The sequence below is a fragment of the Pararge aegeria genome, chromosome Z, assembly GCF_905163445.1.
Source record: "Pararge aegeria chromosome Z, ilParAegt1.1, whole genome shotgun sequence".
Taxonomy (NCBI): Eukaryota; Metazoa; Arthropoda; class Insecta; order Lepidoptera; family Nymphalidae; genus Pararge; species Pararge aegeria.
In genome coordinates this window covers 3,396,227-3,503,292 of record NC_053208.1, presented here as the reverse complement: position 1 = coordinate 3,503,292, position 107,066 = coordinate 3,396,227, and the positions used below count along the sequence as shown (strand labels likewise).

The 107,066-nt window shown below is 36.4% G+C and overlaps 2 protein-coding genes across 4 annotated transcripts; one reads left to right on the top strand and one right to left on the bottom strand.

Moving 5' to 3' along the window:
* Nucleotides 1–808: 808 nt before the first annotated feature.
* Nucleotides 809–25,590, bottom strand: LOC120636394 (dnaJ homolog subfamily C member 11). The gene is made up of 13 exons (XM_039907856.1): nucleotides 25,445–25,590; nucleotides 22,584–22,758; nucleotides 22,114–22,195; nucleotides 20,733–20,852; nucleotides 19,111–19,238; nucleotides 17,966–18,157; nucleotides 15,801–16,014; nucleotides 9,654–9,770; nucleotides 7,993–8,184; nucleotides 6,558–6,691; nucleotides 5,251–5,399; nucleotides 3,501–3,630; nucleotides 809–1,458 (listed from the first exon to the last, which is right to left on the bottom strand). The coding sequence occupies exons 1-13, from the start codon at nucleotides 25,511–25,513 to the stop codon at nucleotides 1,433–1,435; spliced, it is 1,728 nt and encodes a 575-aa protein (XP_039763790.1). The 5' UTR covers nucleotides 25,514–25,590; the 3' UTR covers nucleotides 809–1,432.
* Nucleotides 25,591–27,873: 2,283 nt separating this feature from the next.
* LOC120635961 (WD repeat-containing protein 47) lies at nucleotides 27,874–100,066 on the top strand. 3 transcript variants are annotated; one of them, XM_039907171.1, is made up of 10 exons: nucleotides 27,874–28,048; nucleotides 33,449–34,922; nucleotides 35,940–36,059; nucleotides 37,378–37,423; nucleotides 77,283–77,530; nucleotides 89,931–90,111; nucleotides 94,340–94,483; nucleotides 95,605–95,760; nucleotides 96,471–96,690; nucleotides 98,627–100,066. In XM_039907171.1, exons 2-10 carry the CDS (start codon nucleotides 33,475–33,477, stop codon nucleotides 98,770–98,772), a joined length of 2,709 nt encoding a protein of 902 aa, XP_039763105.1. In that variant the 5' UTR covers nucleotides 27,874–28,048; nucleotides 33,449–33,474; the 3' UTR covers nucleotides 98,773–100,066. The 3 variants fall into 3 exon arrangements, with proteins under 3 accessions (XP_039763105.1, XP_039763106.1, XP_039763107.1); XM_039907172.1 differs by lacking the exon at nucleotides 27,874–28,048 and adding an exon at nucleotides 28,190–28,271; XM_039907173.1 differs by lacking the exons at nucleotides 27,874–28,048; nucleotides 33,449–34,922; nucleotides 35,940–36,059; nucleotides 37,378–37,423 and adding exons at nucleotides 47,714–48,099; nucleotides 49,286–49,706.
* The last annotated feature ends 7,000 nt before the right edge of the window (nucleotides 100,067–107,066 follow it).

Sequence of the window (107,066 nt, the reverse complement as noted above, 5' to 3'; positions counted from 1 at the left end):
TGACTTTGGACCGTTGTACCAAACTTGATTATAGCCAGACTTACAGAAGCGTGCATAGTGCGTACATTCACTAGTTTCTTTGAAAAGGCGGTACCAGCAAACATTAAAAGGGGTAATTTTTATACGAGCTAACATAAATATATATTAAAGTTACCCAATGCTGAATATGGCTTGGAAAATACTAAGTGAGCGAATGAATTGTGGCGACTATAAATCTTGCAAACGGGCCACAACTAAGTGCTAAATTAAGCTACAATTATTTAATTACACCACAAAAGTGCAATCTCATTTGGTAGTAAGAAATTATGCAGTCCAAGATCGACGCGGGCTAACCTGTTAGGCTGGTATGGAATCCCCACTTGGTTACCACTCTCAATGTCTTTGCTGCTCGTATTTGTCGAAAGGGTGAGAAATAGCCACAGTCTCTCACCGAACCAGGGAAAATTCGAAATTTTAAAAAACCGAATTTTACCGAAAATCTCCCGCTTCGGTAAAATTCGAATCGGGACTTTCACTAATAAGACCACAATTCTCACCATCAAGCAGCGCTTTTTTTCTGTTGCCTTAGTTTTTCGTGACCATATTTGACCTTATATATATGAACACAATTGATGCTTTGGTTGTCACCGCGTATTTGTTACCCAATACAATTATTTATCTCAGGAATTAGTTGCGGAACAAAGGTTGTTCACTATCATGAATACCGTTCCCCATCGGCATAGTTACCACTTCCCAACTAGACTGACGAAAAAAAAATATCAATATTTTCTTAAATATAGTAATAATATAGTATATAATATTTTTTGGATTTGTCGATATTTCGACCCAGTTGCATATATCGTGGTCACGACGGGACTCTCGGGGGTCGGGACGAATCCAAAAATACTATCGTGGTATGTACCCGTTGAACTGTATTTAAGAAATATTGATTAAACACGAAAATCTTAGTTTAAAATCTTTAAAATATCACTTGTATAGGAAAAAGATTTCTCAATTTGGTATCATCTCCCTCCCCTTAAAGAATACCTTGATGGACATTTCTATGCACGCCTCTGCCTGGTACTACAAAGTTTGGTTAGTCTACATAGAAATAAAAAAAATAAACCTTGTGCGTACAAATTAAAACAAAAAAAAAAACGATTCGTATTTTATCCCAAACTTTGGAATGTTAATAGCTAAGAATCACACCAATGACGTAATTTTCATAAGCTGCACAAAAGGTAAGCAACTGTAAAATTGAGTTGTTTCCTAAAAACATGTAAACCGCATCGCTATAGTATAAATAAGACGTCGATTAAAATTTAAGACGCGCTTAAATTTTAATAAGCGTTCCTGTACTCAAATATTTGCCTGTAGCTGTATATATCTTCATTTGTTGCGTTGTAACTTAATACGGCGCCGCGTCAGCTTACTTACGCCTGCTCTTTATCTTTCAGGATCTATTCTTTATTCGATGATCTGAAAGGAAACATAAGCAGTTAGAGCAAACGCTTCTCTTGTAGGAGATAAGTTTTTGGTGCCACAGTTCAATGACCTTCAAGGTTGTTACCAGACTAGCCCTACGGTGTTACCCGTTGTGACTAGTGTAGTTAGAGTGAATAGGCATATTCTAGGCAAGCGCGCTCCACCTTGGGCTGCAATATCACTTACCATCAGGTGTGATTGCAGTCAAGCGCTCGTCTATAAACATTTTAAAAAAAGATGAATTAGTATGTACACAATATAATCTTTTTATTGCAATTACGTATTGTTTAAGCTTATAGAAAAGACTATATACTATAAGTAATCGGTAAAAAAGCTTGGGTGTGAATTATTTCTCTACCCAGGATGCCCTTCTAATAATTTTAAATCACAATGTGAGATGGTGATAACAAAAAAAAACACCCGGCTAAGTTTGTTGTGGGCTTCTTCTTAGACCAGTACGAGTTTGGAAGCCTCGTAGCTTTAGTTTTAAGTTTACGAATATGGTTATCGCCAACATCTCCCTACAGTGTAATTCTAATGTACGCATCAAAAGTGCCACCTATGGGGCCTACTTGAATAAAGATATTTTTGACTTTGACTTTGAACACCGCGGGGCGCACCTAGTATGACCCTAAGTAAGTAAGAGTGTTTTTGCTATGGCAAATATAAATATAGTTAAAACTGATCGACGTCAAGAAGAGTTTATTATCTACCAGCTATTTCCTGCGACTTCATCCGCATTTGCTTTAAAGCATATTCTTAAGTTGTTTATTCTTGCCTGGTGTAGTTATTAAAAATAACTTATACACTCAAGCTTTTTTTAGGTGCAGTACTAAAAAGGCCTAAAAAGGCCCTATTAACTTCTACATTAAATGCCCGACTAGAATAAATTAAAAAGTATTTTACTGCTATATAAATACCCTTGATAATAAAACTATTTATTTTTAAAGGAATAAATACTGCGATACTAATTTGACTCATTTTGTTTCTACCGGCGATCTAATACAATTTTAGAACACAATACCTGCGATTGCGACTTTATATATCCTTACCACCTTTTTTATAGGTAAAAATAAGTACTTTAATTGTATTGTTGTTTAATCTACAGTACACAATTGTTATGTATTTATATAGAATATAGAATTAATTTGCTATATTGGGTTACATTATTGCAATTTTCTAAAATATCTCCAATATTTTTGAAAATAAATTGTAGTCTATATTACTTCGTGATAGCTTAGCTTTTTTTTTGAGGAGGAAATGGTTAAAATTTGTCCAGTAGTTTCGAGCCTATTTGGTAAAAGAAAACAAACAAAAAATCTTTCCTCATAGCTAATTTGCTGTGAGATGGTGATAACAAAAAAAATACCCGGCTACGTATGTTGTGGGCTCTTCTTAGACAAGGGCGCGTTTGGATCCCTCGTAGCTTTAGGTTTAAGTTGGCGAACATCGTTGTCACCATTTACGATCACCTCACCATAATGTAAACATATATGTATTAATGCTTCATAAGTGCCTGTGATTGGCCTACATGAATAAAGAATTTTTTTAATTTTATTTTTTTTAATTAATGCTTTCGTATAGAAATTGTAAGAGAACATTAGTTGTAGAAGAGGATGGAAATAAATTAGAAACAACCTGTATTTAGTCTGCTAAAGCTACAGACGTAATAAGTGGGGGGGGGGGGGAGTTCGTAATTCTTCTTCTATTCTTCTTGCGGTTTAGCTTGTTGGAGCCGGAAGTTGTCGCTTATGTCGATATAAAGACATTTTGATAATCATTTGATTAAACTTGTGTCGCCTAATAAATTTTCAGTTAACCACAATATTTTTCCAGAATTTTGCTAGCTGTTTTGTTTTTGATATGACAGATATGACAGACCTAGCTAGGTCTGTCATATCTGTCATATCTATCATATCTGTCATATCTGTCATATCTGTCATATCTGTCATATCTGTCATTTCTGTCATATCTGTCATATGGCAAGGACAGTCTGCCATCCGGTTTAGCTAGATCCCTAATGACATAGTACTTACTATTGCGCGGCAGTACTACAGCTTGGGTGTCGGAAACCGTGCAGCAGTGGAGGTTGCTATGGAAGAAGTACTTGATGGTGAGGTGCTTGTCATCGCCCACGCACGGATCGTAGAAACCGGGCAGTTCGGACTGAAAAATTACAAGAGAAACACGGCAATCCATTACTGAACCCAGAGTTGGGCATTATTCGAATAAATTGTTATCTAGATAACTATTCGAATAAAAAATTACTCGCAATATAATTATTCGCGAATAATTAATTCATTTACGAATAAATTATTCATGATTTTATTCTTTATTTTAAATAATTTTTTAAAATCCTATAGTCAGTTATTTCAACTATATGTACGGATGGCACGTGCGTTGCTGAGACGGCTAGCTTTTTTGTTCTACTATATTAGATGAAAGATAAAGCGATAAAGCGACGAATTGGCGGAAAACGTAATTTGACTGGGTTTTAATGAATAATTGCAGCACATAAAAGGGATAATTACAATAGAGGGAGCACTTTCTTATCAGTTGCGCTCATAAAAGGATTATTTTGATAATGAACGAAGAAGAATCAAAACAATCTCGTGTCAAAAATACGAAAGATTCTGAAAATAGAGTTGCTACTGAGCCAGAAAACTCGTTTTTTGACTTCAAATCAGGAAGCGAAGCTGACCGAACCAGAGCCGATGCAGTGTCTCAATATTTTGCTGAAGAAGTTTTGAACAACACTTTTTTTAAAGTTTTTTTTTGAACTTTTAAAGTTCTACATCGTTATCCCGAAATAAAAACAATATTCTGTAAATATAACACACCATTAACTTCATCTGCATCGGTAGAACGCGTTTTTTTTACGCCACAATGATAAATCTGCCAAATTCAAGCAGATTGTCTGACAATATTTTTAAAGAAAGAGTAGTGATAAAAACTAATATTAGGACATAATAATCATAAAGCTGTAAATACCTGCTAATTGAAAGCAAACACATATTTGATTTTAATAAATTATTCCTTGTTTTATTTTTATTCATTAATCGAAAAACGAATAAAATTATTTATTCGTTTTGTCGTATCGACATCACCGAAATATGATGCAACTGAACGAATTCTGGGTCGCCTTCTTAAGGGTAAGTACGGGCTAGCCAAAGTGGAAGAACGTCCGCTTTCCGGTATGTGACGGAAAAATCCCGGTCTTGACCATCCGGTTTTTAAGGGTTTAAAAAATCTGCGCTCACGAGTGGATAGAAGCAGGCGTTATTTTGCGGAAATCCATGATATATCATGTAAATTAAGCTTAATTTGCTATATTCCGCGAAAAGCAGGAGAATCTGTATGGTGTAATTTATAATTTCTTCAATCCTTACACTCCACACCAAACAGATCTTCGGCAATGTACCCTCTACGCACATTTCGAAACTGGAGCATCCACAGGAGATGTTGACTTTACAATTAATAAAAAAAGTCAACATCTCCTGAGGATGCTCCGGTTTCGAAGCAATGCTCATGTTGTGGAGTGTGTGGAGAGGAGTGGAGATTTGTAACCACCTTAGTTTTTTTAGAAACTCTTTAAATCGGAAACTTTTTGTATCTATTTTTTTCCTTTCTTCAATATTACCACCTTAGTTAGCCGTGATTTTACTTCAAAGAAACATCAAGCTAAGTGGGTGTTCGTAACAAACTCTTTTCTCAGGCCACTTCTCGCGAATATCTCGTAATCGACTATACGAATAGATAAAGCTAAAGATAATGTTAAACACATACCTTGCTGGCTTCTAATAGCTCCAACCTGGAATCCTTGATAAGACACTGTACCGGTATAGTGACATCTATGACTTCCAAATAACGAAGCGGGCTGTCCGGTGATCCGGTGTCGCCAGTCTGCTCCGATTCTATTTCATGTTCTGTGGCTCCTGATGGATCAAGAAAAAAAGGTTTAAAACATTTTATTTTTTTATAAATAAATAAATATACTACGACAATACACACATCGCCATCCAGCCCCAAATTAAGCGTAGCTTGTGTTATGGGTACTAAGATGACTGATGAATATTTTTATGAATACAATAAAAAGAAAAGAAACAAATTAAGAAAATACTTAAATACTGTATGTATGTTGTTATAATACAAATAAACACCCAGACACTGAAAAACATTCGTGCTCATCACACAAACATGTTCCAGTTGTGGGAATCGAACCCACGGCCACGGACTCAGAAAGCAGGGTCGCTGCCCACTGCGCCAGTCGGCCGTCAAATTCTATTGATTCTATTTCATGATATGGGGCTCCTGACGGATCAAAAAAAAAGAAGTTTAAAACATTAATTGATGAATGAAGATCGTGTGGTAATGGCAGATGCGATACAGTTGTCACCTGTGGGTGTCGTACGAGGCGACTAAGGGAATATAATGGAAAACAGACAGCAGTGTCCGCTTCCCTACTACTATCATCTATTGGTGCAATATACTAGGTTACATAAAATTCAGTAAAAAGCTTGTATGCTAACTAAAGCAGTTCTCACCCTCACTTCACAATAATTTAAAAAAAAAACATGTTTTAACGTGCGATCACAGGCATGATCGAATGTTTTTTTTTAAATACTTTCTCACTTTTTTATTTTGAATTTTGTACGTTTTCGACCGAGTAGTTGAACCCGCTACGGGTTGATATAGTGCCTCCGTGAGTTTTAACGACGAACCTATTAAGGTTTTATAACTGTATGTATGTCATCATAATCATCATATCAACCCATTACCGACCCACTAAAGGGCACAGGTCTCCTCCCACAGTGAGAAGGGGTTAAGGCCGTAGTTCACCACGCTGGCCCAGTGCGGATTGGTGGACTCCACACACCTTTGAGAACATTATGTAGAACTCACAGGCGTGTAGGTTTCTTCACGATGTTTTCCTTCACCGTGAAGCGAGTGATATTTGAATGACATAGAACGCACATTACTTAGGAAAGTTGGAGGTGCGTGCTGGGATTCGAACTCGGCCCCCCGAAAGTAAAGTTGAGCTATACCCACTGGGCTAAAACCACTTTGTGTATGTTTATATGAGTGCACTTTACCTTCAGGCAACTTTCCGTAGAGCGCTCTAATGATGACCAGTCCTTTATTCTTTTCCTCGTCGCTCCTGATTCTAGAGTACGTTTCTCTCATGAGCTCGATCGTCGCTCTCGCTTGCCTCTGCATTTCTTGTAGCCTTTAATAAAAAATATTAGTTTTAACACAACAATACACAATCCGCGTCTCACAATACGCGTCGTTTCAAGTACTGCCTTCTGTATCCGACCCTTGATCCAACAACCAAGCGAAAGCTTCTTAAGATGTTGGTCGAAGCTTTTCGCGAGAAGACCATTGACTGAAACGACGATCGGAACAATAACTCAACATTCGACGATTTCGAAATTGACGTTCACTGTTGGACATAGGCCTCTTGTAGGAAGATCCAAATCTGCAGCTCTGGGTCTTTTTTATCGTCTGTCCACCTCGCTACATTTTCTGATGCTGGTTCGCCATTTTAGCACCTTATTACACCGAGCTATGTGTAATATTGTACTGTAACAGAGCACAGTACTTTAGTGCAAGCACAGTACTTTAGTCCATTTTTTGCGTTCAAAAGTAAGTTATTAACAGTAAACATACGACATGGTACGGGCATAGCATTAAAAATCAAACAGTACAATGTTACAAGTGTCACTGACATGGTGTGGGTTTTGCACTTCTCTTAATCAAACCACCCACAAAATGCGTGGGTGAGGGATTAAGAGAATCTGTCAACAAAATGGGAACACCCTGGAAAAAGTTTTCGAAAGAACTTGCAACCTACGCGGCAGAGTTTTTTGTATTAACGTTCACAATTTCCTCGAAGTCCATATCGCGAGGTTTTTCAAGATTCGTTATTAATAATTTCCTAAGTTGCTTGTATTTTGTTGTCAGATTTCACTGTTTTCTGTTTTATATGTATTGATTTCGATTGGCCAGAACTTTTTTTTAAAAATGAGTAAGTTTTAACGCGTTCGTGAAAGTTGGCGTCTTATTATACTGTTTTTCCACATACGGCTCATAGGGCCTACCAAAATGAGTGACAAAATCAACGAAAAAAAATAGCGGGCTTGCGAAATAATCTCTGGTTATTAATAAAATGGTTCGATCATAACAAGTATCAATAAATGTTCTCACTGAAGTCTTTTAATAGAAAAATACGGTAAAGGAACCCGAAAGGAAGAGTTTAGGGGGTTACCGACATAGCTCAACGAGTCGCGTAGCTGAAGTGGCAATGGGCGGTACACATATCTAGGAAAATCGATGAATGTCGAGGTGCTGGAATGGTGGATGCAAACGACACAAGCCCGAAATTTTGGAACTCCCTACGAAAGACCAGTAGGCGACGTCCATTGGTGGAATGATGATGATATGCTACTAAAAACTCAGCTACAGCTAATGTTCACACGCGTTCAGTATCCTCGCAATCTATGGCCAAAATTAGGGAGAAAAGCTTACCTCTCGAAATTCGCTTCCATGGACCTCTGCCGTTCCCTCTCTCGTCGTTCCCTCGCTATGGGATCTAGCACTAGCTTCTTGAGTATCAGCCACGACAGCATAGGCACCACCGTGGCGTAGAAAACTGGTGCCGGTATCACCTCCTCGCACAGGTGTATTGGCACCACTACGGTTTGTGAGGAGCATGACCATCTGAAAGTTGCAACGAATATGACGTTTAAATATGTTCCCGAATTTCATTTAAACTACTCAATTTATATTAAGCTCATATTTTGCAACAAACGAGAGGTATACGAGATTAGAGGTAGGTAATTTTTTTATGGGACTCTTCTCTAACCGTCCAATGTTCCATAGGCTATATTGAAAAAACAAAGTTTTGATAGATTGATAAATTATGTACCAGTTCAGTTACTTAAGTTGAAGTTTTTTTGGGAATATCATACTTTCCAAGGCCTCTCGCAACTTAGAAAGTGAACAATAATAAATAAATATACTACGAAAATGCATCGCCATCTAGCCCCAAAGTAAGCGTAGCTTGTGTTATAACTTGCGTGATGTGTTATGACAAAGATGACTGAATATTTTAATGAACAATATACATATATACTTATTATATACATATAAACACACAGACACAGAAAAACATTCATGTTCTTCACACAAACGGGACTCAAACCTCTCAGAAAGCAGGGTTGCTGCCCACTGGGCCAATCAGCCAATATATGTCATTAGCCTATCGTTATAGAATTGTTAAATTTGGACGCTAGGAGTGATAAAATTATAGATTTACGCTAAGTGGATGTGAGAATACAAATTCTTCATAAAGTTCCTACAACTGTAACATTTCTAACAGAGGTACGCGTCTCGAGGCTAAGCTTTTAAGATGGGATTTTTTGTTTTTTTTGGCTAATTTTTTTGTGTTTTTGCCCTACTTGATGGCTCAGGTTGCGGCGTTAATGTACGCGAAGTCGGCGAAACTTTTCAAGGCGCAGCCAAGTCTGCGTAGCTCTTTGATAAAAGCAGCCAGTTAGCGCGGACACGTGTGAGGAGCACACTATTTGTGTAACCTATATTTCTCCTCCTGCTTCATATTCAAACCAATATTATAAATGCTTAATTAACTGTGTGTTGGTTACCTTTTCGAGACTCAAGTCACCAGCTGAACGGATCGTAATGAAATTTGGCAAAGAGATAGGTTATATTTTAGAAAAGAAAAAGTTTGTTTCCATCATTCGCTAAGTTATATCGACAAAAAAATTGAATTATTTACAGAAAAATCTTATTACTATGTTAAGGATTACTTAAACGTTAAAAAAAGCTTGGGTGTGAATTGCTCTTACTTCATAGCTTAATATTAATTTACTGTGAGATGATGATAACAAAAAAAAAATATCCGGCCAATATTGTTGTAGGCTCTTCTTAGACCAGGGCGCGTTTGGAACCCTCGTAGCTTTAGGTTTAAGTTGGCGAACGAAGTTTTACTATCCCTTAACAATTATGTATGAACATATATGTATGAACGCTTCATGAGTGCCTGTGATAGGCGTACATGAATAAAGAAATTTTGAATTTGAATTTATAAATTTTCCACCAAAATTTAACCCCAAAATAGATGATGAAAGTTTTACATATAAATATAGGAAGTATAAAAGGTCACTAACTTTAGTTTGAGCATAACGCCGCTGGGTACACCGAGCATAACCGCCGCTGAAACGCTACTATTCTGCGACACTTTCTTCTCCACACCATATTCGGCGATCGCACCAAATGTGCCAAACCTGAAATAACAAAAAGTACATTTATTTAATGATTATTTCAATTTTCATTTGATGGGAAACAAAGTTAGAAAAAAAACATGAAAGACCGAAACAGGGAAATAAATATTCTGTACATTCGCTTTTATATACCAACATATAGTAAAAGTGTAAATGGCAGTCGCGCTGCAACGCGCTTCAGAGCAACGGTAATAATAAATTATTATATTCAAAATTCAATTCAAAATTTTTTTATTCATGTAGGCCTATCACAGGCACTTATGAAGCGTTCATACATAATTGTTTACATAATTGTAACGGGATGGTGATAACTTCGTTCGCCAACTTAAATCTAAAGCTACGAGGGTTCCAAACGCGCCCTGGTCTAAGAAGAGCCCACAACAAACTTAGCCGGGTAAATTTATTTTTTTGTTATCACCAATTTCCAGTAAATTTAAATTAAGCTATGAAGCTAGAGCAAAAAATATATTATTATTAAGATATTATATTAAAATATTTTATTCTTTTTTACTCATAGAAATAAGTATTTCCACACGTTTGCCACTAATATTTAGAAAAAATTATAAATTCATGCTAGTCCGATATATTCATCTTAGCAGCCAAAGCCAACTTTTACTGTGCGTGGCGCACCCTGTCTGTTTGTGAGGCATAAATGACTGGCTTATATTGTTGTATGATAACGCGCAGCATAATCCTGATGGTATGGACCGTATACCCGGCAAGTATAGACTTCAGTTGCTATGTATTTATGCGTTACCGAGTTCAAGAGCCAGCTTAACTCCCTCTGTGCAATTTCAGCGACGGGGGGGTTAGTGAAACATATACAGACCCTCTCGTATTATTAGCGTGACGTAATGTAATGGGATCCAACGAAACGGTTGTCGGATAGAAGCAGGCGTTACTTTGCGGAAATCCATGATATATTATGAATATTAAACTTAATTTGTTATTATACTCCTCGAAAAGCAGGAGAATCTGTATGGTGTAATTTTGTAATTTATTCACTGGCCACCCATTGATCCGAAGGGGGTCCGAACTTTTGACGTCGGAGGGGGTTTCCCCGCCAACTACAAAACAAGCCGGGTAAATGACGGGCGTAACAGAAGCTGAACTCGCCGATTTCCGTGTCAAAACGCACTACGCCTTTTGCAACGTCCTCACTTATATACCTATTCAACGTGTAACCGAATTACGAAATAATGTTGAAGGCTGCATAAGTATTTCTGTTCTGTTCTTATAAGGAATCAACCTGTAAAATATTAAATCCAAAGGAGCATATTTATTTTTTCCATACAAACGAATTCAAACCATTCTAAGTGTTTACTTACGACAATCCTATTGAAGATAAAATACCAATACGCGCATAGTACCTACGCTACGCAACGCGTACGGAATAAAGTGACAGGAGTCACATGATTTTACTTTAGCATGTGATATTAGGGCTGTGTATGATTTCTTTCAGTAAAAACTATGGCAGTGGTTTACTCAAAAACTATTTAGTTTTCGGTTTCACACATGAGTCTCAGAGACTGTACATAAAGTACCTTTACAGCTTGTTAATTATTATTTTTTTATTTTTTAGGTTTTCAGTTAAACGTTGTATAGTTCAGTTGCGTTATAATTCAGAAAATCAACCTTCTGCTGATGGAACATGATCAACGATTTCAACGATTCCATTCAACAAACGTTGTACACGTTCCACGTACCACGTTCGCTGTGTGAATTTCTGCAATATCTAGGCGTGCATTCTAATTTCAACTCTGTCTATCATAACCTAAGGGCTAACCTAAAATTTATATTGATGTGAGACACCGTATTCCTTTGTTTAAATATATTGAAAGAAGTTGCATCGCCATCTTTTATATCTCATTAAATACCATAGGTTTGTATATTTAACACTACCAGTACGGTTAAAGAATCTTTACGTTAGGAATGCAAGACGTAAGATTTTATTTACCAACGATAATCTTGCAATTAAAATGCACTGCGATGACACTTCTGTGCAGTGCCCGGCTGGCTAATACGTAAACGATCATGTTGCTCAAAATTCTAAGGAATCATACAATAATATCATAAGTATTATTTTTCTCTGTCATACTTCAACAATTATTTCGATATCAATATTAATTGAATGCACCTATGAAGGCTGATTTATTTATTTACCGTATAGATAAAAGCAATTTGTACTGTAGAAAAAGAAGGCTGACACATTTATTTACTGTGTGAGAGTAACTAAAGCAATTTATTGACCACCATAAAAGAATAAATATAAAATGGAATGGAAATCAACGCCATCTACCAACAAGTAGATTCAGGATAACTCAGAACCGAACCATATTACATGAATACATGCAACAGTCACAATAAGGAAAAAAACGAACAGCGCCACCTAGCATCCAGTGACAAAGTGAAAACCTTTTTGCAACTGGTTCCTATGTAGTTTTTTTTTTTTTTTTACACACACATCGCCATCTAGCCCCAAAGTAAGCGTAGCTTGTGTTATGGGTACTGAGATGGCTGATGAATATTTTTTTAATGAATATTATACACATAAATACTTATAATATACAGATAAACACCCAGACACTGAAAAACATTCACGTTCATCACACCAACATTTTCCAGTTGTGGGAATCGAACCCACGGCCTTGGACTCAGAAAGCAGGGTTGCTGCCCACTGCGCCACTCGGCCGTCAAAAGTTATCATGTCGACCACAACATTCGGAATATTTATAATTATATAGAATCTGTATGGTGTAATTTTTAATTTCCTCAATTTTTATACTCCACACCGAAGATCTGCTTCGGCCGCTCCGACACGTAACATTACAACTAGCGTAGTGTAGCAAAGCCTAGCCTTTAGCCTAATTTTCATAGTACATGATGTTTTCCTTCTTTAATATTTAATAAATAAAATAATAACGCAAATAGCTCCGAAAAGTTTCGAGGTGCGTGCCGGGGCTGAAACTCAAACTCCCGGAAAGGGAAACCGAACCTTTACCTATTATCTAATAGGCCATCAGGGCTAACCGCACATGATACGGCGTGAGTATAAGAAGATTGCTTCGCCGTTGACGGACCCGAAATATTGGCGGTAAGTATTGTCCATATCGAGAAGACTTACGAAGAGTGTAGTCTTTGCATTCTTAGAAGTTTCCAAGTGTCGGTAGATAGCGTGGACTCCCAACCACATCCTATCAGAGCAAGAATCTCCCAGCTGTTTTTAGTGTTTGTGCGCAGCGTACACAGATATTTTTAATTTTTGGGCGGAGTTGGGTGAACTTGCAGAAAGTTCGTCCGTTAAGCTGGACCCACCTCTATCTCAGCACCCTAGTTAAGAGTGAGGTACATCCCCTAGGTAAGACTGAGGTGTCATCATTTACGTGGTTGCTGCCTGTTTTTGATCTGATTCCCTAAGAAAAAGACGTAACAAAAACCTTCAGTCGATACTTCTCCTTCAATCTTGCCTTTCCAATCTACCTGAAATCTGTCTGTCCGGGGGAGTAAATCTCTTTGTCCAAAATACCCTTATCCAAGGTGACACACGCACTGAGTCGATGGCTGATGGGTGATTCTGTCCTAGACGCTAGAGCTCGATTCGTGCGGCTCTGGTCTCCTCTCTAAACACACCTGTCCGTAACGGAGGATATCAAGCTTCCAAACACTGAAACAACTCTCATTTCTCAGTCTCTGAAGCATCGGACACCATCACATCATAATAAGCGGCTTTTTCCATCGCACTGGATATTATAAACGAGAAGGTAGACGGAGCAGGCATCATTGCCGTCCTATCCCTCCACGAGGCTTCATTACTTTTGGAAGGTTCAGGGTGGGAGGTTGCATTATTATACTAAAACCACCAACTATCTGTTAATTCCAAAATTAATTCGACGACCTAGTGGCAGAATATTAGTCTCAACGGCTGGAGGAGCAGACGAGTCATAATATTTGGCGTACCTTCCCGGTGAGGTTACCTATCCTGCAGTTAGCCTAATTCCGGTGCTCGAGTACTCGAGGGGGAACAACGCGGAGCTACTTGCTGGAAATTAGAAAAACTAAGCTAACATCGTGCAGGAGATTTTGCGAGGAAGTCAGCAGTCTGTCTCAAAATGAGAGACGTCACAAAATGAACCCAACAAACCCAATCAATTGGAGATGGCGTTACTCCCTTCTTCTACAAAAGGGAGCCCAGCTGTTAAGCCCACATCTGGTAAAAATCTTCAGGGCAAGCTACTACTGGGTATTTGTACCTGAGCAATAGACCAAAGTCAAGGTCAAGTTTTTACCTAAGGCGGGGAAAAGGGACATCGCACTGCTAAAGTCCTTAAGACCCATAAGTTTGTCCTCGTTTTACTAAAAACGATGAAAAAAGTGCTTAATAGCTATATCGGAGATGTGTTTCTCATCGAGAGACCCATCCATGTTACCCAGCACTCCTACTGCAAAGGCAGGTCCACACAAACTGCTCTTCTCAGCCTTGTTGACGAGCGCACGCACTGAGGCATCTTCATAACTCAGTGTTTAGGATTCCTGTTCTGAGGACACAAAATTCAACTTCCACAGGCACTATATATACTGTGGATAGACACATGTGCGAACCGCAAAACATTTGCAAAAAGGTTGCTTTAATATAACTGCCATAACCCCTAACAGCTTAGCCCGTTACCATAGAGTAAAAGGATAACTTGTAGAAAAAAAATTATTGTTTGCCCACTATTCATATTTGTTAAAATAAATATACAAGGATCGTATTCGCAGACGCAAATATACTTCGACAATACACACATCGTCATCTAGCCCCAAAGTAAGCGCAGCTTGTGTTATGGGTACTAAGATAACTGATGGATATTTTTATAAATAATATACATAAATACATACAATAACATACAAATAAACACCCAGACACTGAAAAACCATTCATGTTCATCACAGAAACATTTTCCAGTTGTGGGAATCGAACCCCCAGCCTTGACTCAGAAAACAGGGTCGCCCACTGCGCCAATCGCCGCTTACTTAATCAATCAATACTTAGAACATTAAATAATATAAAATTACATGACTAAATCCAACTTCTATAACATATTCTAGTAAATAAGTAAACTATACTTAGTTTACTAATTTATTAGACTATGTTATAGTTACTAAAATAAAGGTTGATCAGAAATGAAATCGATTTATTTGACTATAACCTTCCCCTTCAGTTTGCGTTGCTAAAACTGCCCCTTTACATACTAGAACATTCGCTTTTATAATAAGTACGCAATAAAATATTATTGTGATAGACAAAATCGCATCGCAGGTATTAAAATGCATTTGGCCTAAGCTACTTCCTCCTAATGACGATGTCACAATATTGACAATTTGTAAGTTAAAAATCATGAATCAAAGCAAACGTTCGCGATTAGTTATTTTTGGCTGAATTAAAGCACGATTCATGTTAAACTGAGCCAGCGAGCATAGCAATCTTCGCTAAGTGCTGACATTCTAAGGCAATCAACATGTTTCGATCAGTTTTTAAGAGGGTTTATATTTATGACTCTCAACAATACCTCTTAGGCACAGTAATTGTGCCTATCATGAAGGTTTTACATAACTTAACCGGCTATATCAATTATTACTTTAAATTATTTAAAACACACCTGCGGGCTTGCATGATGAAAACCACGTGAAAATTATGTTATCTATTTATGTAATATATTATCTCGCCTATCACTATAATAAAAATAAGAGTGACTGTTTATCTCATGGCAAGCATGCAAGATCAGATTTTTTCAATTAAATTGAAAAGAGTCTGATCAAATTCACAAGGATCGCAATGTGGGTTATTTGCTAGGGGAATAGATAATTAAATAGCATAGGATATATATATATATATATATATAGCATAAGGATGTTAAGATTTTTTTTTTCAATAAGCTACACAATCGCATTAGGTTTAAGTATTCTGTAATTATAGTGTTAGTATAAGAATATTAAAAAAAAAAAAGCAGATACACATAAATTTTTGGTCGGAAAATCGAAAGATGTACTTACTTCAGAGCCAGCCGCAACTTCATATCGTGCTGTGGCATCTTTCTCATGATATTGAACGATATGAACGAATGCGGGTTGCCGATCTGTACCGCTGCGTTGAGGTGGTGCTTTTCTGAGTCCCTGACGTATGTGGAGGTCATAGACGATCCAGCTTGACCCCCGGCTCTGTATGTAAGGTAGCCCACTGAATGAGCGTCGAGTTGCAAAGCCATCGCTGTGGAAATAAAACCATGCTTATATTAGATATTGTTTTGATGGACGTTATAATGTGATAATTTAAGTTCCTTCCCTTTTCTTCGTGCTACAAAACGTTTTTAATGCAGTTTTATCAATAGATAGAGAAAGGGAAAGGGAAAGGTTTGTATGCAGTACACATGCATTTTATAGATGAGAATAAAGAAGAAATTCAACGATTTGTAATGTGATGACGACGATGATGAAGACGATAACAAACATATGTTTGTGTGCTTGCATTGCAAACGCTGGCTAAATAGAAGTCAAATGAATGCACCTCGGAATGGTTTGTTTTAAAAAGACCAATGAAAAAGTCAGTGATGAAATTTGTTTATCAAAATTCAAAAATTCAAAATTCATTTATTTCAAGTAGGCCTAATATAAGCACTTTTGAAACGTCAAGTCTGTCTGTTTGTAGTGATTCTACCACCGGTTCGGAAGGCAGATTCTACCGAGAAGAAGCCGGCAAGAAACTCAGCAGTTGCTCTTTTCAAACATCAACAATTTACATTTTGTATTTTAACATTCATTTTTCTATCTTGTGAGAGCTGAAAGCGGAGCCGGATGCTTCCAAGCAACCTTGTCATTAAAAAAAATCATCAATTGTATAGTAACCTCGCTCTAATAAATGTGTTTTAACAAATTCTTTAAACTTGTGCATTGGCAGGTCCAAAATCACCTTAGGAATCATATTATAAAAGCGTATACTCAATCCCACAAATGATCCCTGTACCTTACGCAGACGATATGCAGATGACACTAATTTATGACCATTTCTTGTAAGTCGACTGTTTATGTCCACTTTTTGTTTATAAAGACTTATATGTTGTCTTACAAATACTATATTGTTATAAATATATTGTGAAGCTACAGTAAGTATGCCTATTTCTTTAAACTTCTCACGGAGGGATTCGCGTGATTTAAGTTTATATATTGACCGTACAGCTCTTTTCTGCAATATAAATATAGTTTCGATATCAGCTGCTTTACCCCATAACAAGATTCCATAGGACATAACACTATGAAAGTACGCAAAATAAACTAGCCTAGCTATTTCAACGTCAGTAATCTGTCTAATTTTTCTGACTGCGTAGGCAGCCGAGCTTAGTTTACCCGCTAGTGAATCTATATGGGCACCCCACTGCAGCTTATTATCCAAGGTCACGCCCAGAAAAACTGTGGAAGTCTCTATTTTTAGTGATTCACCATTTATCATTATATTTTTATCAATTTTCTTTACATTTGGTAAGATAAATTCGACACACTTTGTTTTTTTTGCATTTAATAGTAAGTTGTTAACTGTAAACCAGTGCGACACATGCGACATAATACGGTTTACTTCGTCAGAGTTATCTTTACTCCTATCAGTCTTAAAAATTAGAGATGTATCATCTGCAAACAATACAATGTCGCATGTTCCACTGACATGGTACGGTAGATCATTTATATACACTAAAAATAGAAAAGGACCCAAAATCGAGCCTTGTGGGACACCCATTGAGGTATTTGAACCCTGAGACTTTGCATCATTTATGCAAACTCTCTCTCCAAAGGATAACCCACAGAAACACATTTTAACCATTAACATTTTATAATAAAGATATGGGTTATTTACTAAGCTATTTTAAACAATACAGCATTATTCGTTATCTAAATAAATACGATAGATACGTTGTGCACTTCATATCCGAATAAAAATTGTTCTTTACAGCATATCATTAAAATGAATATGGTAGAGCAGTCAGTAGCAAGCGTCTATTGGTAGGCGTGCGTGTGTGCGTGCGAGCGTGTGTGCGTGCGTGAGTGCGTGCGTGCGTGCGTGCGTGCGTGCGTGAGTGCGTGCGTGTTTGTCTTTATAACGAGGTGTGAGTACTTTGCAGGATTCATATTATATGGATATTAGAAGTAGAACAAAAAAATATATAACTTACTCGACACAAAACTAGGAACGATCCCCCTAGAAGTGAACTGCAAGCCTGTGCCGCAGTTGACGAACATGAGCCTCGACAATGTCCTAAATAACTTGAACCCAAACACTGGTCCATTTCCTATACCGCATTCCACCTCAGTCCAACCTCGTTCCGAACTCAGATGTCTGTTGGACATTGTCACCGCTCCTGTGCCTGAAAACATTGAAATGATGGCCGAGTAACCAATCACTACATAAATTACATTCCCTCATAGCATCTGTCTGTCTGAACGCAATAATCTAACAGTATACTGTATGGATATTCATACTGCTTTCATCAATGGAAGGAGTGAGCCATGATGACGGTTTTAGTGAAAGAATCAATACACTTTTACAGTACACCAAAGAGAAAAGTTGTTACAGTCTTTTGTACAAGGGTATAATTTTGAATAAACATCGATGTGGGAAAGGTGTTGCGATAAATAAGATGTTGATTACAGTTTTCTGTAAATTGGATGAAATAAGACAATAATTTTTTTTTAGTGGGAGGTCCCGGGTTCATCTTTTGTCTGGTCGGGATCCCTCCCGACGGGAGGCTTCGGCCGTGGCTAGTTACCATCCTAACGCGAAAATCCAGCCACCAAGCGATTTATGGTTCATGATGGCGCATAAAAAAATAATAGATATATGAGTTGAATATATACTCCTAACAACCTGCTGGTAGTCAACAGGCAATTTGGAGAGGAAGGAGGAAGGAAGAAGGAGGAGGAGGAATAAAAAAATCCTGATAAATTTTGGCAAATAGGATACTTTTTATCCCGGTAACAGAGAGAGCTTCCTTTAAAAAATAAGAAAAAAATAGTTTTGTCTTCTATGCACGGTTACATATATAAACCGATGCTGGTACCATTTTGGATACAGAAAGTTTGCATCTTGGAGGCAACATGAAATTGATTTTCTTGGCACAAGAGTGAAAGTGGCAAAATCCTAACAACGACTGAAAATTTCGACACTAAGCAATTTCAATGCATAACAAACAATATTGACCCTACCCGGGATTCGAACCCAGAACCTAATGATCCGTAGCTTAGCGTGCTAACCACTAGATCAACAGGACTTACTTACGTTCGCGATAAGTTTAAATTTAAAATTAACAGCAATACATACCTGTTCCATTTTGTGTGGAAATGTTTCCTGATAACGTGACAGTATTCCTAAGCGTGACCGGGGCGTCGATAGACTGTTGGATCGTCATACCGGACACTTCGACGGTTGGTATTATAGCTGAATCTTCCCTGTAAACATATTATCATTAACATATCGTTCCTTTACCGACCCAATACTGTGCGCGGGTTTCCTCCTACAATGAGAAGGGCTTTAGCTCATAGTCCATCACTCTAGTCCAGACCGTTTGGTGGACTCCATACGCATTTGAGAACAATATGTAGAACTCTCAAGCATGCAGGATTCGTCACAATTTTTTCCTTCGCCCTTAAAGCAACTGATATTGAATTGATTAAAACGCACGTAACTCCGAAAACTTGGAGGAACGTGAATGAATGAGATTTAATAACACACCAAAGCGAGAAATACATTTAAAAAACTTTAAGCAAAGTTACGTGAGGGGATAATTTGACGGCCTTATCGCTACATAGATCTAGCAAGCAAGAATGGCGTAAAAAAAAAAAAAAAAAATTAAAACGCCAAAAATACTAATAGGCTGAAAAAAGTAAACATAGTACTCATATGAAATTAAAATCGTATTGAACTTGAAAAAGCATGCAGTCATTAATCTAAAAATGTCAATGTAAGAACAAAAATTAAAATTAAAATGAACCCTCAACGTGAACTGTGTTATGTAACCAGCTTAAGTTTTAACATCGGACCATAATAAACGCCTCAACAAGACCACGGCAATGAAATGCCTCATCTATTGTAAATTGTTATGGTGTAGGGAAGCCTACATATTATCATATTAATGACAAGGTTGCTTGGAAGCATCCGGCTCCGCTTTCATCTCACACAAGTTAGAAAAATGAATTTTAAGATGTAAAATGTAAATTGTTGATATTGGAAAAGAGCAACTGCTGAGTTTCTTGCCGGCTTCTTCTCGGTAGAATCTGCCTTCCGAACCGGTGGTAGAGTCACTACACAAAGACAGACTTGACGTTTCAAAAGTTCTTTTATTGGGCCTACTTGAAATAAATGTTTTATTTTTATTTTGAATTTTATCCTGCCATAGCATTCGCTGTAGGTTTCAGCAGTAGTAGAGCTTTTTGTGACAGAGCTCGTCCGGGGAAGTACTGTCACCAATTTTATAGTTTGCCGCTAAGCAGCATTGTTACAATGCTTTGAAGGGCGTGGTTGCTGATGTGATTACAGGCACATGAGCACCTACGCCTCAGATTGATGGACACAGGGGCGGCACTTTCCAGGATGTGATCCTTACATGCCCTGCGAAGTGTTGCGATGGTTTTACACATACCTTCACGAGGGCCGTATGCATGGCCCGCCAATTAAACTATAAAAAAAAAAGTCATTTTGAAGTTAACTAGTGTACAGAACTTCTAATCAATCGAATAAGTTGAAGTAATATAATTGTTTAACTAAAATTCTAATACCATGAAGAGGCATAGAATTGACCATTAAACATAGTTAATGTCATGATTAAAAACTCCTCATAATTAAAAACGTATTCGAATTCATAATAGTTGATTAGATTGAAACAGAACACAGACAGAAAGCGTTGATGTTAAAAAATAAATTAAAAAAATCTAATAAAAACTTACAAAATATCATACTCATCGTAATACTTCATAAACATATCCGTCGCATTGATAGACAGTGTTATAGTGCCTCTAGGGTTTGCGCTCTGCTGCAATCTCCTCTCTTCCCGCTCTCGCTTTAATCTAAAACGAGAATTTAAAAAAGCTGCTGTCACCGGTTCCACTTAATTGTACAATTCATTCTATGACTTTATCTGTTTTCCTTTTTAGGTGTAAATTATCTTTAAATTTATGAAAGTATGGAGCATGCTTTTCGTTGCGGAGTCGTTATGATCAGGGATTCAAGGGAGAACTGCGGATGAATAACCGATACTCCATCCCTGAGCCATTGTTCCATTCATTCATTCATGAAAGCAAAACACCATAGAAAATTTGGGCATGGTTGTTCTTTTTTCCCTCGGTGAGACCCATCTCAATTGAGAGCCAAATCTAAGAAAAGTTCTGGAGTCACTACCAATCTTTTTGACTGAGTCCTGTCTGACATATAAGCAGGATTCCAAAAGAAACATAGATATGCTGCAGCACCTTAAACAGAGTGCAGTAGAGTAAAACAGCTGACTTTAGTGTTTGTAGACTTTGAGAACGCTTTGTCTCAACTTAGGATCTGAGTTAAGGTGTCTGCAGAGATACAGAACATACCAGGCATTACTAAGCCATCAATTTTTCGTTTTGGTTTTGGAATTACCACAGCATGTGGACTATCACCATATGCAGGACCACACTATGCGACCAACCGGTTAGTCAAAGATTGTTTACTAATGTATGGGAGGATGTCTTTTTATTGCTGCATTTGATGGGATCATTCAACTACAGTTAGCTGATCATGCAGTCATTATATGATTATTTTGTGTTTACTTTAACTTGCCAAGACATTTAATCTTGAAAAAGGCAATAGCGTCGACTGGAATTATTTTTTTATTTTGCTTCATTCCTTATCCTACTGCTAAAATCTGGACAAGTCTTTATGTTAACTTTTAATACTGTTGGTCAATCGACAGGCGCATGGAATGTGTAACGCCAAATGATATCGTCATCACCCCATTTTCATCATGTCATAGTTACAGACAAGCTTTCTACTATATAAATTAAAAATTTCAAAACCATCGACTTCCAATATAGTGTAATTATTCTACTAGTCAAGCTCTTTTATTTAATACCTATAATACGCCTATCTAAATATACCTAAAATAGCGGCTATCTTGGACCGATTTTCATTAAACATAGTAAAGACGTTCCAGACTAATTCACCTTTCAAACCAAATAAAATTGGTTCATCCATTCGGGAGATATGATGCCACAGACATACACACACACAGACACGTCAAACTTATAACATCCCATGGGAGGTTAACTACAATAGTATCATTTTAATTTTATTTCTTACCTATCGTATTCTTCCCTAATCTCCCGAGGCGTACGGGTCCGGAAGATGATCTCCCATCCATCTACTTCTAGACCCCTTTTTCCTATAAAACAATGTTAATATCATGTAAATAGAAATATCTTACACATATCTTTCTTTACAAGTAGTTCACCACAAAATTCAACAAACTGGTAGTAAGACCTTGGGATCTTTTGGAAATGTTGAAAAACTTAAATAATTCACATCAGCCCAGGCCAGGCCTTGAATAGATTGGTAGACTTCACATACCTTTGAGTATGTTTTGCACAACTCTCAGGCTTTCGTATTCAATGCATGTTTCCTCACAATGTATTTCCTGGTTGTTAAAGCAAGTAATATTTAATTGTCCAAATTAAAATTCATACTTTATGTATACATTGATACCAAATTGAAGAAATTCAAGTGTATATATACCTACAATGTACCAACAGTTAGTTATGAAATAAACATACCAAGGGTATCATAAATAGCCCTTTTGTGCGAATCCGAAAGCACTTCGTATGCTTCTTTTACTTTGTTGAATATTTGCTCTGCCCATTTTTGCTTGTTGGGATCAGAACTGTGCTTGTCTGGGTGAAATATGCGCGAAAAGCGACGGTAGGCACTGCTGATCTCTTCTTGAGTTGCCTGGAAGACATAATGTATACGTAACACATGACGCTTAAACTGGTTACAGTTTTCTCAGAAGTAAAATTCATGATCATGTTTATTTTACACCAAAACATAAACATTTTTTTCAAAGATGTCACAATTATTCCTATATACCTACATAAAAAAATTCTTATACCCTTTCCTTCCCTAGACTGAGGAAAGATTGTAATGATATCCATAAAGTGTGTGTTAAATGTTATATGAAAGCTACTTAAGTGATTCCCGCTTGGTTGAGGTTCATTTATATTTGCTATTCCTGATGGTGATCTGTAATATTTAACAAGTCTTGTTGGGCAATGCAGGCAACTAGTGTAATTATAAATTGCATGGAAATTGGGAATCACACATAATATAAAAATGAGTGTTGATATTTTGTGCTGGTGCACATGTTCTTCTATTATCACATACTATCACATAAACTACCTTGGAGGTCATTATGAGTTAATTACAGTAGGGGGATTTTTGAGTGAATCACTAGGTCAATAAAAGTCAAGATCATGACAGATTTATATGCATAGGCAAATAATACCTGCAGGAGTTCTTTTAAAAACGAAACTAGCTAACCCGTGCAACTTTGTTGCACCAAATCGGTTTTTACCGGAAAACACAAATAAAATGACATTTTCTAAAAATGAATCCTAGCTAGATCGAATTATCGCCCCCAAAATCGCCTGTATACTAATTTTCATGAAAATCGTTGGAGCTGATTCAGAGATTCCAATTATATATATATATAATATATATATATATATACAAGAATTGCTTGTTTAAATATATAAGATAAAATCCATCAAATTTTAGGGCAACACTATTCAATATATTATTACAAATATTGATTTATATTTTGGATGTGCTGTATTCCAGAGTAGATTCTAATAAAGGTTTAATCATTATGAAATTATCTTTCGATAATATTTTGAAAATTTTAACCAGGGCATGCTTTATAATCGATACTGATTCCGAAACAGATTTTTATTTAATTTTTGGTTGTGTCTTTCTATCTGGGCATCATGTGAAAAATACTGAGCAGATTTAAATAGAATTTGGTATAGTGGAAGTTGATATTCTGGGTTAACATATACAATACTTTTTATCCCAATAAACGATAAGTTTCCTCCACAAAATGGAATGAAATTTAATATCAATTTTACTTCATAGCTCCTTAAAATTTGAACTGATTTTAATTACTCTTTTTTTATTTGAAAGTGTATACTATCAAGCATGTATGGTCTTAGTTTTATAAGGATCTGATACATATTGTCGGAGATAATCTTCACAAATAACTGTCACAAGGCATATAGGACAATGATCGAATGCATGCTTACAATCCTACTTATATTATAAATGCGAAAGTTTGTGAGGATGGATTTATGTATGTTTGTATGTATCAAATAAAATAATGAAAAGTTACTAACTCAGTAGACCACGTAAAATAATAGTAGGTACATAGCTAGCTGCGATGATTATGAGGTTAGCATCAGAAATATTCTAGCTCCTCGATTGTCTCATACAAAGTTGCTAAAGGGGGTCCGCTAGTATATTTATATTATAAGTGATGATTCAACACGAGACGTTATATCTGATATCTAAGGTCCACTAAGAAGAAGTTGTCACAGATTAATCCATACATGAGTCAACAGAATCTGATGGGTAAAAATTTTATTAAAAATTTAGACCAGGTATATGGTTAAATTATTATTACCAGTATAGAACAGGATGAAATATGAACAGCACATTTAGAAATAAATGAGAGATTTGCATATTGAGACCAGAACAAAAATGCCAAAAGAAACATTCAAATTCAAATTTCATTTATTTCAAGTAGGCCTAATTAATAAGCACTTTTGAAATGTCAAGTCAGTCTGTTTGTAGTGACTATACCACCGGTTCGGAAAGCAGATTCCACTGAGAAGAGCCAGCAAGAAACTCAGCAGATTGCTGTTTTCCAACATCATTTTAAAGTTTAACAATCTTTAGAATTTTTCTGTTTTGTGAGAGATGAGAGCCGAGTGGCCTGCTTCCAAGCAGCCTTGTCATTAAGGAATTCATCAATGGAGTAGTAACCATGATTTGTGCTACCATTTGCAATGCTAAATTTCCATAAAACTAATATTAAGGTATATGAATTTGAAAAATAATCAACAGTACATAAGTACACCATTAAATTGGCACCTTAATTGTATATTATGATGTTATAACATACATTTTATCACCGTTTACACTTTTGGCGTGTATCAAAAATTAGGAGTTGCGAACTCTCATATTTTATAACATTTCTAACTATGTATGCATCATCATGATACATACAATGTTAATACTTTGATTGGGGTCATATAAAATGTATGACTCCAATAGTAGGTACTACATTTTGTATGATTGTTTATGAAGATGTAACAAGCCAGTAATGAGAATCCAAATTTATACATTCTACAAGTTTCCAAAAGGACTCGGCAAGCGGATATAACCTCAAAAAACTTATAAATTGTGTAACACACGCAAGAATTAGGACATCAAAAAAAATTTAAGATATACATAGGTGAATTTATGTACCACTATTTTAATAACATTTTAAATTTTTTATTGTGTATACTTGTAATGTTATATAATATTGCTGCGATATTATGATAAATGTTCAAATGAAAAATGATTATTAAATGTTTACCGTTTTAGAGACATTGAGTAACTGGTAGTAATTATCTTGTAGTAAAATACTTTCTCCTTCTTCATCCATTTTCACTAAGTTTATATGAAAATGCCTACAATTCCGACAACTCAAATCACTATTTCTCTAATTAACCGCCGCAGCACCGCAACTGACCTGACGTCTGACAATCTGTCTTTTCACAGATTCATTATTAAACATACACTATATTCGGCGGGATTTCTATGAGCGTTCGAATGATTTGGAGCAAAGTAAAATAAAATAAATTGCTCTGGAGTTTCTTGCGCCACTTATTCTCTAAAACCCTTTGCAAACACAGGCAACTTCGTCCGTCGTTTGTATTAGTTTAGAAAAAATCAGAATGCATAGGGCATACAGTATGGCATCAGCTTTTTGCTCATGAAGTCCTGCCAAAATTAGTCCAGCTGTTTTGGAGGGTAGTTGGAACAAGCAGACAGACAGACAAAATTGATTACAAATGATAAATGATAAATTACTTTTTTTTTATAAGTACTGTTTATGATACTTTCATAAGCATTCAGTAAAAAGCTGTAATTTTGATATTTCAAGCAGATTCTTTTATTTCTATTATGGAGGGTAGAGGTAAGGAGAGTCATCTGTGTATATGAAAAAGTGTCGTCAAAATGTATTAAATTAGGATGGCGCCACATTTGCATCAGGGTAACTCTTAAAAGAAGCGCCAAATATAAATACCGTACTATTTACTGTTTACGAAATAAAATCACTCTAAACGCACGTTTGGTTATAATAAATCTGTAAGGTTATATTTACCACAATATTTTGTACAACGTAAGTTGTTGAAATTCTCAATAATTAACTACTTTAGTCGATAATGACATTAACTGTGCATCCACCAGCGCCATTGTGGAGGATTTTTGAACTGCTATTTAGCGCATACACAATTTCTATTAGAAATTATGGAGGGTAGACGTAAGGAGAGTCATCTTATATGGGAGAAAAGTTGAAAAAGTGTCCAGTGTATGCGCTAAATAGCAGTTCAAAAATCCTCCACAATGGCGCTGGTGGATGCACAGTTAATGTCATTATCGACTAAAGTAGTTAATTATTGAGAATTTCAACAACTTACGTTGTACAAAATATTGTGGTAAATATAACCTTACAGATTTATTATAACCAAACGTGCGTTTAGAGTGATTTTATTTCGTAAACAGTAAATAGTACGGTATTTATATTTGGCTCTTCTTTTAAGAGTTACCCTGATGCAAATGTGGCGCCATCCTAATTTAATACATTTTGACGACACTTTTTCATATACACAGATGACTCTCCTTACCTCTACCTTCCATAGATAAAACCAAACCACGATATATTTTGTTCTTCCCCCGGGAAATTCCTAAAGGCATCTCATAAAACAGATTTATGTGCATTTATTTGGTGACTTGTTCATAAATTTAGTACATTAAATTGTACAAGATTGGAGATTAATATATATTTATTTACATAGGCAAAAAAATAATAGCTACTTCATTACTGCTATTTTTATTTTGACTGCTCGCTCGAAATGCTCGAAAGGTGATTTTATAGAACTCCTCCCAGTAGAAGCTGCATAAGGTGATAGATTATTCCAAGAAAAATTATTCGAAATGCTATAATGATATATGATTCAAATTGAATTTTTTTAATCTGTTTAAGTTTCTATAACCTATTTCTATATAAGTTAACTTGGGACCCTTTTTTTCGTAAATTTTGTATGAGATCCGACGTCAATTTTTTATTTTTTTATATTTATCAATAGTATTTTTTATTTTTTTTTATTTGTGTAGTCTGGTTTATGTATTAGTATGTAGATATTTGTATGTATGTACTAAATAGTGTACCCCACCTATTTGTTTTCTTTTTAGTTTTCCTAATCCTAAGGTTGCCTGGCAGAGATCGCTACTTAGCGATAAGGCCGCCTTTTGTATCTTGCTTCATTCTTCATGTGTTTGTTCTTTTTTTGTCTTGTTTCTTTGTTTGAGTGGTGTACAAATAAAGAGTATAAATAAATAAATAAATAAATTTTTATTACGTCAGTGATCAAACAGTTTGATAAAATTTCATCACACCATTTGTCAACTCATTAAAGTTGGTGAAATTTTCCCACAGACATTGATAACAATTTCATGAAACGTTTTGAACAAGGCTGTGTGATTAAATAACTTGAACCCATTAGAGAGATCAGGTAATTGGAAATTCACAAGAAATCACACATGGAAGTGTGTGTCTTATTTATTTGAGTAGATTAGTTAATTATTTTAACAAAATATCTGTGAGCTATTTCAGCAGATTATAAAAATAATCGATTGTAGTTATAGTCGATTAAAGTAACCTCATGAGTTGAGAACTTAACAACCGGTGAATATGCTGTGACTAAAACTAGTTACATACGCTGAGTATCTACACGAGAATTGGTCTGTGACGAGATGTTCAATTCTGATTGCTGAATTCTCTCTAATCATTTCTCAGCTCTCTCCCAAACTTGTTCAACGTATGAATATGTGCATTTTTCAGGACTATTTTGGTCCGTTCAAAATTTAATTGCAAACAGTTTCCAAGAAAGATTTTTACGCGTTAAAACTAAAGGTGAGTGAATTTGTTTTATTAATTTTAATTTAAGCCAATTCGTTAAAAAATACGTTGATTTATGTTTCATTTGCGGGTAGATTTGTTTTTTTCTTATTGAACACCCATGGTTTTCAGTCGTTTTCGGTTAAATTACGCTAAAAATAATTCTTCCAGTGCTGTAGGCTTTTACGGAGCTCGGAATTTCGTGTAGGCGGCAACTTTTGGTGAGAAATCACGAAAGGTTCGTAATTTCTGTTACTACTGGTCATTAGATAATTGAAATCGTAACTAGGTTTCTAGATTCATTTTCTCTTAGCGGCATGTGTGATCTGTCAGAGATGCACCACTAATTTCCTTAAGTATGCAACCACAGGCTTTCGCTCAGAACATAAATTATCTTGAAATAGGTGAAAGTAATGATCTAAGCATGCATTTTAATAAAATAACTAGGTAATTCTGTATATTTATCCTCTACAATTGTATAAAACTCCAAAGTTGATAAGGACAAAAAATTAAAGGTGCATGTTAAATCTATGAACACCTTCTTCATCATTGTCATGTTTTAAATACTAATTAATGCAACTTGCTTCTTATTCTAAAACCTACTATTATGTAAGCTTATTACATTTAGTGATGTTAAGTGATGTTTAAAATTATACAAAAATAAATTTTATAAACCAGACATTTCGCCATGTTTAAATTTTTTAACGGACTACCCTAATACTTTATATTAGTTAAGTCCTATAATGTTTTAGGATCTATAAGTATTGTTAAATTGAGTGAAGTGATGATTATTGTTACTATACATAAACTCAAAACATAAAGCTGCAGCTGCTATGCTGGATAGTACACCAAACTCACTTTGAGCAGTTTGATTCACAGTTTTTTGCACAGTCAAGATTCTTCTCTGATTTTGTATCTCCATTTTACTAACTATTAAATGAAACCAAGTAATTAAATAACATTGGATGCCAACTAACTAGTGAAGAATAGGGCATAGCTTGATGTTACGGTCAAAGCTTTTTAAATTCCCTTATGTTGCCCTATAGCAGCAACAGCCCTGTTGTTCAAACTGTATTGATCTTCTGCATTCAGTTTTAAATTTTTGGGGATTATGAAATGTTTTAAGCAATTAAATATCACTCATTTTAATTGTAAAGGAAAACTCCAGGCTGGTGCTAAGAATTTTTTAAAGAATGCCAAATACTATTCATTGGTCTGACCTAGGGACCAAACCCAGGACAATCAAATATTTTTCAAGACCAACAAGGCAGTTAGATGGCTGGAGTTTAGAAATTGGTGATTCACACTAGTGTCATGGAGTGCTCGTTAAGTTGTCTGTCCTGTGCCAAATCTCTTTCCCTTCGTGTTTAATCTGGTGTCCGATTGGAGTATTAGCGTGAGAGAATATACACTTTAGCACAATAATCTTGGACCACAATGGCCGAAAGTGGTTGGTGAAAGATTTTTTTCTTTTTTGTTGAGACTGTTATTCCTTCTTTTCATGATACCAGCATGCCTCAGCGTTCTCAATAATGTATTCAAAGATGAGTAGGAACTTTATTACTGAATGTTGCCAGTATGGTGGACTACAGCCTAAACTCTTCAAACTCAGAGTTCAATAATGCGTTGATAGTTATGAAATTTTGCCCTAGGTAACATAAAAATCCTTTACGAGGAATTCTTTCAATTCAATTTCTTTAATCATCAAAAAAATATAGCAATCTTTTTATGTAAATAAATTACCACACACAATAGGAACACAGATAGGAAGTAATGTTTGTAATTAAATTATGTGAAAACAAATAATTTAGGTCCTTAAAATAATATACACAGTATCTTGCAATTGCAAATAACAACTGGCTAGCTATGATGCTGTTAGTATATTTATGTGGGGTTGTCAGCCTTTTCATCACAGTTTAATATCAACATTTACAGTATTGTACTCATTTTTCAAATTTGTGTAATAAATAAATATTATATATGTTTACAATGTACCTGAAAAAAAAACATTAATTTTTACTAAACAGTATACAGAAGAGAAACAATAGTGTTATTACTTTTGATCTCATAGTCAATGCCAACATCATCTAACAGTGTTGTGACAGTGTATTCCTTCCAGTCCTTTACTACTGAGGCCAGTCAAAGTACTTTACTTAGTTAACACTTACCACTCTGGCTAGACGGCTTAGTTGTATCTTCAAATGACTATCATTACTCAGAACTAGTACCAAATTGGGTATGTGATGTGACATTTCTTTTTTAGTTACATCATTTTAAATGTCTCATTAATTAAGAATTTTATAAAACAGTTGACTATGTTTCAATAAGTAAATATTGAAAGGTATAAGATGTTTATAACTGGTTTCGCATCACTGCAAACGCATTGGTTTGATACAAATGTTTAATGTTCAGTAAAGACTTATTACTGGGGTATTTGTAACTCGCCAACACCATTTGGGAGTGCTGTGGAGAATGTGATGGGGATATATTCCAATTATATCCATTTCTTTCACTTAGATCATTCTGGTTAGCCCACGGGTATTAAGAGGCCTATTAATTGGTTCAAATTTGCAACTTATTGGTGAATCATGTTTTTTCTATAACATAACACACACAACACAGCTATGTAAATATGGTGTTGTTTCGGGAACTTCGGTCCTTCTCCCATAATGAGTTATGAGAAGAGTTTAAGGCTGTAGACCATCACGCTGGCCCATTTCGGTGGACTTTGCGAACATTATGGTGAACTCTCAGGCGTGCAGGTTTCCTCACTGTTTTCCTTCACCGTTGGAGCCAGTGACAATTTAATTGCTTAAAAAGCATCTAGAATAATTTATAATGTCATGTATATTTATAAAAATGATAGCTATTTTTTAAGCATTTCCTGCGCATGGCAAGATTTTTTGCACTTTTGTAATTATAACCTAAACTGTATGTTTAGGATAGTAGATGTCACGACAGTAAAGGTTGATTTTTCTTCAATCCAATATTATCCATTATAATGGATAGGGACGGCGGAAAATTGTAAGTTCGCTTGTTAGTTTCGTTACACGCGTAGATAGGAACAAATAGCAAAAAACACGAAGCGCACTAGTGTCGCTTGGAAGACAAAATGTGACATACGTGACACCTTAATCCCAAATTCGCCACAATCGGTGAATGTGAGTTTACAATTTTCAAAAAAACGGAATATCTCACAATTGGACTGTATGTTTTTTTTTTGTATACTTTTACGCTAATACGCAAACAATTATGAACCGATTTTGTTGTTCTTTTTTGATGGGTCATATTTTCATGTGGTCTATTGTACGGAAAATGGGGACAACTCTTCAAATATTATTATTTAATGTAATTTGTGCATTTTTATTCGAAAGTACCAGTTAGTCAAGCGAAACTGATGATGAAGACCTACGGATGGCCACCGGAAATAACAATAGTATTACACGGGTTGTGCTTCTTATTATTATGTTATATACCTAGTAGGCAATTTATGCTCGTCATAATAAAGTAGGTAGCTGAGAGTGCAGTGCCGGATGAACTCCTCGACCATTAACGCAACATAGTAATTGCACGCCTCATAAGCGAAGCGTTGAGGTGGGTATTACTGTCAGTTTTCGCACACCGAGTGATTCTCCAACTTGAAATGTCACTTTTTTTATTCTTTATTGCTTTTATAAGTGAATATAAATACACAAATGTTGTGAAATAACACTATTTTTAACACTAGTGATATTTTTAAATCTCGTTTTATTATCTAAACTAATCAAAAAATTGTTTAAAAAAGTTCTGTCTTGGCCGTCCGTGTGTCTGTATGTGCGGATCCCGTATCTTGTGGTCACTATAACTAGCGAAATACTTCACTTATCGAGTTGGTTTTTTTTTGTATTTTCAGTATTTTGAGGAATAGAAGCCAATTACTTTTCTCGGTATAATTAGATGTAGTTTAATTATTATTTAATAAATACTTTTACAAATTTACAAATAATCTCAATTTTATTGTAATGAATGAGATGAGGCGTGCACTTTTGGATTTTCCAACTATTTTTTTACATTTCACTTGATAATATTTATTTCTTGCTTTTCAGTTTATTTACAAAGTCGGTTTTATTGTAAATATTTTTATGCCATCTATCATAAAAATTTTTTCTTTCTTTCTCTATAAAAGAATTTGACGGCCGATTGGCGCAGTGGGCAGCGACCCTGCTGTCCGAGTCCAAGGCCGTGGGCTCGATTCCCACTCCTGGAATATGTTTGTGTGATGAACATGAATATTTTGTGTCTGGGGTTTATCTGTATATTATTAGCATTTATGTATATTATTAATAAAAAAAAAAAAACAACAGTCATCTTAGTACCCATAACACAAGCTACGCTTACTTTGGGGCTAGATGGCGATGTATGTATTGTCGTAGTATATTTCTTTATTATTTATTTTAAAAGGGTTTATAAATAGTGAACATGTCACCCTCATAGGTTTACAGTACCTACACTTAGGTACTTCTACGCCTCCTAGTTAATACAATCAATTATCGTTTAATCGAAATATTTATTAAAGTATTCGCTGCGATACATTGCGACTCCTTTCAAGTCTGGAAAGTAATTCTGGGGTATTTTTTTTCTATTAATCCGTGTGTTAGTTTTTGACTGCAATGTCACCTGGTGAGTAATGCAGTCGTAAGATGGTTACGGGCTAACTGGGGGTACGGCAGTTACTCGTATATTAAATTCCTAGCCCTAGTCGGTTTCTACTTGTCATTACGTCGATTCTACGACCTTTGCGCAACGGTGAGCACTGGTTTAAAGTAAAAGTAGGAATTCATAATATCTGAATTTTCTTTGGTCTAGCCCGGCCCGGTGGGAGGCTGCGGCCGTGGCTAGTTACCGACGAAGACGTGTCGCTAAGCAAGTAAGCGTTTTTGTATGGTGGCATGTTTAGGGGCATAAATATAACTTCTTTAGGTACCTCTTACAGCTTAGCCCGTTAACATCTTACAATGCATCATCACTTACCAGCAGGCCAAGGGCTTAGTTGTAGTGGAATACAAATAGAAATAAACCATCGTACCGGAACGCTTGATCGCTTGGCAGGGTTACCAACCTCGGCTGCAAAAGCCTTCCACCAGACCAGACAAGAGAAAGTTTAGAAATGATGAATACTCAAATTGCTTCAGCCGGGGATCCGACACAGGACCTCCGCTTAAAGAACTGCTCACCACTGCGCCACGTAGGACGTTAAGTCACATAGTATGTGTGACAACTTTAGCTAAGGACTATCCCATAATTATAAAGAAATCATCAAAGTAGGACAAGTCGCAGTCGTAATTTATATTGTTATTAATTTGATGTATTGATTAGAAAAAAAGAATTATATCTTATTAGTAGAATTTTATAAAGATTTGCATATTATTGTTTCAGATTTGTCACAGAATACGACATTAAAAATGCCGTTGCTGCAATTGAATATAGGCGAAGAGGACGTGGTGCGGTTGATATTGGAATTTCTTCACACACGAGAACTGCACATCACACAGCTATCGCTGGAACGAGAAACTGGTGTGATCAATGGCAACTACGCTGACGATGTACTGTTCCTGCGTCAACTCATCCTAGATGGGCAATGGGACGACGTGTTGGAGTTCATACAGCCGCTTGGCGCACTAAAAGATTTCGAGACGAACAAATTCAATTACGCAATTCTCAGACACAAGTACATAGAACTGTTGTGTATTAAGTCAGAGATAAAAGCGTACAATAATGTTGAAAACATAGTCGACGAAGTCGTCAAAGTACTCAGTGAACTAGAAAAAATTGCGCCCAGCAAAGAAGAATACTCCAATTTATGCTTGCTTTTGACCCTCCCCAGTATAACTGATCATGCACAATTCAAGAAATGGAATCCCAGCAACGCGAGGGTGCAATGTTTTCGGGAAGTGTACCCTCTTGTGGAGCAATTCTTGCCGTGCGACAAGAAGCCGACCACGAACGGCGCTGCACCCAAAAGCGCTAAGAATGACCGCTTAATGCAGTTGATAATAAAGGGAATTCTGTACGAAGCGTGCGTTAACTACTGCCAAAGCAAAGCGACAGGAACGCAGGAGGCGAAGGTGAACTCTGTCGACTTCTCAGAGATGTTGGACATCCCTGGATTCGACGAATCGGATTTGAGCTTGCTGTCCTGGTTGCAGTCTATTCCATTTGAGATATTCAGTATTCCTTTCGAGCAGCGGCTGCTGAACGTTGAACTGGAAAGGCTCGTCCGTCCGTCATTGCACACGTCTTGGACGGAGCACATGCTCGTAACGCCGATCAAGCCGCGCACGTTCCCGCACTTGGCGATGCCGTTCAGGAGGCCGAGGTCTGCCGCGGACGCCATGACGAGGTCGCTCCGACCTTTGCCCGATGGCGCGCCTCGCCACCCGGCCGTCATGGCGCTGTCCGCTATAGACTACGGACCGACTACCTCGTACTTCGCCGGATTCCATCTAACGGGCATGAAGGACAGTAAACTCATGAATACCTCAGTCGACAGACTGTTCGACGGGCAAAGCGATGAATTCAGTAAATCTGTTCATCAATTCAGCGAGAAATTGAAACCTATTGAAGAGCAAACTAAAACACCCGGGGAAAATTCTAAGAGTAACGAGACGAGTAGCGTCGGAGTATCGAATGCAACGACTCCGGAACGGAAGCCCCGGAATTTCGCCACTTCGATGCCCATATCAAAGGACGGCGAGAACGCTGGTGGGCCCTCGCAAGCGGATGCATTGCAACCTTCCGGAGAAGGAGACTTCAGGAGAGAGCTGCTGAAGGAATATCAAATACAGAAGCAACGTGAATGCGACGATTATCTACGGAATCTCTGCTCGTCGGAAATAAGGCCACAGAACCAGTGAGTACTACTCATACTTTAATCACTTGCTAATTACCACTTAATTACGACGAAGAAGCTAAGCCTTAAATGAGGGGGGGGGGGATAAGATGTCCGCTGAAGAGTTCTGTCCTCTATCTCCAACCGCATTCATCAGATCTACACAAAGTTTGGGCAAAATGAAACACTTATTATAACCTCTATAGTACAAAAATAATTATTTAAATCGGTTATAATTTTTTGGAGTTATGGTGTAAAATCGTCAAAAAATTTCACCCCATCTCCCAAAGGAACCGAACTTAATGTCAGGATAAAAAGTATCCTATATTACTTCTAACACTTCCAAGAATATGTGTACATAGTTTCATGAGGATCGGTTAAGTAGTTTTTGCGTGAAAGCGTAACAAACAAACTTACATTGACATTTATAATATTAGTACGGATTATTTTATGTGTGTAATCTGGATGTAAGTAATAATAATACACCTAATCCTGAGGTTGCCTGGAAGCGATCGCTACTAAGCGATAAGGCCGCCTTTGTATCCTACTTTTTTTACTTTCATCTTGTTTTTTTTCTTTTTGTGGTGTACAAATAAAGTGTTAACATGTTCACCTGCTAAATCACGGGGACATGGAATATGAGAAGTTTACCCCCGTTTATACTACACATATAAGCTGTGGGAGAAGTTAAATAAAAAAAAAAGAAGGTATTGGGTAATAAAAAAACCTTATATGGAATTCAAAGAACGCTTTGCTACATGTTTTTTTTTTTTAATATAGATTTTAGACGGCGGCGCCTAGCGTCGTTAGACATCACATGAGAGTTCGTAAAACGTTTTTCTTCACTAGGAATCACCTTAATCATTAGGTTATGAAGTTGAGAGTTTAGTGAAAACGGACTCTAAACACTGAAATTCAAAAATATAATTTTTTCCATGTAAGTAGGTACTGCGTTTTTAAAACCACGTCTATTTCTGACACTTGCAACGCACACGCACTTTTTACTTTTATTTTTTTGATTTTGATACGTGCTTTTAGGTTGGATCAAACATTTCACCCTGGTTTGGATTATGCAGGGCCACGTGCAGATGTATCCGAGACTTTTGTGGATTCGACATTCAATTTACGCGAAGAATCATTTACAGAATTCCAAGAAAGGTATATTTTTTATTCTATGACATGTCAGTGCTATCTACTGATAGCTTATAGCACCGAATACAACCTCGAGATAACAAAAAATAATTGCGAGAGTTGCGTGAAAGAAGGGCAAACGGACAAACATACTTTCCCATTATATAAAATATTGTTGATTTTCCGGGGTGAAATTAACTCTAAGATGCATATGCCTGTTTTCACTATCGACAGACCAAACAATACCTAAGTATACCGATCGATTTTCACCAACTCATGTAACTTTTCTATGGTTCTGTTTGTATTATTACATTTTTCATTTTCTATTTTAATGCTATTAAGAAAAAAGTCCGAATTAATTCTCTTACCTGTCAAGTGTCAGTTTATGGTCCCCAAAACTTTACAATCCGCCGAATCAGTGTCGTAACTTTAGACGGCGCCATGTGTCGTTGGACGTTTAGTGAAAACGGGCACTATCAACTGAGAATTACACGGTAGTGAGATGATGGCGATAACCATATTCGTAAACTTAAAACTAAAGCTACGAATGTTCCAAACGCGTCCTGGTCTAAGAAGAAGTCTACAACCAACTTGGCCGGGTGTTTTTTTTATCACCATCTCACATTGTCATTTAAAATTATTAGAAGAGCAACCTGGTTAGAGCAATAATTTACACCCAAGTTTTTTTATTGATTACGTAGTCCTTTATACTATAATAGGACTTTTCTATAAGCTTACGTTTAATACAAACTTTGAACTTTTTAAGAGACATCTCCAAGATGTCAATGGGTAGTTTATTGTAGAATTGTATGAAATTTCCTTAAACGAATTATGAATTTTATGTAACGTAGTATATTGCACTGTAATGTTTATTCTTACTTCTAATGAATAAGTTATTGCAGTAACATTTTTTCTCAAATTTCTAATATGTTTTTATGAACATTCAATAAATTGTCAAATATGTACCTACTGTCTACGATTTACTGTCATTATTTTTTGTATTTCCTAGTAAAAGCACGCCTTTGCATACCATATCAAATTCACTCAGGCTCGACAACTCTGATCAAATCTAAGGTCTAGCTCTAGGTCTAGCTGGCTAACCAGTTGAGGTATTGCACTTATATTAAACACATACTCCTGCGGGTGTTACGCGGCGTACCGGAACGCGAATTCAATTGGCGGCACGTCTTTGTCGTAAGGGTGGTATCTAGCCAAGGGCGAAGCCTCCTACCTCAGACAATAGAAAATTCGTGAGAAAAAAATAGCTTTCGAGTATCCGAACACGCCGACGTCACAGTATTTCAAAATAATATTTTTTCTCAAAATTTGTTCTCTTTGATTCCAGGGCTAACTTCGAGAATGAAGTAATCATCTCTGGATCAGCGAATCTGGTAAGAGCTCACTTTTTTTTTTTAGCAGTAGCAGTTACGTATAAAGTACAAAATAATTACATATAAGGAGCAAAAACAACATTAATATACTTACTTAGATACATAGAGATCAATACACTTAAATATACATTACATAAGTACATATTTGCACCGGGTGGAGGATTTATTATTATTATTACGAAAATCAGACGATAGTGAATTTTATCGAATGTTATACCGGATATCAGGAAATTTAATATCTCCATAGAGTATGCTAAAAGAACATAGTAAAACTATTTCCGCAACATAAACTAGCAAAAGTTTAAAAACATCTCAAGCGCGTTGTATAATTTTCGCCTCAATTACAATGAATTTTTATAAAAAAAAACTAGCGGACACCAACGTCATCTGTCGGGCTGATTTGTAAATTTTCAAAAAATCCTTCGATTCGGTCCGGCCGTTTAGGATTTAGTGTCATAAACCCGTACAGTATAATTATATTTATATTGTCTTGAAGCGCAGTGGCTGTCATAAATAGGAGGACCTTGGTTTGATCCCGGCAAGATCCAGTGGCAATATGGGAATTTACCATTTCATAAGTTTCTCTAATCGCCTCCAAGCGATTTAGCGTCCCAGTACGATGCCACGTAAAAAACGTTTAGGAATTTTGCAAGTTAAGTCGCTATAATATTAAATTAATATTAACCTATAATACAATCTACAACTCTTCATAATAAACTTGTAACTGGAAGATTTATGTACATTTAATATAGTTAGAAAATGTTGACCGGGGGTTGCTTTATAAACGACTAGCTGTTGCCCGCGACTTCGTCTGCGTTAGATTTTGTTTTTTGATGTGGCATTAAATATAGAATATTCAGTATCGTTAAGCCTTAATTGAAGGGTTCGCTGCTGTCCGCTGAAGAGTTCTGTCCTCTATCTCCAACCACAGTTGGGGCAAAATTAAACACACATATAAAACCTCTATAGTGCAAATAAAATAATTATTTAAATCGGTTATAATTTGTCGGAGTTATGGTGTAAAATCGTCAAACACTCATCTCCTCTCCCAAAGGAACCGAGCTTAATGTTGGGATAAAAAGTATCTTATATTACTTCTAACACTCCCAAGAATATGTGTACAAAGTTTTATGAGCGTGAAAGCGTAACAAACAAACATACATTGACATTTATAATATTAAGTAGAGATACTGAGTCCAAAACAGATTTTTATTTATTTGTTGTATGTCTGTCCGTCTGTACGGGCATCACGTATAAACTACTGAGCGGATTTAAATAAAATTTGGTATAGTGGTAGCTGATATTCCGGGTCAACATATAGGATACTTTTTATCCCGATAATAGTAGAAAATAATTTAGAAGCCTAATCTTTATAATACCGTGAAAGTAACATTTTCCTTGATCTAAATGTCAATCGACATTTAACTATCTACTAATTATATCTCAATGGCACTGGACTTATTCATAAAACTAAGGGCCCATAAATGCTTCAATTAGGTACATCACTTCTTTATTTATATATTCTATATCTCAGGCTAGGTGACTATGATGGGTCATTATCGTATCGACCCTTCACCGGCTCACTACAAAGCACGGGTCTCCGCCCACAATGACAGGGGTGCAGTCCACCATGCTGGGCAAATCCTGGGCTCTCAGGCACGCGGGTTTCCTCACGATGTTTTCCTTACGGTAATGACGAGATATGACGAGTTATGTCAGTAACTCTACTTCTGTTTGGATCCCGTGGATGCAAAGCTTAGCTCTCTCCATCGCTCCATAAACTAATCGGGATTTTGTTTGAACCATCTTACGGAGTTCATTTGTATTGGAGTTACAGCAATTCATTTCCAATCATAATATTATATAGTGGTGATGTTTGTGAGTATTTTGAGGTTGTCGGGGGCAATCTCTACTGCACCGATTAAATAATACCGATTAAATAATAATCGATATAATCCATTATTTGTGAGTGCCATCGTCTATATAATCATTTATATTCGAATATGATTTATATATTAGCTTACATTTTTAAATAACTTTGAACTTATGGAGGGACTACCCCAAGATTTATTAATTTAATTTGTAATAAATTAATATATAACTTCCTTTTTATTAATAACTAATTTCGGATTAAAGATCTTCAGTAACGTTTAGCCACTGCTGGCATTTTCTCGGCAGAAAAAAATGTCAAAGATACCTTCAGGCGTTACTTTGCTGAAATCCATGATTTATTATGAAAATTATGCTAAATTTGCTATACTCTGCGAAAGGCAGGAGAATCTGTATGGTGTAATTTATAATTTCTTCAATCCTTATACTCCACACCAAACAGATCTTCGGCAGTTTCGCCGTTCTAGTCTCCGCACGTTTCGCTACGAAACCGGAGCGTCCTCAGGAAAGTGCAAAATTGTTGTACTTAACAATTATGTATTAATTTTTTATACTAATTTTGAGATAAAAGAAAATTACTATATATGCAGGGATTAGATTATTTTCTTTGCCATTCATTGCCAAACTGAATAGTTTAGTTTGTCTGTTCCAGTCTTTTCACGTATGTTTCTAAGCTACGATTCTCTTCTTCTACAGATGTTTCTCTTTCTTTTTACCACCATGGTCATAAGAAGTCGGTACCGGACATGTCTAAGAACATGCGCAAGATAACTATTTTTTTTCATTTGATGGTGATAAGTAGGTCTCTGTTTTTCGCGACGTTTCTTATTTTTTGGACCCAACATATTCGCGGCAAGCGTCGGTAGCACCACATTACAAAAACCTCTGGTTTATTTGTGAGCATTGTTTTGAAGCAAAAAAAAAAAGTGGAAATTTAAAAGTGACTACTTAAAATTTAAGGTCGCGTTTTTGTTTGCAAAGTTCCGATATCAAATCCGGTCATAAAACGCTCATAGCTCTGCGTTGTGAAAATATCGTGCGAACAATGTTATAGAGGGGTTTACATGGGCTCCCGAGTAGATGCGTTTCGCCTGGTAGCGCACGCTTTTCCAAATGCTTTCCACTGAACGAGCACTACTAAAGAATTTCGTTTTTAATGTTATGTTACCACACCATATCGGACTTAAGTAATTAGCTGTCAGAACTAATTAACTGCCGATTGGCACAGTGGACCACGACCCAGCTCTCTGATTCGAAGGCCGTGGGTCACAACTGGAAAATGTTTGTGTGATGAACATGAACGTGTTTCAGTGTCTGGGTGTTTATCTGTATATTATTCATAAAATATTCATCAGTTATCTTAGTACCCATAACACAAGTTACGCTTACTTTGGGGCAAGATGGCGATGTGTGTGTCGTAGTATATATATTTATAATAAATAAAAAAACTATCGTTATCTATATTCAAGAATGTATCTTTAACAAAACCGATGGACGCTGGGGTTCGCAGCGTTGTTCGGTCCTCCGTGGACAGACGATATTAAACAAGTCGTTGGGAGCTGCTGGAAACAAGCGGCCCAGGACTGTGGATTTTTAAACTCTTTACGAAAGACCTCTATCCAGCAGTAGACTTCAATCGGTTGGAGTGATGATATTCTGACGTGCTCTCCGAGGCACGGGGTTGAACGCTGCCGGGCTTGTACAGGCTGGTATTGAGATTATTGCTTTTTTTTATTCCTATGCAAGTTAGTCTTAGATTATTCCTTGCAACTCTTCTGTTGGTAAGTAAGGTGTCTTACCATAATTCAAACAAAGACGTGTGTAAATATACTACGACAATAATCACATCGCCATCTAGCCCCAAAGTAAGCGTAGCTTGTGTTATGGGTACTAAGGTGACTGTATATTATACATAAATACTTGTAATATACAGATAAGCTCAGGAAACAGAGTCACTGACCACTGCGCGATCGACCGTGAATATAGCTACTGTACCTCAGAATCACCTACTACCATTTGAGATTTCATCAGCACCTGCCACCAGGTGAGATGTCAGACCAGAGATTATTTGATATAAAAACAGCTGTTCAAATAATGTACACTGTATTAAAGACAAGAGTTGTTTTAAATATTTTATTTTCATAATATAGTTAATTTATTTTCTGATGAATCCCGTGGTTTGGACCCACGTCTCACGTAAACTTTAACGTACCAATGTTTCATTTTTTACACTCTTTATATTAGCTTCACCTGTATGTTTGTGTTGATTTTGACCTTCAAACTGTCAGACTTCGTTCAGTACTTTGTACAATACGCTAATTTGATGAGATTATTCCATTGTTCAATTCGGACAATAATATTTTTGTTAATTTATACAATTTTCATCCGTAGTCGATAGGGCAGGAATAATGTTAATTTTAATTTCCAACAATTATGTTTAGCCGATTTTTCTAATATTAACAAATTTGATGGTGAATTGGTTATCGGTTTATTTTGCGCTACTATAATACTTATTGTACTATAATACTTTGTATTTTTAAGAAAGCTGTCAAAAACCACTATAGTTTGCATTGAAGACGACTTGTAATAGTATTTACTGTTGTTAATGTATTTATGATATGTTATAGTATATATTAGTTTATTATTATTTTTTATTTTTTAATATTTAATTTATTATGTATTATTTTATTTGTGTAATCTAGTTTAAGTATTAGTATGTAGTTATTAGTATGTATTTTTTTTTAATATGCACAACCTGCAGTATGTTATCCTTTTGTTTTCCTTATCCTAAGGTTGCCTGGAAGAGATCGCTACAAAGCGATAAGGCCGCCTTTTGTATACTTCTTCTGTCTCTGTTTTCTTATATTCTTTTTTTGTATTTTTATTTGTGTGCAAATAAAGAGTATAAATAAATAATAAATACAAATCGTCATATCAACCGATATCAATCGTTTAGTTGAAACGTTTTTGCTCCAGCGTGGGAGTTATTGCGACTAGCGGGTATCTTCCATTACCCTTAGTATAACATTTATACGCTCGTAATTGTATTGCCACAGCGGTGGTATCCTAGTAGTTAGGACTCCGGCTACACTTTCGAGGGGCCGAGTACGAATCCCAGCACGAAACCTTTCTTAGTTATACGCGCTTTACGCAATAAAAATATCAAATGGTTCAACGGCGAAGGAACACATCGTGAGGAAACCTGCATGCCTGAGCTATCCATAATATTTGCAAAGGCGTGTGGAGTCCACCAATGCGCACTGGGCCAGCGTTGTGATAGATTTATTTACAATTGATTGAGGAAACCATCAATTGTAAATAAATAAAAATTTTAATAAAAATTTCCCCCGCCGGGAATCGAACCCGGAACCTCCCTCTTAAAATCACACCTGCGCCAGAGAGGTCGCCATAATCATTCGCCTCAGTTATTAAAAACAATAGCATGCGCCTGTGAAAAAATATTAGCATAAAAGCGAATAAGCGATATTTGCTTCATTATATTTTAGGCGTCGAAAAGATCATCCATAAAGCGGTGATAGCCTAGTAGGGCGTAAGGGCTACGGTATCCCTTTCCGGGGGACACAGTTCGATCCCCGGCACGCACCTATAACTTTGCAGAGTTAAGTGTGTTTTTATTTTACAATTACATTAAAAAATATCACTTGCTCCAACGGTGAAGGGACACATCGTGAGGAAACCTGCACGCCTGAGAGTGCTATGATGTCCTCATAGACGTGTGAAATCCACCAATCAGCACCTGCCCAGCGTGGTGGATTAGGCCCTTCACATTCTGAAAGGACACCCGTGCCCAGTTATGGGTTAAAATGACGAATGTTGAACTATTGGAAGTGGCGTGCATGTAGCTTTTGACCAGGCATACCCTGGTCAAAAGCATAAATCAGAAAGATGGCATAAAATAGAAAAATACTAATACTATATCGAATGAATAAAAGTGCACGCCACTGAGTATTGGCTCCTAATAATTAATTCATTTTTGTTTTGTTTTGTCTCCTAATATTTAATTAAGTTAATTTTTTTATTGTAATTTAGCTTTAAATATTTATACTTTTAAAGGTTTATATTAACTGACTCATAATTAATTGTAAATAATTTATAAGAATGACTTTTTTTACATTTTAATGCATGCTGTGATAACCTGTAAATAGTTGAAAATTTACTATGTGACTCATTCCAAAAAAAAAAAGCAAGTTTTAATGTATCTACTGTTGGTTGTCCTTTATAAATAAATAAAAATAAAATAAAATAATAAACTAGTCGCTAGTTTATTAGGAGCCAATAGTCTACGGATTAGTTCTGTGTGGTGACGACATCGCCATACGGTGACGACAGGTCAGAATACATTTGTCACCAATCCTCGTCTTCGCGCGGGTATCGTACGAGGCGACTAAGGTAATATAACTGGGAGCGGGCAGTAGCTTCTTATGGGCTACTACAACTGCCCCTATCGTTGGGAGACACCTTTAGCCCAGCAGTGGACTGTTACAATATTTAACACTATATAAAACTGAATAGTTCAAAAAACTAAAAAACGCGCTTGATATAAACATCCAACTAATTTCTACCTTTGTTTAGTTTATTTATAGCATAGTATAAATGTTATACTAAGGGTAAGCTATTTGACTCCCTGAAAACGGTTTCGAGCATGCAAAACTAATACTAAAGCAATGACCTGAATAGGATTTTTGACCGCGGTAAGCGGTAATGCAGGAAGAAAACGTAGAATGGTAAAATCCTCCACATTAACAAGTTATACGAATTTTGGGTATAAACTTAAAATGCATGTGGATGGAACTTACAGAATCGTGTCAAAAAAATTATATGCATTTTAAGTCTACAAAATTGATAATTCCTCCAATTGTAGGTAACAACACTAATGAAAACTATAAAGTTATACGAATATAGGATAGGTTAGGATAGGCAGTGCTTTTGTGCATGTAAAAAGTGCACGCAATACAAGTGTAGGTACGGTCGTCAAATATTATTTTTACGTTTTTATGTATGTTCGAACTCGTTGAAATAACGGTTCGTTCAAATTGTTTTTGTCCATAGGACAACGTGACTGACAGAAACTATATTGAAATGCAGCGTTGTGTAAACAATGAAGTTTTTCGTTGTTCTAGTGGTTAGTATATTTAATCATAGATCACGGACAGTGGCGTGGATAGCGGTCTAACCAGGGTAGGCATAGTCAAAGTCAAAGTCAAAAACATCTTTATTCAAGTAGGCCCATAGGTGGCACTTTTGATGCGTACATAAGAATTACACGGTAGTAAGATGATGGCGATAACCACATTCGTAAACTTAAAACTAGAGCTACGAGGGTTCCAAACGCGTCCTGGTCTAAGAAGAAAGAAAAAATAAAGCAGGAAGATCGCAAAAAATAGATAGATTCTCCTTCTATAAAAGTATTTTGAAATGTTTAGGGTAGGCAGTGCATTTGCGCTTATATGAATATCACGCCACTAATCACGGAAGATAATCAACGGATGTCCCGGCTCCAACTTTCGGATCAAGTTAGAAATTACTTAATAATTCTTACGGAGCATTTCTTTAAAAAAAAATTACAAACCTGGAGTTCGTTTATGGGGAGTACATCAGTGCCTCTAGATATTTGCGTACAAATAAACTGGCGACATTGCATTAAATGTAGACAAAGTCGCAGTGAAAAATTCGACTTATATGTATCGAATAACCTTTTAACCATACGCTTGTTACATCCAATTTATCTATAAAGCAGCTAAACTACGCTAATTATTAACGTAACGCATTCGCGCCGTTTAAGGCACCGTAGGAAATTGCCCGTTAGGTAACCTTTGTATGCCGCAACTTCGGCTAGTTGGTATTAGACGTTATTTTTTGTTTATCTTAGTTTACGTCTGACGTGAAAAAAAATATTTCTTACTAGCGTACCCGTCAGTCGTGCTGTCCGTAAATACATTTTAATCTGTTAATAAATTTTCATTTTTATTTATCGGATCACCTACCGGGTCAATGGAATGTTCTTTTTATAGAATTCACAACTTAAATATATGCTTTGAAAAATAACCAAAACGCGGGCGAAGTCGCAGGCAACAGCTAGTCAGTGGCGTGCGTACGGGTTTTGACCATGGTATGCATGAAGCAGAAAGATAAAATTTTAAAATTCTCCTTCTATTCAAGTTGTATGAAATTTTTAGGGTGCAGGCAGTGCATTTGTTCATCTATGAAGTGCACGCACCTTAGATTTTTTTTGAGTTATCGACATAGACCCCATAAAGTTTCCAAAACTATCTAACGGTTTATTTGTCATTAATGCACGTAGCATTGAAGACGAAATATACAACGTGTAACTGAATTACTTAATACGGTAATTACTGAAGAGTGCATAAGTATATTTCACAAGGAATCCCCCTGTAAAAGTATTAAATCATATTTTTTCACTACTACCTTATTAAAACATTCTAAGTATTTACTTATGACAACCCTATTGAAGATAAAAGATCGACACGCGCATAGGACCTACGCTACGTGACGCGTACCTGATAAATTGACAGAAGTCACTAGATTTTAATTTTGCATGTTATGTAAGGGCTGCATCTGATTTCTTCCCGTAGAAACCATGGCGGTGGTTTGCACAAAAACTATTAGCGTTTAGTTTCACAGATAAGTCTCACAAGCCTGTTCAGTAATATTTCGGTTTCATTTACACGTTGTATACACTCATCCGCATCTACAATAAACAAAAGTATGGATAAACAAATCGATGTTTCTCGTATTATGTCTATATTTGTATTGTTGATCGAGTGTGGGCTTATGTTTTTAATGAATACATAATTTTATGTCCCGCTTATGTTTAATGACTGCAAAATACACCAGTGCTCACCGACCTTCTCTGCGTTCAAACTTGAACCGACACCCACATGCGTCCTTGTTATGCGACTGTAGGGTTATAGTTTTACCTGTCCGTTCGTTTTTCAGTTAGCATATAGCTAACGTCTGTGAAAGGTACGAGAAGTAATTTATCAGATTCGAGTATATGCTTATGTGATTCCTACAGTAATTTTGGACCTACCGACGCATAAGTTTAAACAGTGTGTTAAAACACGTTAAGTAAATCGTGCAGTTACTTTGCTATTGATTAATTTCTTATCGACAAGCGTGCTTGCAAGCCGGCTGCTCCTATCCAATCATACAAGATAGAAACAATCTAAGGATAGTTAAACTCTAAAATGATGTTAGAGCAATCTGCTGAGTTCCTAGCCGGCTTCTTCTCTGTAGAATTGGTCTTCTGAACCGGTGGTATTCTTTTTAAACAGACTGACTCGACTGATTGAAAGTGCTTATAAACTAGGCCTACTTGAAATAAATCGCCTTTGTTGGTCTCCTGGGAAGCATGCTCGAATGAAGATAACCAGGTCCTGGGCCTAGTGAATAGTATTGGGTTTCTATCAAGAAGTCCTTAGTACCGATCTGAAATATCGAAAACTTGCAATTATTCACCAAGAGCCTGCGGAAATAAAAAAAAATTTGAAAAATTAAAATTATGAAATCTTTAACCACGTTTTTATATTTATTTTGCATTCGAAATATAAAATGATTTCTTATGAAGGATTTATATCCTGTTGTATGAATGAAACAAATAACGTTGAACGTGACTAACGGGGAAATTTACCCGTAAAGCCAAAATATAGCAACCGATTGACAGTACCTACATTGGATAGAAATGTTACATCATTTAAGACTTAAAAAAATATCGACTAACTTTGAAGTACTAAAAACACCTACACAGTAGGATTAAAAAAAAGGTCGGAGATAAAAGGTCCTAGCCAAGCTGAAACTGCAAGAAATGTTATAGTTTTCTACGCCTAAAACCTCGTAGATACGTTTTTCTGTTGAAAGGATAAACAAAAATGCTATTTCAAGTAGTAAGATATATTAAGCTAACTGCCACTTGAGCAGTATCTACAGGAGTTAAGCTTCAGAATCTTATTTTATTGTGTAATGACAGCATAAAGTCAAAATGAATAGGTAAACTTATAGGTTCCAAACGGGCTGTGGTCTGTGAAGCCCGTAACATAATCTGCAGACGTGTTTCCTTTTGTCACTCAGAATTTAAAAGGTATGTGGCAAGGACAATTATAATTAACAACGATTTTTTTCTCTTTTATGTTATAATATAATGTTTATGTTATAAGCGTATGTTAAATATTTATATTCCGCTAGACGAGTAGCCGCTCTGTTTGAGTATTATTTACCTCCTTGTCACCATATTTACATACATCTATGGTGTAATTGTAGGACACGATAATATATGATTGGTCGTTCTGCGCGCGCGCATGCCACCGAGTGAGTCACCGGCGAGCGTTTTGCGCGCAATGCCGCCCGTACGGTCCAGTCGTATCGCGGCATACCTCGAGAACATACATATCACTTTAAGTCACGCTTTTGTGCTAACGAGTACGAAAGGTTATAAGATCGATTTCTTTAGACCGCGAATTAAAAGATAAAAGAGTTTATATATACAACAGTGGCCGCGGAAGATTCAAAATGACAGCGGTGAAGAAGGTTATAGCCATGAGGCAGTTGGATTCAATGTTCGGAACTATGACCTTAGAAGGAGAGGGTCGTCATTCTCCACTAGTCAGTTCGACCATCGAGCATGACCCACATTGCGATGTCCACGGTCGATGTAGCACGCCATACAGATCGTCGTTGTACCTCCACAGTAGGGAGTCGACGCCTGGAATCAGAGAGTCTGTATCACCAACCAATGGGCTCATCATCAGGTCTGTTTTCCTTTCAAATAGGCTTTTGCCGACAATTTGCATATGGATTCTGTCATAGCATCAGGGATTGGATTAATGGAAAGACCCAATTTGTCTTTCATAAGAGATCGCATTCTAGTGATAAAATGCCAGATTGTAGTCCGTATATAACTTGCGCATTTGGTTGTATATTTTCTGTGGCGTTCAATAAAGTATATCCGTTCATTTAAAAAAACAATTAGAGTTGAACTACTGCTAAATAAAACCGTTATAATTTTCCGTGTACCTACAAACATTTAAGCCCTTGTATTTAATTCCCACGTTAAAGAGGTGTCCTACAGAATATTTTTTATTCAAAAATTTTATACGCGGCTAATTTTTTAATAAAGTGACTGATGCCCGTTTTCACTAACGATAGACAAGGCAATGCGTAAGTAAATAACGCCTAATAAATGAATATTCCTAGGCATACATTTGCCTTTAACCAATCGAATTTCACTAGGCAACTCATATAACATTTTGAGTTGGTATTAAAATATTTTTCATTTTTCGTATGGAGTATTAAAAAAAACGAATTTATTTATTTTTCATCTGTTAAGTGTCGGTTTACGAGTCCCCTAAACTTTACCATTCGCCAAATCGGTTTCGTAACTTTAGACGGCGCCTAACGTCGTTGGACATACCATAAGAGTTCGTGAAACGTTTTTTTTCTCTAGGAATCATCACCTAAATGACTAGTCATACGATTAGGCCATTCTAGTTTTAGTGAAAGCGGGCAAGACTTACATATAATAAGGAAAAACCTCGTCCACTGTTGGACATATTTATGTATAGTAGGAATTTCCATTCATTCCATTTCTACATAATCTATTTATTTATTTATTCCCCATCTTACATTTTTGTCATTACAGGAAAAAGTTATCCTAATACGACAATGCAGCATGTTATGTATTTTTTTTTTTTTATAATTTTTTTATATATGTGCTGGGCCCTTTGCAAGCTCTGGTTCTTACGTGAACCTACGATTAAAAACGTGATTGAAATTAAATAAACAGCTGTTGACTGACTCTACGACTAACAAAACCAGTATATCTTCCTCGCTGACAAATTCCTCGAAATGACAAGAATCCATATAAAAGTTTTCGGCTCTAATTAAAGTTCTCTTGTTAGTAAAAGCGAATGTTTTTATAATTAATGTGGTGAACAGGCGGAGGGGTTCGCTCGGTATATCGGGATCGCCTTCACGTGACGTGGACCACCCTTCGACCTTCCCGAGCATTCTACGCAAAGACCGTCACAGCCCCTCGCAAACACCTCCGAGAAGGGACACCCCGAGTCCGACACAAAGATTCAGCTCCAAAAGGCATTCAATGGGCTCCTTCCCGAACCTAACACGAAGCAATATCGTCAACTATAGCAGGAGAGATTCCCTCAATAACACTGGCGTGAGAGACATGAAAAGGGACTACGTCGGTTCACTAAACTCCCTATCCAGGAAAAGCTCTATAGACACCAAGAAATCCTCGACCGATTCCTTGGATATGTGGCAATCTTCATGGGACATCGATCGACATACAAGTCACACGTCTCTTGTTCCAGAGGAAAGACTTTCTTGCGGACACAATAAGGTACTTATTAATCAAAAGTCGTTTTTTTTAATGCTCTTATGACTGCCATTTATATATTTACTAGCGATCCGTCCCAGCTTCGCACGGTTGCAATGTATGTGGGAAAGAGTGGAGTGATTAATAATTAAAGAAATACTTGTAGAAAGATCACTTGCCATTATTTTCAGTTACGAATGACTAGCTGTTGCCCGCGGCTTTTTTCGTGTTTATTACGGTTTTTTACTAATCCGGTGGTAACTGTTTTTTTGTAGGCTCCGTCCATTAAACTAAATCTATGCCACAAATCACTGGTTACAATTAGAGCCTGAAGGAATAACAAAAAAAATTATAGCACGTACCCCGATTGCTTGTAACTATTATTTTTAATAAGATATATATTTAGAGAGATAGATTTAGATTATAGGTTTGCTATTCCATTCACGAAAGACCAAAATTCGAGTCAAGATATATTAAGATTAGATCCACTAACGTTGAACACCTGGAGGCCAATATATATATGCACACAAACTTTTATGAGAATGGGTCAAGCCGTTTCGGAGGAGTTTACCTACAAACACCGCGACACGAGAATTTTATATATTACATGTTTGTACCTACATATATAAATGCAAAAATATTTTGTACTTATATTTGTGGAGACCCTTGAGTGCAATCTTTCCTGATTGTAAGTGATGATGCAGTCTGAGTTGGTAGGGACTAACTAGTTACGAGGTAGGAATTTTATTAAAGACATACATAATTAGCTTTTTTGCATAACGCAAAATCGCTTGGCGGCTACTACCAATGTCCGAAGCCTCCAACAAGAGAAAATTGTATAGTACCTAATGTTAGAATAAAGAAAGTTTAAGAGTTTTATATAAAAGCGTTTATCGTCGATTAAAACAAATATTTGTTCACTTACTGCATCTTAGCATAAACTAGGACAAACCTGTTATAGAAGCGCCTTTATCATTATCATACGACCCAAATAAAGGTTTATAATGTTGATGCATTCCTGACATCATTCCCCATAATAACTACCATTGTATTAAACAGTACACAACTGTCGTCTGTGTAATATGCAATAACATACAAAAGCATCTTTCTGTATGAGTCTGGTAATAAATCTACGTAACTACCAATAATAACCGTTTTTGTATTATTTATTGCGGAGAACAGTGCCTAATTTAACATTCCAGTGATGTCATACTTTTATAAAAGTATGACTCTTACTTATATCACATCTCTTTATTGCTTTTTGGGGACTTTAAGTTACCGTCACACTTGTAACACGCCACTCGATGTTACGTCACGTGACACAAAACTTACACCACTTTGACAGCTCTCAATAGTGTTGTAACACGTATCAAGTAATGAATTATTCAACATATTTTTTTATTCATAGGTACTCACTAAAATATTTTCGACTACTACTATTTTTGTACCCCCTGTGTGTGTGTGAATGAGTCTCTGTGTATGTCTGCCCGTGGCATCGTATTTCGTATTTCAGCCAATTGAAAAGATAGGAAAGTCTAATGAGGTAGTTTAATTTAATTTTTATAAAGAAACATTGATATTTGCATGACTATAAATTATGTTAAACAGCAAATTATAATGTTCAAGCTAAATTTTTATTCATTTAATAAATTTATAATTTCTTTATTGAATTTACTTAATAAAAAACACTATTTACAAAGAAACAACAAAATTTTTGTGTGCCCGGTATTTACTCGCCTATTTTGCCATATTATTATAACTTTGCTCACATTCTTATAAGCACAATGGGGTAGTTTAAAACTGCTCCACTAAAAGAATCTTCATACTTTATATATTTTATTTTTGACGACCTCCGTGACGCAGCGGTGTAGTTTGTGAAGTGTGAGGTCCCGCGCTCGATCTTCAGCAGCAATTTAGTAATTTATAATTTCTGAATTATCTCTGGTCTGGTCTGGTGCGAGGCGTATGCCGTGTTTTGTTACCACCCTACCGACTTCGACCTGCCGCTAAGCTTTTTAGGGTTTTTTTCGATACAATGTCGCGTAGAAACCGATTACCACCAGGATTCTGAACTCTACTGCGAACAACTGCAATTAAAGCAAGAAGCTTAGAGAATACGGCCGGAATTAATCAACCGAAGGGGTGTGGTTTTTCATCATGATAACCTCACACATCTTTAGCCACTCAGCAAAAATTAAGAGCGTTTCGCTGAGAGGTGTTAATGCATCCGCCGTATAGTCCTGACCTTGCACCTTCAGATTTCGACCTGTTTCGGTCTTTTCAGAATTCTTTAGGTAGGTAGGACTGCCAAAACTACTTGTCGCGGTTTTTTTTAACAGAAGCCTCAAAATTTCTGTAGCAATGGAATTAAGTCCGTACCTACCAGATGGCAAAAAGTTATCGACAGTAAAAAATAAAAAAAAAAATAAAATAACTGCCACACCCCTAAGCCAGCCATACCATTTATCTTAAGTCTGAAGTCAAGTGGACTAAAAAATAACAAACGTAGAATAACCTCAGTAAAAAAAAAAAACTTTATTTCGGTGTGTAGATATAAATATATCATCACTAAAATTATCATAGATTCTTAATAGTTTAGGTTCTTTCAGCAACATTTACCAGCATTTTACAACTTAAGATATAACCCAACAATTAGTTCGCTACATACGTAGTTACTCGTATCCACTTTTTTTTTTTTTTTACACATCCAATTATTATAGAGTATTGTTTCGCTCCTTCGCACATGCTGCGGCTCATTCGAGACTGTAATTAAAAGTATCGCATAAGTGCTCTTTGCAGATAATATTTGCCATTAGATTTTAACCGTTTTAATGATCTTATTATAACTGTTATACGGCTTACAAATAGAGATGGGCCGACTACACATCGTCTAGTCGGGAAAGCTAGACTATTTAATATTTTTTTTATAATCTAGATGTTTATAGGCGGCGGAGATCACTTAACATTAGGCGACGCACTTGCTCGTTTGCCCGCTATTAATGTTAAAAAAAAAACCATAATGTTCCCAAAGGCGTGTAAAGTCCACCAATCTGCACTGGACCAGCGTGGTACTCCCGATCCCTATAGTGATATGTATTGATATGATGATGACGTTGCACTTAGGACATTAATAAACGCATAAAATACTAAAAAAAAACCACTGAGTATATAATAATAATTGTTTAATTCAGGTAAAACCCATCTCAATATACACGTTAAAAAAGTAAATGTAGTTCAACGGGGACATACCGTGATAATATTTTTGGATTTGTCCATATTTCGACCCAGTTGCACGGATCGACTTGACATTACTTATTATTATTTCTTTACAAGTTGTATATTAAACTCCACGTAGGGCTGCCTGGACGCAGAAATCTTAGTTTGTAACTCTTTTTATATTGCATATTAATATTTAATGTAAGTTTTTTTTGATTTAGTTTAGTTTTTAATTATTCTGTTTATGTAAAGTATAGTTTGTAGTGATGGGTCATAGATACCAAATAAATAAATAAATAAAATTACTTCATAAAAAACTAGATGTCAACTTGACATCTCGTACCGTCGTGACCACGATCCATGCAGCTGGATCGAAATATCGACAAATCCAAAAATATTATCGTGGTATGTACCCGTTGAACTATTAAGAAATGTTAATTAACCACGAAAATCTTAGTTTAAAATCTTTAAATTACCTATTATACATACCAATATATAAATGATAAACATATATTTATTAGTCGGTTGATCAGCAAAACTCATAGTTTGCCCATCTCTAGTGATAAGCGTTAACATTACCGACTTAGCTCTCGAGTGGTTGCGTGCAATGCTACCAGTAGAATTGTTAATAAACAGCATTAATCACGCGATTTTTATGTACAGTGTAATTATTTTCATGTTTTAATTATAATTTCTTGCAGTAACATAACTATAGTCATTGTTGTACAAATCTGTATTAATCGTCGAGTACGTAGGAAACAAACGTTATTCTAACATGACATTTCATTTAAGGTTCTCTTATACATTTCTATAAGAATAGTTGTAACGTAAAAATCTGAACAAAGGGGCATGTGGCATTTTTACTTTATATATTACTAGCTTTTTCCAGCGACTTCGTCTGCGTTTGATTTTGTTTTTTGATGTGGCATTCAATTTAGTTGTAGTTCGAAAAAAAAAAAAGTTTTCAATATTGCTAAACCTTAAATGAGAGGATAGCTGCTGTTCGCTGAGGAGTTCTGTCCTCTATCTCCAACCACAGTTTGGGAAAAATTAAACACATATTATAACCTCTATAGTACAAAAATAATTATTTTAATCGGTTATAATTTGTCGGGGTTATGATGTAAAATCGTCAAACACTCATCCCCTCTCCCAAAGGAACCGAGCTTAATGTGGGTATAAAAGTATCCTATATTACTTCTAACACTTTCAAGAATATGTGTACAAAGTTTCATGAGGATCGGTTTAGTAGTTTTTGCGTGAGAGCGAAAGAAAAAACTTACATTGATATTTATAATATTAGTAGGGATTAACTCTCAAAATTCGTTCTTTTATAATTTGAAATGGAGATATCGAAGTATTAACATCACAATACGGGTAGGATGTAAGTACCTACCTCATTCCTTTGAAGTCTGTTAAAAAACAACCTAAATGTCGCATGAATATGAAACAGTGATTGTCTAATGTCCTTGCATATTTTATCGCGAGCGGCCAGTGCGTCGATACAAATAATATAATAATGCAATTGAACTGGAATGTCTGTTTGTAATGATAAAATGTCAGATTTTCATTAATCAATCAATCAATCGAAAATATTTTATTGCACACAAGAACAAAACTGAAATGGATAAAAAAGAACAAAGGTACAAGTAATCTAAATTTGTGTTACAAAGGCGGCCTTATCCATAGCGGATTTTTTCCAGCCAACCATTATGAGGAACTCGCATATGAATCCTTATGAATACAAAGGTAAAATCCTTATAAGGTCCTTATATTAAATGCATAAGAAAGAATTAGCGCTACTTATAACCAAATTGATTGATCTGCCTGTCTGTCTGTGTGCTCTGGCTAATATCCAAAAAGGATACACCTTGACGGGCAGATTAGAGCTAGCTGGCTGCTGATCCGCGGTCTTTGTCCGTTTGTTTTTCTGGAATAAAACTTATTCTATGTTACTCTCCGTACTTTTAACTAACTCTAAAAATAAATTTGGTTGGGTGCTGAGGGTGTGAATGAAGGACAGAAGGATGAAGGAACTCAATTTCGCATTTATAATATTAGTAAGGATTAGCGGCTAATTTTTATTTCGAAAATATATGTTCCAATAAAGCGGTGAAATGGGAATGGACTGTAAGAGTCATACGTTTTAAGTATTTTAAAATTTTTAAGATTGGGTAGAAGTATTTCAGGGTGTTGGTATCCGCTAAGAAAGAGTTTCTCAAAATTATTTTTTTTCTACAACATTTTTAAGTCGGTGGCAAAAAAATTTAGCAAATGACTAGGTATACGTTACGTTATACCTAGTAATTTTCTATACATACTTTTCTATTCATATACTTCGTATTCCCTTTTATTTAGTAGCAAAGAAAGTACCTGATGAAATTGAGAAGTAGTACCGTTTCAAAAAATATTTTTCCAAATCTGTTTATAAATGACAGAGTTCTGAGGTAACAAACATAAAAAATAAAACCGAATTGTTAACCTCTCCTTTTTGTAAGTCGGTTAAAAAAGTGTGAAACGGGAGTTACAAGATTGTGTGTGTAAATTTTTGAAGTTAGAGTTAGAGATAAAGATATTAAATTAATGACTGCATAGTTTAAAGTAAAATACCGCTAAAAGCAATTTTTATGAAATTGTCTTATTGTTTCCCAAACTTCGTGTTGGGATTTTTTAAACTTTTATCTAATTGTACGTGCGCGAAGTCGCGGGCAACCGCTAGTTAAAACTATAATATCACATTTCGTTGATACAGAAACAGGTTACAGAATACAATGTAAATGCGACAGTTGGTTTGGGCTAGTTGCGAAAGCGCAAGTCAAAAGATTGCGTTAGTTAAGGAACATTAGTCCAAGTCGGTAACCGTATGGTTGTCCGACTTATGAGGCTCGAATATTGTCTTTACCCTATCGTTTACATTTAAAGAGAAAAAAATCCGTCATAGACTGTTTTGGCGTAACTTTAACCGTTACCCATCGCACGCATTTTAAGCTCTCGTTCAATCCCGTCTTTGCAGCAGTTTTCATTGACGCTCCGCTCCTATTGGTTATAGCTTAAATAATAAAGCCCATTGTTAAATGGATTCCAATCCAATATAAAAATATTTCCCTATTCGATACAGTAGTTCCTGAGATCTGTGCGTGCAACCAAACAAAACTCTTCAGCTTTTTAATCTTAGTATAGATTCATTGTAGAATACCTTCGCCCGCTATAGAGTAAAGGTAAAATTACGCAGCTTTCAATTCTCCCCTTTATAAAAGGGTCGGATGACCTGTTAATTTTTTATTTAATAATTTTTTTTTTATTTAGTCTATGGACATAATTTAGTGTCGTTTTCGCAGTATTACTTATTAAAACTTAAGGAGCACCATTATAACAGGAATATGTAGATTCGGCCGCGATCGCCGTGACCATGTTTGGAGCCCAACGTGGCCTAGCCAAGACATTCTTGATGTTATCGCCAGCTGTGTTATTATATGCCAGCTGGAATTGTTCTCAGAAATAATTTAAATTGCACCTGCTATTATAAAAAGTAGTGTTGTTATTTTTAAAACTATATTTCCACTTCACTCCTTTCACTAGGCGTGAATTTCATTGTGGGCATACCCTTGGAAAAAGGTACACAAAGAGAGGGCATACCCTGAAATAAATTCTCCGACTTTGCCTCTCCTACTATAAACCCAGCCGAGTTAGTTGGGTTATATAACAAACGTACGTTAAACGTGTGTCGGCGTTATGATGATCACACATTGCCGCCAAATCAGCAGGGACCGCATGTATGGCATGTCGATCGCATAGAACGTACTGAGGTCACACGTGTGGTGTCCATGCGTTCATTATATTTGGTAGACTCGTGTAACTCGTGTCGTGTCGCTTCACCTTCAATCTGAATCCATTTTTGATGAATATCTTTAGCTGTTCTAGGCTTATCAGATCTTCAGTTACTGTGGGTTTTTCAGCCACAATTATTCGTAGATACAAATATTTTTATTCCATCGGTTTAATCGACCTTAAGTTTGCCATACAAAGTAATCTCATATGTAACTGCAATAATATTATAAAATTTACAACCTTGACCTGATACGGCTACCAGGGCAGTGCAGATACCCAACCACTCGACAACATATGCGGCATGTTTTAGCTGTTTTGGGTGATAAGACGTTTTATAAGCTCCAAAAGTTTGATTTTCTGTCGATGAACAAAATTGCTTTCTGTAAATGACGCGCACTCTAACATTTGATGCAGTAGTATGCGATCAACATTAAACGTGTTTGGTGTTGTTTTGCAATGATAAAGTTCAAAAACGTAATTTGGCTCGTATAATTTTAATAATTTTAATTACAAAAAGAAAGTTTACAAATTATTATAGCATAATAAGAAAATCGTCGTGGTCTGGTTAATATAGCGTTATTTTATTGCGTGTTAGTTAAGCATCGTTGTTGCGTCTAGGCAAATGGATAGGTGACCTACTAAATCATGATTCTTAATTCCTACTGCTTTCGTGTATTAGTTATTTCTGATTTCAATATTTATGCTAGAAATGCTAAATATGTAGGCGCTTATTTTATCGATATGAAATCTCTTAAGTATCTCTCTACGGTCTTTACTCGTTACTTTCTGAAAATCGTGGTCGGTGAGAGCTCTGCTTTGAATTGGTTAAGCCGCTAAGTACTGCTGCTTGTCCTCTTTACGATATCTTTGAGTTAATTGCCAAATAGTCGATGAACGGCTGCCTTTGCTACCGATGACATACTGAAAAATATAATAATTGTTAAAGTCCACTTTTCCGTAAATGTTTTTTTTATATATCAGTGTTTTTGTATTTTTACGGTAAATGTAAAAAATATATTTAAAAAAATTAAATTAGACATATTCTTCTTAATGTACGGGACGAGAAGGAAGTATATAAAATAAGAAAGTATAAAAGATGGAATTTCGAGAACCTTGTTGTTTTAGTTATTTAGTTATGTAACTCTAACAGCGCTTAAGTTTATTTAGTCATGTGAGTCAATAACGCTATAATAATTATACATTAAATTCAATACAATATATGTAATAAATAGGTAATAAACGGAAACTTCAAAGAAATATGCTTTGATAAGCGTGTTTAATCAGTCTGTAAGGAAACAAATATTTATCTTACCCGTAATTTACATTCATATTATTAAACGAGTTCACGCGTTTAATATAATTAATATTAATTACACTCGGCATGAGTTTGTTTATGAAAATATCACAATAAATTATAATACAAAAGATTATTAAATATTAATGTAGTCAAAGATTGAAATTGTTGCCCAGTTGTTGAAAATCTTTCTTTTCTAGATATTTGATAGTAACATTAAAGTGTCAAGTCATAGTCGAAGCTTTGTTTGTTATGATGAATGAATTAAACCAATAAAAGCCAATTTTGATGCTTACATAAGAAAACGAAAGTATTGTAGATAGTGAGTCAATAATTTTTCCCAAGTTAAAAAAAAATCCTTTGTTTGAATTTGCCTCTTTGATTGTCTGTAACTGGAGACTTATAAAAAATATGCGAAATGTTCTTTTACTCGAACATACTCGGATCCCTGGAAGCTGCGTAAGATTTTAATTTCATTTAGATAACTTCACAACCTGTAAGGTGAAAAAACTCCCCTAACTATACTATATGTTGCGAACACGTGCTTGTTTAAATACATTGAAATAAACACGACACGGTCCGTTGTGACACGATTCATATGGATCCACGCTTCCAAAGTATAAATTTATTTAAATTAAATTTCAAAAATTACCATAACTGCTTTATTACTCTACTCTTTGGATTATTAGTTGTAATTTATTTCTTCCAGCGAAAGTTTTCGTTATGCAAGCTGATGTACAGTTCTTTTTTTTTATCATGAAGTTTCGTCTAAACCGAGGTAGCGCGCTACGCGTATTATAGACGGTGAGCCATGAGATAATAGTTTGTGACAAACTAGGTAATTAGATTCGTCATACTTATATAAATCGGCTTGATAAACAACAGTAGAAGTACCTTCAGACGAAAGTGACGCTATGCTCGTTTTCTTTATTCGTTTTTTAAACTGTTCTATCCGGATTAATGTTTTATAGTGTAGTTAAAATTAAGATTTCGCTTATGTTTCGGTACGCTTATATTACGGAGCTATATTTTGCTGTGATGGGAAATTTCTGTCCATCTCTCGTGCCCTCCATATAATATGCATTTTATCTTACTTTTTGCATGTCCAGGATGCAACCTATCTGTTATGCAAAATTTCGCCACGATTGGTTTAGTTGTGAAGCTAAGACGTGCTTAGCTGACAAATATAGTTTTGTATAGTAGTAGTCCGTAAGATGTTTTTCCGGTAAGGCTTAAGTAAAAGCTTGTAAAACATAATAAAAAAAATAATGATAAAACGCGTGTAAATCGCCACGTTTGTTGAAAACCCTTGCATCACGATGTCGCAAGCCATTCAATTTGACCTAACTGACTCCACTTTATTCAATAGGATGCAATTGTTTCGAACTTCGAAAGTGCATCGAGTTGACTAGTTTTTGCATCACCATTGATTTCAATGTAAAGATATTAAACTAAGATTTTCGTGGTTAAATATAGTTCAACGAGTACATTCCACGATATTGGGATTTGTTGATATTTCGACCCAGTTGCAAGGATCGTGGTTGGACGGGTGAACCTGTGAATTATATTTAAGAAATTATTTAATATTGTAACATCACATGTTACGATTTTTCGGATTTTTCCCTTGACTTTACAAATAACATAATTAAATTCTCTTGTAAAATTCATAGAACTGTTAAATATATTGGGAAAAGGATCAAAAACAAAACTTCTAAAAAAACCAAGCCTCGAAAATCAATTCTGCTGCACTAAAAAGAGAGGAAATAATAAACGTGTTAATCTACGTTTACGGACCCATGGCCGCGTTCTGAATAAATCTTTTTGAAGTTATACTTCTTTTGGCGCGTTAAGGAATAATGATGAAAGTATTTTTTAACGATGCGCACACCGTCACAAAAAACCGAAACCCTAAAGTTAGCTACAGTCAGAATTTTAGTTTTTCAAAAAAGGTTTGACAGCGCACACTTTCAATTGTCAAAATCTGCAGGCTCAACGCGGTGTTTCAAATGCGTTATAATAGAACTTTCAATGTATTAATTAACTTATTTCTATTGTTAGTGCCGTTTTTTCTACAAACTTAGAATAAGGCGAAAGATAAAATTTTTGAAAAGATTATTATATTGTTACGCCAAAGAAGAATAACTTCTAAGGCGTGTACATAAGTACACACACGTTTTTTTTTACATCAAAGGTTAATTGTACAAAAAAATAATAAGGGGCCGAAAATGGCCTGGACCGCATAGAGAAAAAAATGTTACGGCCGTGCCGCTTTTTGCTCGACTTTGTGGAACTACCATGCCCTCTGATTAAAATCATTTTCTTGCTGAACGTTGGTAATAAACAAAAGTGTTATTGATTTGACGCATTCAATGGCGATACCTCATATCTCCGTTCATTTAAACCGATTACGTGTTTTCTGTTTGGTTCCATTTATATAGTGAAGATCTGATTAAGACACTTTATTCACTGATAATAATTAATTATCGTCGAAATGATTAATGGGCTTGCTTTATAAATTATTAAAAACACAAGAAGCCTCTTTTCTTGGCACTAAGCAACCACATGCGATATGACTGATCCGTAACAAAACATAGTTTATGACTTCACTGTGATGATTCATGGCCCGAAAAACCCCTACAATTTGAAGAATGCCGCAAATATTTACACAAGTACACAAAAGCAACGGCTGGTTATAACTTATAATACTGTTATAAGAAATAATATGTTTGCTCAAAACATTTGTTTATCATCGTTGATGTTTAGAGATTATATTCCGCGTAAATAACATTGTGAAGTTCATTTACCAAAATCGTTCATTCTACCAAATCTGTATCCATAAAAGGGAAAGGTAGCTTACTGACAAATTGGCTTACCTAGCGACGCACAGCACAAACCAATGGAGGATTCTTGCTAAACAGTTGTACAGTTGTCTTTGCATACTACCCCATAAGCGTGACTAAAAAAAAATTTTTAAAAATTCCTCCCCTAAGTTAGCTACACTCTGAGATTTCAGTAATATAACTATTGTTGTATTTAAAAAAAGTCTAGCAAACATAATATATATTTGTTTAATAAAAAAAAAGGAAAGAAAAATTGTACATTGTAAGTATGTTTTCTTTTAAGACAAGAAACAGTTGATTCGGAATCAGATTTGCACACCGGCGGATGGACTTTTAAATGCCATATAATAGTAAGGAGAGACGTTTGAAAAGGCTAGTTTCAAAAATTACAGAACATTCCAATGCTAAATAGCGTTACATATAGGATGATGTAGATACTTATGATAATCCAAGAGACGGTTTCATAAATATGTTCAAATATCTTCAGGTATATTATTACATATATACTTAATTTCATTGCCGTCATATATAATGGTTGAGCCCGCGCCCACCAAAAAATAATTCTAGAAATCTCTAAAAAGTTTTAATTATTGACACCGAATGAAAGAGTGCATTTAAATATACAATAGCATTAAATATCTAGGAGTTTTATAATATCTTAATTTGTCCACTTTAAAGTGTATTGTAATCAATAATATTCGTGGTTAGTTGAGAGGTATACGTAATCATCTCAAAGTTTGAACAAACTGTGAAATTGTTGGTCAACCGTACGTCAGTGCAGTCTGGAACTCTTGCTAAGGCGCGGGCGTTCTCTTTCAGATTAAACTATATTTATTTAGATAAAAGCAGGTAGAATAACGTGCTATACTAAGCTTAAATTGCCATAGTCCGCGTAAACAAAGCATGGTGCAATTTAGAATTTCTTCAATATTTAATAACCACATTACTCAAACAAACCTTTTGAAATGATAAGCACGAATCGCTGTTACACCGGAACATCCTCAGAAGCTGTTGACTTTACAATTGCTATGTTCATTTGCTTGCAGTGGTGAACACTAGTCTTAAAAGTGGGAGGTCTCGCGTTCGACCCCAGATTCAGAAATTCCTGAATTACTGAATTTCCTCCTCACTGGTCTGGACTGGTCTGGCTTTGATGTTCCGGTACGATGCCGTGTAAAACCCGAAGCGTTATGTGTTTAATACAAGTGCAATACTCCTAATAGGTAACCTTGCGACCATCTTAGACTCAAAAGTTTTATTTTTTTTCGTTTTCGACTGGAATGTATTTTATCGGTGGTCTCATGCACTATAAATGGCACATTCGCTTACGTACTTGTCAAGTAAATAGCCGACGCGGAAATGTTAGTGGCTTCTTAAGACATTATGCTCGCTGTTTTCTGAACCGTTATCTCTTATAATGTGTAGTTGTTGGTCTTTATGTACCTGTATGCAATTTTGCTACTGATATATAAATATACAGGTGACATTCATTCAAAGTAGACTATTATGGGTATATATTATCCAGGTTTAATAATGATGATCAATTATGGTTTAATTAAGTTCTACTTCTGACTATTTGTTTAAAAACCGACAATAAAATTAAATATATATAACCGTTTTCATCGTAAATATTTCTATGTTAGAAGTACTCTTGCAGTCACGACGAAGGTTAAAAGTTAAATACATTTCAATTTATGAAATCATTTTACCTGTGTAGGACGATCTTAAGGGAGAATTTCCATTGTCAATGCTGCAACAGACGAGCTGTGCCGAATATCGTTGTATTATAACATAATTAAGTGAAATATCCACTGATTATTGTTTTGACCATAAATCGCCTTGACTTTTTATGTCAAGGCGATTTATGGTTAAAAATTATATTTCTAAATGGATTGTTGTACCTATTGCGAGAGACATGCGTTTGCACGTCCAGAGGTTCCATCCTCCGAACAAAATAAAATCAACTACTATCGATACTGAAATACTATCGTAATCGATTAGTATTTAATATTAACAAAGGCAAAAAAAAAAATGTTTTTTTTTGAAAATAGTTAAAAGAGGTCCTCTTTATATAATTTATAACGGACCTAATAGAATAAATATAAATCGAATGAAAAATATGTATTGAACTTAGTTATATTTTCCTAAATGAAATCACCGGGAAAAGAATTACAAAAAAAAAGTTGGCTCGCGTCTTATTTCTTGATAACTTATTATCGAAGTGTATATGTTCGTGTAAGATTCACCTCGACAGTCGCGCGGATCTTTCGTATCAGCCGTAACCCACGGAAGTTTACCTTAAAGTTCACGATGAGTTACTTATGTCATAAACTTGTTTACGTCATGATCTATATATGGGCGGACCTTGAGATCTAACATCGCATTTACCGGCGTCTAATTAAATGTTTGAGTTTTCCACTAGGTATTATCTTAAGTGGTGCGTAGGTGCAACTATAACTTTTTGTTATTTATTTTATTATATACAGGATGTATCAATTGAGACTGGACTTGCCTTGCCAATATGTTATACACTGGTAAACGCAGCACCCAACGAGGTGTACATACGACATCAAGCGCGCCTCAGGGAGCCGCTGGGCACAAGCGGCTTAAATCCGTGGAATTTGGAACTCCTTAAAAAGGCCTCTTCAGCAGTGAACGTCTATCGGTTGGTATAATGATTATGATGATGCTAATATTTTATACTAAAGAGTATTCAGGTAAATTGACTAGAGACCCTTCCTTTTACGAGGGAAATCTGTAAGCATATTAGCCAGAACAGATATAATGCTATAGCTCTAAAGGATTGTTAAATAATGATCTGATGATACAAAAATTACATGCATCACTTGATTAACCTCAAACTGTGCCAAAAATGAAATCAAACATCCTATATCTATTGCCATTAATTTAAATATTGATTTGACAAATAGCAAGCCAAAAGGGGAACCATGATTTATTGATCGATATATCTCTTTTTGTTTATATCTATCTGTCAAAAGAGTAGATATAACATAGAAGAATCACCAGTTGCCAAGTTGCCAATTAATATAGTAATATGCTTTTCGATCAAAGTGGATCCCCGATAGACGGTGAGAGATCATCTCATGTTAATTAAGCTCTCAGTACTACGAAACTGGACAGTGTAATAATAAATTTTATTTCATTAACTATTACATTCATATCTTAATTATTACGCTGAGATCTCCTTTTAAACATATAATATACTTGTACAAGGACGCCTCGCTCTTTTCTAACATAATGTGTACATACATGCTAATTTTTCTATTTTAACTGTATATTATACAGATTTTTTTTTTCTCTTTTTTTAGTATCTTGTCTCTCCATTTACTATTGCTACAAAGCAATAATCGATGGGGCCCGCTAGCTAGCAATAGAGTCGTATTGAGGGTCTAAGGCTTATCTCTTATAACAGAGCAGGCCTGGGCTCGGGTTATGAGAGGTGAAAAGGCTGACAGTCATCTTCCATTAACGCATGCTGTCTCTCTTTAAATATAAATCGCCGTTACTGTAAAAATTAATTATGACAATATGGTTAAATAGTACTTCAATTCATTAATACGACCCATACTCTAGCAACATTTTTGACAATATTGTTAATGATATTGACGTGTGTGCAGGGTGCATACCACTAGATCCACGAGGCATTGATGGCAATTTAGGTGGTGTATAGTGGTGTTATACTACTGCTCATTGCAATTTAACATTGAAGTGCGTAAGTGAGCAGCGAAAGTTTCCACGTTCACGTGACGAATTATACGTCGTTACGGGCGGCTATTTCGAAAACCTATGATTTGAATGCTCGTACGATATTATGTCGATCGACTGGCAACACGCAACTTGATGTTTGCTACGTTACGAAAATTCGTGTTAATTAAACTGTTTTACGGTACGTAATTAATCGAAATTTTGCAAATGCACTTTGGTCTTTTGCAATCGGTTCGCGTGGAGATTGCAACGACTTGTTTTGTATGCAAATTGCAATTGGCTCGCCGGATAATTGATGTACGGACTACGATGCCTTGCTTATTTGTTGTACGTTCCGTTCCGCAACGATGGCGTATAGGTCGCATGACGTCAAAATATACCTATCTTACGCAATTTAAATGGCATAGGTGGTTACGTTAGAATTTGTAATTAAAAGTAGATTAAAAGCCTATTTACTTCTTTGAACCGAAAAGTGGAGGTTATTCAACCTACAAAACAATCTCAAGTCTGTCTGACTTGAGATTGTTGAGAAACTATTTTTATTAAATATTGTGTCGACCCCACATAAAGGTGGTTAACCTTTAACTATGCACGCTTATTTTTTATTATACAAGCATGGGTACGAGGTCCAACAGACTCCGTTTCAATTTTAGATATCTTTAGAGTTTTTGATAATAATACCGGATACCTTTTCCTTTACTTAACTTTTAGTCGTTAAAGTTGCCATTGGGACAAGACTGCGGAGGTTGTAGGAAATAAGTTATTCAAAGAAATCAGCAAAAGACAAAGGTCTGTGAGACCCCATGACGACCGTTAAAGGTTAAGGGCAAAATGAAGAAGACTGGGATGAGCTTCTTTACGCGCAAAAAAACAAACTTATTTTATAAGCTTCGAAAATGCGTCCGTTGAAATAACCACTTTACGGGAAAATGTGTAGGAATATATTATCACGTTTTCTAATTTTGCAAATAATGTCAAAAAATGCTATTTTATATTATGTTCTGATCTGCCTTCCGAACCGGTGGTAGAGTCACTACAAACAGACAGACTTGACGTTTCAAAAGTGCTTATATTAGGCCTATTTGAAATAAATGAATTTTGATTTTTGTTATTTTAGGTCGATTCTTCGCTTATTATTCTGTGTCTGAGTGATTTTTATTACTTATTCCCTTAATGGCAAAAATAGCCATTGAGGGTATAAGTTTTACAATATCCCAATACGCTTTATGATGGATATGATAGTTTTGATAGTTTTTGTATTGGAAATAAGTCAAGATTTCAAATTTATCAATCAGTAAAGTTCATTTCGCGATTGTGAACCAGGTCCTAACTGTTTTATAGGAAATCTGTCTCATTGCAAATTGAATACTGTTAATAACTCCTCAGACCGGGAACAAACAAAACAACCTATGTATTAAAAATCGGATCTTAAGTAACAAACTTCTACGAATTCATAAATTTTCTAGGTGTGATGATAACTCATTCATAAAAAAGAAAATTGAAATTATAATACACATCATTCTCACGTAACTGGTAGAAAGTTATAGACCGCATAAAGTATAATTTAATTGCAAATCGAATGAAATTAGTTGACAATGTTTACCGTTAATAAATATTCAAGTTTACGATGTGCATTAACAAGAGATATCTGCGCGCGCGCAGCCTTCGCACAGTTTAAGCGTGATGACCGCGCGGGCTACCCCTTTCACTTGTATTCGCAACGGATCGAGCAGAACGCTGGTGCGCCTTTCTCTATGTTCCTATCTCGGTCTAACGCACGGCGTGTTGCGCTAATCGCTGGTGGTGGGTACGCGCAGGCCGAACGCCATCCGCGGCACCAGTACCGCGGCACCCTCGCCAACATCCGCACGGAACCGACTGCGCGGATGCCCCAACGCGCACCATGAAGTCCAAACCGGCACATTACGTCGACGCGCCGTTCAGACCATGGCCGCCGCTTTCCCGCCAAGCGCAGCCAAACTTTTACTTTCGACCACCGGATCCAATGGACCCGCGGAACTTCAAGACCGCTTCGTCCAAAGGCTCAAATTACTCTGATTTCTCGGCGATGAGTGCGTACAGCAACAAGTCTAGAGATTACTACTTCCTGTCGCCGAGTTATAGATCGGCGGGTGCGCCCACCCCTAGCAACCACGCGGACCTCTACGTCAACAGAGAGAGGCCGAGGCAGATTCGCCATCCAAACACCACGTCTCCCGCCTGCCCTTGCAGCCGCTCTCGATCCCTAGAGGACGTACGCACCGAGGTGGTCACTGAATGGGAAGATGACGATGAGAACGGCAATCGCATTGTTGCGCCTGCAACTAAATTCAACCGCACATCGTACAAAACCAACACATCGTTTGAGAAGCAGAGCTTCCTCACACGGCACTCCATGGAGAATCTGGTCGACAGATCTCCACAAGTGCCGCCACCCAAACGCATCAGTGCCTTTCAGGTAATTGAACAACTTTCTACAGAGACAGCGATCTCATTGTGAGGTGATTTATTTTTACAATTACATTTCTTTCTATGTATGGCCTAACTCGTTGTGCTGCTGTGTTAATTCGTACATATTATTATGCATCTGTGCTAATTACTGATGTATTTATGCGTACTTTCTAAGCTTCCCCTATTTACACGGTTATCTAATTTGTGCTGAGCGAAGTGATTGATGTGCTATGTTTGCGAAGCTCTGGCGATTGTGTGTAAACTTTACCGCGTATTGTGTACAGAGTGAGGAGGAAGCGGTGGGCTGTCAAGCACCGTTCAGCTCCGTTGGACCGCGACATGCCATCCTGCGTACAGTGTAACGGACATTCAATAATTGTTTCATATTTATACCAACAGGTGTAAATATGAAACAAGTTTGGCTAGTGGGGGGTTGAGGGGAATGGGGTTTCTTCTTAAACTGTCGTAACCATCCAGAAGACATGTTAGCTCACGGATTAATTATGTCTACCCATTTATCGTAAATTGTGGTAGACATAATTATCTTAGCTTCTGCATCGTCAGTTAGATAACGTGAGATCAAGTCAAGTGCTAACTTGACATCGAATTAAAAACAAATAATATACGTGCGCACCGAAACCAACCATGTAAATCGGAAATATGAGGCTGCAATAGTGTTGCCCGAAACATATACCGGCAAGCAAAGTCTGTTATTAATATATCAATATAATATTGTTGCCCGCTTGTTGGATCGCTTATAGTTTTTTATTGGTAGATGACGGTGATGCAACTTTAGCCGAAAGTTGCGAAGGTTCCAAACGCGCCTGGTAACCCTTATTATTTATTATTTTCCTCATTTCATCAGACTGTTTTTGTTTTGACTGTACCCCAATGTATGAGAAAAATGTTATGCTTTCGATATAATACTAAGATTTTTTATCCATATTTTGTAACAAAATACCAGTATGATGCCGGGTTCAGGTTCAATATACTTGTTGCAATCGTATATTGCAGTAAAAATACCTAAATTTAGAGCAACCATTTAACGTGCAAATATTTTAGGTTTCTAGGTGATTCGGACATTTTTTTCTCACTGTTACCTAACTATTGCGATGCGAATGTGAATTCGATTGTGTCCGATCCGCTTTTACGCGGCAACCACTGTAGCCTTAGTACAAGATTAGTTCGCTTGCAATCGAGGAGTTGTTCTCGCATGTCAAACTCTGTATCGTAAAAGTAAAATGGACCTAACGTCTCTCGTTTTACTTCTAATTTTTGTTTTACAAACGTTCTGTCAAAAGCCCTCAAAGAAATTTAGGCAAATTTGAAGTTTAGCTTAATTTAAATAAGATTCATTTTTCTCGCTCGCAATAGACGATTCGTTTTCTCATACTCGAAAACGACTTGTCTATTGCGAGGGAGCATACCTTGCACTAAGGCTACTGGTAGGCAGTTCGTGTAATCATGATGCAACTCCTCAATATAACTGCCTCTATTCCAGTTCTGCGTAATTCAATTGAATTGAAGCATAAATTGCTGCTTTTTTTTTTCATGTATTAACAGTGCGAATTATTATTGATGAGCACTGTTTTTGTTGTGTAATATAATTTATAGTGTAAATGAATTCTGCGGTTACGTGGCTTTAAGGTGGATTCACGTTATGCGCGTGACGGGCATTACAGAGTACAGTCAATAATTTTGTCCCGTTCTTACTACTAACTATCAACCGATTTTTAGGTGTCTTTATGCGCGGGTTAGTGAGTAAAGATGAGGGAGGTATACGGAGTACCGAGTGGCAAGGTCGACGAGTATAACCTTATTAAGATTGCCTACGCTAGTCCGAAGGGATGCTAGGTGTGGCTTCGGTACGTGTGTAACGAATAACAAGGTACAGCTACAATGTAAGCTACCTGCTTGTAATTTTGCTTAGCCATCTTTCACAGTTTCAATCACAAAAAATAAGTTAAATTTGTATACCTTTGTGAATACTGGTCCTATCGCGTGCGTGCATGCGGTTGTGCATGCGTTATATCGAGCAATTACTTCTACGACTACATAGACTAGCGTAACCGACATGTACAGACTAAGTTTCTTTATTAAATTTTCACAGACTTACATTTACATTTATCCGCAAAAGTATTGAAATTTACGATGTTAATATTATGTTAATAATAAATGTTTATATCGCATGTGTTTGTTTATACAAATTTAGAAACCAACGACGTTTATCGGTGCACGGTGTAACGTGAAGCCGCCTTTAAGCACGTAATATCGACTTTAATTTCTAGAACTACAATATTTTCTAGTTTGACGTCGGTTACTACAGTATATATTTTAATCAGCCATTTAAGAGCTGTTGTTGATGCTTAGCATGTGATGAGTTTCATTGTTTCTTGCATTAGGTACTTACCTAAGACTAAGAAAGAGCGTTGCTTACACGATCCCTTTCTTTATCACTTGATATTTTTGTGCAATTTCACCCGGTGAAGTTGTAGCCTAGCCTGCTACAATCTGTTTTTGTTAAGGAATGTTACCCAAAATCGGTTTTTATGCGGCATCGTACCGGAACCCTTTATAATCTTTGCCCAGAGAATATTCAGATATTAATAACTTCCCAAATTGCCCCTGCTGGGGTTCGAACCCTGGACCTCCCGTTTATATGACCACAGTACTCACCACTGTGCCATGGTTCTCCATGGTTCGTCGTTACTACAAGACTAATTTGCAACTTTCAATTTTTTTACTCTAGTAAATAATACTAGTCTATATTAGGTTCGAAATTAAACTAAATGAAACTATTCGATTAATTATACATTCTTCGTTAAAAATAAACATTTTTGCTAATATTATTATTATGTCATTATACCTACTCTCCAAATACGAGATTTTTCTTAATCAATCGTCAGAAGAAAGCGTGTTTTGCGTAACAAAATATTCGAAATCTGTGCCATAAGCTTGCTTTCTATACAAAAATTCGAACTACTACATAACGTTCTGTGACGATGCATGTTTCTATACGTTAGAATACGTCGGGCCCCATAATTACTCTATTTATCTTTCTGATTTCGACAGGCTGTTTGTCTGTATGCACATTCATCTTTTACCTTGTAATTTCTACAGTACTCATTAGATTATGATAAATTGCGGTGTCGGATTGTAATTCCATGACAAATTTAATATTTCCAATTATGTCGTAAGATAGCTAATATTTCCATTGTTCAGAGGTTAATATATATTTTAAATGATAAGTAATGTATATAACATAACATTAATATAAGTTATAAAAAAAAAAAAAAATATAGATTCTTTGTCCGTCATTTATGACGTCATAACCAATCCATTACGGACAGGAAATTGTATTCAATAATGATCTTTAAATAACTACACAATCGCCATACAGTTTTGATCTACTTATAGAAAAAGGTTTTATCGAAGCATATTTAAAAGGCTATCTATACATAGTATACATAGTTTTACAAGTAATTTATTTATTTTGTAATGTTTTACATTTGCTAATACAGGGCAATACTTTTTTATAAATATATGTAAATTTGTATATATATGAGGCGCTTATAAATACTAGTAACATATTTAATCAATGTATATTCATTTATATAATTAATTATATGATGAATACGATATCGCTATCATCGCTTGTGAATTCACACAGAGTGCCACGTAACTCTCACTAACGTAGGGTTCCGTAGTAGCGAACGCACTTGTCTTTTGTAGGGAGTTCCCAATTCCACGGTTCTGTGCCCCTTGGACCCAGCGCTTAAATTCGTCTGTCCACCTCGTTGGGGGTCGATCAACGTTGCGCTTTTCGGTTCGGGGCTGCCATTCCAGCACCTTGGGACCCCAACTTCCATCTTTTCTCCGAACTTGATGCCCGGCCCAACAAGATCACATACTATATAACAAGTCCCGCTGATTGTGAGCTCAGATCTTTTAAACATCGCAACGGATTTAAATGCAGTTTCACCAATAGTTAGAGCGATTCAAGAGGAAGGTTTATATGTAATAAACATGCATTCCATAGAGAGAAAAGCAAAGAATTTCAAAGAATAGTTAATGATGTCGCAAAGAACATTTTTTTTTTGCGTTTCCATCGCAAACGCTGGCTAAACCTTACGAGATAGATAGTACTATTGTACTAAGGTATTGTATTATTAACCCCGTGTGAAACCAGGGCGGCTTGCCAGTAATACAATAAATAGAGAATATAAAACGATGAGTCTCATCACTATTTTTCTATAAGAAATTTATAAGCAATAATTCTCTAGAAAGTTTATTAATCCTGCCAACACAAAGACTTCCATGTGATGCGAAGTTATAGTACCCCAATCCTTTTATTCTTTTTTTTTTTTTTTTGCATAACCTTATACGAGAAGCGGTGATAACCTAGTGGGTAAGGCTTCGGCTTTCCTTTCTTGGAGACCGAATTCGAGCTCCAGCACGCATCACTGACTTTTCGGAGTTATGTGCGTTTTTAATTTAGGCAATTTAAATTTCGCTCTCTTAAAGCGGTGAAGGAAAACATTGTCTGGAACCTGCACGCCTGAGAGTTCTCCGTAATGTTCTCAGAGTGTCCACCAATCCGCACTTGGCTGGCCAGAGTGCTAGACTACGGGCTAAACCCTTCTCATTCTGTAAGAAGACCCGTGCCGTGTAGAGGGTAAAGGATTTGTGATGATGATCCTTCCACCTTCTTTTTTATTTATTTTTTGTATACAGAAAATGCCTGATGCATACCACTCCGTTGGTGGAAATGTAGTCATACTAGTCATGTGAAACTTGCACCCACTAAAACCTCAGCTATATTATTTGCCTTGTTAACATGGATGTCCATCTATGTAAAACCATTAAATAACTAGCTCTAAGTTTTAAATTCATCGCATTATCGTAAACCTCGTTTTCGCATATACCCCTCGTCACATACTCGTGAAGGCTAAATGTAGCCTCAGTATTATTGCGTACGACATAATATGCAAATATAATACGTATAATAATAGCGCGGTCCCATATCAGACCCTGAAACGCTTAACACAGATAATCTCACACAATAGTTTAATTACTCTTATTCAGTGGGCGGCAAAGGGGACCGGTATGACAATGAAGGGCCGCATAAATTACCGCACGACATTTCAATATCAATAATTAATTTTTGCTACTTATTCTCTATTATTATTGGCTAACTTGTGATTATTAATAACACTATAATAACAATTTTGAAGACCTCCCTGGAGCAGCGATGAGCGCGTTGGGAGGTCCCGGTTCGGGAATTAATAATTTCTGATTTTGCTCCGGTCTGGTGGAAGTTTCGGTGCGATGTCGCGTAGAAACCGATTAGGGGTATAGGTTCAATGTAACAGCAATAACCCCTTTTTTAATTTCGATAAAAAAAGGTACAAGCGTTGTTCGCCCAGTGGTAAGGTAAAGCTTTTGTTTCCCTTTCGGAGGGTCCCAAGTTCGGAGTTGATTGCGTTTTTAACATTTTGAGGAAACAGCACGCCTGAAATGTATCTATAACGTTCTCGCAAGGCGTGTGAAGTTTACAGATCCGCATTTGCCGAGCGTGGTGGACTAACTACTTCTCATTCACCTGTGCCCTATAGTTTGCCGGTAATGTATTAATCATGACGATAATGATGAATCTATATTATTTGTTCATAAAATCACAATAAATGTCCATTCTTGTGAAAATTTCAACTCTACCTATTACGGTTCATGAGATACGAACTAACAGGCAGACGGACATCAGTTGTTTATTGATACGAGACCCCGGTTGACCTTCGTGTACGGAACCTTACAAACGAGGTTATTTCAGACAAGCAATAGACAGGCTTTTCACTTCTTTTGTTACAAAGCACTCGACGCGCTTCAAGGATTTGAATTAGAAAGTGTGTAGCTATGCGTTTATTGTTGTTTTACTCGTGTTACCTCTTTAATATTATAATAGCAGGTAAGTCTATCATGTTGTGTATAACATAGGTAATTAGTGCTTGCATTTTGCTTATACATAACTCAATTTTCAGGTTAGCTACAACAAAAAATACACATGATAAGTACTTATAAGCCGAAAGTTCGTGGTTGATTTATTATGATATCCTAGACACAGATATCTAGTTAGGTGTCAAATATTCACCCAAACATATGGCCAATTATTCTTTTTAAGTAAAAATTTTACGTGTATATAAATTAATTTGTATAACCTTGGCTGTAAGTGGGTTAAATGTATAAGTAATGTATATGTACTTAAATAATTTAAAAAAAAAATGCCTCGTTGGTCTAGTGGAGTTCAACTTAGGACTATGAGGTGCTGGGTTCGTTCCCGGGTAGTTGTTACGTATATGTATCAACATACCGCGAAAAGCCCGTTAAGTAATCAGTTCAGCTTCATCATATCAACCCATTTCCAGCCCACTACAGGGTATGGGTCTTCTCACACAATGAGAAGGGGTTATGGCCGTAGTCCAACACGCTGGCACAGTGCGGATTGGTGGACTCCACACCCCTTTGAGAACATTATGGAGAACTCTTTAGACATGCAGGCTCACGATGTTTTCCTTTACCGTTGAAGCATGTGATGTTTTAATTGCTTAAAACGCACATAACTTAGAAAAGTAAGCGGTGCGGTCTGGGATTCGAAGTCGGGCCCCGAAAGTGAAGTCGTAGTCCTTCCCACTTAGCTAACACCGCCAGTTCAGCTTATAGCCTCGTAAATATGTTCATAGTATTTACAAAGGGGATTTCTCGAGTCGATTTCTAAACATTGGAACGTGTATCTTATAACCACTTGTTATGTACTTCGTTCCCATTGTGCGCTAGCCCTTAATTTGTGTTTTCTGACGTCGTTCTTGACAGCTCTTACGTGACTCTAAGTACGTGACGTCACAAAACCTTTGTCACGTGTGTTAAGGATTTCAGGACCATATCGGTTTACCTTAAACGGTACGAATACAATGGTAGGATCGGTTTCTAAAGTTTTCATTTTGCTTTGGCTTAGACGACATAAGCAAGCTGAGACGGCTCGGTACCTTTTAAGGAGCGACAGAGCGCGCGGACCTGTATATGACGTAAAGACCGTAATAGGCTCGCTCTATTCTAACTCAGAAACTGAACAGTTTATAGAGCATTGAACATTTTGCCTTAGTAATGATTTTACGATTCCTCAACTCCTCTCCATATCTAAACTGCCACTTTGGTATAGAGGTTAGAGAGTTTGACTGAGAATCAAGACGGCCTGTGTTCGATCCTCGGTTCGGGTCAAGCGTGGCTTTATTGATAAATAACATTTTATTGATAATATTCTGGAGTTAGGGAAATGTCGGTATATACCTTCGGCCCCAGTTATTTATGTGTAACATGCACGGCTAGCATGGGCACGAGACAATTATCTCCCCGGGTAAGGTATAAAATTTACCTTCCCCCACAGCTTTATTAACTCACAGAGCACTGGGCGCACAAGTGGAAACAATATCCAAGTAATATATGCGTATTGATAAACGAGGGTAAACTTCTCCTATTCCAGGTTCCCGTGATTTAGCAGGTGGACACGTTAATTATGTGCCTTGTCAGGGGATATAATCGGGGGATATATTTTTTATCTCCGGCCCGTGCTAGCACTGCAGCTCGTTACGTTAATGAGAACCCCAGAACAAGATACGTGAGCTTTTGATAATGTTAGTAACTAACTACGTAGATTTTCATATTGCACCTTGGCACGGAAATCTTATAGTAGGTTTTTAATTTTGCTCAATTAAAAGCTTTGAGTTACGTGCTTGTGTTTCGTAAAGAAAAGTCGTGATATAATAACCTTCACTGCTTGCCTGTCCTGCCGTTAAACAAAATGCTGCGCAGTAGATGGTAGCAGTCGCACAGAAATGTTTCTGCCCGTTATCCGTTAAAGTTCCCGAGTCGCAGTTTTCTTAAGTTAAAGAAGAATCAGACATAATGGTCCAATAAAAAGTTGACGTTTAAACGTTGATCGAAAATCGCCCTTATCGCCTTATATGAGAATTCTACTCTTATATTGTCGCAACTTTTTCACACAGCAATTTTAAAAGAGCCGCCATAGCTTGTTACTATTGTAATACACTGAAATACCTTTCTAATGACAAATGTACGGTTGTTAGTGGTAAAAGAGGCATGTTCCATTCATTTTTAACGATTTTCCTATGCATTCAGTTCTTTGAACATGCAGAAACCTTGCTACAACGAATAAATAAAAAATAAAGCAGTAATAACTAACATCCGTACAGCCTGTAATTACCAATTCCTAAATATTTGTCAGTTAACCAAACAATCAATCCATTTTTATTTTGCTTGAAATTGGTATGTGCAACATGTTTACATAGGTGTTAATTAATTTTTATAAGTGTCACATATCCTGCCAATATTGGCGTGCAAAAATTTGTAGTTAATCATTATATCAATTTTCCACATTAAATAACAATTCACATTTAAATAAATTAAAAGTTAAAACACAAAAAAATTAAAAGAAAAAGGAAGAAAGTCCTATCGGCTTCATATTTTACACCGCGCCTTATATGGAGTTTGCACAGATTTAAGAACATTAGAAACCGTGTAGGTACACGTAATATTAGAGCGTCTAAAACCACTCCACTTTAGATTGGTTTCTAGAACAAACGTTTAGTCACTTCATACAATTTATCAGTTGATAGTAATTGTTCTAAGCGTTCGCCATAAAATGGGGAAATGGAAAAACAATTGTGAGATAACAACATTGCGCGGGTGTAAAGTGAGACGTGCGCGGGGCGTTTTCACTGTTTTCGGCACACTGCATACAATACTGTATGAGTATTCTGTATATTCTTAATACAGTGGTAGTTTGTATGGTCAATTTAATTTATAAGCAATAAAAATTGAATTTTTGCTATTTTTGACCTGCCACTAAAATCGAGTACCCCCCGTTATTAATAGTCGAACATGGTAAAGTCAAAGTCAATTATTTCTTTGTTCAAAGATGCCTTTACGTGACAGGCACTTTTGATGCGTACAATAGAAAGTGTTTTTTTACGCAGTACTGAGATCATAACTACATTCGTTTTAAAACGAGGTTGAACTCGACCATGTTTGTAACATTAACCCTTATATTTTAATTCGCGTTTATAGGTGCGAAATCTTTCCTGCAGCTAGTTAATTGTGATAAGTTATGATCGCGGTGGTGTGCGTGTCTTGAAGTTTTGTTTTCGTATGGTTTTATGTATCTATTTCTTAGTGAATTGTTTTCGGTTTGACCACAAAGAAATAGTTTTGACTTATCCCTTTTTTATGATGATCAAAAGTTTTATCACTTTGTACTTTTACTTGTATTTTATAACTAAAAGGTGTTGAGTCCCCTGCAGGAGTTTCCACTGCAAAGGATTATTCATCCTATGTTCTATTCTTTATTCTATGATTATGACTTATGACCAACATGGTTCTTTAGTTCTGCAACTTTATATCGGTGTGTCTGTAATCAGTCAAGTGTGTTATGAGCCGTTCGGTATTGTGTTTAGGTAGAATTCCCAACGCCACGAGGAAATTTAATCTTAATTTCTTGCACACTAGAGTAGCAATCTCATTAATCATCATCATTTTCACAAACTACAGGGCTTCGGTCTCCTCTCTGAATGAGAAGGGTCATCTCATTTACAGTACAATATAACTAGTACTATAGACATAGTTTTTGTTTGTTTTAGTACAAGTTAGCCCTTAACTGCAATCTCAACTGCTAGCTAGTGATGATGCAGTCCAAGATGGTAGCGGGCTAACCTGTCTGTGCGGTATGACAGTTATATCAAACCCATAACTCTTATCTATTTCTACGAGGCAACGTACCGGAACTCTAATTCTCTTGATGGCATATCTTTTACTTTAAGATGGTTTTAGTCAACAGACCAGACCAGAGAAAATTCAGAAATGATAAATTTCAAAATTACCTTTTCCGGGAATCGAACTCGGGACCTCTACCGAGAATAGGCCTGCTCTAAGAGAAAGATGGTTTAAGACTGTATACACATAATGCTGTTTCATACCTCACATTGACATCCGACAGCTTTACATCGTTGGACATCCTCAGTTCCTAACTACTGCCTCTATTTTCATAAAAATACCCAATAACAATAGGAGGCCTAAATCGGGTATCGAAGTCGTACATGCTAACTCCTACACCATCGAGGCATTAGGTACCATTAATTACTTTAAACCGTAGCCTTTACTTACATCAAGTACTCTTTTCAGACAATAGTCAAAAACAGTCTGAACCGAGCAAGTCCGACCCCAGTGTCTGTACCACCAACCGCCACCACAACGGCGCCACCGGTCGCGGAGGTCAACGGCTCCAGGCCCACCTTCAAACCTGTGACGGTGCTGGAAGACCTGCAGGCTGTCAGATGTGCAGAGTTCCATCCAAACGGGAAGCTGTACGCGGTTGGCTCTAACACTAAGAACTTGAGAATATGCACCTACCCGAAGCTGAGTGATGTCAAGTAAGTATCAGTCTTAATTTGAATCGTTCATTCTTTGAATCATTAGTTTTTTCAATAATTAATTTTTCCCTTCAATGCGCCTTCCTTTATGTTGTTAAAGGATACCATCTTAGCTCTGCTCGGCCGGCCTATCTTAATGTAGGTTAAGATGTCTTAAAAGGAATATAACTTTCTTATTAAAATATAAGTAACGCCTAATCGAATCAACGGCCGACTGACGAAGTGAGCAGCGGCCCTGCTTTCTGAGTCCAAAGCCGTGGGTTAATCCCCACAACTGGAACGTTCGAAGTTTGTGATGAGCATGAATGTTTCTCAGTGTCTGGGTGTTTATCTGTATATTATAAGTATTTATGTATATTATTCATAATAATATTCATCAGTCATCTAAATACCCATAGCACAAGCTACTATTGCAAGGCTAGATTGCAATGTGTGTATTGTCGTATAGTACTTATTTACTTACTTATAATCTAAGGAGATTCCTATTCAGACATAAACCGCTCACTAGTAGTTATCACCTAAGAGTTGCTGTAACATCTGTTTCCTATATCGCCTAAAACAGGTATTCGATTTAGACGATGCCTAGGTTTAGTAAATACGGGCATTAGTCTCTTTAAATTTGTTCTTCATCGTAGTTGTTGTCTTGAGTGACAAGTGACCTTAAAAAATGCTATATACCCGAAACTTACCACCGGAAGAAAACTGGCACTTTTTTTTTGTAATGTTCGATGGTTTAGGCCGTGGCCTTTTTTTTTAGGTAGGCTTGACAACCACCACGCCTGATGGAAAGCAAATAGCTACCACCCTACCGACAGAGACGTGCCGCCAAGCGATTTTTCGTTCAAACGCAATGCCTCTTAGAAACTAATTTAGGCAAAAATATAAATGCGATACATTCTGCAGCTTCATTATTTTAGGTGTAATTAGATTTGCTTCAGATTCATCATATCGATGGCCACAACAAAAAGTGGTTAAGGCCGTAGTGCCCCACGCTGGCCCAGTGCGGATTGGTAGACTCCACATACCTTTGAGAACATTATGTAGAACTCTCAGGCATGCAGATTTCCTCACAATGTTCTCCTTCACTGTCGAAGCAAGTGATATTTTTAATTACCTAAAACGCACATAAATTAGAAAAGTTAAGAGGCTGGGATTCGAACTCGGCCCCCCGAAAGTAAAGTCGATCTCCAACACACTGCGCTTGGCGATTGCTTGAGATTGGCGACTTAAAAACAAAAACAAAATGGCGGCCTAAATAACTCAAAGCCGGCCGTGCAAAAGCCTGCGAAATTCACCGGTTGTCGTTTCATCCAAACTTGTGGTTATTACGTAAATACATACAAGTTTATGACGCAATGGTCGTCGTTGAACGAAACTCGTAATGTCAAGTTTCCATATAACTCTGCAGAGCGACCCTGGAACACTTAGCCCTTCTCAATTCTGATACACTTAAGTACTTGCCGGTAGCTACAGTTCTCGCATTAGTTTTCCTCGTACATAAGAGTCGTTTGTGTTAAGTATTTATCTAATACTTTTACTAGCAACTACTTACGCGTAGTTTTTGTTTTGAGACATATAAAAAAGCGTGCGTGTTTGCGCCTTTTTATCTATATATATAGTCCAGTTAAAAAATTGGTTGCAGAACAAAAATTGTTAACTTTATTGCAAACAACTATAGGCCGATAGCTAGGTTTCTATTATATCTTTTTTAACCCTGTGTATGTCAGTATGAGATCGGTGTCGTTACTTATCCTTAAAACCTTTCATCAAAAAGTTGCATACAGAAATGACTGCCGCTTAAATAACGTTTAAATTGTACGATCATTAAAATCTCTTCACTTGCAATCATTTCATGAGACGCCGTTCATATATCGCGGGAGGGCTTTGTATTTTAGAATGCGGTTCATTAAATATGCGTCAGAGTCGAGACAGATGCCACTCTGTAAACCACTTTACGACCTAAGTCACGAGTCGTACTGTAAGAGCAGGCGGACAAAAGTATTAAACCTATACAGTTAATCTATACCTATACAGTCGATCGGAAATCGATCTTGTTACAGTAGAAAAACAGGATGTAATCCTTACTTATATTAAAAATGCTATAGTGTATGTTATTTTTATTTTCCTTCACTGCCTTACTAAACAGCCAACGAACGTTATTTTGGGCACAGAGTGGACAAGACACGGACCGAGAGTAACATATGCTAATTTTTATAATAGGAAAACAAATTGTTCTCACGGAATTTGTAAAAAGCCGCAAAAGGCGGACTAAGAACGTAGGCAAAAGCTAGTGAAAAACAAATTGATTAATCCATCCATTGCGAAAGTTTCTGTTTGTTTATTTATTACCAAAGCACAGCTCAGCCGCTTAATCGATTAAAACGTAATTAATCACAGAGATGGCATAGATTTATTTTCCGGATAACTTTTTATCCGGAAAACAGATTCTCGCGCTGATAGTAGAGTGTAGTGGTAGCGCTTAAAAGCTTATATAATAAAAAAACAGTCATAAGAATTGATATAGAGAAAAGTTGAAAATTTTACTATAGTAACTTTAAAAATAAATCTTAAATAAAGCTCTATTTAATGAGAATTATTAAAAGACGTTATAAATTTGTTTATATGAAATGATTAAAAGTAGTTTCTGTGACTGAACCCACGCGCAACACACGCAACACAAGTGTAGGTACCTATTCAAAATTTCCATTACAATTTGACATCGGCCATTGGCTTTGGCAGAAATAATCATTGTTCTTTGGCAAAAACGTCACCAAGGCCGCAGTATAATGAAATCGAGGCGTAGCGTCTAAGCGTAACGTAATAACAGTTTGACAAGTTTCGAATAACCAAAATATAGCAAAGATATTTAAAATTATTTTGAAAGAAAAAAGCGTTCTGTTTACCTAACCCATACTTATATTATAAATGTGTAAATTGGTATGTTTGCTTGTTACGTATCTTTGGAACAACCACTGCACCGATCTTAAAGAAATTTGGCACAAAGATAGCTCACTTCTCGGGGACCGATTATGGTTTTTTTTATTATACAAGTTAGCCCTTGATTGCTATATGGCTACCTTGAGCTTACCTCTTAGGGAGTTTGGTAGTCATACCTCTAATCGGTTTCTACGCGACATCGCAACGGAACACTTAAACGCTTAGCGACAAGTCTTGTCGGTAGAGTGGTGACTAGCCACGGCTAGCCCTGCCGGAATCGAACCCTGGACCTCCCATTTAAATTCGTAGGTACCTATTCAAAATTTCCATTACAATTTGACATCGGCCATTGGCTTTGACAGAAATAATCATTGTTCTTTGGCAAAAACGTCACTATTCAAAATTTCCATTACAATTTGACATCGGCCATTGGCTTTGACAGAAATAATCATTGTTCTTTGGCAAAAACGTCACCAAGGCCGCAGTATAATGAAATCGAGGCGTAGCGTCTAAGCGTAACGTAATAACAGTTTGACAAGTTTCGAATAACCAAAATATAGCAAAGATATTTAAAATTATTTTGAAAGAAAAAAGCGTTCTGTTTACCTAACCCATACTTATATTATAAATGTGTATATTGGTATGTTTGCTTGTTACGTATCTTTGGAACAACCACTGCACCGATCTTAAAGAAATTTGGCACAAAGATAGCTCACTTCTCGGGGACCGATTATGGTTTTTTTTATTATACAAGTTAGCCCTTGATTGCTATATGGCTACCTTGAGCTTACCTCTTAGGGAGTTTGGTAGTCATACCTCTAATCGGTTTCTACGCGACATCGCAACGGAACACTTAAACGCTTAGCGACAAGTCTTGTCGGTAGAGTGGTGACTAGCCACGGCTAGCCCTGCCGGAATCGAACCCTGGACCTCCCATTTAAATTCGCAACGCTCACCGTTGCACCAGGGGTCGTCAAAAATAATAGATATTCTTTACCCCGGGAAAGAGGGTTCCTACAGGATTTATAATATCATTTGATTTGTAGAATATTAGTTACCTTTTTTTCTTAACCGCTAAACCATTCTTAACGTAACTTTTGTCGCAATTTTAATAACAGTGAATTTTTCGGACAAAAAATACTGTGTATTTCCTCTATGACAAAAAATACCTTAGAACCAAACCAGTAGGTAGAAAGAATAGAGCTTTCTATTTGAATCTTACCCTTAAGAATCGTGCATTTTTCTGATATTAAGTATAAGTACTATATCACTCTCCGGTCTATAAACTGTCTTTATGTAAAAAATGCGTAGCTCTATTGCAGCTTGAAAGAAACCGAAAAAGCAACAAATACATTTTACTATTTATATTATAAATAGGCTTGGTAATATTATGTCTTTTCGCTGACGGCATATTTCAATTCTTGGTTTTATAACTCGTATAGCTATTACCAACTGGGTATAATTTAGTCTGCTAATGTCGCGTGGGATAGAGGACACACGCTTTACAGAATGATCGGTGAAAGCTGGAAAATGTGATTGCATATCCAACTTCACCAGTTATGCCAAAGTTGGATTTCATCATTGTCAACTTATTACCGGCCCACTACAGGGTACGGGTCTCCTCTTGGAATGAGAAGGGTTTAAGTCTATCACGCTGGCCAAGTGCGTATTGGTAGACTTCACACGCACCGCCATTGAGAATATTATGGAGTACTCTCAGGCATGCAGGTATCCTCACGATGGTTTCCTTCACCGTTTAAAGCAAGTGACATTTAAAGTTGCTTAAATTAAAACGCACATAACTCCGAAAAGTCAGTAGTGCGTGCCGGGGCTCGAAATCGGTCTACACGAAAAGAAAGCCGAAGCCTAACAGCTTCAAGTAAGATGAATTTGCAATCAGATTTTTTAACACCAACAGCAGACAATATAAACAGGTTTTTTTTATGTTTTAAAACAGCAATATTGTTATTATAAGTGTAAATAGTGTCATTTTTTTTACCACTAACCGAAGGGCGTTTACTGTCGGATAATAGGAGGAATTTTAAAATTTAAAGGTCGCGTACCGAGTAAAAACGCTTCGACACTTTGCGACAAGCTAGATATAGTTGGTTTATTTTTACACTTTATTTGTACAGCAAAAAGCATTATGACATTGACGGGAAAAGTTACAAAACGAAAATATTTTATTTGTTTAACGACCTAGGGATGGATCTTAACGTACATGAGTGCTCCGAGCTTTGTGCAGCGTTCTTTGCCAATAGTTTTGTAACTAGTTAAGTTGTCTTCTCTTTGGAGATATCCTGTAGGGCTAACAATGCGAGCCATGAGATAATTGTGTCGCATCTAATCTAAATTCACTATACAAAAATAGAGTATCCGTAAGAAAATCCGTTCCGTTCCGTATCCGTTATGTAACCCAAAGTAGTAAAATGTTGTCTACAAAATTCATTATTTGGTAGGAGGAAACTTATTTAATTTACGAATTGATAGGAACATAGCAGTCAGTTTTACTTAATTTAAGGATTTACAGTAAGATGACACCGGCTCTGAGACTATTGATATAAGAAATTTAGAGTCCAGTGCATATGGTAGCAGAATCGTGCTGGTCCTTCGAGCACACTCGATTGATTGTAGATAGAAGTGTTTGTTATTGACTGATGACTTTCTGCGCGTAAATATCTGTTATTGCATAGTTTTAAGGCTCGTTCTTTTAAACATATAGCAAGCGAAAGCAAAGCGGTGATAGCCCCGTGGTAGGGTGGATACCACTTTGACTATACTTTCGGGGTAGGTACTGAATTCCAGAACCTCCAACTTTCCTAAGTTATGTGAGTTTTAATTACTAAAATATAACTTGCTTCGGTGGCAATGGAAAACATTTAAAAAAAACTGGCGTGTGAAGTCCACCAATCCGCACTGGGCCAGAGTGGTGGACTATGGCCCCCCTTCTCAAACTGTAGTGGGCCGGTAATGGGCGTATGATGATGATGATAATGATGATGCGACGAACATGTTTTCAAACACCCGTCAATCTATGCTTAAGATCGAACTTGAAAGCCTGTTCATCATTACGGGCGCGTTGAATATCTATTTTGGGATGGCTCACTTACAGAAAGTGAAACGAGCGAGCGAGGTCGCTAACGATGTTTATCGGCAAATCTCATAGCTAGCATGTATATGATTAATACATTTTTCATGTATGCCTTAGTGGAAATAGCTTAGAAGATATAAATAATCCCTGACATCTGTAAGAGAAGAGATCTGTGATATTAATAATGACTCAAATTATATAATTCATGTGCTCGAATATAATATTGAAACCAGGGATAATGTCAGCGATGCGATGTTTTACATAAATCACACACACACAACAAGCCAGAAAATGATAATAGACTTTAATGCTTGAGAATTGGTAATAATTTCAAGTGTGAAGTTCGAGATCCAAAATTAATAATATCGGTTCGGTATGTAATAAAGTTTGCCGGTTAACGTTTAATATTTGTCGGTTAGTTATTGCTTTCCTTGTTTGAGCAATGAGTGGGTTGAATGATCTATCGTGTTCGATTTCGGACTAAGCTACACGGGGAATAAGGCAATTATTTTCCATTTTGGTTGACTCCATGCTCAGTTGCAGGGATTCCTGCATAATTATAAATTTATTTCCCTAAAAAATTTTATTAAACGACATCGAAATGATGAACATTTTTAAGTTTACAATATACAATATCGTAGGTCAAAGAGAATTACTTACTTAATAAATCATGGAAATCTTTTGGTCTTTGCCTTCATCAAAGATGCATCATCTCAAATGCAGCCATCGTTTAAATTTACATTTCCAATATAAACAATACCGCCACTTGATGCAGCGGGGGCGTTAGTAGTCCGCTTTATGCGAGTCGACGAACGCTCCTATATGGAATAACAAACGGTTCATACATAAACAAATTTGCACAGTTCAACGACCTCACGCATTTAGTTTTCGATTGATTTAACTTTATCGTAATATGCGTGTTTGTATAAGAACTTATGTATATACTTAGATTGCAGTGAGTGAACGAGTTTTTACATAAAGTTGACGCATTGAGTACTTATAATCAGATAGCTTATAACTTTATTAATCTAAGAATCAGCTTTGAGGTAAAGTTTTTTTTTGCACATGGGTATAATAATATAAACTGCACCAAAATCGCGCATCACTTTGTAAATACACAAAATAGTTTTCAAGACTATGGTAAAAAAGACATGCACGCAAACACTTGCTCCCAGACCCGTATACTCTTCATACGCGCATTCTTACACATAAACTCACACGACCGCACTTACGTAGACACATAACTTACGCACGCATTCCCGTACTCACGCACAATATTTTAAGAACTGTCGCCTTTGCATTGTTGGTAAAAACACACTAATTTTCTTATCAAGGGTTATCACATCCAACTACAGCACGGCACGGCTGGCATGGACAGGAGACAATTTTATCCCCGGGGAAAGCATTCAAATTTATCTTCTACAGATTTATCAACTCTCAAAGCACTTGCGCATAATTGGAAATAATATCCAAATAATATATGTGTAATAATAAACGGCGGTAAACCTCTCCTATTGCTTTAGCAAGTGGACACTTTTATTATATATATCTATCTATCTATCTATCTATATATATAAAAGAGAAAGTGTGTGGGTATGTTCCGTATAGGCTCCGAAACGGCTGGACCGATTTCAATGAAACTTTCAGGGAATCTCCGGATTGACCTGGCGAGTAATCCTGTAAAGTTTGGTCACGATCGGAGCACTCCTATTTTTGAACTGTCAAACTGTCAAATACAGCTTTTATTTACTATGTTGAGTGTACATTGTTGGGTGTACATGGGTGTAGATAATGATCTTCACCCGCTCGAGAAGAGAATAGAAGAGAATGAATACGGAGAGAATTAAATGATTTAATATATTATCAGACTTAAATTAAAAATTTAATGATGTAAGTTTATTATTTAAATAAAATAAAGCAAAATCTAGCCCGGCGAAGCGACCTGGGTACGCTAGTTAAGTATAAAACCCAAGTCGCTCTCGCTGTTTGTACGCTTAGATCTTTTAAACTAAGGAACTGATTTTGATTCAGTTTTCAGCAATAAATAGAGTAATTCAAGAGGTAGGTTTATGTTTAGTAAACGTGCGTTTTATGGTAGAGAAAAGGAAAAAATTCAAAGATTTTTAATTAGATGTAAATTAAACGTATTTTTGTACGCTTACATTGCAAACGCGGATGCCTTACGAGATAGATTAAATTAATGTACTACGGATTTGTATTGTTCATCAACAAACTGCCCCACATTAGAATCAAGTATACTGACACGTGCGAATTCGGGGCGGGTCGCTAGTAATGAATAATTTGAGACCAATGGTTATTTTAGGCAATGCTACTCCAAATCCTTGTTGAATATTGATAACGACTAAGATACCATGATTTATCTCTGCATCGTGTGCGTCCATACAAAAGACTGAAGTGTATCGATAATGTTTGTGTGTATTTATATCAAATTACCCACCAACTCAATGTCATGTACAATTACATTATTTATTACATTATATTATTGTTAAATTTTTGATTTGGTAAATTTTAACTACAAAGGTTTAAAAAAATATCTTGTTGCTAATAGAAACATAACGTAGATGAGCGTAAAGTACTTAAAAAATTAGAGATCTTCATATAAATTTTCATCCCCTATTCGATGCCATTGGAGTTTTTTTTAATTTGAATAGAAAACCCAAAATCAAAGTTTCATGGATGAAACTTGAAAAATAAATTGATAAATGAAGAATTTTATACAAACTTTCACCTCCCATTTAATTAACCCTCTTAGGTTTGGAATTTTCAAAAATCCTTCTTAGCGGATGCCTACGTTGTAATAACTGTGTGCAAAATTTCAGCCCGATCCGTCAAGTGGCTAGAGCTGTGCGTTGATAGATCAGTCAGTCAGTCAGTCAGTCAGTCACCTTTGCCTGTTATGTATATAGATTATCAGCGTATTTGTAAAAATCCTTATCAATTTAATAAATAAATCTGGCAAATTTGAATTAATAGTTAGTTATATACTTTATGATATAAATGTTACATTCTGTAACTATTTTCTATGAAAATCTATGGTGTGGCGTGCGCAAGCGCTTTTATTCTATGTATGTACTATTATGTTAATTGCATAAATACCCAGCCAAGATCGTGACAGCGCTGTTTCGTAAGAGACGGTTGACTCGGCGAGTTAGTGCGAATCACTTTCTAGTTGCACGGTGCACGTTTGACAGGTTCGTCTTCTGCACGTCCACGTGACACGGTGCGATGTTACGGACGTTACACTTACGCAATTACCAAACAGACCTACCTTCGACCGCGTTTGTTTGTATTCGTTTAACTATTTTCCAAGACCCTGTCTCCATGATAAAAGCTATTCCTATGCAAAATTTCGTTAACATAGGTTTGTCTGTGTGTGCGGAAATATTACATTCTAAATAAATAAAAAATATATATATATTCTACGACAATACACACATCGCCATCTAGCTCTAAAGTAAGCGTAGCTTGTGTTGTGGTTGCTAAGATGACTGATGAATGTTTTTAGGACTAATTTACACAGATGCATATAAAATACAGATAAACACCCAGGCACTGGAAAACATTCATGTTAATCACACAAACATTTTCCAGTTGTAGGAATCGAACCCACGCCCTTGGACTCAGAAAGTAGGGTCGCTGCTCACTGTGCCAATCGGCCGTCTATATTCATCTCACCAAACACAGCCTGACAGAACACTGAATAACTATTCCTACGTTATGTTATCACGTCTTTTAGGTTTTTTGTACGTACACATTAAAATATGCGAATCAGGTATCGTACCTATGGAACACCGACTTCTTCATTAAGTAGCTGTGGCGTGCATAGAGGGTATGCACAGGGTATGCAGATGATATACAATAAAGAAAATATCTCGTACGAGTTATAAAAAACTTAAGGGTAGGCATTTTAAGAGTTATAATTAGCCTACCCTTAAGTTTGTATGACTCGTACTGAAGATTTTCTTCATTTTACATCATCTGCATACCCTGTGCATATCCTCTATGCACGCCACTGTTAAGTAGGTACTATAATGCTCTTAAGATTTAAAAAAAAATCACTTGAATTGTATCGTGGAGCTACTACATTATTATATTTTTGGTTCGTAAAAAGCGTCCGGTGACGATGACGCGCCTAAAGAAGTTTTCACTTAAAAAATGTAAAGCTTCACTATTTTCTCTGTCTGCCACACCATCATCATCATCATATTATGTTATTATGTATTTCTAGCCAGCTACTATGTTCAATAACAGTAACTCAAGATACTTCCGAGTTGGTAACATTTAATTAAAAGTCAATTAATCTGAAATCATGCTGCGCAAGACAAGCGATGCGACAGGCACTCATTATCTGTTACTATTAATTAACGTGTAGGTCGCGTTCTATAAAAATAGCTCTGATCAATAGACCTTCGTAGTAAATCATTTTTACAATTTAATAAAAATTTATGTCTGTGTTTATTTTTATCCTAATGATGTGCATGCTCTGTGGAAAACAAAACCAAATCTATCCGACAGTCGCCCTTAATTTTTCAGCCTACGTGCTATTCAGACTATGCTATCTCAGTTCTGTGCTTAAAGGTCATCCCGATCAGTCCAGCCGCGTACGTAATTGAGTAGCAAACATCCCTCTAAACTTTCGCATTTATACTATCAGTATGTGTATCGATCAATGTTTATTATTAAGTATATGAAATATTGTTGATCCACCAAATTGTACTGTCTTGCTCTGTATTTATATCTCTGTAACTACTTTTTTCTTTGGTGTACAATGAAAGTGTATTCATTCATTCATTGTACCTACGTTTTAATTTATCACTTTGTAACATCTATTATAACTTTATAACATTGACGGCCGATTGGCGCAGTTTGCAGCGACCCTGCTTCCTGAGCCCAAGGCCGTGGGTTCGATTCCCACTACTGGAAAATATTTGTGTGATGAGCATGAATGTTGGGTGTTTATACATATTTTCTAAGTATTTATGTATATAATTCATAAAAATATTCATCAGGCATCTTAGTAACCATAACACAAGCTACGCTTACTTTGGGGCTAGATGGCGATGTGTGAATTGTCGTAGTATATTTATATAATCTATGCTACTGTAATGTTTCAAGCAAAGTAATTTATTCTGATTTTAATTCTGAAGATTACGGTAGCTGATAGAAACAACTTTATTTATTTTCTTCTGCTCTCGCAATAATACAATTCTTTACAATACCAATTTGTAGCTTAAAAAATTGCAGGTTTTACTTTATTGTAAAAAGTTATTAAACTATTTATTGCGTAACATTTTGTTTTCGACTTTTAACGCAACCAAAAACATCAATGTCAAGTTTTTCCGGGCATTGTGCTTGTTTCATTATAAGTTAAAAACATTTTTTCCCGTAATTGTCATATTTTGTAAAAAAAAAACAATAAGGTACGTCAATAAATATCTACTTTTGATTTTACAAGTTGTACTTTAAAATTTATTACAAAACTAGGACTGGATAATTAAGTCTTATGTATATTTATATGTGAGTTTTTTAGAAACATCGGGTTAGCGTCATCTCGTAGTAAATTAATAAGTCGAAGCTGTTTTTGTATAAATTAGACCGATAATAACGATGAATAACGTCTTAGTTTTCAAGCTTAAGGAATTATAAATACAAACAACTTTCTACTAACTACAAGCTTTCACGCAAGCTCCGTCCTTTAAGAAAATCCTATTTTCTTTTTTAAAGTAGGTAATAACTAGCAGTTGCCAGCGACTTCGTCCGCGTTAATTCCGGTATTATACAAATCCCGCGCGAATAGTCACTTTTCCCGGTGTTTGCTTTTGATTACTCTTATCGTGTAGTCATCATCAACCTCTCTCCTCCCACAATGGGAAGTCCACCACTCTGGCCCAGTGCAGATTGGTGGACTTCACACACTTTCGAGAATGGATATGGTGAACTCTCAGGCATGCGCACATAACTTTGAAAAGTTACAAGTGCTGGGTGCCGAAAATGAAGTCGAGCCATAACTTATTAGCACCATAACTTTTATTTTACATGAATAGTGTCTCAAACATGTAATACATGTTATATTTCAGCCAATTTACAGTAATACATAATAAATTATATACTAAAACCTTATTCAGGAGTCACTCCATTCATGTCCATTAGTAAGAACAGTATAAAAATCCGTTCGGAGTTATACAAAAGTTTTGGGTATTAGTGCTTTTGCGTATGTATGAAGTGCAGGCCACTGACGTTGCCTATATTACCATTACCAACGTATATCGATTTAATCTGAATCTGTGTTCTATACTGTGATGAACGTACGATTACATTGAACAGATAATAAACGTTGTAATTTTTTTGCAGAGATGATAGACGTGAGTTATCGGCACCAACAGTACTCCTGAAAAGGACCAAACACCACAAGGGCAGTATTTATTGTCTCGCCTGGAGCCCAGCGGGTGATCTACTGGCTACTGGCTCCAATGATAAAACTGTGAAGCTCATGCGGTTTAACAGCCACACATGCAATCTGGAAGGGCAGGAAGTAAGTAAATCATAACCTATTTTACCAGCGAGATATTTATCAGCAGTGCCAGTGAAGCTTCCAGGGTCAGTTGTTATGATAATACTAATACGAAATACATCTGAAGAAATTAAACATCGCAAAAATAATAGTTATTTATTAGACTCAGCGAACAGCATGAGCTCTTACTTGGGAGATATCGCATCTTGTCAGAATATCAGTCTGTCCATTTGTCCGTCAGTTTTTCGATGTCTTTTAAAGTTTTTGATTATGGAATGAAAAGTAAGACGAAAAAAATTAGGGTTTCTCTGACACGGTCAAATATATTTTGAGATATACCCTGATATAAACAAAAACATCAAGCGTCCTTCGAATCGTTAATTATCTACGTAGATAACACTACTATAATGTAAGATTACATTGAAAAGAATCGACCTTTATTTGATTGTATGAGTGCCGTCTCATTATTAAACATTAAGTACATTGTTATACATAATACCATAAAGATACAGTACAGGTCATGAAACACAGACGGACAGATAGTGATACATCAGTCTGCTCGGTCAATTCAATAATTGCTAAGTTATTCTTGGATTGATTGGGAATTTTAAATTAACCTTCGTTAAATCTTCCGCCGTTTAGCGGAGTTGCAGTTGTATATTATCATCAGTTGTATACCGGATATAAAAAACACAAAAAAAAATCTCTCAACGCGCACATTTTTTAAAATACCTCTCTACATTCGTTCAGCACGGCTAGTGCAGGCAGCAGACAAAAATGATATCCCCCTATTATATCTCCTCAAAAAGAAATAATTACCGTGTTCCCTGCTAAAGCACGGGAACCTGGAATAGCAGAAATTTACCACCGTTTATTATTACACATATATTATTTGGATATTATTTCCACTTGTGCGCCAGTGCTCTAAGAGTTGAAATAGCTGTGGGAGAAGATAATTTTTAATACTTTACCCGGGGATGTATGTCCTGCCCATGCTAGCCGTGCAGCATGACGTGCCGTACTACTGAAACTGAACTAGAACAACTCTTTCGAGACATTCAGGTCCGCTCCGGACCGCATAGAATTTCTGCGTCTAGACTCTCTTAGACGTTTTCTCTTTCTCCTCTCATATTTTCCTCTTTCTTCTTCTCTTCTCTAGTGATCAATTTGCTAGTTCTATTCACTCAACCTACATATTGGATTGATGTATACGTTACGAGTTACCATGCATGCATGCATAAATAGCCGAATTGTAAAATACTGTCATCTGTTCCGTTTCGACTTAAGATTTCATTTTAATATACAAACAACCAGTATGTATATAAAAAAGAGGCTTCATATACCTAGCAGCCAGAATTGGGTTGATAATGACATGAACTTTTTGATTATCAGAACGCGAATAGTGTCAAGGAAAGGAAAATGCGAAAAAATTATGATATTAGTATATGATAAAAGACTACGCCTGTTTTATCAGAGAATAGTGTCGTTGCTATCAAAAAACTATCAATTACGCATTTTCCTTCTTCCTAAGAAACAAGTGTTGCTTCAAATTTATTATAATAATTACCTTAAGCAAATAGCGAACTATGTTTTATCTTATCGTGCACGTTCAAATTCACATTGTAGACAGAAATCATCGACGACAAAATGGCTGTTAATAAAGTGACATCATATGTTTTCATTGGATGATCGCATTGGTTAAAAATTTAGCGCTCACCGTTTCTGGTGACCTCTCTGTCACGAAGTGAATGTCACCCTCAAGAGCCGAGAGAAGTCTGAATCCCGATTACGCATGTTTGATTTTGAAGAGATTTTTGTCGTCGTTTTGTCTCCGCAGTCCGAATTAGATGGATAGACAAAATTAATATCCACAAATTCTAATTCAAAATTAAATTGAAATTTTTTTTAGGTCAAAGATTGACTTCTCCTTTTGATTCCATTAAAATTTTTATGACGTAGATCTTCGAAGAAAACAAAGTGCTATATATAGCTCACTTGCTTACAATCAAATAGTGCAATGTATGTGAATGGTTAGACAAACACTGGGTACTGTACATAGGTAGTACCACCCTTATTAGAGGGTCGGGATGGTAACGATTGTCCGATTTAAAAAAGTCACAATGTACAGTCAAAATGTGGGAATTATTTTGTTTCTTCCTATAAATATATAATGTTCAACTTTGCACTAAATACAAAATGATGTTGGAAATATTTAGTTTACTTTTTAGTTGATATTACATTTGACGACCACCCTTAATGTAGGAGGTCCCGGTTTGGATTCCCGGCAGTACCCCAGTCGGGAATCCGATCCTCGACCAGGACCGGGATTTGGGAATTTATAATTCCTGAATTTTCTCTGGTCTTCGACAAAGACGTGCCGTGCCGCTAAGCGATTTAGTGTTCAGGTGCGATGTCGCGTAGAAACCGATTAGGGGTATGAATGGTAGTCATCCCTGCCCTACAGGTAAGCCCGCTACCATCTAAGACTGCATCATGCTTACTACAGAGATGAGATTGCAGTCAAGGGCTAACTTGTTGAATAAAAAAAAACATTTCTTGATTATCGCAGTCGGTTATATTCGGAAAAAACACAAAGATTTCTGATACTTGTACCACTATGTCGGAATACAGCTTATTTCTTCCTAGGAAGCTGGTAAGAAACTCGGCAGTTGCTGAATAATTTAACTTTCATTATTCTATCTTGTGAGAGATGAAAGCGGAGAAGGCCGCTTCCAAGCAACCTTGTAATGAAATCATAATTAATTGTATAGTGTCCTTGTCCTAATAAATGCGTTTTGACACATTGCTTAAACGTATGCATTCGGTAGGTCCAAAATTACCTTCAGAAACCGGTTATAAAAGCAATATGATGTAGTCAACCCCAAAGATTACCTCTGTACCTTTCGCAGATATTGCTAACTTGACGATTGTTTAAAAATGTCTTATAGACCATAATGAAAACATTCACTCTAGTTGTTGTTGAAATGTCAACGTTTTAACTAGATTTTGTACTATTTTATATAAAGGGAAATTCGCTTTAATTTCCGGGACCTAAATCTATTTCGAAGTCATAATAGCTTTTGTTTTGTATGGAAATAATTTACGTCAAAAACATTTACGTTGTTGCGCTAGACGATATCAAAGAAACATTTTAGTGATATCATTACACGTATTAAAATAAAGTGTAGATACGCTTCTACATGTTAGTAATAATGGGATTTTAATTCACCGATTTAATAAAGCATCATTTATAATCCCATTAATAATAATTGGTGTCTGGCTGTCTGGTAGGAGGCTTTGGCCGTGGCTAGTTACCACCTTACCGACAGAGACGTGCCGCTAAGCGATTTAGTATTCCGATGCGATGTCGCGTAGAAACCGATTAGGGGTATGACTACCATACTCCTTAACAGGTTAGCCCGCTACCATCTTAAACTGCATCATCAATTACCACCAGGTGAGATGGTTAGATTGCAGTCAAGGGCTAAATTATAGTGGAGAGAACAAAAATTTAAATTTAAAGTTTTAACTACTAAGAGTTACCTAATAATGAAGGGTCGGGCCACTGTTAGGTATTCGACTTTTCTAAAAATAAATGTTCAGTATCAGATAGGTTCAGTGGCGTGCATAGAGGGTATGCACAGACAGGTCTTCCGGTCCCGTTCGTGATCACCGGAGGTCTGTGTTCAGCATTTGAACATTAAAAGGCTACTGCTGAAGGAAAGTGGCCTTACGATTTTTGGTACCATAGGTACAGTAGTAGGTCCATTTTACTATGAAGTTACTGTTAATGTATTAAATAAATGGTCCTTGATTAAAAGTAGTTACTTCCAATCAAGGGGCATTTATTTTATACGTTAGTTGTGTCTCATGTTAAGCGCGATGCTGTGTTGGACGCACGAATGCGATAAATTAGATCGGCAGATTGATTTAAAATTTCACAACGCATTTTTAAAAAACATAAATGTGTTCTAAAAAATGTAAGGGACGGTAATAAGTATCAGGAAGCGTTATCGGTGCTTGGCCGTGGCCTAGAAATTTTTCGACGACTGCCAGCCTGTGGCGTGTATGGGGGTTTTAACCAGGGTAGCCATAAAGCAGGAAGATCGCATAAAATTGAAAAATTCTCCTTCTATAAGTTGGTTAGTTAGTTATATGAAGTGCACGCCACTGCCGCCAGCACATCTCGTTAGTCCATCTTATGATCGATGACTTCTACTTTACAATTTATATGTATTTGTCCAAACAGGTAGAACTGGCGATGCACGACGGCACTGTGAGGGATGTATGCTTCATAGAGGACACATCGAACAAAGCCAGTTTGCTGGTGAGCGGTGGTGCCGGGGACTGCAAGATATACGTCACTGATTGCGCCACCGGCAAGCCGTTTCAGGTACCTACTCGTTTTCGGAAGGGAACAAGTAAATATTGGTTATATCAAGGTTGTGGCATGGGCCTCATAAAAAGGCTCAGAGTCACTCAGCGGGCGATGGAGAGAGCTATGCTAGGAGTGTCTACGTGATCAAGAAATGAGGAGACCCGTAGAAGAACTAGAGTTACCGTCGCGAAGCTGAAATGGCAATGGGGAGGCCACATAACTCGGAGAAACTATGGTCGTTGGGGTCTTAAGGTGCTGGATTGGCGACCCCGCATCAATAAACGCAGCGTAGTTAGGCCCCCAACGATGTACAGCAGTGGACTTCAATGGGTTGAAGTGATGATGATGATATCAAGGTTTATAATAAATATGTTGGATTAAGGTGTCACTGTATTATAATTCTTTCTTTATGTGTTACATCTTCATCCACCATCGTCATGCTACCACTCGATTGGCTCGTTGTATTTGCACGCGTACACTACTGAAAAATGTATTCACATCTCGATAACTGTACTTTTAACTACTTAATCACGAGTTGGGCTCGATTTTAATTATCAATCCAAACAAATGGCAGATTGATTTTATGAGTAAATGTTTTTGTCTATTTAATATTAATTTAAATCAAGGTCAATAATTTCCAACCATGTAAAAATTCAAGCAAGGAGACCAAAAGGGTCAATGGGTAATTGCTTGTATAAATATAAGTTTCCATCTTGTATAGATGGATACCAGGAATTTCCCTACGACCTTTTCGCCGGAGCTCCGTCCTGTGGTGACTTTCGGGATCGTTTCCATTTCCAATAGTGGGCAGCATCAGCATTTCTGTCGAGTTTTTGGCCTATACAGGAGTAGCAGGAGTACATTCTATGTTTTAAACTTCTCATGAGCCGCATATAAGAATTATTATTTTAAAGCAAAAATTGACGTACCAAGCCGACGGCCTACCAGGTGGTAAATTGACCTTCGCCTATAAACAGCCCAATGTCTATAAAACTGAGGAGTTGGTTCTAGACCGGAACACAGCAAAATACTGCATGGCGGCAGAAATTACTTCCCCGCTCTCTCACAAAAACATCTCCTCCTACTGATGACGATTCTAATGCCAAAATGAATCATGTTTTATGTTTGTCCCGCAGTCGCTGACAGGTCACTCGGGTCACGTGCTGTCACTTTACAACTGGGGCGGAGCTATGTTCGTATCCGGCAGTCAAGACAAGACTGTCCGCTTTTGGGATCTGCGCGTTGGTGGCTGCGTCAACGTCATCTCGCCGCCCACCGGAGTTCCGTCCAGGGTAACTGTAAAATAATAATTGAACCATACTTCCATATTTTTTTCAACTGACTTTTAAAAAAAGAAGGTTCTCAATTCGAGTGTACGTTTTTATTTTTTTGAATATTTGTCACGCGATAACTCCGACAATTATACACCGATTTTGATGATTCTTTGTTTGTTTCGGAATTCATACTTCACAGGTGGTCCAATCCTAATTTTGTGAATATCTATTAAAGGGATCTTGGAAAAATCAAGGGGAACTCTTTAAATATTAAAGGCACAGGTATAGCGATTTGAGTATTTCGTTATGTAACTTGAGCATTTTCTTTCGAAATGTACCATCTAGTCAAACTGATGATGAAAATCAAGAGTGGCTACCGAAATATACAATTTTAAGTTGTACACTAGTTGCGCTTCGATTGTGGTTAAAGTAGTAAACCAATTTATGAAGGAGCTGATGGTGAAGTGTCGGGAGAACTCCTCAACCATTAAAGGCCCGGCTTCAGGAAAAGCAATATTTTGTAGAAGGTTATGAGCAGTTGACATTTGGCTATTATTACTTAGATATAATTACAAATTTACCCACTATAAAAGCGTAAAAAAATTACACAAAAAGAACTGACTTCGTATAAGTCATAATTAATTGGCATACAAATGTTGATAATTGTATGCTTAACGAAGTAGTAGTATCTTCCTATTGTTTGTTACAAAGTTTAAATTGCTCTCCAGGGTTCTGCGGTAGCGTCCCTAGCTGTGGACCCGAGCGGAAGGCTCCTGGTCTGCGGCCACGATGACGGCTCATGTGGCTTACACGACGTGAGGGGCTCCCGGGCTTTGCAGCGCTTCAGCCCACACTCAAGTGACGTGCGCAGCGTACGGTTCTCGCCCGGCGCCTATTACTTGCTCACGGGGGGATACGATGGAAGGGTTATGCTTACTGATATGCAAGGTGAGTTCAAGTCAGTTCACAAATATTTATTCGGTGACAATCTATTATGGTAGTAGCAGTACAGTTTTTCGTGACAGTTCTTAAGGATTTAATAAAACATTTATACTTTTTAACAGGTTAGCCCGCTAACACACTATAAGTTTTAGTGAATAAAAAAATTACATTCAGAAATTTGTACAAGCGATAGTTGCTTAGTGATAGGCTTCTGTTGGAGAACCCTTGTAAGGCGAACGCACCTCTAAACTATAAAGTTATGTGCGTTTTATTTAGTTAAATTATAAATTTTGAAAATCTATCCTTTAATGACGCGGGTAAGTAGGTATAAGTACCAGACTATTCCCCGCGTTGTTTTTTTATTTTTTTTATAAATCATGTGAGTGTTAACTTTCCAGAAATACAATATCTAATGCCCATCTTCAGCATGCAAGCTATCAATATGGAAAATTTCATCAATATCGGTGCAGAAGTTGAGTTGAACATAGGTCGCAAACAAACATACAGTTACGCATTTATAATATTAGTATGGATTATTTTTTAACTTATTCATTATTATTGATTTTTTTTTATTCAAAGGTAAAAACATACGCTAAAGCAATTACTTTAATTCCTTAAACTTACTAACGCTGAACAATACATAGGTACTTATATCTAGGAATTGCGACCAATGACATATGTGTCGACCATGCAGACCAATAGATTACCGAGACAGACAATTTATGGGCTCATAGTTTTGAAATGTTGACAATTACGCCCGATCGAGGGTTAGCCGCATAAACATAATAACACACAGAACTAAAGCAAGCTTAGAGCGGACCAGCCCTTATCTCGGCCGCACACGCGTGACGTATTTGCATGTCCATTTCAAGTTTTCCGATGACTAAAGGTATAGAGGACCTGTTATAACTACGAGAAAGCTCGCCTACCTTCGTATGAAATGAATGAAAGTATTAATAAATTGATGAAATGAATATGACATAAAATCAAAGATAAATAAGATATTTTCGACAGCCGTTTGGGCAGCGACCCTTCTTTCTGAATATAAGGCCGTGGGTCCGATTCCCACAACTGGAAAGTTTTTGTGTGATGAACATGAACGTTTTTCAGTGTCTGTGTGTAGCTATCTTAGTACTTATAACACGAGCTATGCTTAATTTGGGGCTAGATGGCGATGTTTGTATTGTCATAGTATATTTATTAATTTAAAAATAAGCGTTGATTGCCTATTGGTCTTTCAAATTTCTTCGGGGGACCAAGCTCGATCCCTGACGCCTTGAATTTTCGGGAGTTATGTGCGTCTTTAATTGAAGCGAGTTAATATCACTTGCTTTAACGGTGAAGGAAAACATCGTGAGGAAACCTGCATTCCTGAGAGTGCTCCATAATATTCTCAAGAGCGTGTGAATTCTAACAGTGGGCACTTTGCTAACGTAGTTGACTACGGGCTTAAACCCTTCTTATTCTTAGAGGAGACCCATGCCCTAAAGTTGGCCAGTAATGGGTTGATGATAATGTTCTGTCGGCCGAGTGGCGCAGTGGGCAGCGACCCTGCTTTCTGAGTCCAAGGCCGTGGGTTCGATTTCTACTGGAAAATGTTTGAAAATTAATGTTTTTCAGTGTCTGGGTGTTCATCTGTAGACATATTATAAGAATTTATGTATATTCATAATAATATTCAACAGTCATCTTAGTACCCATTACACAAGTTACGCTTACTTTGGGGCTAGATGGCGATGTGTGCATTGTCGTTATATATAATTTATTTATTTATTAATTTATTTGGTTAAGGTTATAGTGTGTCAAGTCCACCAATCCGCACTAGGCCAGCGACGTGAATTACTGCCCTAACCTGTTCTCATTGTCGGAGGACACACGTGCTCTGAAGTGGACCGGTAAAGGGTTGGTGTGATGATACATTAACACGCGGATTTATTTACAGGTGACCTCACGTGCGCACTGCCGAGCGTTCTCGTCGCCCGACACCCCGACAAAGTGATATCGGCGAGGTGGCACCCGGAGGACTTCTCGTTCCTGTCCACATCAGCGGACAAAACCGCCGTGCTCTGGACCATCCCACCGGTGTAGAACTACAGCAGGACAGACCAATGCTAATTAAACCTTAGGCCTAAGAAATTCGAGCTCGTATTATAAATGGTCGCTATTCCAGCTCCTTGGGATCTCAAGGTCAACGGTTCTCCGCGTTATTTGGCCCGCCCATTGCCGAACAGTTATACGCAGCGTTGGTAGATCTCCGACTAGGTCAACATACCATATCAAAAAAGTAGCACGGAGTTGCTGAACGCACAAGACAGCGGTACTAGGAACTCTACAAAAACACGTCCAGCGGTAGACTATGATAATAACTTAATTTTCCATCACAATCTCACAGTTTCAAATAAGTGCATTACGATCTATTTATTATAAAGATTTAATATTTATAATATTTATTAATAACTAAATATCTGCACTTCATCTGTAGTTCAAAATATTGTCTATAGTTTATGAAGTTGACCATGGTGGGGATCTTTTGCAACCTTGACTCCAACAACCGTATCGTGTACCTTTTTGTGTAGGTTACAGCGTTAGTTATACCGTCGCTTAAGTGAAATTGCAGTCAAGGGCTAGCTTGTAATAAAAATTTCGTCTCGAATATAATATTTAAAATTATCATAATCATCGAACCATTCGGAGCACGTCCGAAGCTGGACATAGGGTCTTTGTCCTTAATTTCAGGGTGATGTGCCAAATATAGTGTGAATATGAATTGTTTAACATATATAATACTTGTTCGAATTTCATTACCTTCAGATTATGTTAATTATCTCATTATATCATTCAATAATCGAAAGTAAGAGAAATTTTATTTAGTCTTGTTGCAAATAGTACTTATCCAAATATAGAAAAATAAAGTATATTTGTAACACCTCTCGGAATGGGGTTACAACAGCTCAGCATATGTCGTGCATTTTGTTTCTCATAAAATTATAGTTCCTTCGCTCAAATAGTCATTTTCAGCCTGCTCATGCTGAAAGGCGGGCGTCGGCTGTTTCAAAGACTCGGCACGTTCTCGTGTTTTGATGAATTCAGATGAATGTTAATGAAATAATGAATTTATATTTCTCTAAATGAAATATATAATATATATATTATATATATTACTTCTGGATAAAATAGAGTTGTAATTTAAATGCTGAGCTGATGTATAGGTTTGTCTATAAACCGAAATATCACAATATATGTCTTCTTAAATTTATATCTTTCTTTCTATGTGCAATAGCGGCATGTATGTACATTGTGCATGTCATAGTAGATAATAAGATACTTATTAATTTTAATTTTAATTAATATATTATGAAAAAAAATCCCTGTATGATATTTTATTTGCTATAATTTTTAAATAAAAGTTTCCATACTATTTATGAATAAAACTAGTATAAGAAACTCTAATATTTGTATTAATTAATTAAATATTTTAATAATTGGAAAGTGTTATTTAAATGTGGTGCTACAGTTGATTACGTAGATGGTATTTTGTAATCGACTGTACCGTAAGTTGAATGTGATTTAATGTAGTTTTAATGTATTAGTTAATCCATCTATCTATTTACAGTCCTCGTCAAATTTATCAGAGTAGCGTTAACATAAAGTATAAACAATTAATACCAGGCCTGTTACATTCCGCACTTTTGATTCGAAATACAATTTGCATGTTTGGATTTAATCGGCCGGGGCAGTCTGTTAATGGTGTCAGCAGCATCTGCCAGTATGGTCCGGCTACTCTTTCGTATTTCGAACTGTCAGGTGAAGTAGTAAGGTTGAATTTGGCTCGCACTATCGTATTTATAACGACAGGAGCTCAGTCCGCTTTCGAGCAAAATTCAACTCATTGCCTAACTTTTAGTGTATCTATTTCATTAACAGTATTTACGAAGTGAACTATGAGCGATCTTCTACTGTTAAGTACTTATCCTTTATATACACAGCAATACATTTTGACGAGGTCATTAGCGTTCAGCATTTTGAACGGATTATATGTAGATGTTATTACGCCTGGTTCACATCGATATATCGTATACAAGTATCGATAACACAACACAAAAGTAATGTGAATCCGCCTTAAGCTACGTGTAACGCTTTTAATTGTATCGCCTTATGAACAAACTGACTGACTTCCTTTTATATGTAACTTTGAAATGAAAAATATACTTGCTTTAAATAATTTATTAACTTAATATATTAAATAAACCATTAAGGAGGCTGGGCAAACGTTTATTAATAGAAATTCTATTTATAGGAGCATGTCATATATAATGTTTTAGACCCAAATATCTATCTTTATTGGGGCATCATTTATAAATATTATTGTTGTAACTATGATGTTAATCTTTAATCTTTGAAAATTTGCCCATCCTCGTATTTCATAATGTTTTGGAGGGTCGCGCATTATGTCGGAGCGCCGTACGAGAATTTTAATACGCAATTAAATACATAAACACTTAGTTCCAGCTTTGAGAGAAACATACGCGTTAGTATACGCGCTATTGTATACTTCTTGACCGGATCTTGGAACAAAATAACACTTAGTGGTGCTCATTTAACGTGTACGCACCAATTAACGACTCATTGGTGCGTACACGTTGCCTGAATGTTAAAAGGGCACCATATGACACTACATAGTAATCTTGTACAGACTTAACGTTACGTTTGATTTTAATATAAAAAGCAGTAGGTTTTGCTTTAATAGCAGTTCTTGTTATACTCAATTTATTCTAACGTGTCTTATTGTGTAAACAATCTTTAAAATTTTTTATTACTTTTTAGTTTAAAGTATGTTTCTAAAATAAATAAAAAAAGATCTTTACACTACAAAGTAACTGAAAGATTAAAGGCAATTTAGATTTAGTTTTATTAAACGCATAATAAGACGTGTAAGAAAAAATGGAGAATCTTAGAAATGGATCACATAATGCATGCATTCTCAATAGGGCAAACGCTCCGTTTAGGGAAAACCTCCCGTTTAGGGCAAACCCTCCGTTTAGGGCAAACCCCCCGTTTAGGGCAAACCCTTCGTTAAGGGCAAACCCTCCGTTTATGCGAGTCCAGAGTTTTAAGATATAGATATTCTTGATAGATGGTGTTTCATGAGTATTCTAAGGTATTGCGCTGATTTAGTTGCGGTATTACGAATTGGTGTAAAATGTTACTTCGCACGGCCAATATGTATTAATTTATATCAATCGTAATGCGCGATCCTCCTTGATCGTTGTGTAATTTACATATTTATTCATAGAGGAGAATTATTAATTCTACTAGGCGAATGCTGTCAACATCTGTTTTCACAAACACTACTGTGAAGTCGTCGAAGAAGTTATCGTCTATTAGAATATATATAATAGAAATGAAAAAAACTGTGTGTTAGTCCAGAACAATTGAAAACGAGCTGAGAAATAATCTTTTTCATTAAAAATGCAAAAGGATTGCTTTTTTTTTTCAAGTAATTCACGCAATAAATGGCTTTCTTCAGGTCGTATTCACAAAATAAACACGATTTCCAACAGAATTTATATATACTTTGTTTTTAAATCGTAATTAACCTATTTCAAGTCTCCAGTGCTTCTGGCATTACACGATTCTTCAAGAAACCAAAAAGGCGAGTGTTTGTGAAAGCGCATGTATATATTTAATCTAAGTACTTACTTAAGTGGTGAAATGTAATATATGTTTAGCTAATGCAAAAAGCTCTCGTAAATAAGGTAATAAAATAATAATATAATCCAATATTTATAAACTACCCATTTATTTTACTTTACTACCTAATCCTTACAATGATTCCTGACATATAAATATCCCACTGATACTTTCTCATAGTTTAGAGCCACAAAGCTGCTTTGAAGTAGATTGTTGGGAGTATAACCATTATCATCATCAGTATAGAAATTCTGTGCTAAAGCAGAATTAATCTTATTATACTGGTTTTAGAGGGGATAATGACTGCAAGAACGTGGCAGTTATTATATAGCTATTTCATAACCTATACTTTTAATAAAAGCGTCACAGGAAGATTACTGTACATTTAACATATTTCGACCGGGGGATGCTTTATAATTGATGCTTAGTCTTAAACAGATTTTTATTTAATTTTTGTCCGTCTGTCTGTTCGTCCGTCCGTCTGCCTGTGTGTCTATTCGAGCATCGCGTGAAAACTGAACGGATTTAAATAAAATTTGATATAGTGGTAGCTGATATTCCGGTTCAACATATAGGATACTTTATATCCGGATAAACAATAAGTTTCCTCCGGGAAATGGGCTGAAATTTTTTATAAATTTTAGTTCATAGCTTCGTTAAATTTGAACCGATTTTAATAATTCTTTTTTTATTTGAAAGTGTATTATATGAAGCATGTATTGTCTAATTTTAATGAAGATCTGATAAAGGACCATAACTCTTCACAAATAACAGCAAGTCGCAAGGCATGTGGGACAAAGATCGAATGCATGCGTACATTATACTAATATTATACATGCGAAAGTTTGAAAGCTTTTTCCGGGATAAGAAATACCTACATTAACTTATGCTCGCAACGCCTCGCAGCTTGCCGCCCTAGGCTTCTGGCTCTAGAGGCAATACGTCGTATTTTAATAAATTAAATTCGTTAGTAACTCTGTATGGCTGTTACATTATTACGCTTAAACCACTTAACAAACGCAGCGTACGGAGTAATTTGAGGATCTTCGTTTAGTAACGCTATCATACATGGCATGAGAAATTTGTACAATAAATAATAAATAAGTCAATAAATATACTACTACAATACACACATCGCCATCTAGTCCCAAAGTAAGCGTAGCTTGTGTGTTTATTAGTGTTATAATTTTTGATTTGGTTTATATAATCAGCAGTAGACATTTTTTTATTCTTTTGATTCCACAATCAAAAGAATAAAAAAATGTCTATTTAAATAAAACCATATATATTTTTATTATTTATCTCTTACTTAGATTTGTTATATATTTTATTCTTATGATGTCCTTCATATTTAATTTTGTGTTAATGTAAAAATATCTTTCGTTTGATTATATATTACCTATATTCTATGTTATTGTCCCTTTTTATAGTGATGTTGTTTAGTCGCGAGGATTCGGAGACGACGAAGATAAGGGTGCTGCGCTTTTAAGTATACAGTTATATTGAGCCAGCTTGTTTGTCACACATTTTTACTTTAACAATTTATGACACAAATGTAACATTTTACACAACTGTGTGATAAAAAAGGCGGCTTTTTTTTCTGTCTTTCAAAGGATACTCACTTAAATAGAAATAATGAGAAAACCTTCGATATAGGTAGCAATTAACGAAAATGTTATTATACATTTAACATTCTGTATCGGGTATAATTAATGCATGCTTTTTGCATGGGAGGAATGCCGAATCAATGTTCGCTTACATCGCTCGGACATTCCTCTGATACGTTTTAATTTGATGCGATATATTTTATCGTACGAGTAATTTCAAATTTTAAACTTTAAATTCCAGCGCCTGTCGGAATTTATTAGCAATGACCATTAATTATATCTCTTATAATATCTGTGGTTTTATAAAACAGTAAGTTATTTTTGCAGCTGTTTTATAATAAGGGGTATTAAATGACGAATATTATTCTTTCATTAAAAATTGATTTTCGATTGAAAATATGTGATTCTATTATCAATCAAAAATCAAGTTTTAATAACAGAATAATAATTATTATCAACAGTTGCATACTTAGTATCCTATACTAGACTTAATCACACCCATAATCTGAATTCTCTATAAAAGTTTCTGAAACAGCATTAAAACAGCTAGTCCCTGTAACCTAATATCATCCATTACTGAGTATATATAAATAAACTACTTAGTACTAATGTAAAAAATATTTAGAAAACTTAGTAAGTAGATAGTAATAAGCATTTTATATACTTAGTGGAAGGTCTCGATCTCGAGTATCGAAGTAAAATAGCGGTCATTTGAATAACATACTTTTTTTTACATTGCCATATTCTTTTTGTGAAATTCATTCATATGTTCTTTTTTTGAATTTCATAAAGATGTCACACATCGAGCAGTAAGAATGTGGCTGGCTGGCGAGTAAACTCTTGCGCAGAAGGGGTCGAAAAAAGGAGTGTTATTTTGAAATTTAGTACAACATTATATCACACGTTTGGGTGGTTATTATTGTAATTAGGACTTGGGTGTTTAATAAGCTAACTATTTCAGATTGTTTTATATATAGGATTTAAAGCATGGGAGTAGATAACTCTTTATTACCCCAAGGATCATCGATTGCGAGCGAATATTTGTACTAAGGCTACAGTATTGTAGCTGTAACTTTTTTTTAAACAGACATAGACTAGTGCTTGACTGCAATCACACCTGTTGGTAAGTGATGTAGCCTAAGATGGTTCGCGCTTGCCTAGATGATAGAGTGAACAACTCTGAAGGTACCCAGAGAGCAAAGGAATCGGGAAAGTCGTAATATGGGAGGGTATTCCAGGCCTTTGCTAAGCGGATCAGAGAGGAAGAAGCAAAACGCTTCGTACGTGTTGATGTTATTGCAACACCAGATAGAGAAGATACCGAATGTTCTGCGCATCGAAGCGAACGAAGTGCGTGAAGTCTTCCCAAAAATCAAATCCAAAAATTCGCTATCCGTACCTAGTCTTAGTGAGTGAGTTCTTAGTGAGTTCGAATAGCGATTGAATGAAGCCGCATACATTTTGCATTTACTCGTCGCTCCTTATAATATACACAACATTTTAGAGCCCATTAAAGTTTCGGGGTCCGCCTTCGGAATACTTACGAGCCAATTTCGTTTTATAGCATCCACCATATTGCGCCCTAGCTCGCTACAGCCCCGGGCCAGGTTGAGCGTTTTTTTAACGTATACAAATTTTTTTTTAACGTATACAAATTTGACGCCCGATTGGCGCAGTTGGCTGTGACGCTGCTTTCTGAAAAAAGGCTGTGGGTTCGATTCCAACAAATGGAAAAATGTGTGTGTAATGAACATGGATGTTTCCAGTGTCTGGGTGCTTATCTGTAAGTGTATTATAAGTATTAATGTATATTGATCATTCATAAGTATTTATGTATATAATAAAACTTCAACGGTGAAGGAAAACATCGTGAGGAAACTTGCATGCCTGAGAGTTATCTATAATGTTCTCAAAGGTGTGTGGAGTCCACCACTCCGCACTAGGCCAGCGTGGTGGACTAGGGCCTTAACCCCTTCTCATTGTGGGAGGTCCGTGCCCTGTAGTGGGCCAGTAATGGGGTGATGGTCGTTATATAAAATAAATCGATGGTTATCAGTGAAAAATGTAGGCGTGTTTCTACGTACACCAGTTTAAAATACACACACGCACGTAAAACTTATAACATCTTAAAAATTGAATCTTTTAAATTGGCAATTTGAACCACCAACAATTTGTAGCATGTACAAATGTTGGTCCTCCAGACGTAAGAAAGTACTTTTGCAAGATAATCATTTTAAATAATAAATAAATAAATATACTACGATTTTATTCAGCGCATGCGGGTAACATCACTATTCAATCCCATCCGAATTGGCCTCAAACGTTTAACAACCAATCTTTACTAATAATATTATGAATTCAAAATTGGCCCGTGGCAAAGACGTCACGACTCGAACTTACAAATTAATAATTTGTAATTAAATTACGCATTGGAGCGGTGATAGCCCAGTGGGCAGGACTTCGTGTTCACTTTCGGTGGGCCGAGTTCGAATCCCAGCACGCACCTCTAACTTTTCTAACTTACGTGCGTTCTAAGCAATTAGACTATCACTAGCTTCAACGGTGAGGGAAAACATCGTGAGGAAACCTGCATGCCTGAGAGTTCTCCATAATGTTCTCAAAGATGTGTGGAGTCCACCAATCCGCACTGGGCCAGCGTGGTGGACTACGGCCTGAACCCCGTCACACTGTGGGAGGAGACCCGTGCTCTGTAGTTGGCTGGTAACGGGTTGATATGATGAATACAATTACGCCCGTCTGGCGTCACGCTTACAAGAAACGCCGAATGCAGATAAGTCCTTAACGGCAAAAAATCGTTCGTACAAGTTGTATTACAATTCGTTCAATTAAACATTTGGTCGTAACAAAGAAGTAACACTGGAGTAAGTACGTACCTACTTGCGCTCCGCAGTTAAGACCGACTTTTAAGAACGCGGATGATCTAAATTTGTCGCTTCTTTTATATACGAGTAGATGTACGAATGCATCTTTTTTTTGCCGTCGTTCCTTTACACGTATTGCTCTTGTATAGATCCTATTAATATTTCAGCCTATTAATATTAATATTTGTAGAAAATGAGCTAA

Bases quoted from the DNA above. Each gene is read 5' to 3' on its own strand.
- LOC120636394 (XM_039907856.1), bottom strand. From the start codon at position 25,513: ATGGATGAAGAAGGAGAAAGTATTTTACTACAAGATAATTACTACCAG. The intron at 22,759-25,444 runs GTAAACATTTAA...TATGTCTTCCAG, and splicing joins TACTCAATGTCTCTAAAACG to GCAACTCAAGAAGAGATCAG. The intron at 5,400-6,557 runs GTAAAGTGCACT...TTGATCCATCAG, and splicing joins CTACGGAAAGTTGCCTGAAG to GAGCCACAGAACATGAAATA.
- LOC120635961 (XM_039907171.1), top strand. From the start codon at position 33,475: ATGCCGTTGCTGCAATTGAATATAGGCGAAGAGGACGTGGTGCGGTTG. The intron at 37,424-77,282 runs GTAAGAGCTCAC...TACTCTTTTCAG, and splicing joins TCTCTGGATCAGCGAATCTG to ACAATAGTCAAAAACAGTCT. The intron at 77,531-89,930 runs GTAAGTATCAGT...ATTTTTTTGCAG, and splicing joins CCGAAGCTGAGTGATGTCAA to AGATGATAGACGTGAGTTAT.